General features: G+C 41.4%; 12 protein-coding genes across 14 annotated transcripts in view; 5 read left to right on the top strand and 7 right to left on the bottom strand.

Annotated features, from left to right (window-relative positions):
• gpc5a (glypican 5a) overlaps positions 1-28,475 on the bottom strand; it is a 139,123-nt gene extending 110,648 nt beyond the window's left edge. The window contains exons 1-2 of the mRNA XM_063490991.1: positions 28,108-28,475; positions 23,916-24,077 (exon numbers count right to left, since the gene is read on the bottom strand). Coding sequence (XP_063347061.1) covers positions 23,916-24,077; positions 28,108-28,258 — 313 coding nt within the window. The 5' untranslated portion in view covers positions 28,259-28,475. The remainder of the gene's footprint in view (positions 1-23,915; positions 24,078-28,107) is intronic.
• A 9,759-nt stretch (positions 28,476-38,234) lies between these two features.
• Positions 38,235-46,014, bottom strand: LOC134639520 (ephrin-B2a-like). Of its 2 annotated transcripts, none has more exons than XM_063490804.1 (5): positions 45,656-46,014; positions 44,682-44,965; positions 43,401-43,493; positions 39,974-40,090; positions 38,235-39,062 (listed from the first exon to the last, which is right to left on the bottom strand). In XM_063490804.1, the coding sequence occupies exons 1-5, from the start codon at positions 45,805-45,807 to the stop codon at positions 38,710-38,712; spliced, it is 999 nt and encodes a 332-aa protein (XP_063346874.1). In that variant the 5' UTR covers positions 45,808-46,014; the 3' UTR covers positions 38,235-38,709. The 2 variants fall into 2 exon arrangements, with proteins under 2 accessions (XP_063346874.1, XP_063346938.1); XM_063490868.1 differs by having other exon boundaries at positions 39,983-40,090.
• Positions 46,015-67,147: 21,133 nt separating this feature from the next.
• LOC134639449 (C3a anaphylatoxin chemotactic receptor) lies at positions 67,148-69,876 on the top strand. Its single transcript, XM_063490679.1, has 3 exons — positions 67,148-67,155; positions 68,099-68,238; positions 68,588-69,876. Exons 2-3 carry the CDS (start codon positions 68,125-68,127, stop codon positions 69,515-69,517), a joined length of 1,044 nt encoding a protein of 347 aa, XP_063346749.1. The 5' UTR covers positions 67,148-67,155; positions 68,099-68,124; the 3' UTR covers positions 69,518-69,876.
• A 312-nt stretch (positions 69,877-70,188) lies between these two features.
• Positions 70,189-80,022, bottom strand: cenpq (centromere protein Q). Its single transcript, XM_063490558.1, has 8 exons — positions 79,419-80,022; positions 79,288-79,330; positions 79,097-79,208; positions 78,886-78,954; positions 76,376-76,505; positions 73,593-73,712; positions 71,618-71,689; positions 70,189-70,896 (listed from the first exon to the last, which is right to left on the bottom strand). The coding sequence occupies exons 1-8, from the start codon at positions 79,500-79,502 to the stop codon at positions 70,705-70,707; spliced, it is 822 nt and encodes a 273-aa protein (XP_063346628.1). The 5' UTR covers positions 79,503-80,022; the 3' UTR covers positions 70,189-70,704.
• A 782-nt stretch (positions 80,023-80,804) lies between these two features.
• On the bottom strand, positions 80,805-85,362 carry mrpl16 (mitochondrial ribosomal protein L16). The gene is made up of 5 exons (XM_063490439.1): positions 85,145-85,362; positions 83,206-83,277; positions 82,142-82,290; positions 81,302-81,595; positions 80,805-81,163 (listed from the first exon to the last, which is right to left on the bottom strand). Exons 1-5 carry the CDS (start codon positions 85,212-85,214, stop codon positions 80,972-80,974), a joined length of 777 nt encoding a protein of 258 aa, XP_063346509.1. The 5' UTR covers positions 85,215-85,362; the 3' UTR covers positions 80,805-80,971.
• Positions 85,363-86,405: 1,043 nt separating this feature from the next.
• txnl4b (thioredoxin-like 4B) lies at positions 86,406-89,942 on the bottom strand. Its single transcript, XM_063490337.1, has 3 exons — positions 89,762-89,942; positions 89,526-89,677; positions 86,406-87,342 (listed from the first exon to the last, which is right to left on the bottom strand). The coding sequence occupies exons 1-3, from the start codon at positions 89,891-89,893 to the stop codon at positions 87,177-87,179; spliced, it is 450 nt and encodes a 149-aa protein (XP_063346407.1). The 5' UTR covers positions 89,894-89,942; the 3' UTR covers positions 86,406-87,176.
• Positions 89,943-90,197: 255 nt separating this feature from the next.
• On the top strand, positions 90,198-92,246 carry trmt10c (tRNA methyltransferase 10C, mitochondrial RNase P subunit). The gene has a single exon (XM_063474234.1). It carries the CDS (start codon positions 90,389-90,391, stop codon positions 91,907-91,909), a length of 1,521 nt encoding a protein of 506 aa, XP_063330304.1. The 5' UTR covers positions 90,198-90,388; the 3' UTR covers positions 91,910-92,246.
• blzf1 (basic leucine zipper nuclear factor 1) lies at positions 91,995-96,306 on the bottom strand. The gene is made up of 7 exons (XM_063474247.1): positions 96,092-96,306; positions 95,697-95,795; positions 94,936-95,396; positions 94,503-94,702; positions 94,269-94,397; positions 93,888-94,119; positions 91,995-93,785 (listed from the first exon to the last, which is right to left on the bottom strand). Exons 2-7 carry the CDS (start codon positions 95,713-95,715, stop codon positions 93,600-93,602), a joined length of 1,227 nt encoding a protein of 408 aa, XP_063330317.1. The 5' UTR covers positions 95,716-95,795; positions 96,092-96,306; the 3' UTR covers positions 91,995-93,599.
• A 327-nt stretch (positions 96,307-96,633) lies between these two features.
• On the top strand, positions 96,634-105,781 carry ercc5 (excision repair cross-complementation group 5). The gene is made up of 15 exons (XM_063490220.1): positions 96,634-96,851; positions 96,980-97,155; positions 97,247-97,362; positions 97,536-97,637; positions 97,951-98,020; positions 98,235-98,378; positions 98,512-98,716; positions 99,029-99,913; positions 100,633-100,907; positions 101,600-101,719; positions 102,272-102,485; positions 102,919-103,063; positions 103,537-103,739; positions 103,817-103,899; positions 105,107-105,781. Exons 1-15 carry the CDS (start codon positions 96,764-96,766, stop codon positions 105,629-105,631), a joined length of 3,351 nt encoding a protein of 1,116 aa, XP_063346290.1. The 5' UTR covers positions 96,634-96,763; the 3' UTR covers positions 105,632-105,781.
• Positions 105,782-106,308: 527 nt separating this feature from the next.
• Positions 106,309-108,850, top strand: mettl21e (methyltransferase like 21e). Its single transcript, XM_063490100.1, has 5 exons — positions 106,309-106,433; positions 107,392-107,564; positions 107,658-107,775; positions 107,872-107,969; positions 108,070-108,850. The coding sequence occupies exons 1-5, from the start codon at positions 106,382-106,384 to the stop codon at positions 108,397-108,399; spliced, it is 771 nt and encodes a 256-aa protein (XP_063346170.1). The 5' UTR covers positions 106,309-106,381; the 3' UTR covers positions 108,400-108,850.
• Positions 108,851-111,953: 3,103 nt separating this feature from the next.
• On the top strand, positions 111,954-118,334 carry LOC134622690 (uncharacterized). The gene is made up of 7 exons (XM_063468296.1): positions 111,954-112,041; positions 112,124-112,269; positions 114,054-114,171; positions 114,243-114,926; positions 116,391-116,539; positions 117,692-117,809; positions 117,949-118,334. Exons 1-7 carry the CDS (start codon positions 111,954-111,956, stop codon positions 118,332-118,334), a joined length of 1,689 nt encoding a protein of 562 aa, XP_063324366.1.
• Positions 118,335-119,939: 1,605 nt separating this feature from the next.
• Positions 119,940-133,995, bottom strand: tpp2 (tripeptidyl peptidase 2). Of its 2 annotated transcripts, XM_063474212.1 has the most exons (29): positions 133,759-133,995; positions 132,745-132,873; positions 132,545-132,640; positions 131,912-132,016; positions 131,406-131,530; positions 131,096-131,259; positions 130,806-130,960; positions 130,637-130,713; positions 130,425-130,552; positions 130,040-130,288; positions 129,828-129,943; positions 129,565-129,736; positions 129,327-129,484; positions 129,171-129,247; positions 128,982-129,088; positions 127,331-127,485; positions 127,110-127,226; positions 126,909-127,009; positions 126,737-126,833; positions 126,518-126,655; positions 126,139-126,383; positions 125,668-125,746; positions 124,663-124,701; positions 124,102-124,253; positions 123,916-124,012; positions 123,676-123,806; positions 123,134-123,383; positions 122,907-123,026; positions 119,940-122,810 (listed from the first exon to the last, which is right to left on the bottom strand). In XM_063474212.1, the coding sequence occupies exons 1-29, from the start codon at positions 133,921-133,923 to the stop codon at positions 122,721-122,723; spliced, it is 3,834 nt and encodes a 1,277-aa protein (XP_063330282.1). In that variant the 5' UTR covers positions 133,924-133,995; the 3' UTR covers positions 119,940-122,720. The 2 variants fall into 2 exon arrangements, with proteins under 2 accessions (XP_063330282.1, XP_063330291.1); XM_063474221.1 differs by lacking the exon at positions 124,663-124,701.
• Positions 133,996-140,845: the final 6,850 nt, after the last annotated feature.

Genomic DNA, 140,845 nt, shown 5'->3' with positions numbered 1-140,845 from the left:
AGCATGCCACCCATCAAACTGCACAGATGCCTCCCTCGCCTGCTCGCATGGTAAATAAACTGATATATGAACATTTCATGTTTGAAAGCTCGAAGGTCCGCAGCTATCATCCAGATATATTGGCTATTATATCACAAAGGCCCCTCAGTTGAATTCCTACGTAGCCGAGCCTTTCTCCATGTCTAAAAGGCTTTTAAATTTGATCCCATTTCCCTCCTTTCTTCCATAATTGCTGCTCTTCTCATTTTCTTTAATGTAGGATGATCTGGTTAACTGTGACAGGGGTAGCTAACAGAGTGATGAGTTACACTTGAGGTCGGAGCCTCTGGCACTTCACACGAAACCAAACAAAATCATTTTCCTTCCACTCCCTTGTGTTGTCTCTCTTTCCCTACATCTCTGTGCATCTGATTGTGTCGGGGAGTAACAGAGATATTGTGATAGCAAGAAACCAGATGAGGCATCAGGTTCACATCTAAGACAGTAAATCAATACTGCTGTTACAGTAATACATAAAAAAAGTACATGGTCAACAAGTTGAAGATGTAAACTGATAACAAGATGCTGATTGGTTGCTTCTCCACCAGAGGGAGCCATTTTTTATTCAAATATGAATCTGTGAGATCAGCACAGCCTGTCGAAACTGACCTGTGCTGCATGCTCCCGCCAGCTACTGCCCACCAAACAACCACAAGTGATTGCTAATCCAGATATATCAAAACATAAAGGAAAAACAGCTCCAGTGGCAGATTTGCTCACACACACTCACATTCACCTGTGAGTAATCCACTGCAGAGGAATTTGCTCATAACCTGAGCTACTGCAACCACAGGACTTTTCTACAAACTAGACGTTATTTAATATCAAGGTCAGGAAAGGTTGAGCGGCTCAGACAGACAAGAAGAAAAAAACAAAAAAAATCCTCTCATAATAATTTAAATACTGAAGCGCGGCCTTCAAACCATTCAAAACTGCAAAACCAACAAAGTCAACAAGCCTCCACTTCTTTCTAAGCATATTTGCATTCACAGACGTGTCATTGAGGAAAAGGATCACTCAGCAGGATGAGGAATAAGACGAGCCTTTGTAGTCGGAGACTCTTTTAAAAGCAGACAATAGACCAAAAAGCTGCGGCTCTCTTTCACAGGCGCTCAGAATAAGCAGAGGCATGTTGATTCAGTAAATGCACAACACTCGAGACGCATCCCTCAATGTGCGCCGTAACGCACGAACGCATCAACATCGGCGACTTTGTTTGAAGCTCGCCACTTTTTCAGGTTTCAAAAAGCTTCAAATGCCACCAGCTGACCTCAGCTGAGCTGCAGAGCTATGCAAAGATGGCTTTTATTAATGTGATTCATCTTCTGTGTACGGCTGTGTGACCACAACAGAGGAGCCCCGGTGACATCTGATAGGCTGCAGAAAAGGCCACTCTCCATCTAGAGAGGATGAGTCACTGGCGCTGTGCGCTCGGCTCATCCCAGAGCAAAAGACACACAATGAAAGTCAATGACTTTTAGGGTGGCACAGTCAGTACAGTCAACAGAAAACTACGCCTTCACTGTGGGATATTAGAGGATGACAAAGAGCACCAGCACACTTTGATGTTCCAGGATGGAGTCTGATGGCAGTGTCAGAGATACCACAATAACCACAACACAAAAACAAAACAATAAAGACATACAGGGAGACCGGGCAACAACTTGTGTGTGCGTGTGGAAAAATGTACGTGTATTTTCGGCTCATGGTTCATCCCAGTTTGCAATTTATTTATGAGTCATTTCCAATAAGAAGTTATTTCTCTTTATGGGATTTAATTGCATCTGTTGACACATTCTGGCGTGTCGAGTCGAACGGACTCAAGATTGCTTTATGCTCACAATTAAGGAGAACATTGTATATAACGGGGAATAAATCACAAATTGCAAGCCCATAAAAACAGTGTTGCCACATGCTTCTACCTGATTATTTCCCTTTTTTTAATACTTAGCCTAAAAATCAAAAAGTTACTTTTAGTGTGCCTTTATGTAAATCACCCAGAAACGTGTGCGAACACTCCTTTAAATGGACTCGGTAATAAATTAGGTCTATTTTAACATGTGACCTGCTTCCTCTCAGGCTGTAAACTGAAAGCTGGTTCAGTCAGAGTTATCCTTAAAAAAATGAATGAATGAATGAATGAATGAATAGACTTTTAAGCTGCTGGATATAGAGCATAAAAAAACTTGCCTTTAATCTGTGCAAGACGCAGCACTGCACACACTTTTACCCACCTAAAGTACTTACTCACCAAAATCCACTCACTGCAGGACCGTCGGGGAGTTTGATAAGAGTTTAAAATAGTCTTATTTTTGCTTTTCTGGCATGACAAACATCCGCACAAGGATGTTGCCATTATCACACGGCACAGAGCTTCCCAAGTTTCTGCTGGGGACGTAACTGACAACCAGACCTATTTTTTATATGCTGGGACACGAGCGAGCCGGCAGCTCAGAAAAACACATGATCAGAGAAGTGTCACAAAAAAAGAAAAAAGATAAGGCAAACAAATCAGACTTTGCATCAAAACACGAGCAAACGTGCAGCAAATGAGTCTGGAGCGCTGCTGCGATTTACGAGGAGATTGAGACGAAGCACAAAAGTGTTATTCAGTGTACGTGAGTGAGCACCTGCCTGCTCCCATTTACAAACCACCAAGTAAAGCTGGGCCTTTCATGTATGTGTGTTCGTGTGCTTGTATGTGTTAGGGCATGTGCAAGCGCGTCTGCATGATGGGGGTACCTGGAGTTCATATCTGGCTGAGCCATTATAAAGTATCTCATATCGAAACCTTTCTCCGAGTAAGTTTTGACTTTCTGGATTGCCAATCTGGCAACTGCAGCACCGTAAACACCAGCAGTGCGACCACCTTGACCCGCAGACGGCAGAGAGGGGGGAAAAAGGACTCAGGAGGAAAGAAAAGCGCTGGGATGTTTTCTTATTCCTTCCGTCTTTAGTTTCAATAAAGGGGGCATTGTTTAAAACTGAAAACAGTCGCCCTCTCTGAGGTGTTACGGAGGTTTGCTCTGGCTCAGGGTTTTCTCAAACAGAGACGGGGAAGGGGAGAGAAATGTGATTTATTTGGAAAGGAAAGGAAAGGAAAGGAAAGGAAAGGAAAGGAAAGGAAAGGAAAGGTTCTGCAGTCGTGAGTCATCCATCCTAACATGCACACTCTCAATACAGACACCAGACAACAAATAAGCATAGTACAAAAAAACTTTAAAAACTGAGTCATGACGGCTGGGAAAAAGCTGTTTTTAAACTATGCTTTTCTGCACTCTGGGACCCGAAATCTTCCTCCAGAAGGAAGAAACTGAAACTCACTGTTCAAAGGGTAGCTAGCTGTCAAGAAAAACCAGAACAAACCAACCGCTGTAACCATCTGGTGTACAGGGATGCTGTGTTCTGCTGTGGTTCACCAATCAGCCTGTTAAGATCTCTTAACAATTTGATTGGGAGAGTTTCTGTTTTCTACAGATAAATATTCAAACCACGACACCGAGGGGAAAGGATAAAACAGATCGAGCAGAAGCGTGCTGAAATAAAACCATCGTGGTTTTATCGGCGTGGAAACGAGAACGCTTTCTCAAACACGAGAGTCTCTGGTCCCCATTTTTGCACGCAGCTTCAAAGCTTGATTTAAAATTCAGCTTTGAATCAATGATTGTTCCAAGATATTTATAACATCAAACACATTCTACAATGGAACCCTTAATGGACGTGGTCGCTTGTGCATGAGTACACGATCACATCTTTTGTCAGAATCATTGTTGAGTGGGACGCGGCTGGTCACGTGATCCTGAAGACTCATCTGCAGACTTTAAAATGTCCCTGTTTTTTCAAACCTGCTCTGACACATTTGTGCACAGGATAAATAGTGAGGGCGAGAGCACGCATCCCCGACTGGACAGGGTCCCATGTATCCGGACTCTTTGACTTCTGCTTGTTAAAAAGTCAAGAATCCAGCCCACGAGATTTTTATTCATGCCGAATTGTTCTAAAAGCCATCTTATTAAAATACGAGCCTGAACTGTGTCGAAGGCTGAACGGTAGACTTTCCCACTGGTGTTTAACAATCAGGTTCAACAAGGTTACTGTGGCATCGTCCACTCCTTTGGGTGGTCTGTAAATAAACTGCATGGAGTCGTGCCCGTGCTCAGTTTGCCTTAAAATCCCTGACTTCACCAGTTTTTCATGCATTTTCTAAAGTCATTTAAAGTTTTGAGATAAATAGATTTAGGAACAGCAACCCTCCATACAATAGGTACATAATGTGCCTGCAAAGACTTATTAAAAATGTAATGAAACCCAGTACTAAGGAAAGTAAAGGAGCATTATGACAGGATAAATTAAGACAGATTAATCTGCTTTGCTAGGATGGAATCAGGCTCAGCTTGCCATCAGGCCTTATCTCTGTTTACTTGCTCCTCCACATCTCGATATCATATATATATATATATATATATATATATATATATATATATATATATATATATATATATATATATATATATATATATATAAATATATATATATGCTCCCCACCTCATAGCAGCTGACAAACGCATATTTATCCAACGCAAATTCAGCCATCCTGCCATAAATCTAACTACGCCCACCTACAACAAAGAGCCTTCTCTCTATCTGTCCATATCTGTGTGAGGATTGCTCTTCTCCATCTCTCTCTCTCTTTTTTCCCCTCTCTCACTCTCTTTTCTGCAGCAGGCTTGAGAGTCAATATTTGAGGATCTGTTGCAGCACTTGAACACTTCAAAGAGAACAGAGCTCTGCTGTGAACATGGCCTTTAATACGCCGTTCAGGAAAAGAAGCACAGAGGGTCAATAAAAAAGGACCACAAGTGCTTCTTTTGGGGAGGGGTGTGTGTACCTGTATTACTCACGTTGTGAGGATCTCTCTGTTTACTCTCTGTTTATATTGACAGAAATATAAAAGTCTCTAAGTTTAGGTTCAGGGTTATGTTTGGGTTAGGGAGGCAGCATCATAGAAACCACTGAAATGAATATAAGTCGATGTAAGGAGGCAGAAAAACAGCTGTGTGTGTGTGTGTGTGCGTGTGCGTGTGTGTGTGTGTGTGTGTGTGTGTGTGTGTGTGTGTGTGTGTGTGTGTGTGTGTGCATGTGTGCTTGCGCTGTACGTGTAGAGCAAACATCTATTCATACGCGTGCAGAAACAAACATCAGGTTTAACACACTTTGACTTTTTCAGAGGATTTTCAAAGTGACTCACACATGCAGAAATGCAGACAGAAAGAACGGGAGAGCGAACTGTCACCGTCTTAGCAGCCAAAGTGAAAATAATAATATCATAATAAAGCTTTCATTAGCTTTCAAAGGTGGCTCTGTGTGAGGCTGTTCAGCGTTTCCTGCGGCTGGCCTCAGGGAGCTGTTAGATGCCAGCGATGGAGCCAACAGGGCTGTCATAAACCTGAAAAGAAGGCCTAATGCACGCAGGCTGCCAGTGATTACTCTATTGAACTGGGTAATTACATTAGATTTATATAAAGACCACGATATGGAACATTAGGTTGTAAGGTCTGAAAAGCTTTGTAATCTGACCCCACTGACTGGCCTACACAAGAAGATAAACTTTTAACTAAAGTAGCCACGTAAGAGTGGCAAGGAAGAGCTTGTGATCCCTGGTATTCTGCATTAATCAGTCTTACAGTCATCATAATCTCTGTGTCTGCACTGAGCATGCCCATATCGCCAGTGCAGAAGGAAAAATAAATAAAACAAGTAAACACTTGGATGTAATAGCTCATCTAACTTCTTTTTAGCAGCACTGAGCTCAAACATCCAAACTAAGAGCTGCACAGGAAGAACTTTGTCCCATGTTTTTCCCCCCTCTCACAGATCTGCTTCAGCTCAGCCGTGTTATCAAGATGTCTGGAGTGAGCAGCTCTCTTGATATCATTCCAGATGATCTCTAAGGTCTGCGCTATAATTAGGCTGCTCCAAAACAAGGATTTCTTTGGTTGAAATCATTCTGCTGGAATTTTACTTTGATGTTTAGGGTAATTGTCCTGCTGCACGATTCTTCTGCTGAGCTTCAGCTGGCGGCCTGCCACCCGGACATTATCCTGTAAGACAAATGACTATCCACGACAAACTTAGGAATTCATTTTCGAAAATGTCCAACGCAGTGCAGCGAAGAACCCCAAATCATCACGATGACTTTTGCCCAGCCTTCTTCCCCTCACCCCCGACTGGTGGCGGCAGATGGCCGCCCCTCCCAGTGTGAAGGAGTTTTCACCAGTCCTTTCAAAGTGATTGTTGGGCTTTCTCTGTATTACTGTAGGTCTTTACCTTACAATATAAAGCTCCATTGTGCAACGTTGTGATTTGGAGTTATATAAATAAAAATTCAACTAAATTAAATTCTAGGTCCACAACACTAAAGGATCTTAAACACAGATTAGGTGCACCAGGAAAATAAAATGAACAATATCCCAAAGGCCAAGTTAATAGCATGAAAAGTACATTTACCAGTTTGTCTGTTTTTAAATTTTATTTCATTTAATACTTTTCTTACTAATGAAAATCTTTTTCCTTTTGCTCGCTCCTCAGTCGTTTAGGGAACTCTAACATTAGAGCCCAGTCGATATATCAGCATCTATAACAATCAATAAATGAAAACTACAAAAGTACAAAAAACACAAGAGAAACACCCTTCAAGCACGTTATCAGCACTGATGATGCATGCCTTGTCCACCAGAGGGCACTCTGTAACATCACTGTTGGCATAAATGGCCTAATATATATATATATACACATATACATACATACATACATACATACATATATATATATAGATATATATATAGATATATATATATATATATATATACATTGGTTGAGTCAGGTTCTATCTGAAATACTGAAAAATATGCTTCTACGAAATAACCCCACACAAGCAAAAAAAGATACCTACTACATGCATTTAAATGTGACCCCAAGCGCTCCTTTGCAAGAGGACCACCAGCTATTGCACAGCACAGCCACCAAAGCACATCCCTCTGGGAATACAAGCAGTTCGAACTGTCCCTTTACAGCAATCAGTCAAACTAAAGAAGCTGATACTTCCGATGGGGCTAATCAGAGGAGGATTACAATGTTTCTATTAGACAGTTTTATCAGCTGTAGTGAGCAGGACACCAGAAACTGGACGCCCCCGCCCCGCAGTAAAAACAACATTCATTTGTCACTCATGCCAGGATACTAATGATAAGCAGGACAATTATGCCATTATATCAGTATGTAGGGGGAAAAAGGACAGGATGCAGGGGAAGAGTGTAAGAGGAGTACAGACAGTAACCTTGGTGTGTTGCTGTGTTTAGGATTCTATCACACACACGACTACGCCTAATCCCTGAAGACTCCTTCCTTACTTAGGAAAAACTTCCTTCCATCCAGCTGACAGAAGAAGTGATATGTCTTTTCTAAAACAAGTACAGGAAAAAGGAGAAAAGGAGAAAAAACAAACACTAACTCTAGTGTACTGCAAAAAAAAGAAAAGAAAAGAGAAAGCCAAGCAGCAGTATATGTTCCGTTTTGTGTAACTTAGAAAGCTACAACCATTACACTTGTATCCGATCCTCCTTTAAACTGGACATCAAACTTATTTAAAGAACCCCGGTTTAACTTGAGGGCTACTTCTAGAAAAAGAGACTATTACAGCCCCAAACCATTCACTTAACATACCACCAAATCAAAGCAACATGGTTTTAGTGGGAACTGGTGAGTGTGAGCTCAGGCTTTGCTGTACACTGTTACAGCAAAGACTTTTTTTTAAGCTGCACCGTCAGCTTTTCTGCGCAAACTTCACACTGCAATATTACCCCGCTGCCCTCCTCACTGCTCTACACTATGTAAATCCTAAAAACTGTGTAAACCTGTCACCAGGAGTTCCTGTTTAGCAGTGTAGCACTGTGTCATCTAATCTAGAAAATGGCCTTAAGACAAACAGCCAGCAGCCATAAATCTACATTTCAAACGCGAGTACACAGGAGACAATGTAAAGTGCTGACAAGTGTGGGTATTTTTAGGGCTCATCTCTATGCATCGAGTGGCTGCAGTGTGTGTGTGTGTGTGTCTGTGTGTGTGTGTGAGTGTCTGTGTGTGTGTGTGAGAGAGAGAGAGAGAGAAAAAGTCAAAGATCAAATGCCAAGACAGAAGAGAGTTCACGTGCACATGTGTTCATGCTGGCAAGCCTGCGTGACTGCTAACGTCCACTTCTGGAAGGCAGTAAACAATCCAGGATTTGTGGAAATGTGTCAGCTGAAATAAATCTCTGGAGCAGCAGTAAACTGAACACACACGGCAGCAGAATGATGGAGAGTCCGCAATTAGCTTCTCGTCTGACACTGTAACTGCACTCGAGGGTTTCTGCTGGAATGTCAGATGAGGATGTTGGGTAGTTAAAAACAAAAGAAAGGAGTATTTATGGAAAAAAGACAATATAAAACAGCAGTTTACATGCTTTAGGTTTCTGTGGTTCAAAAGACTAAAACTAATCTAAATTCCAATCTAAAGAGACCAAGTAGAGCTGTGTGCTGCAGTACATGATGCTGCAGGAAAACTGCTGTTCAGGTTTGCTGCAAACAGCAATGAGAACGCCAAATAGTTGAGCAGAAGAGCCATATGGAGAAGCACATTTTTGCCTTTCACATCCACCTGAGTGGACAAAAGATTTTTTATTTACTTTTGTTATTTATTCATTTTTTAAAACTGTCAGAAGTGGAGCTGAGGATATAAACCAAGGTTATTAAAGTTAACTAAAACTAAACTATAAACTCAAACTAAATGTGAAAAAACAAAGAAAAAGCCTCTAAATACCAACTGAGAAAGCTGTACGTAATGTTACGTCTGTGAGGTGAGTAATTTTTTCTAAAATGGTCAAAATTTTATTTGTGAAGAAGTTCATGAAGTCATTACTAGTTAACGTTAACTGTTGGCTCAACAGCGCTTTGACGTTTTGTCAGCCTGGCTACAGTGCTGAAGAGAAAGCTTGGGTTGTTCTTATTTTCTTCAGTCAATGATGAATAGTAAGGTGTTCTAGCTTTACAGAGGGCTTTTTCATAAAGCAGCAAACTATTTCTCCAGACTAAACGATGTTCTTCTAAATTTGTGATATGCCAAGTCACTTGGATGAGTGGTGAAACGTTTCTCCCATTGAAAACGCTACGTCCAGATGAACAGAATGAACCTTTTGGGACCACTGTGTGTTGTGACCGGAAGTGACACGCTACCACGGAGAGAGCTAACACCAGGTGAGAGCGCCGCCCAAAGGAGAGCCTAGCCAAACCAAGAGTGAAGTGACCAGGATGTATGTGTGTTTCAGCCATAATAAGACGCCGAGTTATCTTATTATTAATAAAAGATGCTTCAAGGATTCATTTATTTTGTCAGTCTTTAAGAAACGAAAGGAGCAACCACAACCTGTCAAGACCAAGACATGACAGTTTCTAAGATATCGCTTTGCCACAAATTCAAACATCGATCTATTTAAAAAAATGTTAAACTTGTTCCATTAAATTTTATGGGGCAGAAAATCCAATCTGGTATTTTATTGTTCTGTATGCCTTAATATATAATCTTATGACAGGGCATGTATTTGTACACATGGATTTAGATGTAAGCCTACATTTAAAGTTTGTTTTTGTATTTATTTCTTGCTCCCATCCTGTTAAACAACACAAGGACTGCAGATAAAAGAATAAAAACTTTTTTTTCTAACCTGTCAGGAACGTAAATATTAATTTATTGGAATAACAACTGTAATCCATCATAAACTGCTGTGTAAGTTAATGGTACTCTTAGCTTACACAGTCAGCATTTTTGTTAATTTTCCTTCCTGACTTCAAACAGGATAAACTTTATTAATATGCTAGTTCGTTTCTAGTCTTACAGAACAAAAGCACTTACCCCCTTAATGCCACAGTGTCATCACTGTGATGATGTTAGGCATAGCCCCCACCCCCCACCCACCCACTCCGCCATAAAAAAATAAGCAAAAACAAAAAATTAAAACTATAAATGACACAAATGAACTCACATATGCAAATATTTTATTGTTTTCTTAATAATATGGTTCAGGCTTTAAAGTGTGTACGTATGCTCACACATATTCATACAGCTCTTTTAATGCTAACATCCTGCACAGCACTGTTGCTGTTAGACACTCACACTCTGTTGCTTTGTGTGTTTTTGTACTTATTATGTGTTTAACCTCTTCAGATTTTTCTGATACCACTGTTTTATCCTCTTTTTGAAATCAGCTGCCCCGCTATCAGTACCCTTGCCCCTGTATGCAACTTTTTAGATGCCAACATAACGATAACTTCACTTATCGAGATTAGAAGGTATCAACTTGATAATCATCTTCATGCGATTGCCAAAGTCAGTCTAGATTAACCTATACAACACGAAGATATCAGAGACCAGAAGCACAGAGGTCAAACTTCGGTGTCCCAAAGCTTAAAACATTTTAGTGTTTTTTTCTAGAGACTCCACAAACTCCAACGGCAGAAGAAAAGAAGAAGATAAAGAGGAGCAATCTATGATAAATGGCGTACACCGTGGAAACATGTTCAGATAAAAGCAAGAGCACAAAAGCAAAAAACAGAGCTACAGGCCGGCCAACAATTACACAAGAACTACAAAACATCAAAAACAGCTAGCTTTGCTTCAAAGCTCTCAAGTTTAAACAATATTTCATTGTTAATTCATGCGAGGATTACACAAACAAGATGTAATATAGTATTTAGTTTTAGAGGTTCAGATTACCCTGGAGCCAGAGGAGCTGTTTCCTTATTTCTAGTCTTTAAGTAAACCAGTTATTGCCTGTTATCTCATTATTTGACAGATTTTACCGCACAAGCGGCATCAATCTTCTAGTAAAACTCACTGTCACAAAACTAAATACATACACCCTTCAAAATGTCATATAATTTCTGTACCTAAGGACAATGGCAGCAAGATTAGAAAACCACTGTGTTAACCAGCATGTCTGATACAGAACTTGTAATACATGACAGAAGAAATAGCCACAGTCAGTCTGACTATATTGTTTCCTTGCAGAAGCCCAAACGCCTGGATTGTTGGAGGGTATTGACTCTGAATAATCCTGCTTCCCTCTAAATCCTCATCCTCTGACTTCAAACACTGTGCAAAGACTTTCAATGGAATCTGGCATCCTCCCAACTTTCTCTCCTTCAGTCGGTCATTCTTCTTCTTCTTCACATTCTTTTTCACCCTCTGTCCTCCCCTGGATCAACTGTCCAGCCTTGAATCACAAAGCCAAGCTCAAATTCTGTGGGAATTTCGCAGAGAGGCCCCTGCGATGGCTGACACACACACACACTCTGGTAAGGGTGACGACAAAGAAAGGACGCCTGTAAACCCGGTGGACAAAGAGCCTGCTAAATGAAAGGTCCCACACAAGGTTCGGGTTAAAAAAGATTCGAAGCCCACTATTTGAGCTATTAAATCGTCATTCAAATCCAACCACGTCTCAGTGTATTCAATTTATGCAAGTATTCCCCACACATTCATGTTTCAAGGTCTACCAGGTTAGTATGCCTTTACACCTTTCTAACCTCCCAGTCTTCCAATCTTTCATCGCCCACATAAAAAGATGCACTCGGGGCTTTTTATATTTGGCAGAAAGATTTGAGGCCGTGCATAAGTCCCCTCGCGTACAGGCTAATTGTTTGATAAGGTTGAAAGACAAGACCCAGTCTGAGGGCATGCTATTGGTGGTACTGTGAAGCTGTTCTCGAGTTCAAGGTGAAGTTAAAATACATCGTGGCCCCGCTTTTTTCAACATGTGAACAGGCGACACCTTTCCATCAGAGTTAAACACAAAGTACAGGTGTGGGAATGTCAACAGGATCCACCTATGCCAAATGCTGGAGACACAGATGATTCAGCATCACAAATTTCGGCCTTATGGTGCCGCTACACGAATTATCAGGGCATCATCTGCATTGCAGATTATCCAGTAAACAGAAATTTGGGGGGGAAAAATCAGTACACTATTTTGCTCCTTGTAATCATTTTGATGGGTATGACTTTATTCAGGTATTTGTCAAAGACGACAAATACTGGCAACCACCAGTGCTACCCCTCAGCCTCCTAGCAGACACACTTGTGGTATCAACTTGAAAATCCTACATCATCTCATTGTCGAGTGGCATTACCAAGATTTTCAGAAAACTTGACCTCTGACTACCTCATTGGTCCTTTACGGCTAAAACAGACCAGACTTTTTCTAGAAGTTCCAATCTGCAAATCACCAAAAAGCACCACAAGAGGGCGATCGTCACTCCAAGGAGGTAAAAAAAAGATCAGAAAAAAATATTACTTATTACTTAATATTAATAATTTTAAGTATTTCCCAGGATAACTGAAATCAGTGTTACATTGTTACAGTCATCAGGATTTCTCCACAAGGGAGCATGACTTTATTAACAGACATGTCAGTGTGGAGGTGGAGCAAACCGTAAAATAGCACATGCATCTCCAAGACCTTCAAAACTGAGGGTGTTGGTTAAATATCCCCACAATATAAAAGTTAAATGGAAATCTCCCCTTTTATTCTGCAGCTCCAAGTGCTGTTTAATAGCCAACACGGTTTCTGACGTGAAGAAAACAAAAAGGCAGCTTCTATCTGAGGCAGCCTGGTGTTTTTGAAAGCAACATGAGGAATGTTCATTTCCAAGACAAAAGATCCTAAAACGCAGGCTCCTATAAAAAGCAGCATATTTTTCCCTGACTGAGGCCGGCAGCCAATTTGTGACCAACATAGAAACTTTACTGGAAACACTGTGTTACTGTAGTCGCTGATGCAGTGCAGCTCAGAGTTGGTCACAGCGCAATATCTGACCTTGGTAAGAAATTACTGTTTTCAGCTTAAAATTCTTCGAGAAATGTGGATGGAAAAGGAGCTGTTAGTTCAGTGTGCTGGCTGCTCTGGCTCTGCACCTCTTTGCCCCGGTAATCACAAAGGAATATCATCACAGAAGAAGAGTGCCTACGCAAGATTAAGACTCCTGAAGCAACAAGTCAGCAGCACAGAGGAGCGCTTTCTATACACCTATTAAATAAAGAACCATTTAATCTTAAAGAGTTCACTGGGTATTTTGAGGTAGAGCTGTTCATGCGTCGTAGTGTAGATTTAAAATGCTACTGAGAAACAGGCTGAGGTGGAAAAAACGATTTACGTAAGTGATGCAGTTGTGTTTTATTACCATCATAACAAGTGCAGCCTGGCAAACTACAATCTGATTACAAAGGGGCACTGGAAAGAGCAGTAATTGCAATGAGTTAACCTCTACCCCACTGGCTTCACCTACAAGACAAAATAAATTAATAAAATAAGGATTTATGAAAAAGCCATTACAGATTTGGACCTTAGCTGACCCTCTGATAATAAATACAAGCTGTGTTTTGTTTTGCATTACTAGCTCGGGGGCTCTAAAGATGGAAATGTCCAGCACCATTTTATATTTCAACTAGATTGCTATACAAGACAGGGAAAAAATAATAATGCAGCACCTGCCTTTAGGCCCAAACACGCTTAATAAAAAAAATGGGGCGTGAAGCTCCCCAGGGCCTGAGGCCCAAGGGAAGCTGCTCTGTTGGTAAATTAAACTCACCTCAAGGGGTTTCTAGAGGAGCTTATGGACTCTTACGGGCTTGCAACAGCCAAGTACATTAGACGAAAAAGTCACAGACTGCTAATTACCTACATGAATTCAATAATAACATACAAAACGAGCCAAACTGGGGGGGGGGGGAGAGAGAGAGCACAACAGCTAGTGGCAGATATCCAGGATTGAATCACATCTAAACATACCACAGAATACGTAAACAAAAATCACCTTACTGAGATTTTATTCTTCTCAAAATAGGGATGATTAATTTAGCTGAATTTTTCTAATTTTTCAGTAAAATCAATATTTATAGGCACACTGCATGAGTTAGAAAACTACAGATTGAAGCTGAAAAGAAAGTTGGTAACCGCCTGGCAAACTCCAGTTGCTAAGGAAAAATGAATATTCCCAGTTGCCAAGTGGTTGCTGGCTGTCACCAGTTGATATCAGTGGCAAAGACACTAAAACAGCAACCATTTGCAAACTGGTTGGTGGAAGCACGTTTTCCCCTATCAACCTGTCACCACTGACCAGTCTCTAGCCCTGCATGACTTGGACTAAAGGAATCAATTCACTGCCACTGAATTGATTGGCAACTGCCAGCAACCACTCACCAACCAGTTAGAGAATACACATTCTTCCTTGATGATTCCAGATGGTTGTAGATGGGTCTCTAGGCCGGTGCAATCGGGACCTTAGAATTCCTGACCTCTTACTTTACCTTCCTTAGATTCACCAAACTGAAATGTAATTTTGCAATCACATTAAAAATACTCTTTTTATCCAAATCAAGCTCAGGATGTTGTAGTTTCCATGAGTGTTACCCAACTGAGTAATAATTTTACTTTACTTGAACAGAATTTATACACTGAAATTGTACTTCAAAAATCAAAATTAAACCCCCCGAGTTACAAATATAATGTGTAATTGGAAGCAATTAAAAGCAACCTTACTTCCCTCCCACTAAGAGCTCCTTGTTTGGCACAGAGCACATTTAACTAATTTGACAGCTGACCGCGGTCTCCTCTCAGTCAAGCTGTGGGGCCGCTGCCATTCAGCTGTGTTCCTTTTATCAATTCAAATAGCAAAGGATGGGCAGTGGATCCTTTAAAAGCTGGTAAACAGAAACACAATTAGTATTTATGAGAGCAAATTGCAAGTCCTGAGAACAACAGGCTAGCTTTCCACTTCAGCGATACCAGCAGCCAGCCCTGCCTGTTTAATGCAGCATTCATCAGCACCAGTGGAGTTCCTGACAAAATAGTAGCTTGCAATTAGAAGCAAAGGCTGACTGACTATGTCTGCTGGATTCCTGTGTCTCGTTTTTTTTTACCCAGCCTGGAAACCAAAATGACACACTGCCTGGAAGGAAGACCACAAGCCACAGAGTGTTAATGGTCACAACAGTTTCACGCCACAAACATTGAAGTAAATTTATAACAGCCGATCTCAGCTGTCTTATCAAGCGGTCATGTAGCATTCATTAAAGCTGGAAGATGAAATATGGCCTTTTTCCCTTCCTTGATTTACCAGCTGCAGTCCATATTTATTCATTCATGCTGTTTAAATTTTGATTTTTGTTATTGTGAAATACAGACTCTCTATCTTTAGATCTCGGTAAATGTACTATTGTCATAAATAAACTTGCTGTTTTTCTAGTTAGGACTTCTCTACAGTCAGAAGAGACAGTAAAAACCACTTTAATGACTGTTTGCAAGGAGAAAGGAGCTCATTCCTGAGCTAAACACATACAGGAGACAGTTCAGCTACAATCAGGAAGGTAAAGAGGCATTAGCTGAGAATAATGACTGGAAAATATTATAATATATAAGATTATATGAGGTTGCTAAAGCAGGAGACTCCACATGTTTGATTTTCTCCTTCTCTCATTTCTTCATGCAACCCCAAAGGGATTCGTATTTCCTCCAGGGATCAAACCAGGGATCTTTCACTTCTACATAAACCACTACAGTATAAAGATGGAAAGTACAAGCAAAACTGCCAACCTGGCTCAAGTGTGCTTATTAACGTCTCTTATGCTCTCTGATTACCCCATTTTATCTCGTGTGTTTAATGTACCAAAGTTCCTGTTGTCTTGAGAAGCTCTCAAAAATTATATTGCATTTAACAGCGACATACAACCCTATTCAGGTACAACACTATCATGAAGAGTGAGATGATTCGCCTTGTAGAGGCAGGAATATTTAACAGAAATAACAATATATAAAGTTTTGGTTAACAGCAGCAGTGAGCAGTAGTGTGGGCTACGTTGCTATGAAATATGCATACAGAGTAACCGAAAAATGATGAATGATGAATACAAAAAAATCTAAAGAATTAAAATTTATAATGAATCATTTTTAAAAACATAAAATTAGGTAAATTGTAACATTTTAATGTACAAGATATTTAAAAAAAAACTTCATAAACAATAGATTCCAGGGTTAAAATAAAACTTATTGCTTTTTTAAAAAAACAACTGCAAACAGTGTACTTTCAAGTTTTAAACTATAGCTGCAATTCTAACATTTGACTCTGGGCTTTATTTACCTGAAGGTCCTTTTGTGCTTTTCATTGGTGAACTCACTGCATGCGCTTTCACATGATTCGTGTGTAGGTGGTAGAAGCAGTTTTTGGCGTGTGAGCCTCGACTTATGCCGACCGGTAAACGTCATAATTTGCAAAGTATAGTTTTCTGGGGTGTGTCAGACGTTTTCGTGACCAACCCGAATTTGTGCTACAGAGGTAGGAACAATCTCCCAAAATTATCATGGCTGGACCTTCTCCTGTTTGATGCTATGCAGTTCTGTCTCACAGTCTTAAAAAGTGCATGTAGTACTTTGTAAGACTGCAAACAGTCATTCAAGGGATGGAAAAAAACAAACCAAAAAAACTACTGTACACTGTATTTTGCAACACCATGAATTATAGGATTTTACATCATCATCTAGTATTTAACCTCATATTGCACAGCCTTAGTAAAAAACAGAAAAAAAATAAAACCAGAAACCAAAAACACACAAAATGAGACTGAAATATGACACAACTCTGTGTCCGTTTTTGGAGATGTCTCCCTATTCAGCCTATATGCCCCTGTGCAGTCCAAAAAAATCCAAGAGCATGTAGCTCAGCTGTGCATTGGTCAAATGCTGATTGGTTGACAAATTGGCCAGAACTGATGGCAGAGTTCACCAGGAACAAGAGTAGCAGAAAAAAAACCCATCAAATATCACATGAAAAGCTCAAGAGTATCCCACAGACTTTTTACACCAGAAACCTCGAGTTCTGCCTCCACCTGGCAACAGGCGCTCTGTGCAGATAGACGAGCTGTCTGCTCCCTACGGCCTGCCAACAGAGAGCCACGTTAAGCCCAGCAGGGCCCTCATCCTCTGCCACGGTCAGCAGGCACCCGAAGACACTGCAGTAACAGCATACCTAGCAGCTGTGGCTTCATATTTAACAGACAGATGTGGATCAAATGAAAGAAAAAGCATGCTCCTCACAACAAAACAAACTATTACTATGACAGTTCACAAGTAAAAAGTGCCACCATTATCATTTGTAGGCCAACCTCTGTGATGTAGCTGCACCCAGACATGTACAGTAGTGTGTCATCAGCACACACATAAACTGAACTCTAGAGGAACTACAACTGTCCGCTAGACCAGCAGGGAGTCATTACAAATTCCTGATGATATTATTTACACAAACAGTTCTCCAGCAGGCGCGATACAATGCTCCACTTTTCAAATGCCCCCAAAAAAGAAAATCAAACGCTTCTCCTGGAGGAGAGCATTGCTTTCATCTGCTATCTCAGACTGCTTTGCTATGATTTGAGCAACCCGACTCAGAAACTCTTCTCAAGCATCTCAACAGCTGATTCATAGTGGGTTTTGTTTGAGGTTTATGTGACTCCATCCCCACGGGGAGCTGGGGATTGCACAGGTTGGTTGCCATGGATGTAAGACAAACCTGCGCAAGATGAAAAAAGATCTCCCCTGAAGCGCCGCTCAGCAGGCTGCATATTTGTGCGTTGTGTGGACCAAGTGCAGGAAAACCTCACAACGCTGAATGAAAACATGCAGTCCTGGGAGACTCGCTGACAGACCGGCAGCTGGAAGAGGGGGGGAGAAAAAAAAAAGCGGAGAACTCAAAGGCCGTCAACTCCGTCTTTATTGTTTTTTTCCCTCCACTTCCTAGTTGCTCAGCTAACTTTTTTTGCTGTAAAATGACCTGACAGGCAGCAGTCAGGTTTGTTTAAGAATTTAAATGTTGTGAAAAATTGTCTGAAGAAATGTAATGAACCATTCCTGCAGGATGAATTCTGCTTTGAGGCGCTGCTCACAATTAACAGCTCAAGAGCTCGTTTTCATTGTCTTAAACCACCAATTGTTTTCTTTTCCCCTCACAAAAGATGCCCTTGAAGATTTTTTTAAGCATAAAAATACACCAGAGTCCACCAGGGGAAAAAAACAAAAATTTAAATAGCATTTTATGGGTTCCTTTTATTTCTCGGTGTCTCCTAAGTGTTTATCCAGCTACATTCCTCTAATTTCCTCATCCCCCTCTCCCTTCAGCAGCATCATATAAAGATGCCTAATTGAAGGCTTTGCACAGAACAAATGACCACATTAGCCGACCCCCTTTTAACTCGTGCTTCTTCCTGTCTGTGGTTGTAATGCATTAGACACTCTGCATGTTCTTTGTTGTCTCTCAAATTACAGTGCAGGCTGCCAATCATTTGGAGACTCCGTCTACCAGGGTTGTTTTTGCTCCACACCCCCACCCCAGGCTCTGGTAGATAAAGATTGCCTGTCCATTTTTTTCTTTTTTTATTATATACTATAAACATGAAGCAGAACAGCACCACAGGAAGTATTGAGAGTAGTTTTTTCCCCAAAGATGCTATATAAGGTTGCTGGCTCTTTGCTTTACTCCCATTATAACCTAAAAACAGTTGAAAGAAGTCCCACACTCACACAAGACGAATGAGAAATAATTCATTCATATTAATTCAGCATCACTGAACATTCCCCAGATAGGAGCGACGGATTAAATGCTTGACTTGGGATCCTTTTATGTCTGCACATGAACTCCAAAACAGTTCTGTTTCCACTCTGTTAAGATCTTAAAAACCTGCCAGACATTTCTGTCCCTCCGTGCTTCCCATACATATCGTGCCACAGTGAGTCTTCCCAGTGTGACAAAGGCTCTTAAAGCATGTACGCCAAATAGAACAATGCCACGTGGGTGGCTCTGGTGTGTGTGTGTGTGTGTGTGTGAACAGACACTTAAGGCTGTGAGCCGAAAAGTCTGTGTCTACATTTGAGCAAATATCAGCTTTGATTAGCACAGGTTTACCTCAACAACAAGACAAACAACATTCAACAGGTGTTCAGAGAGGAAGTTAGGTTACAATGAACTAAACGTCTCTTTTTTTAATCATTTGCACTTTATTGCACGTTATGTTATCTTTCGTATTTATGAGCTATTATTTTCTAAGTAAACAGTAACTTTTAGAGAGTGATGTTTTGATAGGAGCAGTGTTTTTTGGTTTTGGTTTTGAACATATTTCAGATCCACAGGCTGTACGTAAAACACAGACATAACCTCCTCAGTATCACCCACCAGTCTGTAGACCTATTAATTATTAATTATTATATTGTTAATGTGGATGCTAAATTTAGTATTTAAAAACAATGCACGAAAAGAGTGAAGTGTTGGTTTCATTCCTAAATTATCATAATAACGTTGGTTCAGGATCAATATTGCAACTGACCAATGGAGTTGTGTTAGCATTTAGTTAGCATTAGCCAAAGTTTGGCTAATGCTATTAAAAACAAGAGCACTCAGAGAGCGCAGCTTTCCCAAAGGGTGTGATCTAGACCTGAGTTTCCCATAAATTCAACAAATTGTTATTCGTATCTACCATCACACAAAATTTTAACATGATATCTTACAAACTGTGGACACTACACAGCTAACAAACACACAAACAAACTGAACCAAATACATACTCCCTACCTTCGGAGCGAGAACTATCACCACTAAACCAGCAGGAGTGATGTAACAGACTTTTATATAAACGCAGGCAATGTTCTTTTCTTTTTTCCCCACATTGGAAAGCTATGAAATCACTGCAATGTGATTGGTCAGTTGGAATGTTGATCCTGGACTAGCATTATTATGACAATGCAGGAACAATGCCAAATCAGCTTAACTCTTCACCCCTTACTAGGAGTAACCCTTGAAGCTCTTTCCTCTACAACAGAATGATGACAGAGATGAAACGTCACCTACCGATCAGTTAAAGCTGCCATGCCCCTAATAATTCAGACTTTTAGTGTTAATATCTTCCTAGAATACAACAAAATTATCTTCTGTCTGTCTATATGTGTGTGTTTGTCCATGAGCTCCTTTCGCACCATTGGGACCCTTTTCCAGGAAGCGCAAAGTCTTCAATAATGTCTCAGATTTTAAAAACAAACTCTGACTTCATTGACTGTTAGATCGGCAACTCTGAGCTTCCTGCTCCAGAAAGGCTGATCAGAGTTAGTTCAATCAACTCTGAGCTAAGTGCACGCAGAAACGAAGCCACCATCATTGGAGCGCCGATACCAGGATTCACCATGGCAACTGGTAAATAAAGAGCAGAGTCTCCATTTTAATTCAGTGTACCGAGGAATATGGATGCGTGTTTATTGACTGTGATATTTACCTTAAAGAAAGAAGAATGAAGAAAAAAGTCCTTTTAATTAGCTTGGTACACTTTGCCATCATCAAACAAAGTTAAATAAAAAGCATATTTTTTTATAATGTCTGCTGACATCGTTTGCTCATCCTGAATCTTCATTAGATGAAGAATTTTACATTTGATTTTTAAATCTAATTATTCAGCTGTAAACAAAGCGTAAGTGACAGAAACTGAAACAGATGTGATATCAGTTACCCAGATAGCAACGGACTGTGGGGACGGAGCCGCCCTTAAAGAAAAGCTGTTTTTGCTCAAGTTTATGACCATTTTGTTTTTTCAATAATTATTCAGGAAAGGTTTAATGTACTAATGGGCTGTAACAACCTCTTTATTTTATTTTATTTATTTATTTTATAGAGGATTTCATTATTTCTGCCATTACTGGACAGAAATGCTTAATAAGACTAAGAAAAAACGTTTTAATGGTTTCCAGTGTAGCATTTATAACCTGATCTAATATCAGGCTTCACTATCAGACATTGGCTCTCTTACAGTCATGGCAGAGATGTTTTACTGAGTTACTGGTAGCCTAACAGTAAGCGTATGTAATGAGTGTGTTATACTTAACTAAAAATATTCACAGCAGCTTTCCAAGTATGTTATGAAGGTCAAGTTGCAGTAAAGGCAAACATGTTGTAAGAAATATAGTAACAGAGCAGTCTACATCTATACTTTAAATGAGAAGATCATGTCAGGATAAAGTAAGCTGCTATGAATGATGATGGGATGAGTTCGCACAGTCACCAGAGTGAAAATGGATCCAGGCCTGATCTGATCTGAATCCATGATCCTTATCAGTTTTGTATTCCTCCTGCCGTGCAGCCAGACTCCAACAAAGGGATGGTTCAATGATCCATTATAGGGCCAACGATAGCTACTTTCAGGCAGATCTAGTTCTGGGTTGACCCAGTGAGGCTGACTTAGGTGATTTCAGTGGAAAATATGTTGAATTTTGTTAATAATTTGATAACTCAGTCTGAATCTGTGAGTACATGTCAACAGGAAATGTAATCACCTGACTTGCTTTTAGTATTTATGCACCTATAACACCTTATAAATGCACCTTATCATTTTAATTTAATTGACTGGTACTTATATAGCAATTTTCTACTCACTCTCAGTCTATTTACGTCTAAGCACTTTTATCTAAAATTCGTGCGCACACACTCACACTCAGATGGATGCATCAGGGCCACTTGGGCTTCAGTATCTTGCCCAAGGATGCTTCAACATATGCAAGGAGGAGCCGGGGATTAGTTGTTAGAGGACCCGCTCTACCTCCCCCTCTACCAATTTCACAAGAATATCTAATATGTAATATCTATATCTGCAAAAGTCGGATTTCACATGCCTAGCAACCACCTAACAACATCTAATACACCGTTGTTGTTGTTGTTGTTGTTTCCTTTTCTCTGTTATTAAGTATACCTGCCAATCGCCCAAAAAATATTGCAGCATGGACATGTACTAATGTTTGAAATGGGCACATCATTAATAGAAAGAAAGAAAGAAAGAAATCACTCTCCTTAAAACTGTCACAAAGAGCGAAGTTAGCAATTTGTTCCAGACTATAAGCATATTTTTTTCTCCTCTAGAGTTTGACTTGCTGGTATTGACTCGGTTTTACATCCTGCCTCAAGTGGCCACTCAAGGAACTGCAGTTTTTGGCGGGAAATAAACAGATTTGTCAGATGTCAGAGATTCAGAAACGTTCATTTTAAATGACGTTTACTAAGAAGAAACATTGATGGGAACCATTTCTTTTCATTTAATTTTATGAGATTTAGTTTTCAAAGCTATATATGATAATCAGAATATTAAGAATGAAAGAAACAGCTTCATCTGTTGGCAGCCCTGATTTAGTCTGAAATATAAAAACAAATAAAGACCCCAAAACAGCTTATCAGCTTTGCATAATGGTGTAATATGTGAAATATTCAGTAACAATGCAGCTGTGACTCTAATATTCTGAACGTCTGTTGCCACTTGTATTATTCAGCCTGGATGCTGGAAGCAGCCGCCGCTGTTTGTTGACTGATGCAAGCTGATGTTGACAGGGATCTCTGTTTAGTTTGGCACAAGCTCACTCTGGCTGCCTTTCCACAGACCAAACTATGAGAGTGCTGCTTATTTTCAAGCAGCTACTGGTTACCACAGCTGACCCCGGAGTCCAGAGGCTTTAAGGAGACCTCTGGAAGAATACACAGATTGACATTTAAGCAGGAGTCTAAATGCAATTTTTGTTTTGTCATAAAAAGAGCAATAGCTTGATCCTGCTAAATATGTCTGTGTGATTCATGTCTAATGTGATCCCTCTGTGCCACAGGGCTCCGATGTCCTTTATTACACTGAAGATGGACACAATGGTTCATTTTTAGTTTGATCCAAGGTTCCTGCAGCTAAAACTCCTCACTAGATTACCAAATGTACAACACATTGATGAGACTGTTATTAAAAACTTCATAACTGAGTGAAACTTTAACATTTTAGTGCCACGGGGAGTATAAAGCAGCTGCTACAATCCTTACACTTTCCCAGTGTCAGCAGTTTTAACTGTTTCAGATGTGTCATCCTTCATAATCTTCTGAAGAAAGGCTACAGTGTGTGTTTTCTTTCAACTTTTCAGCCTTGAAAAAGACACAAGAAACATCTGATGACAAAAACAGGGCAATGCCCCTGCAAACCGCGACTGAAACACTGTGATCATGCAAGTCACTCCTATAAATCTCTGGAGCGTCGGGGGAGGATAACAGCATGCCTTTTTTTTTTTAACTGAGAGACATCATTAAACTGAATTGGCTTAATTGTATGTCTGAAATTGTACATTTAAGTCATAAGTTCTAAATTTGTTGCACACCCATTCAGCCATCGTATGTCGGCTATCAGCCGGAGTGAAGGGAGAAAAAGGAGAGCGTGCAGAGAGAGGCAAGTTGCTACCTGTAAGTCATTGTTGAGTGAAAGGATGGAGAGGAATGAAAAACAACACAGCGATGGAAGGCCACTTCAGTTCCTTTAAGATGCGTTTATGATGAGACAACTACCAAGGCCAGCACTCCAAATTCGAGATTATGCAACAGTTTTGATTTATTCCCAGGATAAAGTTTAAGGCCTTGCACAGGAATCCTCGGCACACACACCTGAGAGATATTCACCCCTACACACGGCCTCTCTAGGTCTAACAGAAACAGCCAGCATATCTAATCTGAAGATCACATGGTAGCTGTAAGGAGGACAGAAACTCTCTGTCTGCTCTGATATGGAGTCTTACTGCACGCAAACTGACTCACCCCCTGTTTTGACAGCACCCTCACAAATCTTAACTCCTTTAAGTATACTTCAGCTTGAAAACATGAGAAAACATCTACGCACATGTTATAATGATAAACATTTGAACTCAGAACGTCCTTACGAGCACGACGACTGAACACGAAGAAAGAAGTACCTACCTTGAAAAGCGGCCACGTTGCGCGCTATGAGAAACTTCAGGCTGGAGCTGGACGTCTGGAGAAGGTTCTGGATGTCTCTCCGGGCTGCCACCTGGTACCTCTCCTCCATCTTCTTGGTGCAGCATGTGGAGTTCTTGGAAACACACACCTGAAGGTCTGAACCTAAGATTCATCAACACTACATGTTAGAAGCTTGAAGCTTTACGGATTAAAACATGATAAAGCTAAAACGCACAGAGGGGAAGTTGAAATCTTTTGCCATCTTGCTTTCAGATTTAAGGGATTTGACAGCCCACGCTTGTGTCTTACTACTATTAACACATGGTCACAGACGTAAGACATAAATTACAGGAATTGCAGCCATTTTTTATTTCCAGAGGCTCAACTTTAATTAGACAAACAAGCACGATTTTAAATATAAGGACTGTTTTTAGTACTTGATGAAAATCTTTTGCAGTCACTGTCTGCCTAAAGTCTAGAACTCATGGACATGTAAGGCCTTTACTGCAGCCACCTTCAGTTGCTGCTTGTTTGTGAGTCTTTCTACCTTCAAATTTGTGTTCATTAACTCAAAAGCATGGTGCATCAGGTTCAGATCAGGTGACTGACTTGCCAATTTAAGAATATCCCATTTATCCTTCCCTTTTCTTTAGCTTGAGAAACTCCTAGGCTGTTTTTGCTGTTTGCTTTAGGTCATTGTCCATTTGTACTGCAAAGTGCTCTTTGATCAGTTTCGCAGCATTTATCTGAATCTGAGCTGAGAGTAAAGCCCTGTACACTTCACAATTCCTCTTGCTGCTTCTATCAGCACTCACATCATCAATATCACTAGTGGCTGTTCCACTGACTGACACGCCTATGCCATAACACCGCCTCCATGATGTTTGACAGATAATGTGTTATGTTTTAGATCGTGAGCCGTTCCTCTTCTTCTCCATACTCTTCTCTTCAAGTTCATCTTGGTTTCATCTGTGGCCTCTTTGAGTTGTTTTCTGGCAAATTCTAATCTTACCTTCCTGCTCTTGAGAGTAACCAGTGGTTTTCACTGTGTTGTAAACCCTCTCTATTTACATTCATGAAGGAGTGTCTTGATTGTAGACCTCGACGATGATACGCCTACCTCCTCGGGAGTGTCCTTGACTTTGTTAGAGGTTGTGATTTTGATGTCTTCTGTGGTCTTTTGAGCCTTTTGGTGCTCCTGAGCTGGTCAATGTACCAGATTGTTGATTTGGCCTATCCTAAAGTTTTTTCTCTCTCTCTCTCTCTGATAGGGTTATTTTGTTGTGATGGCCTCTTTCACTGTCAACAGCATCACTCTGGGCCACATATTTAAAATTGCAGCAAAAAGCTACAAAATACAAATTACATAGTTTTAATACACAGTTTAGATACTAAACTTTATATGGTGTATCTGCTTCATTTGTCATGCAGTAACAAAGGAACAGGCCCCAAACAGCCACAAAAAGACTTGTCAGTCATCTGTCCAATTACTATAGTGATTCTGAAAATGGGGGACTCTGCAAAAAATATCTCATAATTTCGCAAAAAGTTCAATCTTTTTTGTAAAACCCCTTGAATTTAAACTGTAAATCTGCATTTTATTCACATATTAATTGTCTGATTTAAAATCCCCTGCAGTGATGTTCAGAGGCAAATCCACAAAAATTGTGTCTTTGTCCAACAAATTATGGACCCGTCAATGGAACTTTAATTCTATACCAAAGCATTTCATCTTATGGCCTTCATCTTGGTCCCTGAAGAAGATGTTGCTGGACTTCTGACTTGGAGTTTTTTATTAATTTACTTTATGGGTTAAAGTTGTGCCAGAAACCTATGCTTGGGCTGGACAGTGACCTCAGATGTGGCTGATGATGATGTTAAGTTTTGCAGATATCTGGTCTGAAAACCAAAGTATTGGATGAATACATCGACGAAATGTGCTAAGCCAACAATTCATGTGGTGGAGAACCAAACTGTGGGGCAGTTCAATAGCTGTTGAGGTCCATTTCAGCAAATCTCATGCATGTCAAGCTGATGGAGGTGCAATGAGACGTCAGATTTAGTAAGCTTTATCTTCTGGGAACCATAAAAACCAAACATTTCGGGACAATACTTTAATGTGCACTAAAGCAATGGATGAAGCTAGACCACAATAGAGACGCATCAACAGGATGGATAAAAATGCATGTGCGTATGATAAACTGTGAGTGCATTTGAAAACCTACTGATCAAAACTCTGATAAAGAAACAGCCTACATATGTGAAGCATCAACAGCTTATCCTGAGAATCATTTCAAAGCCAGCGGACATTCGTCAAACATTGGTTAAGAAGACATTACAACGAGGCTTTTCTAGTAGTGCACAAGTTGATAAATGCTTTGCTGAAGCAAGAAACCCAAAACAACGAGATCCGGAGGTAAGATCTGCGTCAAAGCGTTATCATCTCACTCAACTGATGTCTTGAATATGCCACTGCTGCAAAACACAAGCAGTCTCCCCACATAAAGGACAATCAAAACATCCTCAAAGAGCCCTAAAACTCTGCAACAGCCTCCCCGACATGCCTAGGCAGAGTGTGCTGAGCTGTTGCCAGAGACACTATCAGCTCCCTGCGAGCTTCAAGAGTGAGGGGAGGAGAGCAGAGCAGGCGATGGCACACGTGGAGGAATTCAAAGTCTTCCTGATAAGACGACATGAAAGTGCCCCAGGTCCTGCTTTTTTAACCTAAAGGCTTTCCGGAAGTATTTCCACTTCCATCACTGCAGTCAACAGCATTTTTAGCCAGGGTGATGGACCTCTGACTTGCTGTGTTTTGACCAGAACTGGCACTTCTTATCAGGCAGGCACTGTCAAACATGGAAACCGCTCTGTATCTTAGATTCCTGGAATTTCTAGGGGCTATTTTTCCACAAACCTCACTTCAATTATAGAAAAAGAAAAAAAAAACTTTACCTCTCACTATCTCTCATTACACTACCCGATGTATGTCAGGACAATAATCTGAATCTATCAAGGGAACGATTTACATCTTTCCACCGTCATGATGCACTTTAAGCCCTGAGGTTGTTAGAAAAGTGTGAGTTTTAAAGAGTGGCAAATGTTTTCACAGGGTTAGGAGCCACTGAATTAAGAGCTTATAATGCCTAAAGTTAAGTTTGCAGTTCTGTACCGACACAGCAGCAAACCCTAAATCCACACAGCCACACAGGCTGGTTTGAGGGGCAGGAGTGATGATGGTAACATAAGGGTTATTTAGAGGTTTAGGAGGCATTTGAGGGTTTTTCAGTCATTTGAATCATTTTTTCTCACTGCAGCAGGGAGATGGGGTGACGAGGTTTATAGGGAGCAGTTTGTGGCAGGATGGCAGTCAACACCATTAAGATTTACTTTTCCAGGAAGAGGCCAGAGAAGACCAGGAGCAGGAGGCGGCAGCCATCCAGTCAATGACAGCCTACACGAAATACCCACACCCATAATTCCCCCCCCCCAAAAAAAAAAATAAATCTTGAGCCGAATTACCATGGGTGGCGTTCAGAAAGTTAAGTGAGTCCTAGTTTGCCTAACTTTACTCACAATAATTCCTGTTTATCTCTCCAAGCCACTTATCTGCTGTAAACACCCGAACGAAAGCTTTTCATCATGGCCCACTAGTAATCTCAGCAGCTTCAGCTACTGGTTTGGTGGAGCTGAAGCTGCCTGATTTATGCTTCATTTGCACTGGTATGTCTGCTTTTTTAAATAATAATAATAATAATAATAATAATAATAATAATAATAATAATAATATTTAGAGGCATTTTTCAAATTTATTTATGCTGTGTAACACTTTTAACACGTACAAATATGACATTAACAGATGAATGAGTGGATTTTGTCTGAATCTTATATATCTTGATCTAAAGGTCACAAAGCCACATGTGAGTCCTCTTCTGTCGTGACCATAACCGCACACACACACACACACACACGAAAATGTTTTTAAAATGCACGTTTTGTCACAGCAAAGACGGAAAATGACAGGTTAAAGCAGCTACACAGCAGTTAATGATTTCTGCACGCGGGTCTTCATTTCCTTCCAATCAGTGTTTCTTGTGCTGATTGGGTGATGTGAAGATGTAAATGAGGACATAGTCATTTGCATTACTGTCTATGTTTTGTGAGATTTCATCTGGAAGGAAACCTCTCAACATACCTGGTCTTGGATTTGAAGGCAATAAGTGACTTGGTCCGATTTGTCTGAGTTGGAAAACTTTGCGCACTTCGTCGCATTTGTTTGCGCTGCCGAGTCCTGATGCACAGCAACATGCCAGGAGGAAAACACAGCGGACCCACAGCGCATCCATTTGTATAAAATCCCGGGTGAATGATCACAAGAAATTTTAAAAAATGTTAAAAATAAATAAATACTTAAAAAGTCTTTTTGGAAGTTGATATTTCTCTTAAAGCTAGAGTGCGTCGGTTATCAGGTGAGTCCACATCTCAGGGTTGAGCGTCGGCACGTGTCGGGTTTGTGTTTCCGTCGGGGAAACGCTGCGGATTACCCTTTAAATCCACACGCAGAGACAAAGTTACAGCCGTGTGACTTGACGCTTTCAAAGAGGCATGTTGGCCAAGTTGGCTGGACCGAGAGCAGAGGCGGTACCATAATGTTACCTGCACCCAGCGGTTGAATCCGCGGCACAAGCGCTACCAGGCAGCGCCATCTAGTGGGCAGAGTTCAGCATTGATCCGTCTTTAAAGCCTTCTCCTCTCCAAAACTTGGAAGGATGTCAACCTAATTTTAATATTTTAGGATTAAAATTAGATGAACTACAGATTTTCAGATTTTTTATTTATTTATTTATTACGTCCTCAATGAAGTCAGAATGGCTCCTATTCTGTAGGACATGAGCTTCTTTACAATCGCCAGGCTCGATAAACTAAAAAAGTACGAAGTTGTGGTTTTAATGACGCGTCCGCGTGTGGTTTAATTGTGAAAAGATAAATTTTTAAAAGCCCGTTTGTGTGCTGAGTTTAATGTAAACTGGCGGGTCTGTCCCCCATTCATTTACAATTTTGCATGATGTTGTTTAGAATTTGTTTAAACTTCATGAGATTATACTCTATGGCGTCTAACTTTAAGCCCAGGTATGCAGTGTTTTAAAAAAAAAAAAAAAAAAAAAAAAAAAAAAAGCAGTTGATCGCCATGGTACCTTGTGCTGCAGACCTAACCCTAGTACAGATTATGTTTAAAGTATGAAATTCCCACCAGTTGTCTGAAAAATGGCCCTCAGTGCGCTGAAGTCTTTGTGTTTCTGGATTACTGAACGTCAGTAATAAAATCCGATTCTTAGACCTGAGACTAAAATGTGCTTGTAAACGTTTATATCAGAGCAGTCCAATTAAGGCTTTATATTCAAGCCTTTCACCCCCTTAAACACCAACAGGGCTGCAAACAGAACATGTATGGTAATCCACCAGATTCTCCAGTTTCTGAATGACAGATACTCTTTACCTACAGTCAGCATTTATCTTGCAGGCTTTCCTTTGTGAGTTCAAATAGATTCAACTTTTTCCCCCAGAGCAGGCCTTCTTCCAAACTGAGCAAAGCACACGCACACTAGGTTGCCTTTTCCCCGTCCCCAGCTCCCCTAATACTTTGCACTGTGTAATCAGTGTCCACTTATCCATGTTTGTGATTGGTCAGAAGTCACCAATGTCACCTCTTTCATATGAACTCGCTCAGACGCAGATTGAGAAACCCCATGTTGATTTATCTAGTGAATGGCCACCTTCATGTGACTGTGCCTGCACTATAAATGCAGGGCTTTATTTTTGTGTGCACAGGGAGAGCCTTAATATGTAAAATTAAAACATGTCTGTTTTCAACTACAGAGAGCACAGCCACTTGTAACAAAGGTTTCTGGCTTGCAGATGACTTTTTGATCACATGCAACAGCAACATGAGTAATGCCAAAAGGTAGTCCAGAGACTAGTCAAAGACTACGATAAGGTTTTGAAAGCCACGAAGTGACAAAATGTGACACGTCACGATTTAAAGCTCCATAATAGTTTCAAGTCTAGCCAAAATCCATCAACTTTGCAGTGTTTAAACCTTTAACTGCCAACTCAGAGATTAGCAGAGAGTCAGAGGAATATGCATTAGAAATTTAATCTTTCAAGAAGTGTTACAATAACCACCTGAAAATTTTAAAGTTACATTCATCTCACACCAAACTGGCCAAAACACTGTTAACAAATGGATGAAAAACCAACATATCCAGTTAAGATTCAGGTCCGTTCCATTTCCTCGTTTCCACACAGGCCGGGACAAGTGCAATACCTGGAGGAACACAGCATTGCTACCGATCCCCACCTACACAGAAAGGGATGTCTCAGTCTCCGATCACATGCAATAAAACCTAAAGAACCTCTGATGAAGTCTGCCAGTCCCACTTAGCAGAATATAGCTCATCAACTAAGTCAGTTTTGCATGGATTTGCACAGCAAACACCGTTAAAGCTGAATGCAAACCAGCAAAACTGACCACGCGACGATCGACAGAAATCCACCTTCGGCCATTCCACAGAAAGATGCAGTTAGAAGTACTTCAAGTGCTTACATTGCAGTAGATTGTGCAAAACACTACCTGCACTATAAGCACTTTAGTACTGCTGAAACTGAGTTCATTGGACGATTACTGGCAGACACTCCCATTTGGTGTTTTGTTTGTTTGTTTTTTTAAACTGTCATAGTTGAATTTAATCAGGCTGATGTGACACCAAAATTTTAAACACAAAAGCAAATCTAAACAGGTGGAGAGCAAGCAGGCCACCATCAGTTTTGCATAGATTTGCACAACTCATATATTCTTGTAGTGCAACTATGCAAAACTAGCAGAGAACTGCGAGATATTTGAGCCCAATTAGAAGTTAGAAAAAAAAATAAAAAATTGTCTGGTGGCGCTTATCACAGCCCCTTATGCCAGAAGGAGCACTTAGGGCAGTAGGTGCTAGTCTATTTCACTATCTGCACTAGATGCACCTTAGCACAAAGACAGTACTTCAAATGGAAAGGAAAAAAAAAGACGACAAAACATCAGAAGATTGTGCACATCAGTGTCAGGGTATTGCTGTAAGTGCCTCCACTGCAGTAGGTATTCCATAGTACTACCTGCACTGTAAGCACTTTGGCAATACACAGACCATTACAGCATCACATGGAAGGCCAGCCATGCTGCTCCACGAGGCAACTTTGATGGGGGGGGGGGGGTCCTGCACTTCCTGGGAAGGTCGGTTAATCTGAAAACATAAGAAAGCGCATTAGGGGAAATCAACGCATTGCAACAAGTTCCACGTGTAAGTGACTTTTACTTAATTAACGGCAATTCGGTCTTCCAGACATCGAAATAGCGCATCAGCGCCCCTGTTTAACAGTTATTGCACGAGATTTTTGTTGTGGCACGAGGAGCTGGGACTTATTAGAGCAGCACGAGGTCAGCGAAAACATGAATGAGCAGCACAACCTGCGGCCCGCGTTCGCTGCGACACGGGAGCGCCTGCGCATCGAGTACTGTTGTTCACCCCTCCCCCACCTTCTTTAACATGGCGCCTCGAAGTGCGCCAATCTTAGCATAAACGACTTGAAAAACAAGCACGCAAAAGGCAAATGTCGTAGCACACATTAGAAGAGGTAGCAGTATGTTGCTTTTTTCCACGTGGAGAAAGCCACGGCTCGCGATTTCGGACGTCCTAGAAAACACAAGGCTATCGTCCGTGTTAGGAGCCGCGGCTAGCAGCAGGCAGCAGCCGTTTGAGCAGGTAGCTTAGCTGCTGCGAGCTGGTGTTAGCTTCCCGAAAACATGGGGGGGCAAAACCACGCTACGTTGTTATAACTGCCCCCACACCAACGGCTACCGGGAACGGTGCAGGTGCATTCGTGGGGGTTCCAGTAAAACTAGTTTGCTTTTAATTGGCTTGTTTTTGTCCTAAAGTCAGTTTCGAAAGCTAATAAAACTGAAATTGAGTTTAAGGACGCTGGTTAGCCATTAGCTAACAACAAATGAGCACACGCTCAAGTAAAAGAAATTGCACCTATGGCACATCTGCCCCGCTGAATTTCGCAGTTTTACCCCCCATCTTTCTCAATAAACCCGCCCTGATAGTGTTATGTTTGGAGCTTAACCCTTACACAACTCTTACATTAGTGCGGCTAGGCTAGCCAAGCTAAAACGCGCGGCCTAGAACTGCCCCATGTGCTGCTGCTTTGTTCTGGGGGGCACTTTAACTCACACACCACTGCACTCGAGAGCGAGCAGCCAATTGTCCAGATTTAAAAACTAACTTTTCACACGTTGAATCAGTGTGTCGATATAAACTCATCGTTTATTAACAGGAGACCTGGTATTTTTCCCCAACTAGTTGCTAAAACGCAGCGGGGAGAGCTCCGTACAGCTTTTCAAATCTCCCTCATTCCCTCAATGGTGGAGCCGAGGATGCCATGCGCCTCACGTTACACTGTTTTCATGGCCAATATTTTCATTTACGCGTTAATGTTTGGATATCGCCGCCAGCACGATAACAAAAGACACGTAAAAATAAGCGTAATGCGCACAGCTTAGAGTTTCATTCACCAAAACCGAGATTTAAAAAATAACCCTAAATCCGACTTCCTTGCCGATAAACATGCGCTCGGTAGACACTCACCAGCCGAAATCCACCATCTTCGCTCACTTGCTTGGGCTGCCGTGTAGTCTCTCACCGACAAAAGAGACGAATAAATACACAACTATCCCGCAAACTTTTCAAACGGCGGACACAACGAGACGTGAAGTGAAATCCGAGCCGATTGCGGGTCAATTTATAGCCCAGTTACACTGCTTAAAAATGATAGCGAGCTTAGGAAAGTGGCGCGAAGACGACCCGTTGGTAACCATGTGGGTGAATGAAGGGCGTCTCCCACTGAACGTAAATATCTAGCTACAACCCCCAACTCCCCTATTAGCATACATAAACTACGGTACTTCCGACCCATATCTCCAACCAAACAGCCTCCACCTCTCCAGAGGAAGAAGAGGGAAACAGTCGGCGATCACAGCGGCTTTCAGCACCTATTTATTGAAAATTAAATGCACGCATAGCGGAAAAACAGCTTCTCTGTGGACGTTCGAGTTTCACATTTATAACCAAAACACCTATAATCTTCCACCCTGGACTCATTTGAGCAAAGATAACGGAGCTGGATAGCAAAAGTAATTCGTGCTGATTGAATTTAGTCACGTGCAAAAAACAGCAGAAAAACAAAACTAATTAACCTGTTGCTGATTCACAACTCATTAAGATTAGCCTGCAGGTTATTATTTTTAACATACACCGACTTTCAGCCACATGTGTAACAAAAAATTATTCTATCACTACCACTAATACATAATATATTTTTTTTACTATTTTCCGAAGAAAATCTAAAATATGTTTATAGAGCTTTTAGGATTTGCTGATAATTAATTAACTTGGCAAGTTATAATTCTTTATATATTTTCAGTAATTTGGCCAGTATCCAATGTAAACTAACAATACAATATATAAACAAAGTCATCATAAAAGCTAAAAGTTATTTCTTTTCACTCCAACAATAGGAAGAAATATTTATTTATTGCTTGCTTTTTATGTAAGTAATTTATTTATGTAGTTAAAAATGTTTAAATAAAAGAACATAAAACATTATTGAAATAATCAGAAAAAGTTTATACATTTATTTAGTTGGATTTGAAAAGAAAAAAAATTGTTTTTATGTGTTGGAAATTGTAAACACAGTTTTTACAAGTAAAATAAGCTTTTGATGCAGCTATTAGTTAATCAGACTGCAAGTTAAACATAAGATGAAAGCTGTGTGAAGTTTGCAGATCTAACTAAGACAGTGTGGCTGTTTGACAGCTCACTCTGTGACTGTCACAGCAGGAGATGCACAGGTGTAAAGCATGAATGAAGTTAAGCACTTTTGCATTTGAATGGAGCACAGCCTTTGTTAGTGTTATCAGCAGCACCTGAGCTTCTCAAGAATAAATATATCCTGTGGAAAAAACAAAAAGACTCACAGATTTTTGTGTTCCTTTTCTATTCTATATAGTTCAAAGCAAAATTTTAGCTACTTTAAAAAAAATGAAGTTGCAAAGATTCATAAAATGTTATTGCTCATAGAGAGCTCGGAATATGTTGCACCCAGGCCTCGCTTTCTTCTCAGATTTCAAAGACAATTAAGAGACTTTACAGCCAAAGGCACCAAACCACATCAGGAAGTCTGGTGCTGCATAAAAAAATAAATACAGAAATAAAAAATAATAATGATTCATGGCCTTTACTCAGCATGTTTTCTGCAGGCAGTTTAAAGCTTTCTAAGGACTTTAACAGCTTTTTCGTTTAAATTTGTGAATTTATAGAATTGCTCAAACGCTTTCTGTATAGCCTGTGCACCAGAGAAATTTATGTGAAGTAGACGAGCTTCCAAAACCTGATGTTTTGTCATTTTAATTGATTAAATTTTGTACATGCATGAAACTAAATCTTAAATATAATTGTACCTTTTATTTGATGGAGGTAATTTTCTTTTGACTTGAGAGGAATGTGTTTTTATTTTCAACTGAAACTCTAAAGCTACTACTGCAGAAAAAGCTGTTTTTTAACTCCACATAAGCTATTTTTAAATTTTTTTTAAATTTATATAACACAATGTACAAACTATCTTGTCACCTTTCAAATTTCAATAATTTATTAGCAGTCCCAGAGGTAAGCTAATCCATTGTTGTGTTTACTGGTATATTTACTGAAACAGTAAACCTTTTCACACCTTCTTCTACCACTGCAGCTTTAACATTCAAATGAGGCTTTTGTTCATAAAGTAAACATGCAAATGCAGTTAAATAAATGACAAAGAAACTCCTTATACAAAGAAGCTCAATCAACAAATAAACAAGTGACAAAGCCAGTCAACTTTGAAAACTTTCAAATTTGACACTCCTTTTGGCTCATTAGCCTCACTGGGACTAAAGAAAATTATAAAGTTTGAAGCAAATTAAAATGATTTTCACCTTTCAGAGCAAAGTGCTAAAGATTTATCGCAGCTCATTGTCACTTTGTTTCTTACTATTCTTTTCTTTTTAAGTGCTTGAAGGCACATGTGCTTGTGTTTGAAGGGTGTATGTTCTGCTGCTGCAGCATGTTTTTTTTTTCCAGCATCTCTTCAAAAAACCTTTTGAACTGCACACATGCATGTGAGCGCAGTACAGTATAAAAGCTGGCCAGCAGAGGGAACTAGCAAATTAAAAACTGTACCATAATGACATGATTTGCTGCTTAACTGTAAGAGGAAACTGTAACCACTTCCTATCCCTGGAGTTTCTCTTCATTTTGCATCCCAAAGTAAACGAATGAATTCATGCCCACCAGATTATTATAACTTGAAAATTCCAGCTATTCACTATGAAGCTCGAGCCTTTGAGCTGTACTGGAGAAGAAAAAATGGAAGTTGTGCGTGTTTTAGTCCAGTTTTTCTGGCGGTGTGTTTGTGTATTACATTAGAGCTTTAATTATCTCTGTAAACTGGAAACATTTGAAACCAGAATAGCTGCTCCTCTCCACCTCTCTGAGCACATGGTGGGACACACTGTGGGAGTGCGATCGCTCAGTCATGACCCCCAACCCCCCACACAAAGCCAGTTCCTCTGCATATGGAAGTGAGGTGGGGGGTGGGTGGACACAAGGAGGTTGTAGACCTCACATCGTCCCATGGGGTCAGATAAAAGCTTACGGCTCTCCTTAAACGACCCACCCCCACCACCATCCCTGCTCCTAGCTCTGCACTCTTTGCACAAATGATAGTTAAACATTTATTAAGGCATCAGCACACTCTTCATATCACGCATCATATCATTTTTTGATAGAGGCATAGGAAAAATGCTTTAAGCATTAAGGACTGGGGTTGTGTTGGTGTAATATAAATTCTTAGAGGAGACCTCAACGATAGAAAGGACAACTTACAGTACCACGCTGCCAGCACTTGTCCTACTAAAGCCTGTATCGAGATCCAAAACATTCCCTCTGATGCATGGACACTTTAAGGCCTCTTCTTTCCAAAATGGCCTACCAGAGCCAAAGCCCCGCCCACAACAGGGGCCATAAGCACAGGGGCCTCTGTTTTTTGTTCTTCCCATAGAAGCCTGACCACCATTGTCTTGGCGTGACCCTGAGGTCAACTGAACTTACCTCGCCCAACCACGGCCCATTCAGCTGTGGAGCTTCACACAGGACAAAAACATCTCTAAAAAGCGAGCATCGCTTCATGCGAGGAGGGGGGTGGCGGTGAAGGGACACATGGACAGAGACGACGGCCACGCTCTGCAGTGTGTCAGATTCACAAGCTGATCCGTGTTATTTCTGTTTTTAAGTCTCCGGATCATGTACTTCAAGCCGAGGTATGAATCAAATGCGATCCAGTGCAGCGTGGCTTATAACGTTATAGTTCGGTAGATAGTCAGGATGATATCCCCATCAAGTACGAGTGGTTTAGACCACGCTGAGTCTATTAAAGAAGTCAATTATAGAAAGTTATAATGAAGTTATATTTGACACGTTTTCTATTAATTCACCCTCTGATAGTTTAAATACACATCTTGCCGGAGGGGAAATTAAATTTTGCTGCAGGAAAAGAATGAGGCCGTCCACGCCTGTCATCTGCAGGCCTTCATTAAAGTGTGTGTATCGAGCCAAATATAAGTGGTGCAGTAAGGAGGTTTCTTTTGACAAAATACTCTATATTTTATCAAAAAACCCACATTATATGAAAAGCATGATATGTATTTATTTATTTTTGTTTGTTTGTTTTTTTACTGAAGAGAAAAGCAGATGGTGAATGGATCAAGATATTGATACCCACGCTGGTATTGGTATTAGATTGATACTCGTGGATTAAGATCGATGCTTTGTTTCTGTCCTCTAAGTTCAGCATGCACATTTAGATTCCAGGTCTTAAAAAAAACATTTCAAAATATATGAAAGGCTGAAAGGTGTGATGGCACACAGCTCTCCCTGCATAAGCTGCATCAGTATCAGAAATGCCAGCCCTGTATTGACTTGGTATCAGATTGATACCAAAATCTGCAGTACTGCACAGCACTGATAGAGAACCTGTTTAATTTTAGCTCGAGCCTCTAGCATGGCATCGTGCTTTCAGAGACAACGGTGTCCCCGGTGGAGGGGAAGCTCATGGAAGTTGGCAGGTTGAAAATGTGCAGCATGATGTGGCTGAAGGAGCATGAAACATGTTCACAAATCGATGCCTCGCACGGCGCCACAGGAGAGACGAGAGTCACAATTGAATGTTGAGTGTTTTTTTTAAGTAAATGCGTTTTCTTTTTGTTACAGATCATTTCATAGCTCGGGGATATTACGCAAAACTGCCGACCTGTTATTAACTCTGAAGGAAAACTGGTAGAGAGTAAGTGTTAGGTGCTTGTTTTCCCATTTGGCTTTAACATTTAGGCTCTTTTTATTTTTTCTTTTGAGCCCTACTCATACCATTAAAGTTTCTAATTGTTAACTCTAATTCTACAGCCATCTCTTCAGTTTCCAGTAAACTACATCTAACTCTAGTTTCTATGATGTCATTTTTGTCTATTCAACCTTAAAACATGTTTTTTGTTTGTTTTTTTTAAATGATGGTGTTTACCCCAGAGTGAAAGTCAGTTTCCCAGGAGCACCATTAGAGGTTTAATGATGAGAAAAGCTCAGAGCCTAATTTCATTCATCCAGTACCTCCCCCTGAAAGCCACTTAGAGAGCAGCTTAAGGTTAAACTTAACTTTACCAAGGCAACTGTTTGCATCAAAGCAAATATCTAAACATGATGTAGGGCAAAGCCAGCTGTCTGCTAATCTAACGGTGGTTTGATCAGCTTGCATGTCCATCAGCATGAGTGTGTCTGATAAATAAAGAGCTGTACGTGTTGAATTGGGTGAATTTAGTTTAGTGTAAAAGCACTGAGTGATCAATAAGACTAGAAAAGCTCTGTTAAGGCGATGGAGTCTATAAAAGTACTTGAAGTATAACTGAGTGGTTATATTTAACAGATCAGAGTGCTGTTGTATTCACTGTGTAATATTAGTATCTAACCACATACATCACCCTTTTGTTCATTTACAACACTTCACCTTTGGGAAACTGAAGGCAATTACTTTATTTTACGGTGTCCTAAAAGTAAGTTAAACACCGAATCCCTTTAAACTGATGTTCACACGTGATTGAATCCTTAAGTAGAAACAGATCACAAAGACTGGGCGAGGAGTCCCTTGAAACACTTTCATTTTAATAAAATCCACAAAATCATGACTTTCATTTCGGTTCAAACAAAGTCAACACATTTCGGCTGTGAAAAACCTCAAAGTGCTCATGAATTTAATGCTCTGCAGTGCAGTTTTTAAGCTTTTTCCCCCTCTTTTCCTTAAACCAATTCATCAATAAATTAATATTAAATACACATTTACTGTACATCTAAAGCTGCCACATGTTGGTGGCAGTAATAAAGAATTTCTTATAAATACATCCTTCCCCCATTTCCAAGCATATCTGACAAAAAACAAACCGGACACAACTACCAATGATATGTTAAGACACCAGTTTGTCTGATTGTCTTGTCACTAAGCTGAGGAGCTCTCGCTCTTTATCTGTATTTTTTTTGGACCGCGCACAGCTCTCAGATTGTCCTCAGTAGCTGAGACTCATGATTACCCTCATATCAGCAGAGAAGTGTCATCAGAGCAGCAAGCATTAGACTTTGTAGTAGATGTTGGTGGGACTCTGGGGCATTATCTCCTGAACTATGTACACAGGGGGCCCGTAGTCACTGCTCACGCGCTCAAAGTGACGACAGATCATGCTGTCGGAAGCCCGCAGAGGAAAGACGACGTCGCTGCGGTCCGAGCCGTTGTTGTCGCTGCTGATGCTGTCCCGTTTCGGCACGCCCAAAGTGTTGAGGGACACGGAGGCGGACTGCTGCCCATCTGGGACGCAGCGACGGTGACGGTGCCTCCACAACACGGCCAACAGAACAATGATGACCACGAGCAGGACCACACAGCCAGAGACAACCCACGTGAAGAGTCCTGTCTCCGAACCCACATCTGTCAGGAGATAGAAAAAGAAAATTTAAAGGGCAAGAGACACAAAGGTTTAAAAACAACTTCACTCACTTAATGCCCCGGCACGGCCTGATCAGTACATGTTAGCGTGAAAAAGCTCAGCTGAAGCTGGACACAAGAGAATATGCTTCATCTTAAGTGTCACCCTGTTAGAAAACACAGGCCCTTTTTTTGGCACATGACAAACTCATGATCACTTGAGGTTTGAGTGCAAACTGGAGGACTCAGTGAAATGTCATTTTGATGAGCAGTTTGCAGCATTGTTTTATTCTTCTGTCCGTCTGTGGAGTCACACGATGATCACGAAGTGGGTCAGAGCCGTTTCCTTTATGAAGCAGAATAAAAAGGCTGCTCAGACAATTTCAAATCCAGTCTTCTAAGGGTTGATGAGTTTGGTTTCTACCGATCGTTGTTAGCGACAACAAATTACACAAGTCAACTTAAATATTTCAATCAAGAGCCAATATGTAGTTTAAATGTTGCCTTCATTTTGCTTTTTTATGAGCTAAAAGGACTATAATCACTGTCTAATGTTGTTTTATTGTTAATTATTTACTATTGAGAGCATAAAAATGTATTCAATAAACTGCAATTTGTTCAGCAGTGTTGCTGAAGCTGCCCTACAGAAGAGTTTTGTCCCATGAGGACTGAAGTGAAAACAAGAGTCCTGGGGTAGAAATTGCAAACAGACTTAATGGTTAATTAAAAATCTGTGAACATTATTGGGGGTTTTTTTTAATATGTGTGTGAAACTCAACATTAATGCACAAAAGGAAGGTAACTGAAAGGGCAGGTAAAGGTAAGGCTTGCACAGTCTGCTCCTGTGTGCTAGAAATGCCCATGATACTGCTGTACATGATTCCCCAGGCTGTATTTTTGGTTTGTCTTCATACCAGCTTTACTTTTTATATCCTCTTCTTTCGTGGAGGCGTCCTTGGCCTTGGACTTTGGTCGTGTAGGTGGGAATCTGGTGGGGGACTCCTGAAGTGTTGAAGGTGGATCTGAAGAGTCTGGAATAAAAACCACACAGACTGATATAAGCTGCAAACTTCCAGGTTACTGTAATGAGATGTATTGGTTCATTCAGAATCTAAATAAAGAGCTAATTTCTTTCTATTTATTTATTGATTTAGGATCAACAGTCATCCAGATAAAAATGAATCACAAGACAAAGAACGAAACTTTTTTTTTTCTAAACGCAGCCAGACCACAGAAAGCTGGGTTTTGTGTCACAGCTGCGATTTTCTTTTTTTTTTTCTTGACAGGAAAAGCATCACTAACATGTTCTCCTTTTTTCCCCACCCACTCACACATAACATATACATATGAGTGACAAATTAAAGGAAGAAAAACAGCATAAAATGTCTTACTAGGATGTTGCCGGAAAAACTTTAATGCTCTGGCTTTTCTGTGAAACTCTGCTGGAGTGCTGGAGGATTTTTAAAAAAGGTTTTTTTTGGAGGATAAAGGTGCTGAGGGAGACCCAAACCACAGTAGCAACGCTAGAGCCTCTAGATCAAGTCACTGTAAGGGTCAGTGCTTCAGGTTTGCCCTTAATTTATCAGATGGAGCCATTTTAAAAAAAAATTCCCTCTGGTTTTTCCAGGGGGACTTTTCTGGGAAAAGACCAGCTGTTTCACAGTTACGGATTTTCCTCTGTGGTTCATTAGAAATGTGATCAAGTCTGAGAATATAGAATTAAATGAGAACAATTAAGTAATCAAAAGAAACCCCGTCTGGTTTTTAATTGGTTATATTTCCCTTTATGATACTCCCTGTCAGTGAGAAGTAACTAAATCCATTCAATCAAGTACTTAAGTACACTTTTGAGAAGTTTCAGCCACTTGTGTATTGGGGCTGCCATCCTTACAAGTTACTATTAGGATGTTGGCTCCACGCTCTTCCACTTATCTAAGTCAGGGTCACTGGAGCCAATCCCAGCTGTTAAGAGTTGCGAGAGGCAACAAGAGTCAGCGGATCTGAACCTACAACCTTCTTTCCTCTAAGCACTGTTAAAAAGTCCTACTTCTGCTTTAAACGTCAATCGGGGTTCCTCCTGATTTACTCTTCATTACTCAGAGAATTAAAACGCTTCAGTGTCGTCCCAGGAAACCATAACAATGAGATCTTTCTATCTTAGTTTTCTCATAAACTCCCCATGAATGATCACCATAGTCACCTGGTTTTGTCTTTAAGCCTACCCAGAACCAACTCTTTGTGAAAGGAAAGGAGATAACGCCATCACACAGCTCAGTTTGCATTGGTTACATCATTACATTAAATTACACTTTTAGCATTAATTAAATAAACTTCAGAGATGCTGAAGTCATTAATGGACTGGAGATAAAGTGGATCATCTACTAAAGAGGAAGAAAAAAAACAGAAGTGGATATCAGGCTGAGCAATACTTAATAAATCCATTTCATTTCACCATTGGTAGTAATGATAGAAAACCTTGAATGTGGACTGCCTTTGTCAGATTACAAAGCACACATTTTTCTTTATTTGACCTGAAAATGTCCATAGAGGTTATATATATAGATATAGATATAGATATAGATAATAAAAGGCATCGCAGGTATGCTTTCTGGGGTATTCAGCTGCAACACAGGATCGATGCACAGAAGCCATTTTTAAGTGAAATTGTTACCCATTACATTATTCAGGGCTCCGTGTTTAGAGCAAACCTTTCATCATGGTCAATAGTAACAAGGATTTGTCTACTTTTTCTTCTTAAAATAGTGTGAAAAAGGTTTATAAAGGACTCTTTCTTAATATCTGCATTGCTTTATTAGTACTTTATATTATTAAAAAGGAACTAAAGTCGTCTTTTACCAATAACCTCTCAGGTTTCTCAGCCTTCAAAAAGTGTAGTTCTTAATTTAAAATTTGGTAATTTATGGGATAATGTGCAAGCCTTCAAATGAACTGGGTTTGACAACAAACATAAAAGTATGGAAGCTTGTTTCTGCCACTGGGGGAAAAAAACATTTGGAAAACAAAAACATCCATAAAGTCAAACATTTTAGTTCTCATCTCAAAAGTTTAACTCGGTAACTTGAAATTTCAAGGTTTTTCTCAGATGTTTGAGTTGGTACGTTGAAGTTTTTTAAAAGTTTATTTTTTATTAAGTGGCAGAAAGAAGCTTCCATATACCAACATTAAAAAGTGACAGTTTAACGTCTAAATACAGGAAAGAAATATTATGATCTTTTCTCAAACATAAAAATAAATACTAAAGTAAAAATGAAATGTTATACCTTAACTGGGACTACATGCGTATTTGAGTGTTAGCTAGCTTAGTTTGAACAGCATTGATTAAAGCTTCACTTCAGTGTCTCATTCATTCATCACTGATGTTCAAATTTCCTGCCAACACATTTACTGTGAACGTAAAAAATATGACAACAGGATTAAATGTTCAATTTAAAAAGCACAACGTATAACTCAAAATCTGACGCTTGCAACGACTCGTCGTGACTTTTAATATATGTAGAAATTAAAACACGATTACACCTAAAAATTGAACTTCTTAATATTTGCTGTCGCTGTAAAAAAAGATGTGTTTACACCAGTAAACACAGCGGGAGAACAGCCCCATATTTCCAGTTATGATCAGTGGAGAAATGCACGAAATGCTGATTTTTTTTTCATCTCCAACTCAAACTCCTGAATTATTTATGTAGATACCACTTCACATTTCAGAGGTCAAAAAAATAATATTTATTTTTTAGGCCTTTCATTTATTTAGCTTTTAAAGTTTCTGGAAAAACACACAGAAACAGCAGCTGTCATATTTTTGTGATTATGTGGAGTTAAAGAAGCAAACAAGCACACTATAAACACTAGTTTCTTCATTTAGAGGGTATGGCTTGAAAATTGATAAATAGTGCGTCGACAGGTAGCGTACACCTGTGTGCCTGTTGTGTTTAAAGAATGATTCATCCTCATATTAAACCACCAGTTATTGTGATGTTAATAAGACAAAAAATAAATAAAATAAATACCACGGCAGTCTCAAATGATCGCATGCATGATAATACCGATGGCTTTAAGCTGCTAGTGCTGGCTTAAATTAAGGATTTGGAATAATTCATGACAGAAATCTCTCTTCAAGAGAATAGATGGATGATCACAGGATTATGTGACCACTCAGTAATTCAAGTCTGGAGATGACATTATTGCTTGAAATATGTAATAACCTGAAATAAACAGCTGGTTCTATCTGTCAGATAACTACATGTGTATGTATATGTTTGTGTGTGTGTTCATTTCATCCACACATGCGCCGGCACAGACACGTGAAAGCAAAGCTCTTACTCTGGCCGACTCTCAGCACCAGCTTCATGGATTTGGTCCTGCACACCCCTCCATTAGTGTTATCCAGACCCTGCAGGAAGCCCGTGGAGGTGGCTGATAAACACAGAGAGGAGGCAAAAATTAAACACTTTTTTCTTCCCTTCCCCAAGTTTCGTGTAAATAATAAACGATTATCAGGGAATGCATAATTACGTGACGACTCCTTTGCAGACAAGTTGGGTCAGTTGCCAAAAGTTGCATCACTTATGCAACAAAATGCCACACATAGCACAAACTGTGATGTTATAAACAGCAGATAATCACACATGTGAAAACACCACAGAAGCTACAGAAGATGCGGTGAGGGCTGAACCAAAAAGATACTTAATTTTTTAGTGTATATTCTTTTTTTAAAAAACGCTGAAATGCTCCCAAAATACTTAACCTCCAAAACATCTTGAAGAAAACCTGAACAGAGTGAGAGGATTTGTTGCAGGATGGTTGCATTAGTTGCAGTTAGGTGAAGCCAGCAAACTGGAAATTGAGTGTGATGTTGCTGAATGTACTAACCAGTGAACTGACTAAGCATTGCATCTCAAGATGCAACACGGGAAATGAGACGAATGGAGAATATTTTAGCAGCTATCCTTTTGAATCAATAACCAACACTCGCATGAGATACACACACACACACACACACCAGGAACTCTCACTCACCCCTGTCATTCACACACACTTGTTAGCAGCATTTAGGTCAGATAACAACATCTCGCAGGCTACAAGCCACGTTGCCATGTAAGCTCCCATCAAATCTGCCTGATGCTGTAAAAGCCTTGTGTGATTTGGGGCATGTAAGCCCTTGGAATCACACTGGCCTGCCAGAGCGAAGTGTGCTGTCAGAGCGTGGCGAGGTGGGTGAGGCTACATGGTCAGACTTGCTCTCTATCTCATGCATCACTTGCCTCTTAAGATGCTGGTTTAACCGACGGCAGTCCAATAACGAGGCCACGTTTTTTGTGTGTGTGTGTGTGTGTGGGGGGGGGGGGGGGGGGGGGTTTACTTTGATTCTCACGCAAACTGACAAATTGAGAGGGAGCCAAGGATGATGGCATCCTCTTTACCCAGAGAGAGAGAGGGAGACAGAGAGGGCAGGGGAAGGAAAAAGGAATCAGCTTCTAGCGTGGATTTAAAGGCTGTTCCACCTGTAGGAACCAGCTGCTTTTTTCCCCATCCTACTGAGTTTAATTAGAACGTGTGCCACACTTTTGGCAGCCGTGGCTTCAGACACAAAAAACCACTCACAGGTTATGTAATAGTCCTTCCCCTTGAGGAACTCCAGACCCCACAAGTTGGGGCTGAATTCCTGAAACTTGAACGTGAACTTTACATCACGGTTTGGTTTGTCGCAGTTCAGCAGAGGCGTGTCAGTCTGGTCAATGGTGCAGCTCTCCAGCTGACTTCGCGAGACCAGGAAGACTCTGTAGAACTCCTCCTTTCCCCCAGAGGAAGCATCTGCCCTGGGGCACACAATGTCCATCTTGTCCCCTATCTGTGGATACAGGATGAGACCCTGACCTGGAGTAAACCTGTGATAAAAGAGAGAAACACAACACTTTAAAAAAAAAACATAAATATCCTCTTAAACCAGCAGAGACTGGAGCATCTTCACTTTATGCAATTCTCTGCTTGAACTTGATGGATAATAAAGGGGCCAAATTTTAACTTCAGTGATATAAATAAGAGCGTTTCAACAAGATTTTGCAGGTTTTAATTGGTTCACATCAGACCAGAAATTTGTTTAGAAATCTTAAATTGCTTGTTTAGACTGAGGAACAAACCAAAAACCAAACAGCGCAGTCATAAAGGAAAAAAGATTAGGTGATCAATCATGAAGTGGATCAACGGAATATTAGTCTACAGCTGTCTTGCTAAGTGAGTAATCCCTGGAGCTATTTTTTTTTTAAAGCTCCCCAATTCCATCGCTTCAGGGGATTTTTTGTGTTATGTAAATATCTGAAGAGCACATGCAGAAATGTGCTGGTTTCATCACCAGCTAATAACATGGCGAAGATAAAAAGTCATTAATTAATACAAATCATTCTGTTTAGTTTTAATTGGCACAGGAGAGGAGCTGGAGCCTGGCAGTGTTCGGTGCTTCTGTGTTATCAGTTACTTCTCAGTCATTATAAATCACTTCTGGAAAATGTCACTGAGCAGATTTCTGTCAGTCCACAGCAGAAAGTTGTATTGATCGCAAAATTGATTCCTCCACTTACTTGGCATTGGAGCTGCTCCAGTGGATAGACTCCAGAGTGATGGCACGGCATGAGCAAACGATGGCCAGCAGGAACAGGGCACCGCAGCTCCATGCGCTGCTCCCCATCCCAGGAAGAAATCGGAGACTGGCAACACGGAGGCTCGGTATCATAAACCGGCTACAATTTGCTGTCCCTGCATGTCTCCAGTTGCTCCAGGTGCGCGCAAAGGACACGTTCCCGAATGAAATCCCACCAAGTTGCGAGTTTTCCTCCTGCGGCTGTTTGAAATGTTCCACATTGTGCGTAATTGGCTGGAAAATAATTCGTGTGACGAGATCCGTGTATTGAGGACAGAGAGAGTGTGCAGCGTTTAAAGCCATCAGCTGACCAGTCCGCCCATACGGGCTCGTGCGTAAGAGAAAGCCGGGGCTGGTGGGCACATCGATTGGTGAATTTTTATTTATTTATTTTTTTCACATTAACATACTGTACATTGCGTTACATGCACGAGCCATAAAAAACGCATTTTTAAAAGCGTATTCAACACATTTTGAGGAAATCCAAGTCTGGCTGTTTTCCAGACGATTAAATAATAATAATAAAAAATCCAGAAATTATTGCGCTTACTTTTCTCAGAAGCTAGAAGTTTCATAGTAACCACAGATCTTTGTCTGTTTTTTCTTCTTCATCTTCTTCTCGAAAGTGGGTTTGGGAAATATTAAGGGTCTAAACCAGCTGCAAAACGGTTTGGAGCTAATTTATATATTATAAGGACGTCATCTATAGCGTTTAGTGTGTAGCGTTAGTTTTTTTAGAAACATATTTGTGTCTTGTATGATTGACTATTTGTCACTATTTCAGGAGATCTACATTTAATTAAAGCTTTTTTACATTTTATTTTAATATTTTAATTGAATGTTTTTACTCCACCTTCTTTGGCCTGCTATGTGTTTACGTCACAGGCCATGAGGAATCTGGGGTAGCATATTAATTATAATGGTAATAATAATTAGCACATGGATACATTAATATTCTATAATAATAATAATAATAATAATAATAATAATAATAATAATAATAATAATAATAATAAACACTGTTTAATTAATTAATTAGATTATGATACTGTTGATTGGCCAGGGGGCGTAGCTTTTGTTGATCTTGTGACCTGATGTGTGCTTCCTGTCAGTCAGTCACAGAATGATTGTTGGGTTCTTAGCTTTAGGAACCTACTTATACAGACTTAATGTGTTTGTAGAGCTCCACTAGACTAAATGAGGGTCCATCACCGGCTCTCATGAGCTCCTGTCCCTTAGGAAGCCTCAGAGGACGGGAGCAGAAGATGCTTTTTTGTAGGCTTGTAAAAACTGGTGTGAATATTTGTGACACATCATGTCACACCAATAAGCCCTGAGCGCAGTTCGTCTTGTGTGCTTAGTCCTCTAGAAACAGCAGTGATAACCTGGCATTGTTTGCTATGAACACTGAGAGAAAAAGGTCCCTGGAAAGCAAAAAGAAGAAAGAAAAATCATTGATCCATTAAAACTCAGTGTCTGATGGTAAGTGTGTGGCGTGTTTCTTCTGTTGCAAGTTATAAAATGTGCGTTTTGTGTTTGAGGCACAGGCTATGACTTCTTGTGATTATCCTAATGTTGTAACATTGTGTACGTAGACGACTGCTTTTGATCTCAGAATCTTCACAGATCTGCATCTTTTGCCACTTCTCACGGTCACAGCTGCATCACAAACATATGTTTGTATTATATCTTCATGCAGCTGTTTTTCTTAGATTTATAGTGTACATATTATTTCATTATGCAATTTGCACTACTCCATATCTATTTTTTTAACAAAAGCTTCAAAGGAAAAATGGAAGCGCTCAAATTATTTTCTTGTTGTTGGGCTGCTTGTTCGGTGCAGTCCTGGAGAAAGAAATAGAAATACACCCGGTTCTATAGAACAGTTGTTGTAGGGGAACAGTGTTGCACATCTTAATGAAAAGTTAACACACAGACGGCCACAGACACGCTCTCAGAGCTCTGCAGCGAGCGAGAAATGATGCAAATGAGGGAAATCCACAGAGTGGACCAAACTAATGACTGTTTTTGATGACCAAATTGTTTCAGTGATGATCTATTCTTACCTGAAATGTGTTCGTTTAACCTCAGAGCTTCTCCAAGTCTGCTAAACCAGACATCGTTATCGACTCATCTAAACACACACATCAAAGAGGGTTTTGGCCTTTTGCCAAAGGAAAATTACCAGGACTGTGACATAAATATCTTCAACCTGTACTTTTTTACAGCGGGCTTTAATTTACTCAAGTTTAAAACAATTTTTTTTGTTTAGAAAAAGGCCGAAAATACCAGGATAACACATAAACTCCTTTTAACTAAGTTAACAGAGACGCCTTCCCTTAACCATATGTAGAGCAGAAGCTGTTCTGAGGCAGGAAAAACCCCATTCTGTTTGTGTGTTTTACTTGTTGCCTTGCTCTGAGTTCATAGTTGAAGACTTCTCTGCGCTCAGAGAGACTTGGCGGTCGGTTTCATCTGACCTGTGAGCGTTTGAACCTGTGACCACGTTAAACAAAGAGGGCGGCCAGCTGGAGACCTCTCAGGCAATTAGAAGTTAGGATGAAAAGCAAAATGTGTCATTCTTAACTTGTCATCGAGTCTTTCCGTGTGTCTAACATTGCATTGCAGCGTAATTGTTGATGACTGGCTGTTGATGTCCACATCTCTGCGAGCGTGTGGACTGTGGTGCGGCAGAAGTGAAACTCCGGCTTGGTCGGCACATTAATGGTAAAACCCTTTAGCACCAGCAGAGAAGATCTCAGCCACCGCCCCTCCTAACATCCACATGCAGATCGGGGATTTTTTCTCTTTCTTTAACAAAAAGAAGTCAGTTATGCAAGTCCTACCGAGAGAATGACATTTATCCTACAATCAAGTTTCTATTCTTCTCAGTGGACTATTTGCAGAATGAACCTCAGGACAAGAAAGTACTGGTTTGAAGGATCACGAACGTTGCGGTTCAGGGGAAACACTGATGTGGTGACGAGTAGAAAGGGTAAAGGAGTGAAAGCTGTGACTCACACTATCACCTCGAATGAACCTGCTGTATCCAGGACGCGCAGACTTTAATGAGGTCAGGACATAAAGATGACCACGAACTGCTAAAACAGATGTATTTCTACAGAACCTCATGCAAATGAGTACAAGAAATCCTCCACTACATCCCACGCTTCATATTTTATGTTTTCCCTGAGAACAGCTCAATGTATTAAAGAGCCTTTGTTGCGCACATGGTGGATCTTCTTTAAAGTCGTCTGTACGTTCTGCACCCGAGACTCTAATCCTCTGATTTTCAGGAGAGCCCGCGCTAATGACAAAGATTACACAGGACTTCTGTCACAGCTATGAAGCGCCGCAAGTGACGGCTGAACTGCCCGGAGATGTCTGCATCTCTGTCGGGACATGACTGGGCTGTAAGTGTTCAAAGTGCAGGCAGCATCTTTCATATTTATAATTCATTTAAGCCTCAACATGAGAAAGCAGACTCTGAAATGTTTTTTCTCTCTCTCATGTAAACATTAAATTCATACAAGTCCAACTTTTGCTTTTCCTGAAACAAATTTAAGGCACACAAGTCTCACATGCTTTGTAATTGGTTTTATTTTCTTGTCATGCAACTTAGAGTAAATACACAACACAGCTTAAGCTATTTACAGTCCGTTTTAGCAAAATTTTCAGGATTTCTCAGCTGATCTGTGAAATCAACAGAAATATAAAAATGAACCTTTAACCGTTTAGTTTGTTTGATGAGAAACTGACTTCCTCTTTCTCTTTAACCGCTGTCATCTCTAGCAGAGCTGATTCATCCATAATGCTCACATTTTAAAATTGTACTTTTTCCACTTTTTACTGCATCCATGCACCTGTAAATACACTGTAACGGCAAAGTAGTAAGGTGGAAATTATTCTTTTAGTTGGTAGTTTTGTGGAGAGCTCAACAGGACTCACTGGAAACATTAAGGTGTTAGGGTAAAAGTCAGAGAAGCAGAGAAGAGCACTGACTCTTTAAACTCAGATGTAAGGTTGTGCCAAGGCAGAATTTAAAGAAATTGTGGGTTCCTCAAAGATTCGATGAGCCAGATGCAAAAACAGAGAATTGTGATTAGATAATTTGGTCTTTTTCTTTCTGTACTACTTCATATGTAATACAACAGGAACTGCAGCTATTTCATATTTCCTTACAGGTGTCGCTGCACCGCTGCACAAAATGCTCCCAACGGGCACCAAACTGACAACCCTGGAGTTATAACCATCTAGACAGCTTAAATTACAGCCAGTGACACAGAGCATGTGCTTGACTGAACCATTATTCCCCTGCAGCTTCGCTCTGTGCCTGCAGATGCGTCATATTCCTCAGTGTCATGATGACTCCTCTTTTTCGTCGTAGCAGTGGCCTTCAGCTTTTTTTGTCCTGTGAGATCTCCCAAAGTGAAGCTAATGCTAACATGTTAGGTGTCTGTTAATAAGAACAACCCCTATCACGATTAGCATTAACCTCAACCTGGGACCATGCTTGAAGGCTCCCGTGCTTTACTCCCATGCTTACCTCAATGCCGGCAGTGTTGAAGGTGTCCTGCAGGGGGTGACAGACAGTCTGATTAGAGAGCATTTATACACTCCAGCTGCAATGTTTCCTTCACTACAGAAGCTACAAAGCGGCACAACACTGTGACTTTGTGGAAATCTCGATTTTAGCTGCAACATCAAAGATTTAAGAGGATCTGCTTTACGTTCTTTCTCATTCTCTCTCATAATTAAAAAATACTTCAAAATGAGGCTTTAAGGCAGAAGGACTGTGCTGATAGTTCAATTCTGATTATTCTTACTCCATTAGTTGGAAATCAAACATATAAACTGATCACTGCCCTCAACACTGAGCTCTTTTCCCCTCTTAAGTTTGACATTCAGTTAAATTGAACTAAACATCATAAACTCATGTGTGTGACCCTCTAAATTCTTTGTCTGTACCTGAACTGGGCTTTAAAAGACTGAAAAAGTCCAGGTGTGGCACAGCTGGAAGTAAAGTTATGTATCTGCTGTAACTCCCCAGAGACACCGCGAGCAGCAACAGGATGTAGCAGGTGCTGTTATGTTGACTTTGGTTAAGAATCAAGATACTAATCTTGGTTAACAGGAAGCAAGTGTAAGTTTGTGTGTGTCTGTTTGTTATAGTGGTAGTTATGAAGCTACTGACCTGTCTCAGCAATGACAAAACACTTCCTCAGCAACCGGTCTGTCTCTCTCTCTCTCTCTCAGTTTCTCTCTTTGTCCTTCCTCGCTTAGCTCTTCGCTCTCCTCAGTTTCCTTTCCTCCCCTCTGTCTGACTCGCTTGTTTGCTCTTGTGTAAGTGTAAACCAACTAGTGGGTATTCTTGACTTTTATAGGTGTGCATGACTCATGTAAAATCCCCTTTGCTATGAGTATGACTATTAAAAGACAAGAGAATCACATAATACTTTTCTGAAAGTTGCCATTTATCTGTTATGTAAATGCTGCCTACATTGGATGAATATGTGTCGATTTTTTTTTTTTTTTTTTTTTTTTTTTTAGGATTTCAAGCATTTACTTATTATTATGTGCACTGTGAGGATAGCAGTAAAGGCGAACACAAGCATGATGGCAGTTTTATCATCTTCAGTCTAAATTTAAATACATATTTGAGTCACAGACCTGAAGAGGTTGAATAAGGACACCGAAATAATTGGTGATTTTTTTTCCTAGAAAAATTAAACTGAAGCTGATGGCAGTTGGGGTAAAAACTAATAATTATTTATTTCATGTTCTCGAATACCTTTTTTAGGGCTCTTTATGTCTGGTTTGAGGTAACTTTACTCACTTTTTCAGAGTGTCTACACTTTGTGCTAGGGGCAGTGTACAGTGCTAAAGAGCTAACTGTATGCTAATAGACTGACAAGCAGCTCTGTTCATTATGTTAGCATGCTAACAGCTGCCAGTTACTTCACAAAGTGACGCTTTAAAAAAAGAAAAAGAAAGGAAAGGAAGAAAAACAGAAAAAGAAGTCATGTGATCTTTAAAATTTACCTAAAATGAACTCATGAAAACAAGTTTAAAGGAATCCTTTCAATAACTGTGGTGGAACTTCCCTTAAGATCACAATCATCAACTGAGTGGAATGGTAGGGAAAAGGCAAAAAATAAAAAAGAAATCACCATTCATCATCTGAGAACCATGAATTTTACATTTCCCAGTGCTGGCGTACTTGATTTCATCACTGGGCCCTGATCTAAGTTACTAAAAAAAACAAAATAAAACCCTAAATGTTGACTTCATGCTGTCACTACAGGAGAGGTTGAAAATTAATTTTCCCAAGGGACAACATGAGAAAATGGGACTGCCATGGCCACACCAATAAGATGAACTCAGTTCTGTTTCTTTTTATCTCTTTATAAACTGCCACGGGTGAAATTACATGCTATAATTAGGCAGTGGAAACATGACGTAAGCATGGTAAAAACACCAACATTCTTAGACGTTAACTGTTTTAGTTACATCTTCAACATTATGGTTCATTTTTAGCACAGACTTACACCTGCTGGTGTACAACACAATGCAAAAACACCATTACAATATCCGTTCTTGGCTCATTTCAGTCACATGAACGTTTCTCCCTATCAGATTTGGGCAGCCGTAAGTTGTAACACCTGTCCTATTTCAGCTCCAGTCTATCCAAGCATGCAGGTACCAGTGTGAACAATCACTTTCTGTTGTCCCTTTCACTGAGTGCATTGCTGCCAGCTCTTTCATATCTCAAACTCTTTTGCTATCCCACACACAAAGATGATTAACTGGACTCTGTCGCAGACATTACAGCCAAGGGGAGAGTCAAAATTGTCAGATTTTCCAATATGTTCTCGGTCAGTGTTGTCAGTGTTGGGGAGTAACGGAATACATGTACCGCCGTTACGTATTTAAAATACAAAATATGAGTAACTGTATTCCGTTACAGTTACCGTTTAAAAAGGTGGTATTTAGAATACAGTTACTTTGTTGAAATAAATGGATTACACGGCGGTATTTTCCTGTTTCATATTGTCGCGGGTCAGGACTGTTTGGGTTTTGTTTGGCAGCTATGTTCTGTTGTTCCAGGCGGCAGCGTTACGGTTGTCATGGTTACAGGGTTACGCGCGCTCTCTCTGCAGCTGTGTGTTTCCTGGGTGAGAGAGCGCCTTTTTGTTGTTGTTGTGCTAAGCTAAGGTCTTTAAGTCTGACGTCACTAGCCGTGTCTGGGCTCAAACTCCGCTGCAGGTCCATAAATCAAACGATCACTGTGGCATCACTGAGAGTTGAAAAACTATCTAAAGTCTTTCATCTGTAATAAAATGATCAGCATTCTGCTCTACTAGGTGTAACAATTGAGTTTATCATCCAGGTATCCATGAAAACTAAGCGGAATTTATGACATTTAACGGAGTTAGAAATTAGCAGCAAGTTAGCTCGCTAGCTTCCACCTAAATACAATATAGCATGTCCTGACTGAGGGATTTTGGAAACAAATTCAAACGTACAGCTCTGCTATCACTTCCAACATAAATGAAGACAGAAAACTAAACAGCAGTGACGTTGGTAGGGTTACTGAAGTTTGGCTAGCTGGTATATAACGATGTGCTACGTGACCGCTAGCGACACAGCTATGTGAGCATAATATAAACACGCTAACTTTTTTCCACTTGATAAAACTTAACGTGAGGATTCTCGGTGGTCAGGAACAAATGTAATCTCATTGCAGGTTGCTGTAAACGGACCAAACTTCAGCCAGGACAACAACTGAGATAATTCATCCACAAGGATGAATAGGGTTAGTCATTCATATACTGCTGCATGGGCTGGGCTGTAGCTACATCGTAAGGTTTTAAAAACTGAGCTTTAAAATGATTAGTAGTAATAAAAGCCGAGGGAAGCCAACAGTGATCACTGACTGTTTTTAGGAGCTTTTTGAGATTAAATAGAAGAAAATACAAAACATTAAACATGTTAACAACACAAAACCCATATTAAATGCAGACTACTTTAGGCACGGAAGCAGGATTCGTCACGTCATCACTTAAAGACCGGATAGGCAGAATGCTACAGGCATAGCCTCATGGGCAGTGTAGTCTGTGCTGCAGGGAGAATGGACTGCCATACCCGTTATGTGTCTGTGAGCGCGAGGAGGGAGAAATAGGAGAGTGGAAAACTACGAGTTGTCATCGAGCAGAAACGGGAGCTGGAAGCATGCAAATACAATAATAACCACTGCAGCCAAGAAGAGTGCCTGACGAGCCCAGTTGTAAGTAAGCTATTAAGACTTGACTGTACACCGTGTTCGTGTTTTCCTCCGAAACAATAAGTTCCGTTGGAGCAGCCTTTCAACGCCTCTCTCTGTCTCTCGCTAGCAAACTTGACCCAGACAACAAAGTAAAGCTATTTTTCGGCTACGAGCCCGACACGGAACCCGACATATTAGCCAGAGGTCCCTTTACTACGGTTCGGAGCCGCAGACCTTTAGTAATAGTAATAAATCACATTCATGTAGTTGTAAACAGCATGATAATATATTAAGTACGTTAATATGTTACTCAATGAGAGTAACGTAACGGAATATGTTACAAAATACATTTTGGGGCATGTATTCTGTAATCTGTAGTGGAATACATTTTAAAAGTAACCTTCCCAACACTGAGTGTTGTATACATCTAAAAATGGAGCAGGTAAGACCAGCTTTGTGATAGAGAGCCATTATCTGATGGGAGTTTATCAGAGCATTTGATGGCTGAAATGGGACAGACTGCATGATGTATACTTGCCTACATCTGAATTCCAATTCCCACTGCTTAGTCAATGAACAATGTCCTGGTTTGCACCAAAGGAAAAATTCAGTTTACTTTGGCGGGGGGTGTAAGATACTTCTCATGACATTTTCATACATTTTGTGGCTGTCACAGAAGTCTCATGCACTCACACTGTTTTTGAATTTGCACCTTTACTCACACATTTATTGAAGATCCATTTCTTACCAAATGCCAGCAGCATCAGTGATCATTATGACTGTGCACAGCTGAAATGACAGTGTTTTCTGTTTTGTCAGTTATGGGAGTGTCACTGGTGGGGATTTTGAACGAGACCCTTTTCCACTAAATGACTGATCCTGCGTGTAAGATCCTCATTACATATCTAAGGTGCCGCTGTCCCAGAATGCTATTGCTTCTAACGTTGGCTTGTGGTAACCCAGTAAAGAAGTCATACTGAGAAGCAATATTTCTGAGAAGGCAGGAGCCGCCCCATCCTTTCTGACTGCCACTCTGCCACTACTCCAACAATGACAACAGCACCGCGTGGAGCTGGTCTGTTGCTTCATGCAACCCGTTCTTGTTTCGTGTAATAAACTCTTGTCACACATAAATCATCATTCCTTTGAGCGTGTCAAAAAGGAAACAGAAGATAGAGTGATGATGTATTAGTTGAAGGGAAAAGACTGAAAGTACACGTGGAGGCGGGGGAGAAACAGAGAAGCGCAAAAGGGACCACCCCCTTTACATACTGGAAATTTATGCGTTTCAAAGCAGTCCTCACTTCTTCTGTCTCATTTTCTGTCTAACCCCCCCCCCCCCCCCCCCTTGCAGATTACATATTTAGGAAGTGAGGTGCTTTGTATGTTTCCCTTTTTGATATTTTTTCTAAAGAGGCTTTGTACAAAAGAAATAACTGTGTGTTGAAAGAGAGAAAGTGTCTATAACATTGAATTGAAACCAATTTCACATTTAGGTGTTAAGGGGAAAGCAGATCCTAATCTTCTGTAGAATTGAAGGGACAAACCATAAAATTTTGTGAAGGTGATATTTAACGCCTTCACTATTACCTCATCTGCTTGCAGTTCTTTTCTAAGCTACTACAAAAGAAACTATAAATGAAGAATAACTTTCTTTTCTCTCTGTGTGTCAACGAAAGACAGGTTTCCACGTGGGCAACCAGAGCGCCTCTGTTTTCCTGTCATATGTGGGATATGTATGAGAGGCCTCGGCAGACGTACAGCTGATACGATCTGATGGCACTTCTGTCCTCCGATGCCGTCATCCCGTGTTGGCCTGCGTGCCCAAAGTCTTTGACATATGTAGCGCCACAGGGAAATTTTTGTACAAAGGCCCGACAGACGACGTTTGTGGAGTAGAGGTTTCCCCCGATCAAAAGCCATGCATCTAAAATTAGCTGGTTTAGAGGAAGTGTGCGAAGTGGAAAGACCAACGCTGGTTATGAATCAATTCCACAAACTGCTTTAAATATTGCACACCTCTCTGCTTTTTTTTTTTGTTTTACTTATAGGAACTAATTCTCCACATCAAAAGATTCCCTGAAATTTTTTTCCAGATCATACTGTTACCCTAAAAGCTTTGCACTGTTTGAGCAAAAAGATTTCCAGCCCTGAGGGTTTTCAGAGGGTTTGCCACCAGTTAGCATACAGCCAATTTTTATGTTAAAGGTTAGTGTTTAAAACTGTGATGATTCTATCGAAACAGAAACTAAATTAAGGGTTTTTGATCAATATTTGAAATTAGAAAGCTGTGAAACACCTAAAAAATGAAAAGTGTAGTTTCCAGAACAGTTTAAAAGCACTGCACTTCAAGAAATGTCACATGGCCTGTGCAGTACAAGAGCACTACTTATGGGTCCATTACATCTGGTGTTTTTGCCCTGGCGATCAGCAGCGTACGACAAAAGTGACGTCACAGCCATTGGAGCAAGCTGCCGCTTTGGCCGACTGTTTGCATCTCATTTTTGTAAATTCACACATTGTGCCAGTGCAACCAGGCTGAAGACATGGGCGTATGATTGTGTTTTAAAGCTCAAAGATTCACAGAGTGCACAGAGGGGTTGTTGCAAGTTGAAACTTTATGTAAAAAGAGATTTTGTGTGGCGACACCCATCATTCAGGAGAAGACCTGCTCCCTAAGATTTGCTGTAAATGGTACAGAGCTGCAGTCATATCACCATAACTGAGCACTTAGACTCAGGCTGTGTGGTTGGAAACCCCAATCAAAATTCACAGCAGAAGATTCCCAAACTGGAAGATCAAGCCAATGTGAAAGCTATAAAAACTGTAGTTCCACTAATGGCCACTAGAGGCGGTCTCCAAAAGCAAATCAGTCCCCATAGACACCAATGTTAACATGCCCAAATTAAGAGCATTGAAAAGCATATTTAATGCTTATGCAGAAACCATTTTGTACATCAGATGTGGTGGGTGAAATTTTAGTTTTATTAAGCTGCGCCCACACTGGAAGCAATTCACTCATCGCTTTGAAGCTGACAGTTGATTGCTAGTGGGCATTCCTGGTTCCGGTTGCCAAGGTGAACCTGTAATGTATTTACTATACATTACAGGTTCACCTCTAATGCACACTTTCACTGGTTTGCCTGCAAGTTGAAAAAAGTTCCTCTTGGGTCCCGCCTACTTCCTGACACCCACAGTTATTACTTTCTGTGGTCTCTGGTAGCCACTTCACTGAAAATTACTTCCAGTATGTACGTAACTTTATTTTCTTACATATATATGTACAGTAGTGCGTTGCAACAGTACAGTTTATAAATGCAGCATGCGAAACAAACTAGCCTATTCATTGAAATATGGTGGCTCCAAAGAAGACCCACCATGTCAGCCACTGAAACGCTGCAGGTGTCATCATAGTGTTTTACACCATAATTGGTTATTCCCAAACCTGGAGGCATGAGCATTCATAACTTATGAATGGTCAGACATACATCCAGGCAGTGACGCTGCCAAGCATTTGGACAAGTCAACTGTATCTACATATATGCAGGACGTGAGTTAAATTTATTTTGTTCTCCCTTGGTGTGAACAAAAGAAGAAGCATGGGAACACAGACCTCAGTATTATACACACCACTGCACGTTTTCTTGGCAGCAACACTCAGATGACAAGTGACGTCATTAAGCAAAGTCCCAGGTGAAGGTAGGCGGTGGTGACTGAAACCCAGAGTCTAGATGCTTTTGGTGGTGGTAGAGCAAAGTAAGCAGATAGTAAATGGAGATTTTTGGAATGACAACCTGAAAGAGGTGGAGACAGGGGAGAGCTGCACAACACACTGCCTGAAAGGGAGAGCGACAGAACATAGATGAAAGAGCAAGGATTAGGGGTTGGTTGGCTCGGAGAACATGGGCAGGTAGATTATTTGACATGAAATTTTGAATGAACTGAATTTCAGAGCGTGGGAAGGGGAAGTGACAAAGAAAACTGAGCAGCAAGCTCATGAATCAATCAGTGAAGACGCTATCTAAAATGTAAATAAAAACAGAATCTCAAACTCACATTTTATCCACAGTGGAACAAAGAAAACTTGAAATGTTTAAACCGAGAAAATCATTGTGAACTTGATGGCAGCAACTCAATAAAAGGTTGGAAATTTAAGAGGTAACAGATCATTAACATGATTGGGTGTAAAAAGAGGATTTTGGAGTGTCAGAGTTTCTCATAAGTAAAGATGCGCAAAGGTTCAGTAATCTGAAAAAAAAACTGCATCTATAAATTTTGGAACAATTTCAGAATAATGTTCCTTAACATCCAAAGATTCCTAAAATCTGAAGAAATCTCTGTGCGCAGCAGACAAGGCTAAAAATCTGTATTAGCACTGTAAAGAATGATCCATTAAATAATAGCTAGATACAGTGGCTTGCAAAAGTATTCGGCCCCCTTGAACTTTTCCACATTTTGTCACATTACAGCCACAAACATGAATCAATTTTATTGGAATTCCACGTGAAAGACCAATACAAAGTGGTGTACACGTGAGAAGTGGAACGAAAATCAGACATGATTCCAAACATTTTTTACAAATAAATAACTGAAAAGTGGGGTGTGCGTAATTATTCAGCCCCCTGAGTCAATACTTTGTAGAAACACCTTTTGCTGCAGTTACAGCTGCCAGTCTTTTAGAGTATGTCTCTACCAGCTTTGCACATCTACAGACTGAAATCCTTGCCCATTCTTCTTTGCAAAACAGCTCCACAACTGCCCTGTGACGGCCTCAGAGGTTGCCTAAGAGAATATTGTGAGCAACAACACCATGAAGTCCAAAGAACACACCAGACAGGTCAGGGATAAAGTTATTGAGAAATTTAAAGCAGGCTTAGGCTACAAAAAGATTTCCCAAGCCTTGAACATCCCACGGAGCACTGTTCAAGCGATCATTCAGAAATGGAAGGAGTATGGCACAACTGTAAACCTACCAAGACAAGGCCGTCCACCTAAACTCACAGGCCGAACAAGGAGAGCGCTGATCAGAAATGCAGCCAAGAGGCTCATGGTGACTCTGGACGAGCTGCAGAGATCTACAGCTCAGGTGGGGGAATCTGTCCATAGGACAACTATTAGTCGTGCACTGCACAAAGTTGGCCTTTATGGAAGAGTGGCAAGAAGAAAGCCATTGTTAACAGAAAACCATAAGAAGTCCCATTTGCAGTTTGCCACAAGCCATGTGGGGGACACAGTAAACATGTGGAAGAAGGTGCTCTGGTCAGATGAGACCAAAATGGAACTTTTTGGCCAAAATGCAAAACGCTATGTGTGGCGGAAAACTAACACTGCACATCACTCTGAACACACCATCCCCACTGTCAAATATGGTGGTGGCAGCATCATGCTCTGGGGGTGCTCCTCTTCAGCAGGGACAGGGAAGCTGGTCAGAGTTGATGGGAAGATGGATGGAGCCGAATACAGGGCAATCTTGGAAGAAAACCTCTTGGAGTCTGCAAAAGACTTGAGACTGGGGCAGAGGTTCACCTTCCAGCAGGACAACGACCCTAAACATAAAGCCAGGGCAACAATGGAATGGTTTAAAACAAAACATATCCATGTGCTAGAATGGCCCAGTCAAAGTCCAGATCTAAATCCAATCCAGAATCTGTGGCAAGATCTGAAAACTGCTGTTCACAAATGCTGTCCATCTAATCTGACTGAGCTGGAGCTGTTTTGCAAAGAAGAATGGGCAAGGATTTCAGTCTCTAGATGTGCAAAGCTGGTAGAGACATACCCTAAAAGACTGGCAGCTGTAACTGCAGCAAAAGGTGGTTCTACAAAGTATTGACTCAGGGGGCTGAATAATTACGCACATCCCACTTTGCAGTTATTTATTTGTAAAAAATGTTTGGATCATGTCTGATTTTCATTCCACTTCTCACGTGTACACCACTTTGTATTGGTCTTTCACGTGGAATTCCAATAAAACTGACTCATGTTTGTGGCTGTAATGTGACAAAATGTGGAAAAGTTCAAGGGGGCCAAATACTTTTGCAAGCCACTGTATATTTGTTGTTGTTGTTTTTTAAATCGGATTGTTTATTGAACCTTCAAACAAGTAAAAGAAAAAAGAAATTAAATAGCATCACTTACAATACTCATTATCTGTGAACACACCCCCATAATCTGATTTATATTTCTCACTTTCAAGAAAAGGTCTGACGCGACGTCTGTTCAACATGGCATTAACAACGCCCATCTACAGTTCAGATTTTGACCTGGGAAACCTTGAGGAACCTGAGCACTCTGCTTCCTGTGATGAAACCCTTGATGGGGGTGGTCTCTTCTGGGAAGTTGGTGCCTCTGTTCCCCTTCACGGGGCACATGGCACCACTAAAGGGTTTGATGAGTACGAAAATGACGTGACTCAACCCTACTGAACCCAACTAGATTTGACTATATTCTCTGAATCTTTTAATCTGATATACAATAAATTATTAAATCTTCAAAATTCACTGAAATTTTACAATGAGTAACATACTGTTAAACCTTGTAACCTATTTACCCACACAGTTTTCACAGTGATGAATCCCCCATGCCCCATCATTATTTCTAAATGAGTCAGCAATTCTCTCTTTAACACAAGTAGATGTCACATGTTTCACCAATATTGTTTGGGGGTTTTTGGTTTTTTAAATTAATAAGTCAAATTTCACAAGAATTCTACATCAATAGAAATCTGCATTCTGTGGTTGAATTAGTTGTTAAAGCAAATTCTTTGTTCTCAACAAATTATTTCACGCGACAATGACAAAGCTGGTGTCATTACATCAGAAGAGCATCTGATCTGAATTTTTAAAAGCAAGAAACATGTTGGCCCTAAAATGGAAGGTAAATAAGACCCAGCAGGTTCAACCTTACATGTGCATGTTTGTGCAACTAGTAAAGACCATGAGGTTTTATCCCTTTTATATCACGAAGCGTTTATAACATTTTCCCCTTCCATGTGTCGGTACAAATCACATACAGTTGGTTAATTTAGCTTTTCTAGTGTTTCTGCTCAAAAAAATTAAGGGAACACAAAATAAGACATCCTAGATCTAAATGAATTAAATATTCTTATTACATACTTTGGTCTTTACATAGTTTAATGTGCTGACAACAAAATCACACAAAAATAATCAATGGAAATCAAATCTAGCAACCCATGACAGTGGAAAAACACCACAGGCTGATCCAACTTTGATGTAATGTCCTTAAAACAAGTCAAAGTGAGGCTCAGTAGTGTGTGGGCTCATGTATGACCTCCCTACAATGCTTGTTCCTGATGTGTGGCGGATGGTCTTCTGAGGGATCTCCTCCCAGACCTGAACTAAAGCATCTGCCAACTCCTGGACAGTCTGTGGTGCAACGTTGCATTGGTGGATGGAGCGAGACATGATGTCCCAGATGTGCTCAATTGGATTCAGGTCTGGGGAACGGGCGGGCGAGTCCATAGCATCAATGCCTTTGTCATACAGGAACTACTGACACACTCCAGCCACATGAGGTCTAGCATTGTCTTGCATTAGGAGGAACCCAGGGCCAACCGCATCAGCATATGGTCTCACAAGGGGTCTGAGGATCTCATCTCAGTACCTAATGGCAGTCAGGCTACCTCTGGCAAACACATGGAGGGCTGTGCGGCCCCCCAAAGAAATGCCACCCCACACCATTACTGACCCACTGCCAAACCAGTCATGCTGAAGGAAGAGCACAGGGCGCCGGTGGCGAAGTTGCCAATCTTGGTGTTCTCTTGCAAATGCTAAACGTCCTGCACGGTGTTGGGCTGTAAGCACAACACCCACCTGTGGACGTCGGGCCCTCATGCCACCCTCATAGAGTCTGTTTCTGACCGTTTCAGCAGATACATGCACATTTGTGGCCTGTTGCAGGTAATTTTGCAGGGCTCTGGCAGTGTTCCTCCTGTTCCTCCTTGCACAAAGGTGATCCTGCTGCTAGTTGTTGCCCTCCTACGGCCTCCTCCACGTCACCTGATGTACTGGCCTGTCTCCTGGTAGTGCCTCCATGCTCTGGACACTACGCTGACAGACACAGCAAACCTTCTTGCCACAGTTCGCATTGATGTGCCATCCTGGATGAGCCGCACTACTTGAGCCACTTGTGTGGGTTGTAGACTCCATCTCATGCTACCACTAGAGGGAAATCACCGCCAGCAATCAAAAGTGACCAAAAAATCAGCCAGAAAGCATAGATACTGAGAGGTGGTCTGTGGTCACCACCTGCAGAACCACTCCTTTATTGGGGATGTCTTGCTAATTGCCTATAATTTCTACCTGCTGTCTATTCCATTTGCACAACAGCATGTGAAATGAATTGTCAATCAGTGTTGCTTCCAAAGTGGACAGTTTGATTTCACAGAAGTGTGATTAACTTGGAGTTACATTGTGTTGTTTAAGTGTTCCCTTTATTTTATTTTATTTTATTGAGCAGTGTATATGTATTTAAAAGCATGAAATCCTTGCAGACATCACATAATCTGTAATCAATGTGCAGGAAATCAGTTTTGCTTTGTTCAGTCTTTCAGCATTCAAACAATTTCAGCTTTACTTTCTGTAACGATCTAAATAAATAAACCCAGCAATAAAACAACACTTCAAACTGATACTGACCAAATAAATAAACATCTAAATGTTTCCCCCACACACTGATATGGATCTAATTTTAAACAAGTCAAAATATATACTGAAACATTATTTTGTGCTTTTCTGCTAAAAATGAGACTTTCTCTGACTTTCTTCATTGGTGTTTTTTTTGTTTTGTTTTGTTCTTGTTTTTTAAACTCCCAATTAATTGACCAGAAGGTGGCACTGAAACATAAAAACTTAAAAATGTAGCTGCATTCTTGCTTTTAGTATATCTGGAATAAATTCTGAATGAAAGTGACACATGGGGCAACAAGCCAGTGTATAGCCTTTAGTACATAGTAGTTGGACATGTGGGAAGGCTGTGTTTCATCAATATGTGTCATATATGTCAAATGCAACAGTACAAACAGTCCAGGATCTCAGGAGAAGCACATCTACTGTAGACTCCGGTGTCAAGGAAAACACTCCTAAAAAACACAGAGCGAGCACAAAACCTCTTTGTTATTTACCAAATAAAACAAATCTCTGTTTAAATGAGAAGACGAAGGAGGTGATTGTGGACTTCAGGAGGGGCAGACACACACACACACACACCCTGCACGACGGAGGATCTGCAGTCGAAGTAGTACCTAGCTACAAGTACCTGGGTACGTACCTAGATAGCAACCTCACCTGGAAAAACAAAACTTCCAGCCTGATCAGGAAGGCTCACCAGAGGCTCTACTTCCTGAGGAGGTTGAGGCGTGCGGGAGAGCTCAGTCCTCATCTCCTTTTACAGATGTGCGGTGGAGAGTGTTCTGTGCTCTGGCATCAACGTGTGGCACGGAAACTTCACTGTGGCAGAGAGGAAAGCGCTACAGAGGGTGGTGAAGGCTGCTCAGAGAGTTGTCGGAGGCAGCCTCCCAACCGTAACCGACATATACACCTCCAGATCCAGGAAGAGGGCCACCTGTATCATGAAGGACCCCACTTACCCAGCACACACACTCTTTGACCCGCTCCCCTCAGGCAGGAGGCTGAGGATAATTAAATGCAAAACCACCAGACTGAGAAACAGCTTCATTCCAGAAGCTGTGAGACTTCTCAATGCATAATGGACAGGAACTGTTATTGTAGCACCTTAATCACTACTGACACTTACTGACACCATCACTTTATCAGTGCTGGTCATCATGCCCTTTTGCTGCTAAAGCATTTATACCTATATTTATTCCTACATTCTGTATCCATACTCCATACTGGTACTCAGGTTGTGCACTCTATTTATTGTATTACTCTGTTATTCTGTTTTGTTTTAAAAAAAAAAAAAAAAAATTGAAAATTCTGTTTCTTCGTTATTCTGTTTCTTTTCGCTCTGGGACCGTGTGTACATAATTTCGTTCCACCTCATGTAAACATGTGATGCAAATGACAATAAAGCTCCTTGAATCCCTTGAATCCTTGAATAAGCAGCACTGCCATCTGGTGGCGTACTTTTGCAAGTAACTAGACAGGAACCAGGCAGCTTGTTTACTGCACAGACACAGTCCTGCTTCCATAAATACACTTTATATGATCTACAAAAAAAACTATTTTTCAAAAACTATAAACCTCTGCAGTGCCCTGGTGTTTTAGGAAATTGTCTTAAAAAAAGTTCTGATTCAATTGCTGGCCTTCAGGCTGAGATCACAACACTGGTTTTGTGTGCTCATTTAGGTTCATTCAAAAGAGCCTGAAAAGCTTCAATACAGCAAAATAATCATTAAAGATTCTGCAGTGAAATGTGAGCATGCTGGTGTCGCTGACCATCCTAACACCTCTGCACATGTGGCCAGGTATTCTTGAGTTACACCCTTCCATTGACATTTCAATCAGATGACTCATTAAGTTGTTCAAGTAGTCTGCAGTGCGTCACTTTTTACCCATTGTTCAACTGTTATAAAATGGGAGTGCCCATATTTAGCTTCTAAATACTTTTCAGGAGAGGACACATGGCCACATGCTTGGCATAGGCTCAGACACATCCACATTTCAGAATGGATGACTGGAAAAAGACCATGATAACTGCTAAATCTGAGTTTGAGATGTCTGGCAGCTACAGGAGGGTGCATGTAGGAGATAAACAGGAGACATCGTATTATGAAAGTAAATGAAGCGCCCAGTCATGGTGAGGAGAATATGCAAGTCTGAAGTTGTCTAGACAACTTAGACTTTGGGACCCTGCTTGTCCAGATTGAGATCTGAAAGGTTGTAATTTGAAATCTTATATAATAAAGTCAAACACTGGACCCAATTTTTAGCCTTCTTCCTCTTCTTTAGGGGTCACCACAGTGGATGATCTTCCTTTAATCACCCTATCCCTAATATCCTCCTCTGTAACACCAACCGTCTGCATGTCCTCCTTCACTACATCCATGAATCTTCCTCTTTTCCTCCTGCCTGGAAAATGTTGTCCCACACTCTCTCCTCTGCACGGATCCAAGCGTCAGCCTGAGCTGTCCCTCTGATATACTCACTTCCTTTTTCTCAGTGCCACAGTCACCAAACAGTACATCATAGTTGGTCTCAGTTTCAAGCCTCAAGCTGAGAATGTGGCCATTACAAATTTCTTGGCATTTTAAAACAAATGTCATGAGCAACTTAGAAACAGAGGACACTGCACACTCACACAGCAGCAACTAATCAGTTAGAAAGTAGCCGCATACTAAAGCATGTCCTGCTGTACCTTTGATTTTAGTCTAAACGAGAGCAAAATTTGTAAAATTAACCTCACGTTAAACTCAAAGAGACTTCAAACTAAGCGAGACCATAAACTCATCAGGAAAGTCTTTATAGAGGTTTTATAACCAAGTGAGCCACAGATCCCTCGGGGACTGTGTCAGGAAGAGCATCCGGTGTAATAAAAAATAATAAATAAATCAAAAACATGCAGACCTACCCTCTGTGGCGAACTCCTGTGAATAAAAGACCATTTTAAAGTAGCTGTTTAAACATCAATGCGCTTTCCCATAAGACTTCTATACCAGGGGTGTCTAACATAAGGCCCAGGGTCCAGAACCGGCCCATCGAAGACTTGATTTTGGCCCACTGACTTAATAAAATGTGAAGACATGCATAGATTTTGAACTTTTAACTGAAATTTTATAAGTTGTTCATTAACAGCTTTTTCTATTGACAAAAACTGCTCATGCTCAGCCGTACTTAAATTACACAAAAATGATTAACTAAGAGATAAAAAATTAAATTTCAGTGAAGTTCCTGTTTTTCTACTATTAGTGACTCTGCAGTTAATTAACAATAACTTTTTTCATAATTACAGATCAGTCTGTGCAATGAACTATCATAAAAAAGTTACCACCGCTTCCGCCCACTTTACATGAAAGTGGGCTGTATATGGCCCATGATGTAAAATGAATTTGACATTCCTGTTTTATACTACGCACCCTGCTGGCTAATTAGCAAGACTGCAGTTTTAATGTGTGCCTACTTCACTTTTCACACACCGAGCCTACCTCAGGGAGGCTTTAGACCCGGCCACTGCAAACAAACGTCAAATGGCACACACAGGCGTGATCTGGAGCGTCTCGTGAAAGCAGAAAGCTGTTTTAAATAACTAATTTTCAATTATCACAAGAGTGTTTTGCTGTGAGGAGCACCTTCATCAACCAGCCAGCCAAAGTATTAAACCAGAGCCCCTGATAAGTTTAAAGCAGCTGACCCTTGACACAAACACAGCTGAAAATAATAAGAATTAGCTAAAATTATTTTTCAATAGCATTTTCAGTTTGATTGTGCTCTCCTCATTTGTAACGACAGATTCTTTTGGCTCAACAACATTCATTTGTTGTGTTTTGTTAAAATTAGCGTGTGTCGTTGTTTTGATATAGACTGAAAGCTTCGATCAAGTCCAAAACTATTTTTTCGGGTGTTTAAAAATGATCTTATCATCCACTCCACACAGAGAAATGCAAAACAATGTGACAGACATAGTAGAAAAGGAAGTAAAGCAAATAGAAATCTAGATTGATGAATATCTGAACGCGGCACCACCAGCTCAAGAGCAGCTGGGGTACGTTTCCTCTCACTGCCAGCTATGAAAAACAAAGTGCCCACCAAAATGTTAGAAATCAAGTTTCATGAAAAAAAACAAACAAACAAAAACTTTGTGGCAAATTAGAGTAGCTACATCACTAAATAAGCTACTTTGCTGTAAAGAAAATGATGTGAAATCAGTGAAAAATGAAATGCTTTATTGCTCTTTAGACTTTTGGAGGAAGACGTGGCAGTTTTATCTTATTCAGTTTTTACCTTTTATGCCTCTGAGGTTAACAACTACTCATGTAAAGCAGCTGATAAAGCCGGAGGGAAACACTTGAAATGGCTTTTCACTATCAGAAGAAAATGATGATTGACTCTGAGATGTTGTAAATATGGTTATAGGAAGGAGTGTGTGTCTGTGTGTTGCAATCACAGACAGGAAAGAGAGAGAGAGAGTTAGGCAGATAGGCACTCCCTTTTTATTGATATGCTGCTCCACTTCTTCCACCCACAACTCAAGTAAAGGAGGTGAGTAAAGAAGTCTTTGAATTAGATTTTAATTTGAATCCTGCTTTTAGATTTTAATTTTATTTTTTTAAACACCAATTTCAAAGCTTTTAATCTCTACTGATTCACAGCTACTGATAACTCTGGTGCAGGTTAGTACTGATCTGGTTAGTACGGGCAGCAAACAAAAATTGGAGTCAGTTGCAGCACAGATGCTGCTCATTGCTTTTAATGCTTAACATGGAAAAAGGAAATTTTTTGTGATTTGTGAAAGCAGAAATTCACTTTTGCTTTGAAAAAATGAATCCATACCAGGGAGATAAGTTCACTGATACATGAATTTTTGCATGCAGCAGCAGAATAGCAGACCCCGGGGTTGCCTGAATGTACGTGTAGCAGATTCCTTTCTCGTTAATCATTGCTGTTGCACCTGACGTGCATGCTGTGCTTTCATGTTTTTATTAATCACACCATAGAAACAAAAAGCAGCACATAAGGTCAAACTGCCTCTTGAGGAAAAAGCTGACATTTGCACAAAAAAACCACAAAATTGTCAAAGTTAGAGTACAGTGGTTACATGCAGTGGTTATGATTATTCATCCGATTAGAAAATGCCACCTAAGTGATAGATGATTTTTTTTTTTTAAAAAAAACACCCACCCAGGTGATTCAGACTCGAGCGCTGCACTCACTTTGTTGCAGTAATACGCATTCCCTATTTTTAAGTAAGGAACGTAACTTTAAGAAACAGTGCAAAGCTGAGCAAATGTATAGAAGGAAGTTTGTGGCGTCATCTTGCTGTGTCGTGTGGACATCAGCTTGTCAACATTTTAGGCAACCAGCATATGTGAAATCTGTCTTTCAGTGCAACAGTTGCATATTTTCCTTCTCCATCAGTGATGAAATTGTTTATTGACAAACAGCCGCAGTACTTTCTGTATTTAACTAACGTGCTGCATTACAGCCCATCTCCAGTTTCGTATCGGCCCGATGGCTGGCATGAATGGGACACAGGTGGAAAACCTATCTAGCTCCAACAGCAGCACCTGGCAGGCAGAGGCTTCAAGAGGAACCCAAATCGCAGTTACGCTGCTTATCTTCTTGGTGAGAAATCTTCTCTTTTTTTTTACTTTCAGTTCATGAATCGTTTCCGATGTAAAATTCACATTCAGTATCAGTTCCACTTACATATATACCTGTGGAGTAAATGCTCCATGTATTGCAGCTACAACAGGCAGGGAGCCTGCTCAATGTAAATGACGATTGTCATGCAAAGGCTGAAAAAGCCACCAGAGCTCTTTAAATAAGACCAGCTCCATCTTCATATCGGTTTCACAGAATGAACAGTAGGTTCAGTCTTCACAACAAGCAAATAAACGAATTCCTGCAAAATGTCAAGTTGCTGTAAAATTCCCCGAGCCTAACTGCAACCTGGTTGTCTTGGTACCTCAAGGTGGGCGCGCCTCTGAATGGGCTCGTGGTTTGGGCGCTCGGATTTCGGAGTCATCGTCATGTGGTGCGTAGAGGGAGTAATGAGGAGACACGCGCTGCCAGCAGTTTCCGTGTCTATGTCCTGAACCTGGCCCTGGCCGATCTGGTGCTGATCCTGCGGACCCCTCTCATGTTGGGCTTTCTCATTCACAACTATAGCTGGCCGTTTGGGGACACCTTCTGCCGCATCATCATGTTCCTGCGGGTCCTGGGATTGTACGCCTCTGCTTTCCTCCTCTGCGCTGTGGCTCTGGAACGATGCTTGTGCCTGCTGAGACCGGTGTGGGCTCGACTGCGACGGCCAGCTTGGGCCGTCCCTTTGGCCTGTGGTCTCATATGGCTGATGGCTACCATCTTGTCTAGCCCCTACCTCTACTTCGCTGTCCTGCAGGAGAAATATGGGAAACACCTTTGCTTAGAGAGTGAAGGACGTAATATGACTTTGTTCGTAATCGAAACTTTAGCAGGTTTCATGTTGCCCATGCTGGTGTTCCTGGGAAGTAACCTGGCTGTTTTGCTCACTATTAGGAGAGCTTCACCTCCAACACCCACCTCCTCCACTCCTTCAATGGCACGCAAGATGATTAGGATGTACCATGTGCTCTTTTTCACAATGCTCCTCTTCCTCACCTGCTGGGTCCCCTATTTTGTTTGTCGATTTATACAGGCTTTGGCCTCTGACTCTCTGTATCAGTCAGCAGGCTATGGTAGATACATATCTCTGTACCTGGTGTACATCAAGAGCGCCCTGAACCCCGTGCTTTACGTGTTTGCTGCCAGAGGCTTAGGCCGTGCCATCAAAGCTTCTCTGGTCTCCACCATTGACCGACTTTTCAATGATGACTCCTCAGAGTCCATACGAAGGAAGTCACTGAAAAACTCGCAGATGTAACAGGGAGGTCAATAATGTAATAATTTAGCATGTTAACTCTTCATTTCTTCAGCATTTCTTTTAACATGTGCATTTCTCCTTTTGTGGAAATTACTCATCCCCCTTTAAAATGTGAGTTATGTAAATACAGAAGTGGAAGTGTTTGAGTTATTGCAAGTGAATGTACTGCAGTGTCCTCCTTATGAGTGAAGGCCACACATAATCTTGTTAATAAAAGATGATTTTTGCTTTAGTTTGACAGTTTTGCAGAGATGTGATCCTATCTGGACCGTGTATTTCAAGGATCTGGACTGTTATTGACTTGTTTTGAATGTACATACTTTTTTTTTTATTTTAGTAGGCTATTAAAAATTTTGAGAATGGGAATGGAAAAGTTTCATTTACAAAACAAAACCAACAAACAAAAATTACTCCTAGGATTTGCCAAAAAGAGCATATTTGGCTCATGAAAAGGAGATTCAGGTTTGGCTGTTGCTGCCAGCTCGTAACAAGAAGCTGCCTCTGTCTGAACATGCTGATTGTGGGGTTGTTATTCTAGGGAAAAATGAATTCATGAATCATCTTGTTCACTGGTTTATGCAACATGCACAGCAATGAAAAAAACATTAACATCATTTCGATGCTAACTTCCTGGCTGCAGGGTAAATTTTATTACACAGAGTTCTTAAAAATAAAAAAACAACCCATACCTTGCATAATCCTTTCAAGAATGATATTGTTCCCAGCACAGAGCAGATTCTCCAAATTTGTTAAAACCAAAAGTTTTCCAGATTAAACGCATTCCAGTAGCTTTAGTTAGCTGAATGTCTCACGAGGCTTGCAAAACATCAAGCAGCAAGCAGCAGCAAGATTTGGACTTGTTTTTTATTCAGAGCACACCAAATCTTCCACTGTAAAAAAAGTTTAGGCAGCAGGATTTTAATTAATTCACTGTTCAGTTGTGACTTTATTTAATTTTCAGTTGTTTAGCCTAAACTTGCCACAGAAGTTGGATATCAGGCTTTTATGTCCACCAAAAGACAAAAAACATCCACATAGCAGAACACATAATTAATAAAAAACAAAGAAAAAAGTAGCTGAAAACAGGAATATGATGCAAACTCAATACCAGTGAAGCATGGTAAGCAGAAATATTCCACAAAGACAACCACAAATATGGAAGTAAGAAGTATCAAACCCAATAAATGCTACGTTTCTTCAAAACTCAGTGCGCTACTATTTAATACGCAGCCGGGGTGGAAGAGCCAATCGGCGTGTTCACGTGCCTGCGCAAGCAGCACCTGGTCATCCTCGGTTGGCTTCGATTTCTGCAGAATTTGGCCCAGTTTCCGAGCTGTGGCTTCAGAATCGCTGTCTGGTATAAACTTCCTCAGCAGAGCCTGAGGAAAACAAAAAGTGGCGATTTAAATTGATTTTTTTAAATGATCTGGTCTTCTCCTAGGGAAGACAGGCAGCAGATCAATCAGCAGTGGGTATACACACATTAACGCACATACAAGTACAGTTTTTAAGGCTTAGAACCAGAGAAAAGATAACTGTTACAGTCCTATGGTGCCAAAAAGTGGCACAGGTGTAATTTTCAGGTATGAAACTTGCAGGTTGAAGTGACTTCAGATGACCTACACTCATCTAGCGTGGCCTGTGACATTTGGTTGATTTTTCAACTAATTCCAGGTAAAACATATTATGAGTGATATGACTCGTGAAAACAGCTAGAACAAAAACAAGGGTTTATTCTGTAGCTGAGTAGATAACCAAGATAACACAGAACCCAAAAGTCACAATCTCTCTCTCTCTCTCTCTCTCTCTCTCTCTCTCTCTCTCTCTCTCTGTGCATTTCGCAACATGAATTTCATGTTTTTTCACAGAAGTTGCACCACAGAGAACATGTACAGGCTTTCCTGTTACATGGTAGAGGAAGTGCCCACTAAGCTATTTACAAATGCTATTCATAAAAAAAATAGAAGAAGAAGAAAGGAACAAAATGAACTTCACCTTTAGTGATAAGTAATATTGTGCAATTTGGTTAAATCAAGCACATTTCAGATAGTGTGAAAATGTTGGCTGTGCCTAGCTCTTAAAATAACAACACTTACTCACCTCCAATGTTTCACCTTTCTGAGAAGGAAGACGGGGAAGTTTGAGAACAGCTCGTTCACTTATTCGTAAAATCTGTGAAGACCAGAAAAGGGGTGCTGTGTGAGTCTGAAGTAAATCATTAAAAACCTTCGTGTCTGTGATTCGATATGGCTCTGGTGTAACATTCCAGGCAATACTTGATATTTCTCCAGAATAGGTTATGTCAGATTTCACAACAGCCACAAAATAGCCACATTTCAGCCAAACATCACGAAAAATTCACTGTTATGGTGAATCTGTAACAAATGTCTAGACGAACCTGTCTAACAGCCCCATGATGGTGTCGAAACTGCAGTTCACCACCACGATTTTCTGGTCACTTCAACTGTGACATCTACTATTATTAAATGACCCATTTACTGTAATGTATGTCACATTAAAACATAGTTATATAGCATATAATAAAACCTGTAGCAGATCCTCCATAGTCTATTGCAAAAAAAAAGGCAAAAAGAAAGAAAGAAGAGAGTAACGCTCAAAAAGGGAAAATTCAGATCAAAGAAATAAATCAACACAAAAGGTTCAGAATTTGAAAAACACACCAGAGGTGGTAATGAACAGTTTATCAGATAAACCTGTTCATCTGCTTGTTAACATAAACAACAGCCAATTACATACGCATTCGGGGATGCAGACATAATCAGTGCGGCCAGCTAAAGATCAGACTGAGCATCGGAATGGGGATTAAAGTTGAATTAAGTGGCTTTAAACGTAGCCAGACTGATCTGAGTATTTCAGAAACTGCTGATCGGCGGCTGGGATTTCCCCGCACAACCATCTCTAAGGTTCACAGAGAATGGTCTGAAAAACAGAAAATAAGCAGCAGTTCTCTGGGTGAAAATGCCTTGTTGATGCCAGAGGTCAACGGAGTATGGCCAGAGTGTTTTAAATAACTTGGTTGCTATTTTAAGACTGCTTGAAAATAATAATAAAGTCAGCCTGGTTAAACCTCTGGTTACAACCAGGGTATGCAGAAGAATATATCTAAATACACAACACGTCAAACCAAGACCACAACAGGGGCCAACTAAGAAAAAGAAACCAAGGCTACAGTTCACAGTCTCACCAGTTGCCTGGATAGATGAATCAATATCTGCTAAAGCATTCAAATGGCAGGGTCAGTAAACAACATGAAGGCATGGAACCATCCTGCCTTGCATCAAAGGTTCAGGCTGGTAAGGTTGTAATGGTGTGAAGCATATTTTCTTGGCACATTGTGGACTTCATAGTACCAACTGAGCATCATTTAAACGCTACAGAAACATCGTGTGTGAGAATTGTTGCACGTCCATACTTTTATGACCACCATCATCTGATGGCTGCTTACAGCAGAAGAACGCGAAATGTTGCTAAACGTAAATCTATCAAACTGATTTCTTAAATGTATCAGTGAGTTCACTGTACTCAGATGGCCCCAACAGTCACCAGATCTCATTCTAATACAGCACCTCTGGGATGTAGTGGAAGATGAGATTCCCAACATGGATGTGCCCTTTGCCATGACAGCTGACTCTCACAGCAGGACCACAAAAATTGCTCAGGAACAACCCCAAGAATATATCAAAGAGCCTGACGCACTGACACTGGCCAATATTGTTAAATGTTCTGTATCAGATAGCACGAGGCACGAAACGGATGTATTGACAACATTCACATCTGCTGCGACTCCTCAGTGTGTTGTGGTTGTAGGTGATAACTTTAGTGTGAAGAGGATGATTCAGCCATGAAAAACTCAGACAATGCTGTAATGCTTTAATAGATAAATGCGTGTTTATATTAATAACATCATATAAATGCTCATAACAGCTGGTGTTGCAGATTTTCACTAAGATAAAAAGATCAAATTCATGCCTGAATTAAAATCAGGACAGCAGTGATTGGAGAATGTTGCAATAAAGACAAATAAGTATGCATGCTTGTGTGAAATCATTTGCACCTCTTTAGCTTTCTCCTCTTCCTCCTCTAACTGGTCCCTCAGCTGACTGCATGAGTGCTGCAAAGACTCTGTTTCCTCCTCCAGCCTCTCCAGTGCACGAACCACAGCCCTCAAGTCTTCCTGCAAAGTCAAAAAGAAGACCTCATGTAAAACCACTGATACCGTTCTCGTGTTTTAGGACTGTTTTTTTTTTAGAATGATATGTTTTTTTGGGGTTTTTTTTTAGCATGATATGTTTTTTTTTTTTTTTCTATGACCTGTCACATCCCAGTGAAAAAGCAGCAGTTATGTTCATAGATTTTTAGACAATTTCTCCACCGTGGATTTTAAACCAATTAATTAACACATGATTAAAGTCCAAACTTTCATATTTAACTCAAGAATTACAGTCATTTTTAGACATATTCCCCATTTTCATAGGCTCTCTTGATTGTTTCAAAACCAACAATCAAGAGACACCTTAATGAGTAATTTGCACCTTGTTGGTCTACAGAAAGGTGAACAAGAACAAGAAAAGCTCAGACTAAATCTTTAAACAGATGACACCAAGATGCACTTGTACCAAAACAAATTAAAAACGTAAAAAAAATAAGTAAAAATGGGTGCAGAGAGAGGAAAAACAGCTCATGGTCTGATGAATTTGTGGAGAGTGTTTTGTGTTATGGGTCCATGTGGTTGACAGTGAAACTAGGTCACTAGTACTTAAAGATAATAGGACTGCTGTTAGCAGCAGCATGATGAACTCTTTAGTGTATTCTATTGTATTTTCATTTTGAACATGTTAAAATAGTATACAACCACAAAAGAGAAAAAAGAGGCAAAAGAAGCAAAACAAAAGGAAAATTTAAAACAATTATTATAAATAACTTACATGTTCAAAAAAAAGTAGGAAGAAGCATAAGCTTATTTAATCCCACCCCCATTCCACTATTTAGTAACTAATAGTGTATACATTTGTTACATGTATTTTTATAGCCCCAGTAACAAGTCAAAAGATACAAATTTACAGATCTATATACATATATAAACATACTTGTGCACCCACACACATACATACACATCCCTATAGTGAAAATAGTCGGGGAGAACACCCCATCGTTTAACTTTACATGCCTATATTCTCTGCTCAGATTGAGCCAGTTGCAGAAAAACTAATCATACAGACCTTCACAGCGCAAATAGAAAACTAGGCCTGCAACGATTCATCGAGTAATTCGCTTATAAAAAGAAGAAATCCTCGACACAAATTCTTTGCTTTGATGCTTCGTTTTAACACGTGGCTCTGTAGCATTCTGATGTGTTAAATGTATCAAATCTGACAATGATGTAGGAAGTCTGACAACATAAAACCCACGCACCGTGAAGAGCAAAGAAGCAGAGCCATTACTGAGACAGTAAGCTTAGGTAGAGTGAAAGAAAACGTGTTTCCAACGTTGGTTTGTTGATCGAAGCACCTGATCAACAAACTCCGACCTGAAGAAAAGCAAACTTTGTAGCTGCTCCATCCATCAGTGTTTCTTTTACACGGTGAAAATCAGTAAGCCTCCAGAAGTTGTATTAAAATATGCAGATGAACTCTTAACCTAGCCTAATAACACATTTAAATCATACAGCTTTCTGAAGGCTGATTCAAGCAGTCTTATTTTACATGGAAGCCATGCCTGTAGCAAACACTGGCGTGTCCAAAAGGGGGCATGGGGTGCACTAGATCATATTAATTTTAAGATTTCTGAACATTATCAGATTCAACATGAAATAGTATAAAATACTGTGTTAATTAAATTGCATTAATATTTAAAAAATAAACATTGATTTTGAAAGACCTGTGTTTTTCTCTTTTGAATATTTGTTATTCCTCATTAGACAAAAGTATTTCTTATCCAATTACTCGATTAAATCAGTGGAATTATCAATAGATTGCTAAAATTAATGACAGCTGCAGCCCTAATGGATAATAAACCAAAGCATACTGCAAAAACAACCCAACAGTTTCTCAAGCTAAAGAAAATAGATTCTTCAATAGCTAAATCAACCCAGTAGAGCATGCTTTCAATTACTGAACACAAAAACTGGCAGAGCATCTTAAAGGAGGAAACACAACATCTGGTGCAGTCCATTAGTTCTACACTTCAGACACTCACTGACTGCAAAGGTTTTTCATCCATGTAAATAAAAAATCATTATATTGCTAAAAATAAAATATTTAAAAAAAATCATTATATTATTTTTGAGCTTCTGAAACAATAAAAATGGCTACAATTCATAAACAGTTAAAACAATGCAGCTAAAAGTCTGCACTTCAGTTTTGACTGGCTGATTTAAAATTCGCTGTGGTGTAGTACTGTTGCAAAAATTTTAAAAAATATCGATGTGTCCTAGTTTACAAACATATTGACCTAATTGTATCAGTCAGTTTTATTGTGAGCAGTTAAATTCCTGTTTTGTTTTGTTTTTTTAACCCCATCCTTCGTCTGCTCTCACGTACAGAGAGCTGAGTAGGTGTTACTTCAGAGCAGAGAAACCACAGCACACAAAATGAAAGAGACTTTATCTCACTGGTGTCAAAGACCACAGTCTAACCATAAGGTAGGCAGTGCAAATCATTTTTCACATACCTGCTGAACAAACAGAATATCAACTTGCAGAAATGTGAAAACCTCTCTATATCAGTAGGTTTTGCACAGATGTATCAAGTTCATGGCCACATAAATATTCCACCAAGAGACAGTTTAGCTTCCAATCAAATCCTCCAAAGCAATCCAATCATTTTTTATGTTTTTCACCTCCAAGATGCTCAGATTCTTCTCTCCAACCGCTGACTTCTTAGTCTCATCCTGGTGATGCCTTGATGAATGCTCTGAATATTTTTGTTTCTGCCCTGGAACTTTAAGTTGTGCACACTGAGCCAGGAACCTAAAAATGGGTTGGAAAACATATCAGGATAAGGCAACACAAACTGCAGTTTAAAAAAAATTAGATCTCAAATGATGATGCCTGAATTAATAAAAGAATAAAACAGAGGATTATAAATGAATAATTTAATGAGGGTTCATCCGCTTTCACTCAATCCTTATCATTGTGATGCACACCCACACAGAGCAGGGCCCTGCTTTGTGTGAAACAAACACTGAGCTGATGAACTCTGAGTTTCTGGTTCCAGTAAGGCTGATCGGTTACAACACAACAACTGATTCATCAGTGATCACTGCATTGTGTCTAAATATGCAGACCAGTTTTATTAAATAGTGATTGCTGCAGTAACATATGCCAACTGTTTCAGTGCAGGGGACTGGCTAACAACCTAATAGAGATTGAAAATGTGACGTCATTCAGGGGTAAAACCGCAAAGGATTCTGGGAAGTAGTGGCAAGAGGTACTAGCGGGCACAGGCTTTCAATAGAAATCAGTTACACAGCGATAAAAAGAAACATAATATGGCAAGAAGCTGTTGTATTATTAACTGCACAAGCCGGGCGAACGACAGCCGCGTGAAGTCGACGGGAAATGCGATTGGTTTTCATCGGATTCCGGCGTGGAAGAGAAATTGTCCAAGCCATGTCTCCGAAGTCACGAAGAGGCGACGGATGGCCTGGATTGCCGCTATCAGAAGACATAATATAACGTTCTAAAACACTCCACCTCACATGTTAGTCTGCTCCAAGCATTTCCACAAAGGTAAGTGTTTTGTGGTAGTTAATACGTCTTATATGGCGCTGAACAGAAATCATCGCGCTATGCTCCTTTGTTTATTGTGGCTGTGTGTAATGTTTGCTGTATTTTGTAGGCAAACCAGCCTACGAAATGCTGGAATGCGATCCAGACTGGGCACCCTCTCTCAAACTGGGCCACACAGACTTTAAAGCTTCTACCACAGCGAGATTTGATCGGTTAAAACAGAGATCGAAATCAAAACAGCCACGAAAAGGCCCGCGTTCCTCTGGGGCAGAGACAGCTCATCCAGGCGATTTTTTCCTCGTACCTTTTCTTTGCCTTTTCGTCGAGTCTGTCTTTGTACGGACCGGCATTGTTCTCCTTCGTTTTGTACATTCCTTTTTTGGTGAGGAAAGAAAAAGCAAGACGGTACTGGAACGTGAGAATAAACGTTTTGCGGTGCTACAAATGCTTGCATTTAATGCGGTAATTTGAATGTTTTGCCACCACCGCCCGGCATGCAATGCGCGAAAGTCACGTGGTCTGTCAATCTCTATAGCTGTCTTATCTTAAACTGCACTAAAGTCACCATCTAAGCTTGTCATGCTTTTTGTTTATTTGTTTGAATGTTTTGTGGTGCTTGCTCTCATTCTTGGTGTACTCTGGTGTTGCTCCTTTTCCTGTTTAGCCCAGATTTTAACCATTATTCACTATCTGACCTACATGCAGTTGTTTTTTTTTGTTTTGTTGTTTTTGTTTTTGTTTTTGTTTTTTTGGGGGGGGGGGGGGGGGCGCACATCCACATAGGTTGCTTCTGGGTTGTTTTTTTTTCCTTTCTCAAAGGCAAATATTTGTCCTTCACAGTTTTCCTGCTTCTTCATACATTCCCTCACTGTCCTTACAGGTATGTGACAACTTCTTTGAGTCCCTGAATTGAAGCTACGATTATTGTTTCTTATATTGAGAACATGAATGCTGCATAATAGTAGATGGACGTGCACAGGTAGAATCGAGCTGTATTAATGAGACATGTAGTGACTTTTCTAGGGACAACCACATCAGGTGCAGGATATGTTTTAGGGTTTCAGAGGAGTTTGTGGTTATGACTGTTTATTTATCACAAAGGTATAAACTGGGTGTAAGCAAATACCTGCGGACACAAACGCGGTACCATAAGTCCTGAATTACTATCCAGAGTCACAGTGTTACACCCAATTTTTGTTTCAGGGAGCAATCTAGTCTATAACCTATAACCTAAGGGTTAACGAAGTCATACTTTTCACTAGACCTGCTTTCTGGAACAAAGCCGGGAGCAAAGCCACGATCTGAACATCATCAAGGTAATTATGTGGGATGTAATGAAAGGGTGTGAGCCATGCCACACCTTTATCCACTCTTCTGGTCTTAACAAAGCACCGCAAGGCTTCTAATGTGCTGACTGATGGGGTTCAAACATACGCAAACATCATACAAGGTGTGTGACGTTCGTGTGACGTGATAGGTGTTCAAGTGCCGCATGTTCCTAAAACCAACCTACACAAACTTAATTTCATGTGTGACTTGAATTTAAAATAAAAAGATCTCCAACTGCATGTTGTTTATTTATAGATAATTTAACTGTAATTTCAGACTTAATGCTCACATGGTTTTCATTTTGTTCAGATGCTCCTGGCTTTCCTTCTTCTCTGTCCGCTTCAAAGCAAGAGTTGCTCTGTGAACACGGGGGAAAAAACAAAGGTAAATTTTCTTGCTATTATTGCACAGTGTCAACAGGAAAACATCAGAAGGAGCATGAAATATATGTCAGGTTATGGTTAAAAATAAGCGCATTCTGCTTCTGATGTGAGACTCACAGTACTGATAAGTCCATTATGTTCTCTAGAGCAGTGATGGAGGACCTGGACATCAGCGCCCTGTTGTCCTGCACTTTAGCTCTTTTAGGGTTAGGAGATGATCCTCTTTCAGCTTTAAAGACAAGAGCCGCATTAGAAAATACAAACTTTACAGTTTGCTGTAGAATGAGAGGTATAAGAGGTGTCCTAACCTTTCCTCTGTGATGGTTTTGGATGGATGATCTTGGCTTGGTCCTAAAGTAAATGAAGGGTCGGAGGTAACAAGTCAGCCTGAGTTGCTACAGATAACAACAACGACGACAGCTGGAGTGTACGTACTCACCCGACTCGTTGTTTCTGCTTTTTCCTTGTTTTTCCTGTTGGGTGTTTTTGATGGGGCCCGGTCAGAGCCTCGTGTGGGTTTCATGTTTGCTCGTGAAAAAGTCGAAATAAACCAAAACGTTAAGCTAATGTAGCTGAAACAACATGACAACGTCTGACTGCCAAAAGCGTCTTAAGTAACGTGCACGAGCTTTCTTAGTGATACAATTAAGCCTTAATTATTAAAGGCATAAAACAAATCATAAATAGTTAAAAGACAATATAATTATTTGAAATCTAAAAATTGGCGTTATTAACGCCCTGCTTTTTCGCGCTGCTGTTTTCAAACTCCTCAGCTCGCATGCGCAAAGTATCGATGGTTTAACCCGGAAAGTCGCTTGTCAGGCAACTGTTCAAGACAATAACGATGTTGCCGTCGTCCAAAGACCGAAATAAGGGACGGGAATAAGTCTGACTAAATTAGTTACTTACTGGCACATCGATAAGGTTAACTACCTTCCGTAAAAACTTAAAACAAACCCCTATGTGAGCAAAACCTGGACCAAATCGCTACCTGTGAACGCAACCCGGGGCTAAATTAACCCTAATCCGCCATTTTGGGGAAAAGGCAGCCACCCACTGTTTGTCTAATACACTATTCCTCCTCAACCCTACCTCTCCGAAATAGTCAGTCTGAGCTTTCCCTTATTGCTAACGTTGTCCAGTCTTGTCACTCCCAGTGAAAATAAGATTTTCAGCAAGTGCCCTGACGGTGGTTTCGCCATAATAACTGTTAATGAGTAATTAATGAGTGAGCAAGTGCCTTTCTGAAGCGCACAGTGTTGGAGGGGGAGAATGAACATTGTGTGTTATTGAAGACAGGAAGAAACGGAGCTCCTGAAGCTGGAGGAAACCCATAAAAGCAGGGAGAATATTTTCAAATTCCACAGAGATTGGAACAAAGGACTCTGTGAGGGATCAATGCTAACCACTGAGCTGAGAAGCCACAAGTCAGAGATTTCATGTTCCCCACTTCAGTGTTGTTAATCACTTTAAGAAGACTGTAAATATTGGAGCAACCTACGCACACCATGAGGTTTAATCTGTACACTCAAATCTGTTCATGTAAATGTTTAACCTTTACATCTTATTTCCCCCATTAGACAAAACTGAGTTAAACAGCTAACTGAAAATGAGCCACAGCATAACCAGAACGCCAGTGGCAGGGCAGCCCGCCAGCTCACGAACCATCACGACTCTCATTTTATTTCCAGTAAAATGACACATGTGACCTAACTTTGGTGAAGAGCCATTAAATGATCATTGTTTGCAAGTTTCACTAACATTTGACGAATACTCTTGGAGTACAGACCCTTATAAACTGTGATGAGCACAAAAAATAGACAAAAACACCACTTTAAGAACATGATATATTTGCTAACATAATTGGAAAAACACACAAAAACCAAAAAAGATGACAGAAGATTCCGAGATACAACTGAAAGATGGAGCATTTCAGAATTCCAGAATCTTCTTCACATTACAACACTATTAAATTTCAGTCCCTCAGGTGTGTCACACCCTCTGTGGAAAGTGAAATTTGCCCGTGAAGCGTCCGTGGTTGTGCAGGTCGAAGGGGCTGAGCACCCTTCTGATGCCCAGCATGTTGCCCTGTGCGATCTTCTTAAAGGTCCAGGGATTCTGGTTGTTCTGCTCCATGTCAGCTTGTTTCTTTTGCAGGGCTGCTAGACTCTCTTTGCTCATTACCTGGAATAAAGACATGAGAATACAGTTACCACAGAGAACCAGTGGGTAAAAACTGCGGTCACTTCTAATCAAATCGCATCATCTGAAAACAATTCAGACTTTTTCTCCCATCAGTGCATGCCTTATCTGTGATCTCACCTTCGCAGGAAAAGGAAGCTTCTTTGCCACTTCAGTCAAGATGTGCTCGACCTCGCCCAGCTCCACCTTTCCTCCCACCTCCACGATCAAACGTCCGTAACGAACCGGTGTCACGTAGTGGTCGATGGCTCCCTTGCCCCCACCCATGCGCTGACCCAGACCTTTCCGCGTGATGGGCTTGTAAGGGGCGTTGATGCGCCACATTGCAAACGTGGTCCGGGCGTCCATCTTTCGATTGATGGTAAGACGCATCATCTCTATATGACCCCAGTGGAGGTACCCGCCTCCCATGGCCTGCATATCAGATCAGAGAGAGACAGAGAAAACAGGTCACTTAGTGTCATTCTCTATTTTTTAGCTATTTAAAAAAACATATGGCAGCACACAGCTAAAACCAGGCAGCAACCCTTTAGTCTGTTTAATGCCAAAAACTGCAGTCCCTGAAATCAAGTCAACATTGGCACAAAACATTCTGGCACAAAAAGCGGCTTTGTTTTCCATCACTCACTTTCACCATCTACTCGGGCCAAACTGACAAATATCTCACTTCATTTAAACTGTGTAAAAGGCTTAAAGTTACCATGCTGTGGCCGCTGTGTGACAGACAGGTGCCGTTTCATCTCCTTTAACTTGCAGGTGTACTGTTAAGTTTTTCCAGCAAGTACTTTAAAAAAAAATATCTTGAGTAAAATTAAAAAAGAACCAGGTTGAGTCACCTTTTATTTTAACTATAAATCTTGATCAGCACTGAACAAACGAAATGTCAAGGCACTTAGTCATATCCTGTAAAACATGCAACACTACTGTCAGCCATATCTAAAGTAAAATAAATGCACTCACCACAATAGCGTACTGTCCCGTGGTGAAGGTATTTGCAGACTTAGCTGGGCCCTGGATATCCCACAGCTTCTTTGCCTCTTTCTTGGCCTTTTTTAAGTTCGGCACCTTGTTCAAAAACTTCAGTTTGGGCTTGTCTGGCAGCACCACATCTGTAGAGGACAAAAACAGGCACGAAGGAACACGTCACATATTTACCTGCTACTGAACACCAGAACTGAGGGTGCTGGATGCAAATAAAAAGGTTGCTATGTGGAGAAGGGTTGGGATTGGAGCTCTAACTGCTATACTAATAGTCCACGCAACACTCATGGTGAAAACTGCACCTCAGGCACAATTTCCTCCACGGGTGTTGTGGATCAGAGGCGACCTTTTCACAACAGAAGGGAGTGAATTGACGCATGGAAAGTGTGAATTGTGTTGCCATGACACATCTAGAAGAAACCCGAACCCTAAAGATTTGTACAGCCCTGCTACAGGCACATTTACGTCAGCAATGTACACGGAGATGTTTTACAGCGTAGCGGGAGAGTTTCTGTGAGCACTTTTATTCGACTTGCACCAAATGCATCATGGGAAAAGTGCTGAGAACAGACCTGCTGGGCCTTCTGTCAGCCATTTTAATCCACAAGCATGTCACCTCCACTTTCCCCTTTTCTCATGTACAGGAAAACTATGACTGCTAAAACCACATCCCTTGTTTTCTTTCTCAAATGCAAAAGCAGCACAGAGTGGATTTCTTTTTCAAACTTTGCAGGAATAGCACCTTTGAATGGCAGCGCAGGAGAGCACTGTAACAGCAGTCTTCATACAGATCATAATCTGTATTAAACATCTGGGATTTTTGAAACAATAAAGATATTTCATGTTTTCTTAATAGGCGGAGAAGTCAGCATATAAAGGCCCGCAGGTTGAGAGTTGGGGTTACTTTTGAAAGCTTCATGCTGTGATTTAAGTCATGGTTGGGGTTGTTTAATGAGAATGAAGCATGACTCAGGACCAGCAGGGTAAAGCCATAAAAATTAGCCAGCCTGACACAAATAAGTGAAAAGAAGATGAATAATTACCACTGTAGTCTGGAGGGATTTCATATGTCTTCAGCCCTGCAGAGAGGACTTTCAAGCAGCTGTGCAAAGGACCTGTGGAGTAAACCACACATGAGACAACTGTGCAAGAGAAATTTTGTGATTTTCAGAAACAAAACAAGTCTTACTTGTGTGGGCTGTTATATTTATGAAAAAAATGCTTGAAGCAAGTCTGCGGTGAACTTGTCTTCATCTGAAACTGATGTTGTCATGTCCTGTGTGGAAAATCTATTTATTGTGTGTCCAGCTTTGACAGGAAGTCAGCTGCTCTTTGTACATGTGCAGCTTATTTTTAACTGCAGGTTTCTTGTTTGGCATAATGTAATTATCATATCCTGTTGAATAAAATGAATATGGTATTTCTGTCATAGAATTGCTTCAGTAGCCAAATGTCTAATCACTTCAATCAGCCTCAGCGTTAAGGACCTTGGGGGTCCAGGTCCTGTCCAAAAAGCTCATTGTACCCCTTCAGCTGAATTCTGCTGATACACTTCCTCAATCATATGTGAATTTAAGTCAGTCAAACAGTTTGGTCATGAAAAACTTTAACCCCACATTGCCGATAGCCAAGCTTAAGTTAAATAATCGGTTAACAGTAGTTTAGTGCTCCTGCAGCAAACCAAGCTCACTGTGACTTTGGAGCAGACCTGTATAGGTTAGACTTGGGAAGTGCCACTCATGACTGATGAGGTCAATCATCAGCTTGGACAAAAGTATGAATTACTGCTGTCAGCATTAAACTCATTAAAATGACGTTAACGCCATGATTGCATTAACATGGCAAATCTTCGTTAGTGAGTTAACGCAGATCGCCCCGTGCGTGGGGCTGCACGGTCCTAGCGCACTGACAGCACTAGTATTAATATTTGATTTCAGGTATTTTTGAGTTGCCTAAAGAGCTCACTGACTTTGAGGGTAGTGCTGTAATAAGATGCCACCGCTGCAACAATTTTGGTAATAAAATTGTGGGAACCGTGTTTGTCACGAAGCGGTTGACCAAAGCGGCACTGCAAAGTGCCAAGGCGCATGCCGAGTGAAAAATTGCCAAAGCTCTGCTGATTCAATAACCTCAGAGCCCCAAACCTCATCTCCTTACCATCAGCTCAAAAACTTAGTGCAAGAGCAAGGTTTCCACAGCTGACCAAATCCTGTAGTATGTATGTGTGAGTGGCCCAGTTGCCCAGTTTTAAGGCAGGACCTCACTCATAAACTGCAAAACAAGTGAAAATGTGTTGGAAGACACCATGCCCTTACAGTCACTGTACTAGTGTGTGATGAGCTCACTGATCCACATCGGCACCAGAGAGAACATCTCTCCTGATTTCTCTCTGTAGTCTTGTGACTGCTTCTCTACGAGCCTACTTACACCCATCCATGGATTGGTGTAATTGTGTGTATGGTGTGGTTTAAAGTAACTTATGTATGCTTTAATTTGTTGTATAGCTGGTAAAGGTGGCCCAGTGTCCAGGTTCACTAAATCTTACAGTACTGACTCTTGCAGTCCTCTTTTAAATATAAATGTAACGAGTTTTAGCGTATAACAGCGGTGCATTACTGCACTGTGATATACGAATGAACTCACTCTTTATTTTTAATTGTTATGTTTACTGGATTTAATTTCATAATGGCACAGCTTGGTGACTTGAGCCAAATACCCCCCCCCCCCCCCCCCCCCCCCCCCCCGGCAAAGCTGGTTGCCCGTCTAGTTGATAACCCTGGCCAGGATCCTGTCTTCATACACTGCCTTTCTTTATGGGCTAACTGTGTAACGTTAGCATGGGAAAGAAGGTTTACACATGAGTTTAGCTGCAGTCTCGTTTACCTAGTAGTGAATGTCGGTAACCTAATCAAACTGCCCCGTTTCCACCTTTACCTGGAGGTTAACGTTATGATGAGGTTAACATTAGCTAGCTTGTATTACCTTGTAGGTGACTGCTGGTTTGACAGATTCCGGTCAGCCCGCCGGCAGCAGCTTTAATGAGGGGAAGCATAATGTTAGCGTTGAAATGGTCCCTACAAACACCAAACAGTCATTCCGTGTGGTACATATACGAGCATTTTAGGTGTGTGAATAATATAAAATTCTACAAACACCACGTTGGACACAAGGTCGCTGCCATCGCGGAGTTACTGTAAGACTTCCGGCACAAAAAGAAACACTTCCGGTGTTCGTGTTTTTCACAATAAAAGTATTACAGCCCTCTTTCTCGCTTTTTCTTGTCATTATTATCATTAATCTGATATATTTAATGTGATATAAACATATCACATGAAAGTACAAAATCTATTGTGGTATTTGATTTATATACACATTTAGCACATGAGTTCAGGAGCTGACATAGTAAAAATCTACCTTAACCTCCTAAGACTCGAACTCTTTCATGGCATGCATTTTTAATTTCTCTTTGATATTTGGGCTGATTGGGACCTGAGAAGTTTAAAAACAAAGAATTGACAGATTTGTTTTTTACCTGATGTTTCTGACAAAAATGAGATGCACATATGAGGATATTTGTTTTAAATTTCAATAGAACAGTGGCAGTATAATGTCCTCGTAAGTGAATATCAGGCCCTTGTAGAGCAAAATTTTGTATTTTGGTCTAGACGACCCAAAATGTTATGTCCACATATGTGGACACCAGGTCCTAGGAGGACTAATAAGGTCAATAGATCTCAACTTACTTCTATTATCCACCTATGGGGGATTTCAGACGTATGTGCACTGCTCTATGGAAGTTCTTTTTGTGCCACTCGAACAAACAAAACTTTAGAAAAGTAAATAATACATTTTTGCCACCCATAAGTTTAAACTTTCTGAATAATCATCTGAAATATTCAACTTACTAACTCACCTTGTTGAGAAACTTGAACTCAAAATTGAAAAAAAAAATAATGTAAAATTTCAAATTAAGTTGACAATTTGAGATGAAAATTTCAACTTATCTCTGCCAATCAATCATGTTTGTTTCAGTTGCAGAAACAAGCTTCTATACCACAGTCCACTGCTGTCATCAGAAGATCAAATTTAATTACCTTACCCTCACATTAACACCAGTGATCCTAAGAAACTTGTTCTAAACAGGTAGAAAATGCAAACTCCACACAGACAGACACCTGTCCAACAGGAGGGCTGAGCCTTTGTGCTGCTAACATCTGTAGAGCCGAGAGAACGAAGAGAAAAATGATGGTTGAAATTTTATTATAACAGCAGAGCATGTACAGTGGATAAATGTGGCATCTTGCTGCTGATATACATCGGTTTACCACAGGAAACGCTAACACAGTGCAAGATATTTTTACGAGAAAAATGATAAAAATCAGAATAAAGTGTTGCATCAAAACTCACGCCTATCAAACGTGTGAAGGCAAAAAAAAAAAAACAACACCAAAATTATATTTTTCACTGATAAAAAAAAATTCTAGCGTTAACAAAATAAACTATGAAACATTTGACAAATCCCACTACAGAGTGCGCACCTGCCATTACTTAACACAGGTAAAATTTGAAATCATTTCAGTTTTTCCAGCCTCCCACATAGTACTGTTAAAAACTGGTAGAGACTACCCTGCAGTCAAACTCTTTACATCCCTTAGGTTTACATTTCCTATATCATCAAATATTTGCAAAACACTTCTGTTGACATCCATTTTTACTAATCCGCAATCTTCCTTACTGTCACACTCCCTGTCTAAGTGAATTAGAAGAACCTTTAAAGTATCAGGAGTAGAAACAGTAAAGGCAAAAACACTGTCGGTAATTTGATCTCTACAACAAGAACAACAACAAAAAAAGAATAAATGTTCAACAGTCTTTAAATCGGAGGCACTTTAGTATTCCTCAAACAGTTACTTTGTGGTTCAAAGTCTGAATGTCTCTTGTTACTCATTCAGCAGCCGTCACTGCTACTCTGCAGAGCACCTTGCCCATCACATAATGAATAAAGTCACTGATTCTAAATCCCGTGGTAGAGGAGATCATATTTGGGAATATTTTGAGGATCTATGGGACTCTGGACGATCATTTTCCCCCGCATGGCTCCTCTGTAGATCACTTCAATCAGGTCCATGAAATCTTGCTTGGTTTTGAAGCTGCCAACGAACTTGGTGTGATCTGGAGAGCTGAAAGACAAACAATTATTAACAACCGTTGGCCTTATTCTGACTCTTTGCGCATCAGCAGTAGCTTATACTTTTGGTATGTGTTGATATGTATCCACAAAATTGACATTGATTATTCTTAAGTTGAAAGTCATGCCATCAAAATGAATTTGAAAAAAGTCTGAAATCCCTTGTTTCTTTAAACTTAGGAAAGGAAATACAACGCTTTAATGAAACGTGTCAAAATAAATAGAAATAGAGCATCAGAGTTTGTAAAATTCGAATGAGTTTGAAAGTCAATATTTGGTATGACCACCTTTATTCTTCAACACAACCTGAACTCTCTTAGGCAAGCTTTTATATAACATCTGTAAACAGCCTTCAGGAATGAATGTTCTGTTGTCTGTCAAGATCGACGCGATGGGCAGAGCCGTGCTTACTGAACGCAATATGGATAAGATCTTGGAGAAGCTCACAGCTCTGCAAAGAGAACTGGATAGACCTGGGGACCAGTGATGGATATTAGATCACCTGCGAAATCAAATGCAGCCTCGTCGCTCTAGCCTTAAACCAAACAACCATCATCTTATTCAGCTACCCAATCGTCAGCTTAGAAGGCTTCAAGGCCGAAAGCTGGCTGGAACAACTCCCCCTGATAACAGGACTGTGATTTGACCCTCTGGCCACATCCTTCAAGACCAACTGCGTCAGCTGGAGAACTGTTGACTTTTGCTTAGAACTGGGTGAAAGTTGATACAGGATACACACACACGCACACAGACACACGTAATCAGACAAAGATATACAATCACCCTCCTCCCCCCTCCAAGCGGCTCCGATGCACGTCCTTTATGTTATATGGTGGTGTGAAGACTCATGTGCTCTCTGTGCTGAGGTGTTTTTTTCTGTTCTCAAACTGTCGTCCTGTAGGAGCTCAGTCTGGGTGGAGTTCTTTTTCCTCCTCATGTTCCCCCATTTATTGCATATTCATTGTTTCCATCCTACCTCTCTCGACCTGTCTTCCCAATGTGAAGTATGTGAAATGTATGTACGGTCGGAAGGGGTCCAATCTCACTGCATATGCACATGACAAATAAAGGGCTATCTATCTATATATCTAAGATGACCCCACAGTTCTTAAATAATGCTAAGGTCGGGGCGGTGGGGCGGCCAATTCATCACTGATAGTTTTTTTTTTCCTATCCAGGTATACTTTTACTACACTTGCAGTGTGCTTGGGTTTAGGGGTGGGTTTAAAAAAAAAAGATTTCCCGATTCAAATCGATTTTAATTTGACTCATGCGATACAGATTCATTAAATACTGAAATCAATTTTTAAATATAAATGTATTTTTTCAGAAATGCCAGAATCTCAGTTTAAAGCTTGTGAAGCTATTTCAACAAACAATAAACAGCTAAAACAGCGAACGATTAAAGAGCAGAAAGATGTAAACGCAAAACGTGGATCGTTCACTGTACACGTACACGCAGTCAGGTGCTGAAAGTCGACATCTCACAGCTTCAGTCACTCCAGGTTTCGTCACTGGGACCAAATTTTATTGAACCAGCAGCAAAGAACATTGTCGTGCAGTCCCTCTTACTTTGGCAGTTTTGCTTCCACCACGATAAAAATCACACTTCCTGCACAGCTCTCTCTCTGTACTTCAAGACCAGTTTACCATCAAAAAATCTCTAGTTTCTGCCTTATTTGGTGGCTTATTACGCACCAGGTGTGTAACTTGACTTCCTACAGTTTTTTCATATGTATTTTAAGGGAACACTGCACACCATGATCACAAATGCTATGTTTTCAGCTAATAGCTATTTGTGAATCATCTTGTAGGTGAAAAGTCCCAATTAATATCTGTTATCTTTTGCATATATCATATATTCAATTAAATAAGCAGGGACACATAAGATGTTTTTGCTGCCTAAAGACACAATGTGTGCGTGTGTGCGTGTGTTTGTCTTTTAGATTACTTCTTTGCTAAGTTATCTTTTAAGCGTTTGTTTAACAAAACAAAACCAAACAAAAAAAAAAACTCAAGAAAGTCTGGCAAGCAGAATGTAACTGAGGGGTAGCTCAGTGGCCCTCGATAATCACTCGGATCACTTCCCTGGTTCAAGCTATTCAACTGCTTCAAACTAATGTCTTCTTATAGTGATTTTAGGTTAATGTAATTCTGAGCCCTAGGTCCACTCACCCATAATCGACCTTCATGTGCTGTCCGTTGAAGAAGAAGACAGTGGAGGGGATGTAGCTTATGTCGAAGTATCTCGTGTAAATGGGAGCTTTATCAACATCGACGATATAAATGGACGCCATGTTACTCAAGTCGTGGGCCGTTTTAGAGAGCTACAACAGAAAGACAGGAGACACATGAGCTAAAGTAGAGAGTGAGCAGTCATTATTTACATTCATGTCACCGTTTCAGCTTACAATCTCGTCGAGCTGCAGACACACCGAGTCATCGTCCCTGCCGAACCGTAAAACCACGACTTTTTCTGCCACCCCTTTAATGACTTCATCGATATCTTTTTTGCACGTTAATTTGGGCAAAAACAAACTCATTTTGAGGCTAACGAGCTAACGTCTCCCCCTGTACGTTTGTTTTACTTCCGGGAGGGAAGTGCGTCATCACTGCGTCGTGTGCGACACCATCAAATATCCGCCTTAACTTTAATTAGAGACACTGTGGAAATAATTTAAATAAGCTGTGGTTTATAATTTATTATATCATATTACCATTTAATATATTATATAGATTTAGCTGGCTAAAAACGGCTCGTGTTCTCTTCTCAACAAAGACAATCGATGCTGTGCCACCTCGTTGTTTCCTCTACGACACATTATAGTGTGACACCGTGACCTTCTTCCCTGGTGTTTGAGAAGCCTGGCCGTCAACACATGTGAGCACACCTCTGAGAGCGTTCTGGACTCTGAGTGAGATGTTGCCGTTACTTGTAACACTTGAATAACACCGGGAGTCTGGGAGAAGCGCTTCTGTAAAAACAGTCTGGCTCTCCTGGTTTTCTAAGCAGCTCTTGTTTCGTTTAATTTGTGGCGATGTTGCTGCGGCTCTTCACTCCCAGAGGCTGTGCTGTTTTCTGGAAATGCGCTCATTCTGTGCCATTCTGCGCTTCCGGGAGGCAAGTGTGCAGTTTTAATACCAGCAACAGCAGAGCCAGCAGGCACAGAGCGTCCATCGCGGTGTCCATCCGCCTTCTCAGTGCTATCAGCCCAGCGGGGAAAGATGCTGCACAGACGAAAGCAGTTAAACCCCAGGAAACAGAGGCTCTAGATCTGGACAGGTGGAAGTCTGTGATGAGATCCCAGGCTGCATTTGATGAGAAGCAGGTTCAAGATGAAGCAGAGGAAAGTGATGATGATGATGAGAACCTGAAAGAGCCAGGAGATGATTCAAAGGATGGGTCTTCTCTGGAGGCAATGCGGGATCTGGTTGCGATGTGGCAGCAAGCTGGAAAGCTTGTACCCGAAGAGATGACTGATGAGGAGGTGGAGACACTGGCGAAGCTCACCACCAAGTCTTCCAGGAAGAAGTACCTGAAGTACCTGGCTATCAGGGAGCGCCACAAAAAGGCCCGTAAGGAGAAACAGCAGCAGAAGGCAGCCAAGAGAGAAGCATCTTTGATGGAGAGAAGAGAACTGGAGAGCGGTGGAGAGGAAGGGGAGGGCGAGGGGGGACCCAGGTTGAAAAACACACTCTTCCTCCAATTCTGGGACCGTTCTCTGGACAAGCTGCTGGCGTGGAAGTCCGCTCAGTCCATGGTGTTCGGTCAGCCGCTGGTATTTGACATGAGCTATGAGTCGCACATGTCCAGACGGGAGATCGAGAACACGGTGTCCCAGCTGATGGAGGTTGAAGGGCTGAACCGGCGTGCCACTGAGCCCTACCATCTCCACTTCTGCAACCTGCAGCCAGATGGACTCTACAAGAAGGAGCTGCTCCAACGGTACGGTGCAGAGACTTGGGAGCGCCTACTCATCTCCACCTCTGAGCGGCAGCACGTTGACCTGTTCCCCCGCGAACAGCTCGTGTACCTCACTGCAGACTCGCCCAACGTCCTCCGCACCTTTGACCACTCAAAGGTTTATATCATCGGAGCTCTAGTGGATCGCTCGATCCAGAAAGGCTTATCACTGGCCAATGCAAAGCGTCTGAAGCTGGCCACAGCCCGTTTACCCCTCGATGAGTTCCTCCACTGGGAGATGGGAGCCAAAAATCTGACTCTGGATCAGATGATCCGCATTATGCTCTCTTTCAAGGATACAGGGAGATGGGATGAGGCGTTACAGTTTGTGCCTAAAAGGAAGCACGACGGCTTCCACCAACAACAGACGCAGACTACAAGACACAGAGCCAGAGATGATGGCGACAGGCCACCGAGGTCGGGAGAGAAAAGAAGTATAAACACATTTAAAAACAAAGAGCACAGAGAGTCCGGGTTCACTGGAAGAGACAGAGAAAACACACCAGCTGGAACCAAAGTACGGACATCGTTAAAGAGTGACATAGAAGCCAGAAAAAGTGCAGGCAGGAACAGGATGTGGTGGCATGAGGAGTGAGAAAAATAACTTTTGCTACTTTGTAAATGTAAATTGAAAGTGAATAAATGCTGCTTTAATGACAAGAATGCATTTTAGAAAAGTAGAAACTACTTTGGTCTTTATTTTAGAAAAACAAAGGATGTACAGATATTTGCATGTTGTGCATTCACTGCAGATGAAACCATCACTATTACTGCAAAGAGCAGCCGTTTCCAAGAGAGATGAAAGAAACAGCTCAGCTTTAATTACATATTTTCAATCGATTACCAGTTTTATTGTAATGTGTTTTGAAGCAAAAATACAGCCCTTATACATTTCTTTTTAAATAATAATAGACACAAAACAAAAACGACACGATTAAATGAAGAGAAGAAAAAAAAGAGTCAAGGTCATTTTTGCTCTTGTAGTACCATCTGTCCACTTCCAAAACACTGAATGTATATTAATGCATTTACATGATGAAATATACAAAATATATCAACAAAATATATTAATACAGTGTTTTCCTAAATAAGGTAGCACCATTATACAGAGGAAGTGTGGCTCCTGCAGTATAGGAGGGACCCTGATTCACTTTATATACAGTCACAGTGGGAGCAGCTCACTGGAGGGTATTTACACAACATACTGTCAAGTCTCAGGATCAAACTTACAGCTGGAATATGCAAATAAAACTCAGCACACCCTCAAACACACTAAAGACTGGAGGCTGCGAAGGAGTATTAGTGCCACATTAAGAAAAAAATGTTTTTGATCATTTTGAGAGTAAAGTCAAAATGTGGCAATTAAAACCTTCTAAAAATGCCTTGTATAGATGAGTCATTACTGAATGCAATTCTGAAGTAAGGCAATAATTTCTCTTACTACATAAATGCAGTGTAGTGATAAATATGAGGATGGTGCAAAACATTGCCTCTGATCAGAAGGAAGAAAAGCACAAACTTGAAAGAGTTGGCTGAATTTCTGCAAACCAAAGTGGCTGACAATGGACAGATGCAAGCATATCCAATGGTTACACCTGGGTGCAATAAAGTAGGTAAGTGTTGTGTCACAACATACAATAAGACAGCAACAGCTGATCAAGTTGTTTCACTAACTCATCTACACAAGGACTTCTGTAGAAGGTATCGCAGCCGTGCCAGCTGTTTGGCTTGAACCAACTATAATCTCCACATTTCTACTTTCTTTTTTAAAAATAAATATATTCTCTGCTCTAGTTGCCTAGGTAACCTCCAAATGCATGTACTTTCAGATAATAAGTCAATCATTCTTACAGGTAGTTACTTTAGTCGCTGGCCTGGAAGTCGAGAAAAACTCATCTTGGGTTCTGTCCATGTCCATCGCCAGTGACTATGGTCACTGATCATCACGCTGCTGTGAATCGCTTCCAGCGTGCATGTGTGCATCTCTCTTCAACACATAACACGGACTCACCTTGATGTCACATCCCAGTGAAATGTCTAATCATTGCGTTACGATTCCTGAATTCAGTTAAAGAGCAAATAAAAGTAACAAAATAAACAGTAGAGCCATATATATTCCGACCATCATCTGAAATGTAAAAATAACAGTCAGGGTAAAACCACAACCAGGAGAGCAGCAACTGTCTGCTGCTGTTCCAACTAAACACAAAGCTCCAGTAACCCTCAGACTACACTCAGTCCTTTGAAATAAGCTCCAACGATGTTTGTGGTAGTCTCTGTGACCTCTACAGCACCAGGATGTCTCCTGTACAGCGCTCACAGCAGTTAAAAGTAATGTTCTCGTAGCGGGTGTAAGGGTGAAACCTGCCAATGCTCTTCTTACTATTGAGGAAGTTTGAGGGGGTGGAGTCACTGAGTGGAGACTCAGCCTTGTTTTCGGAGCAGGAAATGGGATCTAAACTCTTCAGCACCTGAGACAGAAAGCGAATGACATCTGTGAGCTTCTGGATTTTCTTACAAATATGAGAAATTAAATATGATATTTATCATAAACAAACACGTAAAACCTTCACCTTCTCTGCCATCTTCTCAGCCGGTGTGCTGCAGAGCTGCTCAGCTGCTGCGCTGCTGCTTTTTGCGGCATTGGTGCTGCCACCGCCGCTGTTACCCAGCAGGTGGGCGTTGATGGCGTCTGCTAGCTTGTGATTGGCCACCGCCAGCTCTCCCGTGCTTAGGGGTTGTGAGGTGGGATAGTACGTCTGTTGTCTGCCCCACTGCAGAGATACCAGGAGCTGCTCCAGAGATCTGAAAACACAAAAACAGGTAACGTCAACACATACTGCCATCATTCACGCCAGCATCAGTGGCTCTGAGTTCCAGTATGCTTTAAGTTTAGAGTTCTTATAATAGACACTCCAGTTTATTTAATCACTACATGTGAGTCACAATCTTACCTGTGGGTGAGCATCATGTCCCTGGAGAACTCCTCTCTCTCCAACAGCAGGTCCTGAATTGCTCCTTGTGCCTCTCTGGTCTGTCTCTGCAGAGCTGCTCTGGCATTTGTCAGTTCCTCTGCCATGACTCTGAGGAGACAACACAAATTCAAGCGTTTATTCAGCAAAATACAGATAATATATATACACGTACATTTTTTAATTTATCTTCCACTGAATTATAGTGTCCATTACCTGCTGGCCAGGAACTTGCTCCTCCAAACGTCACACTGGATACTCATTCGCTCTAGTTGCTCTGCAGTGTGTGCCAGACTCCTGCCCAGAGCCTCGTTCTCCAAAATCAGCTGATTTTTCTCCCGTGACAGGCGCTCAAAGTGGTACTGAAGGTCATCACCCACCGACGCCACCAGCAGCTTCTTTAGCTCACGGTTCACCTAGCGCACAAATTTGATAAAAGCTCCTTTTACAACTGAAAACACGAATGAGAAATTGAACTGTCTTCTCCCTTTGTATTGTAAAGAACTTCGTCATTAAAAAGAAAAAAGCTTTAAGAATTACAAACCATATTAGTTACATTTTTGTTGTGCTCACCATTTTAAACAAAAAAAAAGGGTCCTCAGTGTGTCTGATATTTAAATAATGCGTGTCAGTTTCATTGCAGCCTCACCTCTGTTTGCACACGGAGCTGATTGGACAGGCCTTCTTTGTCCTGCAGCAGCCTGCGCTCAGAGTTCTGCAGCTTCACCAGCTGTCCTCTCCAGTCCTCCACCAAATGCAGCGAAGGAGACCCCTGCTCCTCAGCCTGTTGCCCGGTCTCCCCTTTCGCCTCAGTGGCTCCTGTGCGGCTGCTTCGGCTAATAGCAGCACGTGGGACCATGATCCTCACCGCCTCCACCTCTGTGCAGGCCTCTCGAGTTACTTTCCCAAGGTGGAGCACGCCGAGCGGCTGCAGGGCAGCAGGAGGTGCTGGATGGGTAGATTTGGGGCTGTGCTTTGGGCTAGCTACTTTCACGAGGGGAACTTCAGATGGACCTGGTGGAAGTGTATCTGTGTTAACCTCCAGGATGGCTGGCGGTTTTTCAGTTTCCATGCCATCGCCAGGACCTCGGACAGGCACGCTGGCAGAATCTGGAAGATAAAAAGGAACAAGAATTGTGATCGCACTTTGCACTGAGTCCGATTCCACTAACATGCGGACAGTGCAGTGCATATGCCTAACAATGTTGTAAAGCTTTAATCCTTATGTGTGTCAGCTTTGTTTATGTTTCACAAAAACAGAAGCTCCGCAAACACCAAACAGCACAAGAAACGCATGAAGACGATAAAAAGACAGACTTCCATCAACTCTTGCTCAAGTTTACTTCCGCTGACTTTACAAATACCCATGTGTAAAATGTGAACACTAGAGCACAAAGAAACCACACGTACCTCTAACAGCAGCAGTCATGGTGGAGGCGGTGTTGGTGTGAAAGGTAGTCTGTTTGGGTGAAACCGACGTCTTGATGACGTCTCAGGTGGCCCTTCGCCCTGTAATAACAACAATGGGGAAAGTGAAATATTTTAACACCTGTAGTGGTCAATGATTAAAGAAGACCGCCAGTCAAAGGTCAGGGTTAACAGCTGAGGCTCTGATAACGTAACGTGATAACGGTAACTTGGTAGGAAGCTAACTGTGCTAACGTTAGCCGACTGCAGAGCAGCGTCAATGATAAACAACTTCGCTTTATATTAGCATTAGCTGTGTCATAATGAGTATACAAAACGCTTTCCTGTGTATTTTGTATCGTTTCTAGCGGGTTCACAGATATAATTGGATAACATACCGGGTAGAATCCTCCTCGCTTAACTAGCCGTAAGCCCCAGGCTGTTTGTTTTGCCACCGACCGGACACAGTTGGCCTCTCGCGAGTTTCGTGCGAGGTTTTTACCCTGATTTGTACCTCTCAGGCAAAACTTCCTGTTAAACCAGCAATACACCTTTCTAACCCCCCTCGCCAGATGGAAATAACTGCGTAAATATTAAGCCACGATTTTTTGTAATCCTAAACTTGAATAGCTGTTACATTATCTACAAAATAATCGTTTTGTCGAAAAAGTAGCGCAGGTCGCACGTAGCCTGTCAGATGTAATCCAGGAACTATTTCACCCAATTACTCCCCCCAACGTCACAACACACCGATCTCAGATCGGTTTATCTACCATTCTACTAACATTTCTATACCAACATCTTAAGCCTCAGCTGATTTATGGTCCGAAATAGATGCTGCGATAAACCGCTGGTGTAACAGAGTATTGATACCCTCCCGCCCCAAGCCCGGAACCTTCATACGAAGGGAATAATTGCTTTCCGGATGAAAATACAGTTGCAACAAATGTTAAAAAGGGATCCCCTTTTTCTGCTCCAGGGGTTTCAGGACAAATGCTCAGTGCTTATAGCGCACTGTGGCATTGTGGCGGTATGTTTCAGTTTTTAACACATTAATTGGACTGCTAACCATGGGAGTGCACGGACTGTGGAGGCTATTGGAGAGCACAGGGAAACCCATCAACCCCGAGACACTGGAGGGAAAGATCCTTGCTGTTGGTATCCTCAGTTAGAAATGCTGTATTTATGTTTGCTCTGTCCACCACTGTTTGGTTCTTCTGTCTCAGCAGTGTGTAGGTTTTACTAACTTCAGTCATAGCAGAAACCTTAACCAGAGCCCCCCTCAGACATCAGTATATGGCTGAACCAGGCGGTGAAAGGGGTGAGGGACCGTGAAGGCAACAGCGTCCAGAACGCCCACCTGCTCACTCTCTTCCACCGCATCTGTAAGCTACTCTTCTTCCGCATCAGGCCAGTCTTTGTGTTTGATGGGGATGCACCGCTGCTGAAGAAGCAGACCCTTGTAAGTCTGTGTGCCCGCGTGCATGCGTGTGTGTAGCAGGCAAGCGATTCCTGCTTAGCGTCTTCATTTTAACCTTGTTTTCCTCCTGCAGGCTCTGAGGAGGCAAAGGAAGGAGGAGCTGACTCGCGAGTCCAGAAACACCAACGAGAAACTGCTCAAAACATTCTTGAAGAGACAGGCTATCAAAGCTGCACTTGGAGACCACAGGTGAGGGACAGAGGGAGCATCCCTAAACCAGCTGTAAATAGTTCCTCCCATGTTTACCCTCCTATTCTTCAATGACATCAACAAAATAAAAATACCTCTGCTCTCCTTCTGGAGTCATTATAGTGTCAGGGCTTTGGCCTGAAAGTAACGCACATTTCTTTCCTACTTCCCAGTAAGGAACCTCTCCCCAGCCTCTCCAGCGTGAGGAGAAATGAGGTGGATGACATGTATGTTCTTCCAGCACTGCCACCCGCAGAGGAGAAAGCCAAAAGCAGGTTACTGCTTTTGCTTGCATACATAAGTTAGTCAGAATCAATCCAGGGTCTTTTCTGGGTAAACAGAATGCTGGAAAGCTCTTTTCGTCCACATATGTGGACATGCCAGGAGGGTCAGGTGCTTTGTGAAAGCAAATGGCTTCATATCCACGACTAGAAACGTTTTGTTTTCATGGCCTCTTCTCTCAGATAACCAAACAGTTCATATGAACCAAGGAGCAATTAGTAAAACGCATGGTTGTCTTTATTTAGTGCCATATCAAACATAGTGTGCAATAACAAACATCTGAATGTTTTCCTGTTGCATTTACAGCTCAGAGGAGGAGGAGGAAGAAAGAGAGGAGGAGGAGGAGGAAATGGTTGATAGTTATTACATGTATCAGGTAAAATGGTGTCATTGCACTCTGAAGTGCACCAAATTGGTATCATCTCCTCAAAATGTTAACATATTTTTGCAATTTTTCCTTTACAAACTCTTCTTTATATATCCAGTAAAATTCATCACCTTGTGTCTCTGTTCACATATGGGTAACTGTCTTTACGTTTATTGTATAACTGTCCTCACTGACTAAAGTGAGTTTGTTCTTCATGTCTCAGGGAGAAGTGTGTGAAGACCCCAACTCAATGGACATTAACTCAGAGGACTTTGCCAGCCTGCCTCCTGAAATGAAACATGAGATCCTCAAAGACATGAAAGAGTTTTCCAAAAGACGGCGGACCATGTTTCACAAACCTCCAGAGGTACATCTCACTCTCAGGCTACAGTTATTGCTAATCCTTTTTTATTTTTAAATGTTTTAAAATGAAAATAGTTTGGTCTGGATAACTCCTCACTCATGCTTCAGTGTCTCCTGACGCTTCTTCACTCTCTCAGCGGTCCGGAGACTTTTCACAGTACCAGCTGGCTGGCCTGCTGCAGAGGAACCGGCTGAACCAGCGTCTGGAGGGTGTGGAGAAGGAGATGAACCACCGGAGCGCGGGCAGTGCTCCAGATGTCTGCCAGCAGGACGGAGCTCAGCAAAGCGTGGAGGCACAGCGGCTGGTTTCAGAAGACCATTCTCACTATATCCTTATCAAAGGTGAGGCAGTCAGTGGATTGTTGCACTACTGTCTGGAAAATAGATAATCAGTGCTACAGATTTCTTTTCCGAATCACATTTAAATGTCTGAACATTCATTTAGAAAATGGAAAAGGTTGATTGGAAGACAAGTAATGTTCATATAAGTTCATATTTTAAACAGTTTTTTGTTCAAAAACATCATGATGTAGTTCTTTTTATCAGATTTTTATTGGTGGATCATTGTGTTTTACTTTTCTGAGGCTGAAATGAAAAAGTACAAGCTTGCCTCTGTGTTAGTTTATAAAACTGCACTCCACTTTACCTTCATAGGGACCAAAAAGAGTGAGACAGCCCCCGAGAGCCAACCTGCAGCTGCACCCTGGGCTGGGAGCTCCCTGTCAGGCTGTCAAAGACGGCCCAAAGACAAACCTGAGCCTCTTTGGCGTCCTGTCTGTGAGGAAGAAGATAAAGTGCAAGCTACCTCCTCAGGCGACTCCAAACCCTCAGCATCAAAACCGTCTGATGGAGACACCTCACCGCCCTCACCTCGGACATTCAGAGCTATCCAGGCTGCGATTAACGACAGCTCAGACGAGGAGAAGTCCGACCGGGTTAAGACGGATGGTGGCAGCATGTCTCCACGCACACTGCTGGCAATACAACAGGTTCTGGCGGAGGATGAAGGTGGAGCTGCTGAATTTAAAAGTAGCTCACCCACCAATCAAACAAATATTCATCATCGTGCCCCAAGAGCGGTCACCAGCAGCTCGGAGGAAGAGGCCGAACCTTCACTCAAAGAAAAAGACCTTGATACGAAGCTCACGGGGCAAAGTTTACGTGACAACGACAGGTTGTTAGATAGCAGCTCTGAAGACGAGATGGAAGAATTGATTGGAGAGAGAAATAAAGCACTTCGATTAGCAGCAAAGGAGATCAGCTCAGAGGATAAGATGAGGAAAGCAGAGCTGTCTGAGGATATAAAGACAAGCTGTCGGGCACAAGTGGAGAAACAAGAACAAGTTAATAGACGAGAACCAGAGCACACACCTCAGGATGCTGCTGCTGCTGCTGCAAACAGTCAAAACACAGTATCTACAAACCTCTCTCCTCAGCTCTCTGGAAGACCCACCGCACTCTTAGAGCAGTTCACCGAAGCTCCAGAGAAAAATGGATATGAAGTGAAGTCAGAGAGCAGCGAGGAAAGCGAGTCAGAAGGTACAGAAATGGTGTCTTTCACATCGCAGTCATTCAAAATGTGTTAAATCTGTAGTGTGTTGGTGGCGTGTGCTTCCAGATGTCAGATTTACAGGTTTAAATAAGCAGAGGGTTTTACATTTTAATATAAAATTTTGAACTGAGACGTGTTGGTTTCTGAAAAGCCTGACTTCTCAGAACAAAACCGATCACTGTATGGATAATATAAGAACAAGGCTGCATATAGGATGTCAAATAGACATCCTACAAATTGGTCCTGTGCCTTGGGTAAAGATTAGATTATCTAGCTTACAGAGTAGGTTCAGCCATCAAGGAAAACCAGTCGCTTAATGTTGTATTAACCAGATTTTAATGTATAATTATGCCAGTTACCCCATGCTTGGTCTAACAGCGTTAGCGTTTGTTCAGGTCGTGCAGTCCTGATACATCAGCAAAAGCCAGATGGTGGCTCAGCTGATCTAGTTGGTAAATCTGCTATAAGGCACATTATTAAGCCGCTTTTGCTTGCCGACACTTTATTAGGTGTCTGCTGCAAGCCGCTTTGCGACTCAGCCTGATCCTCTATTGTTGTTGATGCTTTCAACATATACGCATGGTCCCAGAACATATCAGTCACTGCAGTTAGAAATAACGCCACATTTTTTAACTTTGTCTGCAGGTATGGAAACAATATGAGAATGCAAAGGTCATCTCAGTCTGCTCTTTCCCTGTTTTCTCAGAGAGCTTCATTGAGGTCTCAGAAGACGACTCAAAAGAGGTGACTGCAGATGATTCCCTCCTGATAACTGGAGAGAAAGCACATCCAGATAAAGTCCATAAAGATGACGCAAAGGAGGAAGGAAACTCAGAGGAAAGTTTAACAGAAATTTCCTCAACTGTTGCTCTGAACTCAGAGGAAGAAGCAGAAACAAAGGCGCAGAATGAGATGAAAGAGGAGACGGAGACAGAATCCAGATCAGCTCCAGCCATCAATGAATGGGAACACTTTGATGTTGTAAGTTTCTGTAATTCTGCAGTTTACTGATCTCTGATAGATAGAAAATTGATGATCCATTAGTACTCAAGCGGTACTACAAATATAGTCACACATGGTCTACTTTCTTCTAAGATGTAAAAAAATTCTTCTTATATCTTCTTATGTGAAACTAAGTGCTCATTTTTGGGCTCTTCAGTGCTGAAATTTTCAGAAGACTGGTATTTTTTTTTGACATTTTAACAGAGAACAACTCAGATCATACTGATCACTTCAGATCGAACTGTCAGATCATTAAAAAAAATGGAATTATTATGATGGGCATATCCCCAAACCCAGTCCATTAACTTGAGCTGGTCGTGTAAGTAAGTTTTACCGAACTGCTGTTGGTTTGTCTCCTGAGGAAAGACCAGATGTTGGGAGGATACTCAGCTAACTCCCTTTCGTATTAATATTATTAAGCAAATACTCATTCAGTGATTCATGACCAAGGTTTTGCAATTGAAAAGTAACACCCACATCATTTCTCTGTCTGTACTTTGATTTCTTATCAGCTATATCCATTACTGCTTGTGAAGAAATGACAGTTTCAGACTTTCTGGTTTATCTATAATTATTTGTTATTGTTTTGCACGTCAAGCATTATTCAGCATAAACAGAAACAAGACTATAAGGAGCAGGTTGACATGCAAAAGTGTGTGTTTGTTCTGCAGGATGAGCTGGAGGCCCTGGAAAGCTCCCTGAAGGTGGAGCAGAGCAACCTGAGGGAGCAGAAACAGCAGCAGGAGAGAATGGCCAACACAGTCACCGGGCAGATGTACCTGGAGAGCCAGGTGAGAGAGAAATCACATCAGCACATACAGCCACACGCAAACCGTAAACAAGTGTATATATTTTTAAAAAAGTTGATGTGTACACTTTAATTAGAAAAAATAAAAACCAGCATGTAAATAGATTAATGCGCTGACAGCGGATCTGACAGATCAGAGCAGGTGTTAACTCCCAGCAGGGATACATTTCCCAGCATCACCTCTGCCAGACATTCCCAGAGTCATTGCTACCTCACAGTCTTTGCTGTTCGTCTGCTGGCTCGCTCACACCCCTGAAAGCCACATGCTGTCAGCATTTTCTCCTTCATAAAATTCACACTAAGGTAAAAGCTCAGTCTGTTTTTAATCCTGTCAGCTGCTCCTGTAATCAGCTGCTAAGAGCAGAAGTATCTCTCAGATGAGCTGTTGAGCTGAAAGGGTTGTAATTTTAAGATCAGAATCTTTTAACACATCTCAGGACATAATGAGACCTAAACCCCTAAACACCTACTCTGATACTGAGAACGCTCTACATCGTCTTATTGTACTTTGTGAGTAATGACCGTTTGAAACCAGGAGCTGCTGCGGCTGTTCGGCGTCCCATATCTGGTGGCTCCGATGGAGGCCGAGGCTCAGTGTGCGGTGCTCGATTGGGCCGACCACACGCACGGGACCATCACCGACGACTCGGACGTGTGGCTGTTTGGAGGACGTCACGTTTACAAGAACTTCTTCAGCCAGGACAAATATGTTGAACATTACCAGTACAGCGACCTGCAGAGCCAGCTCGGTCAGTGAAGCTGCTGTCGTGCGTGTGTTTGCAGTTATATGAAAAATATATATCAAAGGATGGAATTCAAGCCTGCTTCCAATCAAATTTATTAAATCTACATACATGACTGCTGTGGAAACACAGCAATCATGTTCTTTCATGGGCACATTATAGTTATTTTCTCTTAAACCAGCACACTGACTCACATGGCTCCGTGCATGATTGATTTAGTTTTATTGGTGGTTGCAGCTGCAGTGGTGTCATATTTTATGGGAGTGTTGTAATAGTGCTAAGATGGCACATCACAACAGGAATTTCATAAGCTAATATTGTACATATGAGGGAGAGGTGTTTGTGTAACGGGCTGTCAGCACAGTCTTATCGCTTAGAGTGTTGTCCTTTTCTTTATTTTTCCTGTTTACTTAACAACCTGTAATCTCGCCTCCGTCAGGTCTGGACAGGACTAAAATGATAAATCTGGCTTACCTGCTTGGAAGTGACTACACGGAGGGTGTGCCGGGGGTCGGCTACGTGACTGGCATGGAGATACTGAATGAGTTTCCAGGACCAGGGCTGGAGCCACTGATACAGTTCAGGTGGGTGAGATTGCTTCTGTGCGCAAGAGACAAAGACAACAATCAGTACTGGATGTCTGTGATCTTTTGGACCCAAGTGGATGAATTGAAGAGTCTGATAGCGAGGTTGAAGGAACCTGTTTCTGAAACTGCTCTTCAGATTGTCCAGTGTGTTAGGGAGGGGGTGGGAGTCATTGGAGTCAAACATGTCCCTGTCCCAATTTTTTTTTTTCAAGCATGCTGCCACCATCAAATTCAAATTCAGCCAATATTTTTCTCATTTTTTAATGTTCTACTGTGAATAATGTTATTATATAAGATTTGCAAATCATTGTATTTTATTTTTTTTGCATTTACATATTTTTTAGGATTGGGGTTGTGTGCTAAAAAACACCATGAGTAAATATAAATGTTATTTCTGCATTGAGCTTTCTTTCTTATTGTTGTTGTCTTTGTTTTTTTCTTTTTTTTTCTTTTTTTAAATTTAACTGTAGTAACTGGTGGTCAGAGGCTCAAGAGAAAAAGCGCCTAGTGTCTGATCCTCGGGACACAAAAGTTAAGAAGAAGCTGAGGGATCTGAAACTGCAGCCTGGTTTCCCCAACCCTGTGGTGGCTCAGGCTTACCTGCACCCCACTATTGACCAGTCAGACAGCTCCTTCAGCTGGGGACGCCCACAACTGGACATGATCAAAGAATATCCTTTCTCTATTTGTGGGAATGTGTTTGCCTGCTTTTCCTGAATGTATGAATATTTCTTAACAAGCGCTTTACATTCTGCCTGAGTCGTTTTGGCTGGAGCAGTCGTAAAACAGAGGAAACTCTTCAGCCTGTGATCAAGCAGCTCAACACCCAGCAGGTAACCAGGCTACATCCACGTGTGAGCATATCAAAGCAACAATAACCTGGCACAGAGGCCAATGTCAAAAAAGGAGAGAGAGGCGCACACCTTTGAAAATGCAAGACAAAATCTTTGTGTTCTTTTTCCACATGTAAACAGTTTCTTTAAGTCTTCTCCAAAGGTCAGTTATCAGTAACCTCAAGTGAGAAGAAATTTAATGATAGGCTAAACATAATGGTTGAATATTTGCAAGTTAAAAGTAATGAATAAACAGTTAAATGGTTAGCTGAGCCTATCAATTGTAATGGGTATCTAGAAGGAAAAATACATTTCAGATCACAAGCTTGTCAGTGGTGTTCCCCAGGACTCTGTCTTAGGGCCCTTTCTATTTATTATTTATGTTTTACCATTAGGTCACATATTTAGAAAATTTAGCTACATTTTCATTCTTATGCTGATGACGCTCAGGTTTATCTGTCCAATGAGCCTAGTTCGGCCCGCCCACCTTCATCTCTCATTTCTTAAACTGTGACAAAACAGAGTCTCTTCTGGTAGGAACCAAAACTGTTCTCAATAAATGTTATAAATTCTCTCTATGCATTGACAGTTGTTAAATCTCTTTTTCCTCATACTTTAGGTGTTGTTTGCGATAGCTCCTTATATTTTAAAATGCATATCAACAATTTTATCCATACTGTGATTTTGTTATTTAATTGATTTTAAGGTCTCCCTGAGTGTTTTGAAACACAAATAAAATTTATTATTATTGTTAAACACAGCATAAAATGGCTAAAATATTTAGATAAATGTTAAGCTAAAACCTAAAGATACAATAAACAGTGCAGATAGTTGGTTATAATTTGGCATGTTATCAAAAAAGTTAGCTTAGCTAAGATAGGTTAACTAAAATAAATAATTGCCTAAATGTTTTATTAGCTAACGATTATTGATTGCTGACATAGAAGGAATCAGAATAATGAACGGTTACATATTGAGCTAAAAACAGTAAGCACGCTAGCATTACTTAATCTTAGTCTTTTAAACTCCCTTAAATAGTACTATTATGCTGTAAATTCAAACCCATGCATATCAAACAACCACCTGGGTCTCAGGGGTTAAATGTCTCCAGTTAGATTGTGTAACTTTTGAAAAATCAATAATAGAAACAATAAATTAAACTGGCTTGTAGCCTTCTATCGTTCATGTCTTGTCTGCTTTGGTTTAGGCTCAGCTGCGGATAGACTCGTTCTTCCGCATGGAGCAACGTGAGAAGCAGGCGATCCGCAGTCAGCGACTCCGCCGAGCGGTCACCTGCTTGAAGCGAAAAGAGAGGGAAGGAGGAGCCGAGGAGGAAGAGGACGACAGTGAGGACGATATGCATTCCCCGTCTAAGTCTAAGAAAGGGAGTCAGGATAAAGGAGGAGAGGAGAAAGATGTGAGGAGATCTGTAGCAGGAGGAGGCTTTTTAGGTTCAGAGATGACTGATGAATCTCCTCTTACAGCTCTCAGAGATAGCAGTAGCACCAGTCATGACTCCCTCTCAGTAAAGACTGTTCCTCAGTCTAATAAAACTCCACCTAAGAGAACCAGGATGAGCAGCAGCAGCTCTGGTGAGGACAGCGACGGTGGTCCTGGAGTTGCTATGGTTACAGCCCGATCTGTGTTCGAGGGGAGCCGGAGAGGACGCGGAGCGAAAAGCACAAGAGGGAGAGGAAGCATGAGAGGAAAAGGCAGAGGGAAGAAGACATGAGGACTTTGATACGTACTCCCAAATGTCTGACATCTACATGTCTGATAAACTCAGGGTTTCCCTTTTATGAAAGATGAATTTTTTTAAAAACTGCTATGAACTATGAATAGAAAATTATTTTCCTGCTTGTAGATGTTTGTGTGACAGCAATGAGATCATTTTGCATTAAATTTATGAGATGTGGTACATGTTCACCTGTCATTTGTCGCCCTCGTGTGTCAACAATGAAACTGAGACAGATGCAGGTTTTCAAACTCCTTCTTTCAGGTCTTATTTCAGCTTCTTTTTATCCGTGCTATCACTTCTACCTACTCTGACTTGAAAAAACAAACACGTTTAAACTTTTGCACAGATGAGAAACTTCACTATCTTGCAAGTTAAATTGTTGGAATAAGATCAAAGATTTTTATTCCACTTCCCTCTCCAGCTCCGGTTCAACAGCCGGCGGTGCAGCTGTTGCTGTCAGTCACTGTTACTGCTTCATGCACTGGGAGTTTAAGCATGCCCAGAAAGAGCTTGAGATATGGGGTACAGTGAGCCTCGGTGTGGGAGTCCTGGACAAGAAATTGGAAAACACTTTGTTTGTGTGTAACTTAAAACCACAGAAGGCGATCGTTAACAGTCCTAGGGATCAGGATCCACAGTGACCCAAATTCAAAAGACTTCAGCCTTGATTGTAAACCAAGGACTGCTTTGGCTGCTATCAGATCTCCTGCGTTGGACGTTCCTGTCCTGTTTCTCCCCTTAGTCATGGAGACACAGCAACCCAAGACCATGGAGGATCCCAAAAACAGACAAAAAGGTAAGTCATTAAAAAAACATATAGCGAATACATGATAAATGCCGGCATTGTGGCACCGAGTATGAATCTGATGTCAGACCGTGCAAGACGTGTGGCTCTGCCGATACATCTGCTTACTATTTACACACACACAGCTCTAAATTGAGCTCTCCCTGTCCTCACTCAACCTTTGCATTGTGGCTCGGTGGGCTCCCCTGACCTTTTCTCTAAAGTAGCATTGCATAACTGAAGTTGTGGGTCAGACGCTCTGAATAGATGTGGCTCACCGGCTGGAGTTACAAACAAACAAATGCAGTAGGATCAGAGAGGCATTATGAGCTGAGACGCTAAAAGTAAAAAAAACCTAAAGTACTTCAGCAGTTCTGCTTATTGTTGTATTATTGTCTGTGAGATGAAAGTGTAGGATTTCTGATAATAATATGTTGCAGGTGATGAGATATGAGATAAGTCCTCACAATTTTATGTTAGGAACATTAGTCTGAAATTTGCAGACACTTTTTTTGCCAATCAGTGATCTGCCCGTCTTTACTTCTTTTCTAAGAAAGTTTCTAACATGTTGCAAATTCACCTAATTAGTCGCAAAATGTCCCACTATCTATTTCTTATTAGTACCACTTGCTTTTCCAGCCTTTCGTTGCCTCCATTCACACTTTTCTGAGACGTGATGCTGCTTTCAAATTCAAAATTAGCTAATATTTTTCATGGAATAGTTCAATGTTACTAAAAAAAACATTAAAATGTTTTCTATGTTCTACTGTGAATACAATATGAGTTTGGGGGATTTTTTACAAAGCATTCCATCTTTTTTGGAATTGGGGTTTTAATCCTAGTGAAGAAAAACACATGAGATCAGAGAATTTACCTAAAATTTGTCCATCATGTCTGATGATCCTGCTTTTCCTTACTGTGAAGTATCTCTATATAAACACAGTTAATATGATATCTGCCTCTTCTGTAGATGCCTGCAAAGCAGGTCCTGCTGTGGATGCAGAACTAGCCAGCGCCATAATGGCGCGGCAGTTTCACCCGCCTGTTACTGGTCCCGAGGTCTGGGAGGGATACGTCTTTTCTGGTCTGGAGATCCTCATCAAAGAGTCCACAGACCTCTATGGAGCTGTGCTCTGGCCCTCAGTGAGCCCAAAAATTGTCCTTGAGTTTAGATGTGATGTTTGCTCATAATTTTGATCCCTGTCACTTAAAAATATACTTGGTTCCCTCTAACAGGCCATGGTGCTCTGTCACTTCTTGGAGAACAACCGAGACAAATACAACCTGCTGGACAAAAATGTGATCGAACTGGGAGCTGGAACTGGGCTTGTCACCATCGTGTCCAGCCTGTTAGGTACTCACACAAGCCAGTGATTAGATTTAATCTTGTTAAGTTATTTTTCTCTTCCTCCATAGTTATTCCTCATTTTTACTTTTACTGTCTCTCCAGGTGCTAAGGTGACCTCCACTGACCTACCTGATGTGTTGGGGAATCTCCAGTACAATGTGACGCGTAACACCAAGGGCCGGTGCAAGTACACTCCTCTAGTGGGTTTTATATTTTAAAGCATCACATTCAGGAGTATCACCATTAGAGTTAAAGATTGAAAGTGTGTGTGTAAATCAACCCACCCACCTCTGCTTTCAGGTCACTGAGCTGATCTGGGGTCAGGAGTTGGATCAGCGTTTCCCATGTGCCACTCATCGCTTCGACTACATCCTGGCAGCTGACGTGGTGTACGCCCACCCTTACCTGCAGGAGCTGATGGACACCTTTGAATACCTGTGCCAGGAAAACACTCAGATCTTGTGGGCTATGCGTTTCCGCCTGGATCTGGAGAACAGCTTCGTGGATCGCTTCCGGCAGCGTTTTCACTTAGAGGAGCTGTACGACCTTCCCAGTCTGAGTATCAAGCTGTACCGAGCCTGGAGGAGGGACGGCACGGCCAAGGACCTCAGAGAGGCTGCTAAACACTGAAGGAACTGGATGGGTTTACTGTGTGTGTTTGTGTTTTTTGATCAGTCGTGCCTCTGAAGGGTCACATTGCTCATATCCAGTCTTCTCACAGCACTGGTGATGTGGGAAATAATGTTTCTGACAAGCAAGTAGATTTTCAATAAGAGGTCTTTTGGTATGTGACTTCATGTGTGCAGTGCCATCAGGTTTTGTCACTGCTGGAAGGACTGGAGAAGCACACATCTGTGTCTCATACTATTTAAGGGTTAATAAAATTACACACACTAATGGTTCTTATATAAAATATCTTCTGGGGACCATGAGGAAGGGGGATGCAACTTGTTCTCTGTCACCATCCTCCGGTCAGGCTTTATATTTTGGGGCTTAAATGATACCTACTCTGTACCTCCTTTTTTTTTTTCTTTTTTTCTTTTTTTTTAATGTTTTCTATTTTAAACTGTTTTAGATTGAAAATTACCTGCTATGAAAGTTATTTCTTTGAAAATTTAAATAAAAATATGAACTCATCAGGATCATATGAAAGGGGCTGCACCTTGTGTGTGTGAGAGACTGCAAATAACCCAAGGTGGTTCTACAGGCCTCAGCTAGCTTGTTAAATGTTGAAGTTCGTGACAGTACAATTAAAAAAAGACCGAAGAAGTATGGTTTGTTTGGAAGAACTGCAGGAGAAAGACTCTTCATGATAACATAGCTTAGGTTTGCAAAACTGGGTATGAACAAACCACAAGACTTCATGAACAATGTGCTTTGGACAGATGAGACCAAGGTGTGTGCCCATAGTGCACTGCCCCATATTTGGTGAAAACCAAATACAGTATATCAGCACAAACACCTGGGCTTCCTTTTCAGCAATCCTGGTCAATTGGACGATACCAAAGTATTCCAGACTCAAAGGTGAGGCCGTCTGTCTGACACCTGAGGCCCAAACTGGGTCAGTTGGCTCTACAAGCTACCGAATCACAAGGTGTACTTAATATTTCCACATATTACTTCTGCATTTTGGCTTCATTTTTGTTTAATAATTAACAGTTGAGTGTGTTGTGTGATGTTTTTCTCCTGAGGTTGTATTTAAATAATTTTAGAAGCTGCTAAGAACAGGATGATTTTTTTTTATCATGGCCTGATATGTAAAACTTTAGAATTCAAGCACTGTAAACACACACACACTCATCAACCACTTTATCATGGACACTGTTCAACGAGCCTGTTAACATGTCTCATCAGCCAATTACATAGCAGTGACTGAATGCATATAGGCATGCAGACATGGACAAGTGAACCTACTGAAAAATAGAAAATAACCAGTGAGCAGCAGTTGGGTCAAAATGCTTTGTTGATGTTAGAGGTCTGATGAAAGACAAAGGTAAGTCCAATAACCACGCAGAACAGCATCTCTGAATGCACAGCACATCAAACTTTGAAGCAGTGGAAGATCACACTGAGTGCCACTCCTGTCAGCTAAGAACAGGAAACTGAGTCTACAATTTGTACTGGCTCACCAAAATTGGACAACAGAAGAAAAATGTTGCCTGGTTTAATGAGTCTCATTTCTGCTGGATGGTGAGATGAGAATTTGGCATGAACAGCATTACAGCATGGCCTTGTATCAGTGGCTCAGGCTGGTGGTGGTGATTCTGAGTTCTTCTCCTGCACCCAAGAACATGAAATATTAAACCATGTTTTTTTTTTTTAAGTTTACAGTGAATTGCAGGTAATTTTTCACAAGCAAACAACTTCAGGAGGTCAAATGAAAGATCACAACCATACTGGGCAGTACATACTAGGCACACAATTTTTTGTGTTTTGGAAACTCCCCAATGAGCCTTATTAACTGCTTTGGAAAAGGAAGGTTCCCATCACTTTCTATTCATGTGACCTATAAAATCTGATATCTAATTTTTGATTCCAAATCTTCCAACACATCTTGGCTCATTTCTGTCCGGTCGTTCCTCGTCTTTCTGCCAGCTCAGAGCATATGTGTAGTTTGGCTGCGGAGGTAGAGGAGAGGTGAAGATCTGTTTAACAAAGCGGCTCTCTAAGCTGGTGTCAGTAAATGTCACAGCCACCATTAAGAAAAACAAATACTCAACAGCTGAAGATTAATGTGGACTTGTGGTGCCTGTCATCGAGCTTAAAAACTCCCATCTTTTATCCAAATAAGGCTGCTTGGCATCGGTAGCACAACCGGGCAATGACCTAACCACTGCATGCTTTCTATTGATGTGTTAAAGCACCCCAAGGTCCTGGATGGAGTTCGTGTTTTAGGATGTGAGTGGATTTAGCTGGACGATAGGTGAAACTGGAGGGTGGGGAGGTGGTACTTCATGCAACTGAGGGTGGTCTAACTGAGGTTTATATTACTGAAGCCCGCTTCTTTTCTCAGGGGCTGGATACACGGGGGCTGCATGCCGGGCTGATCCTGTTACCTCCCATCTCTGGTGAAGTAATTGAGGGCATTGCAGGAAAAGCAGGCACAACATGGACATGTTCCACGTTACGCACGTCACTTTTTTAAATAGACGAGACCTCCTTTTCATCTGCAAAAGCAGGTGATTGCAGGAGACGTGAACGATCAAGAAATAAAAGTGCTGCTTGAGCTTTGACCTCTCGAGGAAACATGATGATCATCCCTTTAATTACTAATTAAAAGGCTAATATAGAATTATTAAAAGCTTTTTAATGCACGTAATGCTGATGTCCTCCATTCAGGCATGTTTCATGTTGTTATTGCTGGTCTCTCTCTTTTTTCTTCCTCCTTATGCAGGAGTCACAGTTGTTGACTGCCTAACAGCAGGCATTAACTGAAACAACACAAACTTGGGAGCTCTCTGCCAAGATGCCTTTAGGCCAAGCATAAATCATGTATTGGCCTTGGTTCCCCCCCTGGCCCCATGTGTCTCAACTTTTTTTAGACTACTTACTATCGCAACAAACGATACGTGGACTGATTTGAACTCACGGTGGTGTTCAAGTTAATGTAAAGTTATCTCTTAACTTTAAAAGTTAGAAAATTACCAGCTTCTACAGGTTTAACATGAATTCCTAATACATCTGGGTATGGTGTTACAGACCGTGCAGGTTTTTGCAAAGTTCCAGCTTTGAGAAGTCAAAAGTACCGGTGAAAACAAACCCCCGTCCCCACCCTCAGCCTGCTGATATCATTCTGTCTCTCTCTCTCCTTTTGGCTTCCTCTTCGGCTCGTCTTTGTAGCATGTCCGTGTGAGTCTGCTTCTACGTGTGTTCTGCTCCGGGATATTGCTTGTGTTTATTTCTCATGGGTACTGCTCTAAAAATATCACCGTGCCCTTGTGATGATGATGGGTGTGTCCTGGAGGATGCTCTATAACACCTCAGTCCGAGGTCTCTGTGATGCATTCGGGTTGCTCCTGAGATCTTTCTCAAATTTGAAGCTTGCAAAAGGTATGTGAGGCACTTACAGTATTTGGAGGATTGTTTAACATACAGTCCTACATGGACTCATGTCTCAGTTAACTGTCTAACATTGCAGAGCATTTTATATGGATACTTTGTCCACACCCTCTGTGGAAGAAACCATGTATATGGGAAGTGAAGAAGTAGTAGAAGAAGAAGAAGAAGAAGAAGAAGATGAGGAGACAAATGGAAGTGAAGAGGAGGATAAAGGTAGGATAACCCTTGGTGGGTTATGTGTTTGATTCAGATCAGAGTACCTGACATTTAGATCTTTCAGATGATTCGCAAACAGATCAGTCATCTGTTGGGAAGCAGCAGAGACCAGCCTGGGCTCCATGTTTCTTCTACAGAGCTGGGAAAGAGGTGTACAACTATGTCGGCCAGGAGATCATCATTCAAGAGGCTCTGGACTCGTATGCTGGCATGATATGGCCGGCAGTGAGTAGCACTGTTTCCCTGATTTGAAAGCTTGCATGCAATCATTTTCTCTAATATTACCAGCTTGGGATGGGAAGGTCTCAGTCTAGAGATGGAGCAAACTACTAATTCTGTCTTGTATCACAGACGTTCTGTACTTCTTTGACATTTTGATCAAATATTTTTGTGAAGTTTTCAACCACGTTGCATCATCATCATCATCATCATCACTCAGATGGACACAGAAGCTCAGCTAGCTGACTTTGCATCCATGAAATGTGTTTGTGACAACTGTGGAGAAATCTGAAGAGTTGTGGTTGCAATCAAAGGGACTAACTGTCACACGGAGCATCTCCACAACAAACTTGGTGAACTCATCATATAACGCAGTCCATTTGATTGGGTCAAAATTTCAGTTATTTTTTTTATGTAAGTGCTTCAAATATTGGCAATAAATTTGTATTTTAATCACTTACATTAACTGCTGTGAGAAGTGCTGCACTGAAATTTGTGGTACATACAAAACGAATGTCATCAGTACTTCTACTCCTCAACGACTGCAGTAAACACTAAAACAAAAAAACAACCTCACCAGTTCTGGGTACCCCTGCCCACAGATTTTTGAGGTTCTTGGCAGGCTGGTTGCTGGAACAAGGGGGTCAGACACATGCTCTGTCCCCCCTGTTCTTCTTGTTGCTGAAAATAGTTTTTAATGACTCTGGCTGAATGTTTGAGCTTGTTGCAGAACGAATATGAGACAGAATCATCGAGAAAGAATGATCATACTCTGTAATTGAATATAAAGTGCTTAAAATTGATATAGGGAGTCAAAAATGGATGCTTAGTAAAGTAATGGATATAGAGTCTTGAAGTTCATTGTCCTGCTGCATAACCGAAATGTGTTTTAAGGCATGAACTGATTGCTGGACTTTCTTCTTCAGGATTTTTCTGGTAGAGAGCAGAATTCATGGTTTCATCCTGTTTTCCTTCTCTCACCCCAACCGGTCACAGCAGATGGCCGCCCTGAGCCTGGTTCTGCTGGAGGTTTCTTCCTGTTAAAAGGGAGTTTTTCCTTCCCACTGTCGCCAAAGTGCTTGCTCATAGGGGGTCATATGATTGCTGGGTTTTTCTCTGTACCTATGAAGCGCCTTGAGGCGACTTTTGTTGTGATTTGGCGCTATATAAATAAAATTGAATTGAATTGAATGGTTTCATCAGTTACAGGAAGTTGTGACACTCCAAAGCACTACCACTATATCACCAGAATGTTTGACTGTTGGCATGATGTTCCTTTTATGAAGTTCTGTGTCGGCTTTAAGGCAGATGTAACAAGTCAAATGTTCCAAAAAGTTTAACTTCGGTTGATAGTGGATTTCTCCTTGGAGCTCTCTCATTGATGCCATCTTTGCCCAGTCTCTTTCTTATTGTCAAATCAAGAACTCTGACCTGGACTGAGGCAAGTGAGGCCTGCAGCTCTCCAAGTGTTGTTCTGGGGGTGGGGGGTTGACCTCCTGAATTAGTCGTTGATGCATTCTTGGGGTAATTTTGGTAGGCTGGCCACTCCTAGGAAGGTTGAGCACTGTTCCGAGTTTTCTCCATTTGTGGATAATGGCTGTCATTGTGGCTCACTAGAGTCCCAAAGCCTTAGAAACAGCTTTGTAACCTTTCCAGTCTGGTAGATGTCAATGTGTTACTTTTTGAGAGGTTTTAGTCTATTTCGCTTTGTCAAACAGGTTGACATTAACTAAATCGAACAGGGTTTGCTAATTATAAAGAGAAGATTAAATATGTACATATGTCCTCAGGGGTTGGCTCTCTGTCATTACCTGGACACTCATCGAGAACAGATCAATCTCGTGGATAAAGCAGTCCTGGAGATCGGAGCAGGAACTGGCCTTGTGTCTGTCGTAGCAGCACTCCTTGGTACGTAGGCAGAGATGAAGCTGTTTTCAGAGAGCTGCGAGGGTCTACATGTTTTGTTATTTCTCTTTCAGGTGGCTGGGTCACAGCCACAGACCTACCAGAGGTCCTGAACAACCTGAGGGTCAATTTGTGCAGGAATACCAGGGGCCACTGCAGACACACGCCCCAGGTAGCAACTTTGTCATGGGGCTATGACCTGGAGCGCACTTACCCATCATCGGTCTACCGCTACGACTACGTGCTAGCAGCCGATGTGGTCTACCATCATGACTTCCTGGATGAGCTCCTGGTCACCATGAAGCATTTCTGCAAACCGGGAACAACTTTGATCTGGGCCAACAAGGTCAGGTTTGAGTCTGACTTGACTTTCACTGAGAACTTTAAAAAGGCCTTTAACACAAGCTTATTGGCCGAGGATGGAGAGATGAAGATCTTCATGGCAACAAGTAGAGAAGGAGAGGAATGTTTTAGTGATGTGGTGCTGGAAGATCTGCTGAGACAGAAGGAGGGGAAAGAAAGGAAGGAGGTTGAAGATAAAGATAAAAAGGGGAAAGAAAAGCTTGTGGAGCAAAAATGCAATGAGGATGACTTGAACAATCATGAAAAAATAAGTTATGATGAATTACCAGAAGAAACCAACAAGTTAGAGGATGAAAGAGAAAATGAAAAGGAAGACAATACTGAGTGTGAAGAAGAGGAGAACACGGTGGAGGTCCTCGCAGATGAGAAGGCTCAACCAGAGGACACAGATTCAAGTACTGAAGATATAACAGGTGCTCCATCTAAATGGCATACCAGTGTATCAGGACATGTATCAGTGTTACACACAAAATAGTAATCTCCTTGTGTTTAGAGGGTCAGTTCACTCAAATTTTCTTTTCCTTTCACAAGTTTTGAAGATATTAGTTTATAAAATGCTGGAAATCTTGTGGAACCAGGTTTAAGCAGTAACATTTATATATATGGAATTGCACTGACATGATTTTTAAACATTCATGGTCTTGTCCATTTTCCTAAAATTAGGCAAAGGTGATGCCTTTGTGGCCTTTGTAGCTGAAGGCCCAGGACGTCAAACTCTACCAAGTTGTGACCATTGAGATCTTACCAAATAAAGAGCCCTGTACTAAAAATAGAAAAATTGAAAAATAAAAAGCTAAATGTACAGATATTGATCCTACATGTTGACCAAGTCTGAAATGGCTCAAATTTTGCATTATAACCCAATATGTGAGCCCCACAATCATTAGACATGATATTCAAACATTCATGGTCTCCAGATGATGACCACCATCAGATCTCTGTTGAGTTTGTTTCCTGCTGTACTTTTAAATTTCTTGAAACCATAAAACATAAAGTCATAAACTTTGTTTTATAACTACAAAACCAGTGAAATTCCTTTTTAACTGAAATTCTGTTTAGTGACAGTTAGCAAATATTAGCATGCTAATGCCAAATTAAGATAGCACACTATAAACATGTTTATGACACAATATTTGCAGGAACAGTGTTTAAAAGCATGCTACCATCCTAGCACTAGCATGTAGCTGAAAGTAAAACTGAATAAGCTTTACACCTGATATTGTCTGTTCAAAAAGTACAGTCAGTGTTGCTAGCCTCCAAAATATCGTGCTAGCATGCTATATAGCCACAAAGCCAATGTAGCAAAACGTTTACAGGAACTAATATTCAGCATTTTTAATAGTTTGAACGGATTTTAATACTGATAAATACAAAAAAAAAATGTAGAGCAGCATTTGTTTTTCTTTGTAATTTTACCTTTAAGTAAAACAACAGCTTTAAGGAGACTGGCAGGATTCTTCTCCTGTTAAATCTGAGATGTAAGACATACCGTAAGGCCACAAGGTAGACAAGCCAAAACTATAACCAACTGCCCTGAGGGAAACCACGGGGTTGATGTGGTGCCCGCTGGTTTAGAGTGACTGAACCTAAAAGGAACTGAAGCAGAGACATGTTTTCCTTTGCTGTCAGGTTATCTGACCCTCGTACGCAATGACACCATTATACCCATTAAAATGCTAACATTTGTCTTTTTTAGTGTTCCAAATTATACTGTGAGGAAAATGCTGATTCATAAGCTTCCCAGTATTTGTCTGACACTTATCTTAGCAATCTTAGAGAATTATGCATAATTTATTTTTGTCCTTACTGTGTCTGATTGAACTGAAGCTCATTTCTGTTTGTCCTGTTTGTTCCCACAGGACAGGAGATTAAGAAACAGACAGCTCTAAAACAGAACTGGGTCCCCAGCATCGTCTGCAGCATTGCTAAAGATATCTACCATTATGTAGGGGAGGATATCGTTATTTATGAATCCATAGACTCTTTTGGAGCAATGATGTGGCCAGCGGTAAGTATTTATGAAAACTGTCAAAACACTATTGAAAGTGGACCTGTTGTACGCTTTCTTGATTTCTGTCTTATATACATTGTTATGGAAGCCTGTGAGCCAAAAGCTCAGGCTTTAGATTACTGTAATTTCTTAGTTTCAGATCAGTCACTTAGGCTACGATCACACTGCAGGTCTTAATACTCAATTCCGATTTTTTGATCAAATCTGATTTTTTGTCTGCTTGTTCACACTACAAATATAATGTGACAGCAAACGCGCTCTAGTGTGAACCCTCAAAGCGGCCCGCATGCGCAAAAGAAGACGTCACACACAACGCACTCTGTTTAGACCCAGACCAAACAGTATTGTTTGACTGATGGCCCTTAATATAAAGACTTGTTTCGGACTTTACGTTTCCCAATTTTGCTTCAAGTTATAAAGTTATTTTGTTATTTACATATGGCCTAATAATTATCCTTATTGCTGTTTTAGAGAGGAGCGGTGCTTCAAAGGATAGTTGCAGATTTCTGTAAGAATCTGCAGATTATACAGTACAAATAAAATGTTCACGTTTCTCCAACATTGTCTTCCCAACAGTTTCACTAACATCTACACTGGATGGCCAGGAAGCGTTCACGATGTCTTATCGGGTGCTTCTCCGGTGCTGATAATTGGCGTCTGTCTTGTGTCAGTGACGTAAAAGATGGATTTAATGCGACATGACCATTCAAACAGCAGTCGCTTTCTAAAACATCAGATATGTATCGGATTCAGTACCACATACGAAAGTGACCCAGATCGGATTTGAAAATATCGGATTTGTGCTGTTCACACTGTCATACCATGATCGGATATGGGTCGCATAGGGTCAATAAAGTCGGATTTGATGCGCTTTCGCCTGCAGTGTGAACGTAGCCTTAGAAAGGATACCCTAAATATGGTCATGCATGTGGCCAATCAGAAGTGGCTTGGCTTAAAGGAAGGATGGCCTTAAAGGCAGAGCAGCTAAAACAGCTTGTTTCAGACAGTGGATGAACCAAGGCCCAGTAATTTGTAAACTATAAATCATGCAAAGCTATTATAAAAATTAGATAAGTATACATAGTATGATCCTAAAAGCAGGACCACACTCAGTAATTTGGTCTTGTCTGATCCCCCTCTGTCCTGAAGGCATTGGCTTTGTGCTCCTTCCTGGAAAACAACAGGCACATGGTGAACCTGAAGGGGAAGGAGGTGCTGGAGCTGGGAGCAGGGACAGGACTAGTAACCATTGTGGCCAGTCTGCTGGGTGAGGGTTCTCACACAATCTGACACAAAACACAAAGCATGTATATGCAAACACGCAGAGGCACTGAACATTTCACAAGTCTTGCAACACCACAATGCCCTTGTATAGCTGTAACGATGATGTATTTCTTCATCATCAGGAGCTTCGGTCACAGCCACAGATTTGCCAGAGATGTTAGGGAATCTCCGGGCTAACGTGATGAGGAACACCAGAAACCGCTGCAGACACACGCCCCAGGTGGTTGCTCTGCCATGGAGCTACAACCTGGAACGCACCCACCCATCATCGGTGTACCACTACGACTACGTACTGGCAGCTGATGTGGTCTACCATCATGACTTCCTGGGTGAGCTCCTGGTCACCATGAAGCATTTCTGCAAACCGGGAACAACTCTAATCTGGGCTAACAAGGTCAGGTTTGAGTCTGACTTGACTTTCACTGAGAACTTTAAAAAGGCCTTTAACACAAGCTTATTGGCCGAGGATGGAGAGATGAAGATCTTCATGGCAACAAGTAGAGACTGAGAGGCCAAAGAGGTGTGGATAGCTTTCCTGAGACACTCCCATGGGATAAGCCATTGAAGTGTACGAATTGCCAGCAATTCAAATGGCTCCATTGAAATGATCCAGTGTTTACTAATGCTGCTATGAGCTTGAACTAAAATTTGTTACCTGCTGTTTTATACATGTTGGTGGGGGATAAAAGAAAAATCTGAGGAGACGAGTGTGAGTTTGGATCTGCTGTGGCAGTGACGTTTGCTAAACAAATGTTCAGATACCAAATTCAGGGCTGCTGAAAATGTGATCAGTTTTGAAAATAATCACCCAAAATATGCAAAATCATCTGCCTTCTATGGTGCAGTCCCTTTCTAGACTCATCAGACACTTTCTTGGGGGTGCATGTTACACTGGTTGACAATAACCATCATATGGGAAAATTTTCTATATCATGCTGATAACACACATCTTGTACACTTTTATAGAGTTATATTACATCCTCCAACACTCTACACTCATATTTTGTAATTAATACTTAACTAGAGTCAATACACACTTACCTACCACTTTATTACTGGGTTGGATCCGCTTTTTTTTCTTCAGAACTGCTTTAATTCTTCATGGGATAGATTTAAACATCTCTCAGAGATTTTGTTCCATGTTAACAACAACCACTCTGAGATTATTTGAGCTTTGGGACATTGTGGATTATCCCGATAGAAGTTAACATCAGAAGACACCATTACACCACCACTAGCTTAAACCATTGATCCAAAGTAGGATTCACGTTTTCATGTTGTTTACGTCTCATTTTGACCCTAGACATCACAGCAGAAATCCAGATGTTTTTACAATCTTCTGTTGTCCAATTTTGGTGAATCCATGTGAGTAGCCTCAGTTTCCTGTTCTTAGCCAACAGGAGTGGTACCCGATGTGGTCTTCTGCTACTGCTTCAAGGTTTGACATGCTGTGTGTTCAGAGATGCTCTTCTACATACCCTGGTTTTAATGGGTGATCGGCTTCCCAACAACCTAACATATTCACTTTCCCCCCAAAAAATCAGACTTTTTATCCTTGAAGGCCTATAAATAGTCAGTTTACTGCAGATGGTTTTGTTGTTTAGACTTGGTCTGTCTTTTAAGATGACTTTTAGCCATCTTTTTCCTCAGATGGTAGTATAAGAGGCAGCTTCTCAGATGTAAAGATTTTCTCTTAAATATACTGTGTTTGGGATAAAACAAATCATCTGAACAGGACTCACTGGGCTGTGGTGTACAGAGGGCCATAAGTGCCAAAAGGAATTATATTAAACACACCATTAAAGAACTGTGATTAATTAAAATTAAAATGTGTCAATAATTAATCAAAATTGGAAACAAGTCAAATATTTAATCAATAGAATGTCATTAAAATAGGAATAAAAATATTAAATGGCTTAAATTAAGTGAATTGAAATTTAACTTTTTTCCCCCAATTTTAAGTATTTATTTTATTCATTTTTGGCTCTCTCGGCCCTCCACAGTAAGTATAAAGAAGCTATGAAATGTCTTTTTTTGGCATGTCAGGTGTACTGTTTTTAAGTCTCTTTTGCTGCATGTGCAAGTGATGCTCAGTGAACACGTGAATTCTTCCAAATATTTTTATTCAGTGTCATTTTTCTGATTGTGACTTATTCCATGTGACCACAAAATAGTGACAGTAGCTCGGGGTCTTTCCCACGTCATCAAGGAAGAATAGGTATAAAATAATACTAAGAGCATACAACCTTATCTCGTAACATTTGATAAAATATTGGCATTTACTAGATTTTATGACTATAAATATAAACACAACCGTAAGAAGCTTTTCTGAAGTCTTTCTCGACACCAGCGGAGTGAGAGCAACGGATATGAGACGTCTGTTTGGTGCCATGAAGTGGACGGTAAAGTCCTGTGGTGAACGTTAAGGCCTTTTTAAAATTATTTTTAAAGTGAAACTGTCATTGGCAGCGTGTAATTGTTGATAACAGAGCCCTGAACGCAACATCTGTCTGAAAAACAATCCAAAACTCCAGAAAAAGGAGAAAAGAGAAGATTTAAAAAAGAAAAATGGATTCCAGCAGAGAAACCTGAGACTGCTGCTGAGAAGCTAAAAACAGAAGCATGATTTGTGACCACCGATTCACCCCCAGAAGAGATTTTTCTGCTCCCCTTGAGGACAAGAGGCTCGAAAGCAGCTGCTTTTACATTCGTAGGCATGGACCTTCCACTTGAGAGAGGTCTTAAAACAACATCAGGGAAAGATGAGACCATAAACAGTCACAAAATCCACACCGGAGGGTGGGGGTTCATCTTCACATGTGGGGCGTGACTCCACCACCACCTCTCCGATATGGTTTACGCCTTCATACATGCAGCGATGATTAAACAGCTTAACATGGAAAATCGTTCTTTGGTTAAAGTGATGAAACAGAAATCATACTTTAAGTTTTATGGATTTAAAGAAAAAAAAGGGGGGGGGGGAGAGAGATCTGTCCATGTTAGATACGTCCTTAAATACAACCCTTTGAATTTTTGCTGAACAGCTTTCAGAAGCATGTTGTGAGGTTTGTCTATTTTTAGAAGCATTTTTTCCATCTACACCGTTTACCTATGCTTGCACACGGCAGCGTCGACCATTTACACATCACATCGTCACTACATGAAGAAAAAGCATGCACAAAGCCTCAGAGCTGCGCCCATTCCAAGGTAAGAAGGAGAGGAAAATAAAATGTACATTAGCTGCAAACCTCACTCACTTCTCACACACGCACTGAAGCCCTAAACTTTTCAGCAGATGAGCATTGTGTATCATAAACTCTGAGCTCTACTCAGGCACCAACCTCGCCTGGATTATTTTGAGTAGAGAAACATGTGGCACATGGCAAATGTCCAGACCTATTAAGTTCAAAGAAAAAAAACAAAACATCACAACTTGCAGAAGCTGTAATTTAAGGTCTGTGTAAATTAGATAAATTGGACAAAAGCACTGTGTTAGTCCTTAAAAGCAAAAAACAAAACGTATGCTCAGCTCCCCTCTAAATGGCTTTCGTTACAGTCTCGCTGGGAGAAATGTCGATGTACACAAAAACACCCTCACAAATAATATTCACTCACAGACACGCACACATGAAAACAACATCAGAGGATACCGTCGGCGATTAAAAATCATTCAAATAGAAACAAACTGAAAATCCGCTTCCACAAAACTATGCTTCCTTACATCCTAGAAGACATGCATATACTCAAAACACATCGATTAGAATATTTTTGTGTTATATACCTATTGCATCTTAATATTCTGTAAGTTATGAGTGTATGTACATTATTTTATGACACTGTGTACATGTGCAACGCCGTGACTGCTGCACAGAAACTTGTCTTAACACTGTGTGAAAGTTTCACGATGAAACCAGATCCGAACATCCTACCGCTGCCCGCGACTGCATCGTGACGTTAGTGAGGTCTGTTTTAGGTGGTTGTCGAAGGCGGCGGTGACGGCCCGCACGCAGCGTGCACGCGGCTCGTCGCGCTGCTGATACGAGCTTCAACGCATCTGTCGACACCACTGAAGGTTGATGGGTGAAAGCGGATGAGCGCCTCCTGTGGTCAAATCCTCCCCCTACGACCTGCGTTTCATCCCATCAGAAAAGGTTAAGGTACATGAAGAAAGGCACCTCAAAACTGTTGTGTGTTCTGAGACAGACAAGAATAAATGGTAGCTTTAACCCAGGCGGGCTGGACAATCAAAAAGAAAAGAAAAAAGGGAGATTGAGCTCTGTCCGTGACTCCCTTTTAACTCAAGGATCAGGCCCCGTGGGTCTGCACGTGTGCAGCAGCGAGTCCGCCGTCTTCTCTCTGAAGCATAACAGCAAGCTTTGAGTACTCAGTTTGTTTTCTTCGCTAATAAACCGGGTCGTGGCCCTTTTGTTTAGTTTTTTTACAGTATTTACACCAGACAATGAGGTTTCTCATGTGAAATGAAGTCCAGACAGCTGAGAATGGGGTGGATGTGAATGCCTCCAAAAATCTGTGGATGACAGCAAAATAAAGGACGACGACTGAGCTGCAGGATCAAGCCCACCCTGGAGAGAGTTCAGAGCTCTTAAAAACTAATTTATTGGTTGTTTTTCTTGCTGAACAGCCGAGGCTGCTCGACAACATGTCTAAAGGTAACTTCAGGATGAGCGTGATCCCTCCACTTACGCTCGCCGTCATCATTTATTTTGGTGTTCATCAACAAATACATTTTTAAAAAAATCTGAGGAGGCAGCTGGTTGGTTGGATGCATAGACCATGTGACCCTGAGGGACATGATATCGTAGTTGTCATGTGATGGGACCGTGGGTGGCTGTGCTGCCCGAGCGTGCATGCAGGTGTGTGCGCGCGCCTTTGCCTAGAACAGCGTGTAGTCGGCGGGGTACATGACGGGGAGCCAGTTCTCGCTGAAAGCGGCGCAGTGTGTCCATCCGAGGTGACGCATGAGCTGAGGAACAAGAAACAGAAAAAAAAGAAAAGAATAATTAAAAATCACTGCAGTGAAAAAGACATCATCACGTGCTGGCCATCACTGCTGCCGTACCTGGATGGAGTTCTTCATATTCTCCTTGCTGGGCTTCTCCTCCACCATCTTTGAGGCGTATTTTAAAGCCCGCCCGTACATCTTGTTCACCAGAGCGTGTTTATATGAAAACATCAACACCTGAGCAGCCATGGCAAAGAAACAGCGAAAGAAAACTTTAGCCATGACCCCAAATCTTAAAAAAAACAACAAAAAAACCCCCCAAACACCAGTTTGACTTCTCTTACCTTGGACTCAGTTAGCTCCGCCCACTTCTGCACCTCCCAGAATGTATCCATCAGGGCTTTGGAAATGTTCTGCAGGATGTCATCAGAGCTGCTGGCCGCCTCCTCTGCAGGCTCTTCAGCCACCGTCTGCCCCGTGGCGACAGCCCCGGCGCCATCCTGCGTTGCGGGGGGCAGGAGGAGCTGGTCGGCCAGAGCGCAGCCCTTCCTGCACAGAGCGTCGAGCAGGGACGACTTCTGCTTCTCCATGTCGCTGAAACACAAATATTACCAGAGGTCAAGAGCAGCACTGCTACGTTAAGCCTAATTTTTTGTTTGCATAAAAATATAAGCCACTCAGGCCAGAAAACAACATCAAGGGGTTTTTTCTAGTAGGTTTTCAATGGGTTGAAGAGTTGAGCTTTTGTTTGAGCTGCAAAAAACAAACTAAACTAATAAAATGTGTTATGTGTGGGACACCTTCTCAGGGGTTCATGCTTAATCTAAACAGAGATATTTAATAAAACTAGTTTGTGGTGTTAACGCTGCTCCTTGGTGCGACATACCTCTTGATAGAAGCGGCGTCCGGCCGTGGATCCGTCTTCATGGTGAGGTAAACAGCCAAGGCTGTCTGGTCGATGCGGGAGATGACGAGGTCTGCTGCTGACACCACCTCCTTGAGGCGTTTCACACGCTCCTTAAACGCAAACAACAACAACAACAACAAAAATGACTGTGAGTCAACACAGTCGCACAGTTTAAACTCCGTCCCACGACTCCTGGCACATTCCCCGGTCCTCTTTCACCTTTTCCGAGTCCAGCTGGTGGAGCCTTTGCACATGCAGTGCCAGGTAGTCCGCGTAGTTTTCCATCAGTTCGTCATAAACAGCGCTGGAATCTAACCTGAACGGTAAAAGGTGACACACAGATGAGCGAGAAATGAAGCCAAGTTGAAGCGTTGGCGGACATAAGAGACGAGAAAGTGCACACACTTGGTCATCCACTGAATCTTCAGATCCCTCATAGCTTCTGCAAACTCGTCCTTAACGTCTTTCTCCTTCTCTCCTTCCTTGTCCTTCTCCTTCCCTCCATTCTTTGTTTTGTTGGGAGCAGGAATTAAGTGGTAGAAGACGGGAACGACATCCTGCATAAATGTACACACACAAACACACACGCACAAAACAAACAAACAAACCAGCTCAGTCGAAATAAAGTCATTCAACCTTCAGCATAATCCATCATCATGATCCCAAATTCTCACCCTCTGCTTACTTAAAGCACCAAAATCCTCCCGTTTCACTGATTTTTAAATTAAGAAAAAAATACCCAGTTATAAAAGTTTAAATTATAACTAAAAAGATAATTGTATTGACCACCAGAAAACTAACTACTCTGTCGAAATAACAATGCATCAAAGAACAGAAATACTGACATGCTTTGAAATGATAAAGCAGAAGTAACAAGTCCTAGCTTAAGGTAAAGAGTAAGCCATTTCCAGATGGTAGGAGAGCAGTGGACGCTCTGTTGTACAGTGTTTCTAGCTCATCCAGTACCTTTTTAAACTTCCCTTGTCGTTTTGCTGAGGCCTGCCCCTGGTGGTCAGAATAACACACAGTAAGGAAGAGACAACACAAGCACACCAGAAAAAAGGATTCTCTCTTTATTTCATCTTTCATCCTCACTGGCAGACTCGGAGAGTCCGCACACCTACCTGTTGCTTATTAAACGTGTGGTCTTAGATTTATATCTAAACACATCTGATCTACTCATTTCCTTTATTCCTTCAGCAGGGAAAACTGAATGCAATCAGTGCATTATCAGAACTATATAAGTTCTGATAATTATTTAAGTATAAGTGGAAAACACTGATCTGTAAATGGCTGCTAGAGTTCAAACTGAAGTCTTTTGCGCCGGAGCCACCAAGTAAAGCCACGAACACACAAAAGCTTAAAAAAAAAAAAGGAAAGAAAGAAATTAAGAGGTGATTCATGATGCGTCTTAGAGAAGTTAAAGTGAGCGCTTGCAAACTAAGAAAAACCAAGAGAACAGGCTCTGCTAACAAAACAAAGCAATTGTAGAGCAAATTTTGAGGGATTATTGCAAACAGCCCCCGGGCCCAGTGGTAAGTAGCAAATCCCCTTCACATTAATTTAGTTGGGAAAAATCTTTTTTGTCTTTTCCAACTAAAATTCTTCCAAATTTTCCAAACAATCGGACTCAACTGCATCCAATGTGTGAGAGAGCTGGCATTTACCACATTAGATTGATTCTGGATTGAAACAGAAGTATAAACGAAGCCAAATGAATGAGAAAGAAAAATATCAGGCTTCAACTTAAACAGGACAGCAAAGAACAAGTCCGGTTTGTGTGTGGAGGGGAGCAATCGAGCACCGGTGTTTTCTGATCCTCAGGACTGCGAGTCCTGCCGGCTTCACATTAAACGCATCCAAGTGAATGCTTGGCAGGAAATGTGAAATCCAGCACGACTTTGGGTCCTGATGAGCAGGACCACATATTTCTTTGAAGTATCGAAGTTTACAAAGAACAAAGCTACTCACAGCTTTCTTGCCATACTCGCTCTTGGGCACAACGAGAGAGCCTGAAAGGTAGCATCCTGGACTCGTTCCCTTCGGGATCCTGTAAACAAAGTAAAGGAAGAAAGAGAGTAAATTCAGAATTATAAATATAGACTCACATATTTTCAAGGTGAAGTATTTTCACACTGGTTTGTGGTCCTGTTTTAAAGTCTAGAGATGATGATCATCATCATGGTTACAAAAACCTGGTCTGGTCTGACTGTGACACCGCATGCTCACTGACGAGTCGTTAGCCAACGAGCTTGCAGCTTGATACCACAGAGAGTATCTGTGGTAGCTGAAGTGGATGAAATGAAATGTTGCGTGTAAAGAGCAACCAAATCTATTTAGAGACCAAAAATGGTGCTGCGGTGCAAGGCCACAGGAAATAAAGCGTTTTGGAGAATGGATATGCAGACTAAATATGTCTGGCCCCGGGTGGGTTTGACTCACTTGTCATCTGGCAGGCCTGTGACGTAGAAAGGCTGTGTGGCACCCGGGGACAAGGTGACAGAATTCACCTTCTTCTTGGCCATGAGGGCAACGCGATGTGTCTCGTAGACATCCAGGCTGAGGGTGGTGGAGAGACGGTGAGAAACCACGAACGGCAGATCCTTAAGTCGCTCCAGCTCACTGGACTGCTCGTGCCGGACCTGCAGCCGGATAGTGTAGTCTCCCTTTTCCAGCTTTAAAGAATACTGTAAAAATAAAACAGATTTCTTTTTTTAAATCCACATTCCCATCATCATAAAGCAGGTACATGTGCAGGTATGAGGGAACGGTTAAGAAATGCGTCTACAGGCATTCCTTGTGGCATCGTCTTCATGTGTACCTGGTGTGGATAGGCGTCACCGGAGCCCAGCAGTCTCTTGTTCTGGTCAAACAGCATCCAGAGCTGACTGTCAAACTCTGACTCATACAGCAGCTCACAAAGCATTGGGCAGCTGGGTGTAACTTCTCCACTCTTGGGCTAAAAACAAGCAGAAGATTATACACACGCAAAAAAAAAAAGCTACGTTTTCCTCTTCATATGCTGTGCAGGTGGTTTTACCTGGTGAAAGCTGTAGGTGAGCACGATCTCATAGAGTTGTCTGTTATCAGGCAGAACATCCCTCATCCCCAACGCTTTTATCTTTGAACTTAAGGGCCTACAAAACAGACAATGGGCTCAATAAAGGAGTTACAACTAAAGTTAGAACCAAATTGTGCACACCTACACTCACCTCAGAGGCTGAACCCACGACTTGAGGGTGATAGTTGGAGACACTTCCTCGTATCTCAGTGGTGAAGACACTTCGAAACTCGTCACTCCCTCCGAGGCATGCTGCGCAGACACAAACGAGAGTCAGAAAAGAGACAGAAGAGAACCGATACGGTCTGAGCAGCATCTTAATTCCTGCTGTTGCTGTCCTCTTTGTTCTTACTATGTGCAGGGGTGACGGAGACGTGTTGAGTCCGTGGAATGCGATGGTGTAGTCCACCGTGACGTCACCCAGGCTCGCCCACCAGCGTGCAATGCAGAACTCTACCACTTTACCTGACTGGAGAAGACATTAAAAAGCACAGTGCTTATCCACACTGTTTTGTTTTTCCACATCCTAATTTACATGTTGAATCCAAGCCAATAGAATATAAATATACACACCAGAACAGGGAAAGCCTCAGTTAGTGAGCCTCTCTCCAATAGTGACGAGAACTTGTAGAACTCGTTTGCTCTGTAGGCTTTCTGTTTGACCAGGTGCACCGCATGGAGAACAAACTTTGACGAGACGTCTCCCGAATGAGACGTCAGTGTGACCTCTGCAAGAGAGAGACAAGAACAGAGGTTAAAAAAACAGAAGAAGATGATGATGATGACGATGATGAAAGAAGAGGGTGAAAAACCAAGAGGTGAAACAGCAGGAACGGCATGGTATACCTTCAGTTGTTTAGCCTTTTCTAATAAAGCATAAATTGAATCAGTACCAAGGTCAGAGGAAGATTCTTCAATTATTCTGAGGCGTGCGCAATCAAGATATCCACTATATGGACAAACATGTTAGGCTACACACCTCCTAATCGTTGAGGTGTTTTCACTCCCTTTGCCACAGGTATATAAAACAATATCAAACAGCCAGCCGTGCAGTCTGCCTCTATAAACATTTGTGAAAGAATGAGTCATTCTAAAGAGCTCACTGAATTCGACTGTGGTGCTGTAATAGGATGGGCCGGCTGCACCAAGTCAGAAATTTCTTCCTTCCTAGATTTTACAGAATCAGCTAAGAGTGGTACTGCTGCAAAGTAAAAGCATTTAGGAAACACACCAACTCAGCCATGAAGTGGCAGACCACTTAAAGTTATAGAGAGCAGTCACCAACAGTTGAGGCTTGCAGTGCATAAAAGTCCCAATGCTCTGCTGACTCAGTAACTGAAGCATTACAAGTTCTTTTCACTGGATCTAAGCTATAATTAACAGTTGACTGTGCAATATGTAATAGTGAGGAAATTTCCCTCCTGGCTTGTTGCACAGGTGACATTCTATCACATACCATGCTGGAATTCACTGAGCTCCTGAGAGCGACTCATTCTATCATAACTGTTTGTAAAGGCAGTCTGCATGGCTTGGTGTTTGATTTTACACACCTGTGATCATGGAAGCGACTGGAACGCCTGAATTCAATGATATGAATAGTTGAGTGAATGGTGTACACTATATTTCCAAACCCAATCTCATTTTTGAACCTTCACCATCTTTAATATTAGCTTCCATCACTGTGACGGTTTAGATATGATAGAAATGTTCATGAATTTTGATGCAGGTTATATAGATTCGGAGATTATGTAGTCTTTGGTCCTGTTCCATGCATTTCCATTTGAAAATAGATGTAACAGGTGAGAACTGGATCTGTCTATGACTCCTCATCAGCTAACAACTTGTGAATGTGAACTAAAACTTGCAACCAAGCCCAGGAAAGGGTTCCCCGTGGACTATTTCCATGTTGGCTTCACTTTTCACACCCAGAAGTGCTGTGCATATTTTTTATTTTAACATTTCCTCTGCAGAGAGAATGGTACTGGGGCGAAAAAAAAAAAAAAAAAAAAAAAGCTGGTACCTGCAAGGCACTACTAAATTGCTGTGCACAAATTTGGAACCAACTATAGGAGTGATCCCGCAAGACCAAACCATGATGCTTCCCCATGGAAATTAGTCCAACTTCTGCTACTTAGGGTTTGGCTAATGTGGGCCAGTTCTCTGAAGGGAGGCAGATCAGGTCCAGTGTTAGCACAGTGTCAGTGGAAAACAGAGAGACACCGACCTGCCCAGGAGGCTCCCTGAGGAACAGTAATGAAGTGGCGTCTGATCTGGCCCGGTCTAAAGTGGACGTCTGTGAAACACACCTCATGACTACGACTATCTGTCACTCTGTAGGAAGAAAGAAGATCCATCAGACAGAGAAACACACAAACCTCTTATGCGGAGGGGGGGCAAGCATGTACTGACTTACTTGGCAGGGATAACAACTGTGATTGGAACTCTGAATAGTGGCCCACAGGTAGAAGCTGCTGTATCATACCCACACACCTGAAAGACAAATTCAAAGTGAACGTAAGTGCACACAGACACATGAGCTCGATTGTTTGACCCTTCACGTGGTGCCCACCTCTGTGTAGTGGACTCCCTCTCTCAGTCCAACAGGGTCGATGCGGACGTTAATGTGACGACACTGGTTCATGAGCTCGAGGTGGGAGGGGCACTGGACCCACGGGGCAGCGCACGTGAGCGCCAAGTGAAGCTGCAGGTTGATTCGCTCAGAGTTTCCTGTGATGGAAGAAGAAGATAGCTACATTTTTTTAAAAAAGAACAAATAAATAAATAAAACTCGTGATGTATGAAAGTACCTGTGTTCTCTGGAAAGATGGGCTCAATTCCAACTCCGTGATCAGTGGGTCCAAGAATGTGGGCTGGGTCCCTGAGGTGGATGCCTCTCTGTGTTCCCACACTTACCGAGAAGCCTAGGTGGCTTGTGGGTAAAGAGGCGTGCTGAGTGAGGTAGTCTAACGCCTTTTCCACCTGAGAGGAAGACAAAACGATACATTTGTTTAACATCCATCAGGGAAAGAAATGGCGGAATATCAGGTTGAAACTCTTACAATCACAGTACCTGGATTATTCCGTGGCCCTGTGCAAACACCTCGATGTCATCAACCTTCAGAGCAGTGTTTTCCAGCGCTCTTCTCACAGCAGGAGCTGAGGGATGGATCCCGTTCTGTTTCAATCCTTTTTCACAAAACAGCAAACACCAGCATCAGCTTTGAATTCACACACATTTCTCTACACACAGCAGGCCGAATTATCACATCTCACTGGACCCACCTGAGAGGACTAGTGCGATGCCGCCACAAGCGTTAGGGGATGACATGGATGTGCCGTTCATCAGCTGGGTACCACGAAGGGTCCAGTTGGGTACGGATGCAATGGCACCGCCAGGGGCGCTGATGCTGACCCCCAGGGCCCCGTCGGTGCTGGGACCCCTCGATGACCAGGTGTACTGGTTCGGAGGCAGCTTTTCCCTCAGGGAGTATTCTGCCACCATCATGTCTGGCGTCACGTATGCGCCAACTCCTGCAGAATGAACAAAGCAAAAATGAAACCAAGCATGGCTGAACAGATGTTTTGATCCAGAGGTTATCAATCCGTGGTCCAGGATCCACTGCAGGCTACACAGTTTGAGAAGCACTGGTTTCATCCGAGCGTGTACCTATAACACTACTGGTGGTTCCTCCTGGGCAGCCGACTGTAGTGAGGCAGGGGCCGTTATTTCCCGCGCTTGACACAAAGATCACGTTGTGTTTCTGCACAGCTTCAGTGATCACCTCACAAATCCTCCTGAAGGACAAAAAGACAGCGACGAATGAGTAACAGTAAGCAACGAGGAGCGACAGAGGCAGCGCCTGCTCTCCATGTACTTACCCTGAATTGGGCCAGTGTGTGGCCTCCCCATAACTGTAGTTAACCAGGTCACACTTGTAGTTGATTACTTCAATCATCTTTAAATGAGAGACAAATAAAGAATAAAATGGTGCAAACATATACAGATATTTTCTTTAAATCTATATTCTCAGGACTTTGAAGAGTATACCGCGCGGATGAGCCCTGTGCCTGTTTCCATGGTGCTGAGGCGGGTGTCTCCAATCTTCAGAGCCAGGATTTGGGCACCCGGGGCCACACCATTACGTTCGGGCTCCTCTGGGAAGTAGCCTGCTGCGATGCTTGCCACATGTGTCCCGTGAGCCCCTTTAGGAGCGCACAAGCAGCATTAGATCATGTGTGAATACCGTGTGGACACATTATGCCACCCCACTCTTACACCCGACACGTTTAAACCGACTATTAGGCATATTAGGAATCTAATACGCTGGGATGGCTCACCTCCGCTGGTGACTATGCAGAGCGTGTTGCCGTCATCATAAATATTAACAGAATAGTTAAGCATCTCGACAGTTCCTAACGTGGCGTACTCATGTGACTCTCTGTATGAGCTCAGCACAGTGCACTGGGACAGCTCTCCGCACTCTGAAGTGTCAACTACAGCCCTAAAGGGAACAAATCACAAATAGATTACTGGTAAACAAGGGAAGGTTGTAAAAAGAAAGGGTTAAACAAAAAAAAAAAAAAAAAAAAACCCCAACAAAAAACTGTAAGGATACAGAAGGGGAAAGAAAATTAAAGGTGGCCGTACTTCCATGTGACGCCATCGTGCCAAAGCACACAGTCATATACAGGCCCAGGATCACTGTACTTCTTTTCTAGCGATGCCAGGAGCTCTGACTGACACTGCAACTCTTCTTTCTGCAACTTCTCAATCTGTGGAGAGACCGAAAGATGAGAGATACAGTTGAGGCATCCCATGCTAGTAAAGGGTGCCTAACTACACTCGGAAAAGGCAAGAAATGAAGCCCAATACGTTAGATCCTCTCACATTCCCTCCTTATTCCTCTTGGTGATAGCAGCTATTCTTGCTGCTCCATTTTCTTTGTCACTTCCGATTTTGATCGTTCAAAATTGTTTATCACCATTCTTGTTCAATAATCAGCCCACAATCCCACTTCTTTAAATGTATTATTTGTGCCATTCTCACTTTCAAGTTCTCTCCTCCAGGTCGCTCTATGAATTTATAAATGTACATATTTTCTAACATAAACGTTGCCTTTTTCTCTCAAATGACCTCAAGGGAGCAGGTCTGACCTGTGAGGGGTTTGGATGAGCGAGGTCAAACTCTTCCGTCTTGCGGCAAACCTCAGCGAGTGCTGCTCTGTGTGGCGGGTCCCACATCTTCTCCTTTCGCTCTTTCTAGTAGTCAAAAACCACAAAAAAAACCAATAACTCTCCAACACAACACACAGTCTAACATACAAGCCAAGAAATAATCTCAGCTGAAGAGCTGTCAACAGGGACACTCCAATTATGTTTTTCCCTCATTCATTCACCAGATGGGTGTATTATATGAAAAAAAAAGCTATAAACTCTTTACAAAATTTTCCAAGTATGGATAATCAATTCAAAATAAAGGTCAGAAATCCTATCAGTTCACTGATTTCAGATAGATTTTCTATGAGAGGGAAGAGGACAATTCAGCAAGTTTTTTTGTGTTATCGCCAAAGCTGACTGAAGTGTTGAAACATCAGGGAAAAAAGGCCTGTCTGTGACTCAGGTGTCCAGAAGCTCCAATGCCATGAGTCTTTTGAGCAGCTGCTATCATGTCCAAGCTTAACTGTCCACGTGTCAGGAGTATTGGGCTTTGTGCGCATCAAAAAAAAATACAATAAAAAATCAACACTGTGTCAGACAAAATGAAGTAATAATGTCACCTCTTCCTACCTGTACTCTTTCTTTCAGAGCCTTGGGGAAGAACTCGTAGCCATTTTTAACTCCAATGCGATACTTCCCTGATGGATTGACCCAAGCAGGAGGGATCTGGACGACGTTAAAAAAAATAAGCAGTGTGAAACAGATGTAAGAGAGCGCCTATAAAGGAATGTTTTTAATGTTTGTGTACATTGAGGTGTTTATATACTGACCTTGAGAGTTCTGCCAGAGAGGCCGGTGATTGTCCCATCTTTAGGCTCCACCACAGTGGTCATGTTCACGTCACCACTGCCTGTCGTATCAATGATGTCAACAATCTTTGGCTTCCCCTCAGTTGTGACCTAAGAGAACAAAAAAAATTGAAAGGAATCAGCAATCCACTAGAATACAGACAGAAAAAGGTGCAAATTATAACCAGTATCTTACATTGAATGGGGAGGAGGATATGGACAGCAAACTAAATGAATCGTCATCCATAAATCAGCTAAGTAACTCAGCCGGTCTTGAGTAAAATGATACCTGAAAAAGCTCAACGTGCTTTTTAACATGAGGATTTGTTTACTACCAGAGAAGCAGTCAGTTTCAGTCTCAGCCCCTCAAGCATGACTGAAGCAAGAGAACAGAAAATAAGCTCAATGTATTATGAAAGCTACCCAGCTAGACTTACACATGTGCACTGAAATAGGCAGGTTTAGACTAACATGTAGTGTTTAACACTGTGTTGGTCGGCTTATTTTCTTACGTTGTGACTTGGCAGTTAGGATAAAGTTTCACAGTTTACGGGTCACTTATCAAAACGCCGAATACGCTTAATTTACTCTGCCTTGCTACTATTACGCTAGCTACAACATCCAGTCAGCATGTAAGTCTAATAGTGCAAACACTGGAATAAAGGGGGTAAAAAAAACACGAAAAGAATTCAGCAGCTAGCTTCCAGGCTGTCATGCTAGCACACATTTTAACTTACTGGCTAACTGTACGCCAGATTAGCACGGAAATACACTCTGACAGCAGGGGTAAACACACACTACTAGCTGCTTTGCCTTAATTTGGTTGTCATTGTGGCGTTAAAGTTAACTACTGGTGTATCCACAGATGCTAAGTATCTAGCTAGATAGCTAGCCGCTGCCGTTGTATACCAATGAAGTGAATGAGTCGGCCCTTTAGCTGCGCTAGCTTCCGCCAACTAGGTCGTAGCTTAACACGAGGCAGCCGGTCAGATCTACCTGCATGCCGGGGGCCCCGGGATCCACGCCGGTGTCGAGGATGGCGATGAGCACCCCTCGGCCGTCATACTCGGGGAACCGGGTGAGGTAAGAGGCAGCGCCGGTTTCTTTTTTGGGGAGCAGCCCGTGGAAGGGGAACGGCTCTTCGGTAGAATGAGCAGCCATGATCGGAAGAGCGACAATGAAAACAAAGCAGCGAAATGGGGAAGAGAGCAACAGTACGCGTGTGGGACTGACGGGGAGGAGAGCTGATTAAAGGGGCAGTGCTTCCAGTAACCCCCAGGCCAACAAGCAGGCCTTTATCAGCCTGTTAACTTATCTGCTTTAGTCTGGACTGGGTTTTTACTGTCATGTGAACTGTCTGCTGGCTGGAAACCAAGATGTGTAATTGAGCAGTGTATGACTGCATGAAAGCCAAGAGGTTTCACATCCTCGATAACATCCCCCTGCACACACACACACACACACACACACACACACACACACACACACACACACACACACACACAGAGGTGGCTGACTGATAAAACTCAGAGGTGTTTTCTGCAGTGTGTGCAGAAAAGTTGATTTTTGGCTTCTTCCTCACGCTGTGATCATTTTTGTGTTTGTGAAACGTCATCTCCATGTCACCCTGAGCAAAGGTCTCATCGGCCACCTGTAGAGGTCAGCAGGACTTGTACGCTGTCACATGCATCTTGTAAATCCTTGGTCATTAGTGAACAGTGGCACTGGGTGGTGCTGTATTACCGCTGAGTGTTTGCTGCAGTTAAATATTTGTGCTCTGTAGGAACTCTGAAGGCATTCACTGCACAGTTTATCCTCTCAAACGGGTTTATTAAATCAAGTCTTAATGCATCAGCTTCACCCTTAGAAGAGTAGCTGCTTGCACTAAGCACAATTGTGAACTGAAGGCAACAAAACCATCTGAACAAGCCTATGGACAGCAATCTGTAATTTGTTGGCTATGGATGCAATGTATGCGCATATACATTTTTACAATTTTAACCCTGCGTAGATTAGAGAAAATCCTGAATAAACAGCACCCAGTTGTTGTTTTTAAAGTCATTAAATTTGTGAAAGATGGATTAAGGGCTATTCATATTTTTGCACGTGTTCTTTATTAGTTTTTCTGTAATGTAACCCTGTTACTAGCCAACAACAAAAGTGCTGCTCTCTATTTTCTTTCTGACACATGCAGTGCTGAGAATAAGGAAGAAATTAAAAGTTAAAAAATGAAAGTTTTATTTGTCTTCCTCTCACATACCAAATGACATACATTCAGATTTGATTCATCCTGTATTCATAGAGCTTTTTTTTATCTTCTCTCTAATACCAGGATTAACCTTCCACGTCAATCGCAATCTGTACAACTCAATATCATGTCTTTCTCTCTCAACTTATAGCACATCGATTCACATATCTAGACTGTAGGTTAATCTTTGTGGTTGTGCTATTAAAAAGGGGGGAGAACAAACCACAAAAGGGAGGGTTAGTCTTTGTTATTTTAAGTGTGCCAACGCCCTCAGATGCTGTTCTGATGCCTGGTTTGCACGTCAAAAACTAACACTTAGGATCCTTTCACTAATCTGCCTTTAATCAGCATCTGTCTTCTCTTCCTCTTTCTGTCAATGGCTCATCGTTGTCACATATGAACACACAGAGATAACCACACTCCTGCAGTCATATTTTGTTGTCATGAACAGGATGCATATACATACATATATATATATATATATATATATATATAGTATATACTATATTTTTTCCTTTTTTCTGTTAATAAAATCGTTGGTTTGTAAGATTCTCAGTTTTATACCTTTTGCAGAGACATACACTTACATGCACACACTTGCAGTTAAACACACTCTTGTGGTTTACCACAAGGGCGTAACCATTTAGCTGAACTGAAATAATGCACGTCATAAACATCTTTAAGGCAGTATTTTCCTATGTGATGCCATGCATAGAGCTTCAAACTAACGGTGTTCTCCTCCTCCAGGTTTGGAGATGAGTCACATACTTTGAATGAAATGTCGTGATAGCGGCGACCTGTGACTCTTGCACTGTAGTTTTACAGTGGGGAAAATAATTATTTGATACCCTGCTGAATTTGTAAGTTTGCTCACTTATAAAGAAATGAACAGTCTCTAATTTTTATGATAGTTTCCTTTTTTACAGAGAGAAACAGATAATCAATTACTGTAGCACGTTACCAGTGGTGTTCTTGGTGACTGTGTTTCAACTGCTTTCAGATCATTAACAAGCTCCCTCTGTGTAGGTCTGGGGTAATGCACCACCTTTCTCATGATCACCCTCATTCTGTGTGGCAAGATCTCACAAGGAGCTCCGGTTCGATAGCAGTTGATGGGCATTTTATATTTCTTCCATTTCCAAATAATCACAACAACAGTTATCACCTTCTCAACAAGCTTTCTGATGGTCATGTAGCCCATTCCAGCCGTATGCAGCTCTACAATCGTGTCCCTGACGTCCTTTGACAGCTCTTTGGTCTTGCCCGCGGTGGTGGGGAGGGTAGAATGGAAGAAACTGATTCTGTGAGCAGGTGTGCATCATACACACAATGATATGAGATCAGGAGCATGTGTAATTGATTGATTGACTAATTGTAATCTGTGTGCCACATGGGCACACAGCCAATCTGCAGCAGGCAGAATTCTGTCTGTGCTGAAGGCATTCAATACATATTTCACTCAGCGACATGCAAATCAATTTATAGCTTTTATATAATGTTTTTTTTAGTCATATTTTATCTCTCGTCAATAAAAATGAAGCTACCATAAAAAATAGAGACTGCTCATTTCGTTCTAAGTGAGCAAAGTGAGCAAACTCAATTGTTACATCTTTGCATAAAACGGTATCAGTGTTCTCCAGTTATCTGCTGTGATAAATGACTGGGAGTCCAAATCGCTCCTTGTTGTTGCTAGATGCTCAAATGCAGCTGACAGGACATGTGCAACTTAAGGGAGTTGTATTTTATTACCTCACATGCTAGCGGGCGAGTTTCCCTGCAATGTAGTTATCTTCAGAGGTTATTTATGCAACATGGGTAATACCATGGTTATTATCTATGAAAATAGCCACAGACTCTTAGAGGTGCTATTCAAATGCAGGCAAATGCTCTTGTAAACTGCGTCACTGGTATTCACCCTCAGACACAATGTGAACATTCAATGAGTTTGGGGGGGGGGGCAGTCTCATTACGTGTGAGTCATTTTCCAGTAGTTTTTGATGCATTAAAACACACGCACACACAGTTGCAGATGATAAAGGCAGAGCTAATATTAAAGACATTATATAATGCTGGCTGGTTTGTATCATAATATGCATCATTGCGTATTTGCTAATTATGATGATGGTTTATTAAAGAAAAGAAAAATCTTCACTGTAATATTCTGGTAATAGTCCTGCATTCAAATTCTCACTTAAGCAGAAGTGCAGAGGTATCAGGAAAATGTACAGAAAATGTTGCAAGAAAAACTACTTCCCTCTTTTGAGTGCTCTACTAAAATGTACACTCAATGGGCATTTTATTAGGTACACTTTCCTAGTATCTTTTGCATTCAGAGCTGCCTTAATTCGTCATGGCATAGATTCACCAAGGTGCCAGAAACCTTTCTCAGAGATTTCTGAGATGTCAAATTCTGACCCTATTATCTATTTGAATGTCGATGTAGAAACAGAGACAAGGCAATGTTTTTTCAGTTTTCTTCTATTGTCCAATTTTGGTGACCCCATTTTAACTGTAGCCTCAGTTTGCTCTCCTTAGCTGATCAAAGTGGCACCTGGAGTAGTCCGTATCTGTTCTAATGTATTTTTTCCCAGGATATTTTCTCTTTTTTCAGACCATTCTCTGTAAACCATAGAGATGGTTGTGTGGAAAATCCCAGTAAATCAGCAGTTTCTGAAATACTCAGAAAAACAGTCATTCAAAATGTCCTCAGTGTCACTTAAATCGCCTTTCTTCCCCATTCTGATGCTCAGCTTGAACTTAGCCGAAATGCACTGAGTTTCTACCATGTGACTGGCTGATTACATATTTGTGTTAAGCAAGCAGTTGCATACAGTAGGTATACCTAACAACATGAGTACTGTACATTTGACATTATTAGCATGTTGTAAGCAATTTTCTGTATTCCCACTAATACATGTACCTCATGGAGGCAGAAGTAAAGTCCAGATATTCCCAGGCTGGGGATCAGTGGCTCCAAAAAGATACAAACTAAACCTGAAGATGATTATTAGTGAAGAAAAAACACCAAACAAAGTTCGACTACATACTAAGTCTGTGTTAATTTTTCGCACTTTTCCCCTCACTTTTGCTGCATTGTGTCAAGAAAAGTCCTTCCATCCATTTTAACTGCTTCTCCAAGGCTACAGCCGTGGGCTACACCCCAGATAGTCTATTACAGGACTAACATAGAGAGAAAGACGAACACACCCACAACTACACTTGTGATGGTCTTGGAATAACTAGTTAAACATGCATATCTTTTGGAGAAATCCAAATCTTTCCACACATACACCTATGTCCTCCTGGAGAGGTATTACAAAGTAATTGGAAAATAAAGCCTTCAAATTATGTAGGAAAGTAAAAACTACTGCCATCTAAATCTACTGAAATAAATTCTAAGTAGCTTAAAATTAAAATACTCAAGTACAAATTGACTCCAGTGTGTGTGTGTGTAATTTCTAATCTTGATGAGGGTTTAACATGCTAACAGGCTGATGAGACATGTAGCCTTATTAGATTTTGAGCTGTTCTAAAGTAGTCACAGTTAATCCCAGCACACCGGCCAGGAGCAGAAACACTGCAGCTAAATGTTCCTATTCCTGCTGCAGACACTGTCCGACTGTTCTTCAGCCCCACATCTCCGCTGGGCTGGGCTGCTGGGTTTATAGAGCAGCGCGGGCCAGCGCCGTTCTATTTTGAGGAATGTGGTTTAAGTGATCTCAGGGGCGTGGCCCAGTAGGCTCAAGCGTGGGCCGATGATGTGTCTTTCACCTGAATGGATCCATCTGTTATATTTAAACTTGACGTCAGAGTCAACAAGAAAAACAAGGACCAGTCTGCGATCATCTTTAACTTTCACCCAACCTGTATTTAACGTTTAAGGACTACACGCTGAATAAAATGCTTTAGGAAACAGCCCTGGAGGCAAAAATGTGAATGTAATCCATGTCAGCTGAATGTCTCCAGTCATCAAGGCTATGTTTTACATTATGTTTTGATAGACTTTGGTGATGATTCAGATCAGCTGATGGCATTTTATTCATGTATTTACAGATTTTAAACAATGCTGTGTATGAGGACTCTATGCACTGTGACTACTTTACTTTTAGAAAAAAAATGGAATTAATTATAAATGTAATGAATTCAAAATGTCCTGTGAGTTAGGGACATTTTTCTTTCATTATTTATGGTCTCTCTCTTTTTTATATTTATTACAAATATTTCATATTATATTTACAATGTAAAGATCCTACAATAATACAGAGAAAACCCCCAAAATTAAACAACTTACTTTAAGCACACACTTGGTGACAGTGGGAAGGAAAAACTCCTCTTTAACAGGACAAAACCTCCAGCAGAAAGAAGACTCGTGGAGGAGCAGTCATCTGCTGTGACTGGTTGGGGGTGAGGGGAGAGAGACAGGACAAAAAGAAATCCATGACTTAATCCATATTTAACTGCATGAAACACTGCGGTGCACTCAGTTCAGGCTCTGAAAGCCAAAATGATATTCGAGGACTTACTCTGTGTAAAGCTTAAACTGTTATTCTGCGTACATGTGACTGATTTTAAAGCATAATACCGTAGATATGCAGCATGTGCTGTCATTAAAAGTTAATCCACGGTCCTTTACTGCTTATAGAAATGATCATTTTGCTGTTTTTAGTAGTAAAAAATCAGGAGAGATTCATTATTGGCTCCTGCTGCTCTATGCAGAGCTCACGCTCATAGATGATGGGTTAACAACAGAGAAAGGGGGCAGATCAGAGCCGGATGTGCATGAGTGCACATGGGCAACCTAGATTTGCTCTGGTCTTATTTTTAAATCATTCACATTTCCCATTCACAGTTAATTACAATTCTACCCACCCTTATGGTGTTGCACAAATGTATGAGGAGTGATTAATGCCTACAGAAGGTGAAGAGGCAGCGCAGTTTTCTGCAGGGAATTTGTGTACACAAATGTTGTGTATCATGCTTGGCTTTAAGTTTTGAGGAGGCGAGGTGAGATGGTTTACACATATGCAGAGGAAGGATAGTTGATCTACTGCACAAAGGATGTTGAAGATGGAGCTGCCAGGCAGGAGGAAAAGAGAAAGACCTCAGCGTAGGTTCATGGATGTTGTGATGGAGGACATTTAGAGGGCTCGTCTGGCAGAGGAGGATGTAAGGTGTAGAGTTAGATGCAGGAAGATGAAATGCTGTGGTGACCCCTAAAGGGTGCAGCTGGGGAACAGCTGCAATCACAGCCTCGTAAGCTAGAGGAAGTGGTGAAGAGGGTTCTGTTAACACAGAGCACCATCCCCAGGCCCGAAGTAAATGTGGTTATCCCAGCTGAAAATTTGTGAAAAGCTGCAAAGGCACATCAATAATGTTGCAGGCCAACCTCTGCCTAAACCTTTGGTAAGCCCTTATGTGTCAGGAGTATCAGAACACATGAAACACGCTACTCCAAAAATCAGTCCAGTGATCGGATCGGGTGTACGCTGTTAGGTGCCAGGAGAATTGCTGTGAATTACACATCAGGGAAACAAAACAACCTCCAGCTAATCAGATGTCACGGGACTCTGCAGTTTGTTTACACATTAGGGCCAGTGGCCACTCCTTCAGTGATGAGGATGTGCCTGGACAGGAAGGAGAAGTAGCCATGCTATCAGCATTCAGGTAATCAACATTTAGAGTTTGGGGAATTTGGATTAGGGGGAAATATTGTTGGGTTTTTAGCTGGTCCAGGAAGGAATATGAAATTAAAGGAAGTTCTGAAATGGGGAAAATAAAAAAAACTATGAATTGCAAAGCATGTGTAAAAATGTTTATTTGTCGCTCCTGTGTTTG

The sequence above is a fragment of the Pelmatolapia mariae genome, linkage group LG1, assembly GCF_036321145.2.
Source record: "Pelmatolapia mariae isolate MD_Pm_ZW linkage group LG1, Pm_UMD_F_2, whole genome shotgun sequence".
Classification (NCBI taxonomy): Eukaryota; Metazoa; Chordata; class Actinopteri; order Cichliformes; family Cichlidae; genus Pelmatolapia; species Pelmatolapia mariae.
Note: the sequence above shows the minus strand (reverse complement) of the source record. Positions and strands in the feature narration are given on the sequence as shown.

Excerpts from the sequence above, each read along its gene's own strand:
- tpp2 (XM_063474212.1), bottom strand. The coding sequence starts at position 133,923 with ATGGCTGCTCATTCTACCGAAGAGCCGTTCCCCTTCCACGGGCTGCTC. Across the intron at positions 127,486-128,981 it reads TCAGGGAGCCTCCTGGGCAG|AGGTCACACTGACGTCTCAT; the intron begins GTCGGTGTCTCT and ends TCTCTCTTGCAG. Across the intron at positions 126,834-126,908 it reads TCGTGGGTTCAGCCTCTGAG|GCCCTTAAGTTCAAAGATAA; the intron begins GTGAGTGTAGGT and ends TCTGTTTTGTAG.
- mrpl16 (XM_063490439.1), bottom strand. The coding sequence starts at position 85,214 with ATGCTTCCCCTCATTAAAGCTGCTGCCGGCGGGCTGACCGGAATCTGT. Across the intron at positions 81,596-82,141 it reads CGGGACAGTACGCTATTGTG|GCCATGGGAGGCGGGTACCT; the intron begins GTGAGTGCATTT and ends TCTGATATGCAG. Across the intron at positions 81,164-81,301 it reads AGCTTCCTTTTCCTGCGAAG|GTAATGAGCAAAGAGAGTCT; the intron begins GTGAGATCACAG and ends TCTTTATTCCAG.
- cenpq (XM_063490558.1), bottom strand. The coding sequence starts at position 79,502 with ATGAAACCCACACGAGGCTCTGACCGGGCCCCATCAAAAACACCCAAC. Across the intron at positions 76,506-78,885 it reads CTGAACAAAATGAAAACCAT|GTTCCTGGCTCAGTGTGCAC; the intron begins GTGAGCATTAAG and ends ACCCATTTTTAG. Across the intron at positions 70,897-71,617 it reads AGAAAGGTGAAACATTGGAG|GCTCTGCTGAGGAAGTTTAT; the intron begins GTGAGTAAGTGT and ends TGTTTTCCTCAG.
- blzf1 (XM_063474247.1), bottom strand. Across the intron at positions 94,703-94,935 it reads AGCTCCGTGTGCAAACAGAG|GTGAACCGTGAGCTAAAGAA; the intron begins GTGAGGCTGCAA and ends TTTGTGCGCTAG. Across the intron at positions 93,786-93,887 it reads CTGAGAAGATGGCAGAGAAG|GTGCTGAAGAGTTTAGATCC; the intron begins GTGAAGGTTTTA and ends TTTCTGTCTCAG.
- LOC134639520 (XM_063490804.1), bottom strand. The coding sequence starts at position 45,807 with ATGATACCGAGCCTCCGTGTTGCCAGTCTCCGATTTCTTCCTGGGATG. Across the intron at positions 44,966-45,655 it reads TGGAGCAGCTCCAATGCCAA|GTTTACTCCAGGTCAGGGTC; the intron begins GTAAGTGGAGGA and ends CTTTTATCACAG. Across the intron at positions 40,091-43,400 it reads GGTGCTGAGAGTCGGCCAGA|ACTCTTCAGATCCACCTTCA; the intron begins GTAAGAGCTTTG and ends TTTTTATTCCAG.
- txnl4b (XM_063490337.1), bottom strand. The coding sequence starts at position 89,893 with ATGAGTTTGTTTTTGCCCAAATTAACGTGCAAAAAAGATATCGATGAA. Across the intron at positions 89,678-89,761 it reads GTCTGCAGCTCGACGAGATT|CTCTCTAAAACGGCCCACGA; the intron begins GTAAGCTGAAAC and ends TTTCTGTTGTAG. Across the intron at positions 87,343-89,525 it reads CACATGAAGGTCGATTATGG|CTCTCCAGATCACACCAAGT; the intron begins GTGAGTGGACCT and ends TTTGTCTTTCAG.
- LOC134639449 (XM_063490679.1), top strand. The coding sequence starts at position 68,125 with ATGGCTGGCATGAATGGGACACAGGTGGAAAACCTATCTAGCTCCAAC. Across the intron at positions 68,239-68,587 it reads TTACGCTGCTTATCTTCTTG|GTGGGCGCGCCTCTGAATGG; the intron begins GTGAGAAATCTT and ends TGGTACCTCAAG.
- LOC134622690 (XM_063468296.1), top strand. The coding sequence starts at position 111,954 with ATGTATATGGGAAGTGAAGAAGTAGTAGAAGAAGAAGAAGAAGAAGAA. Across the intron at positions 112,042-112,123 it reads AAGTGAAGAGGAGGATAAAG|ATCAGTCATCTGTTGGGAAG; the intron begins GTAGGATAACCC and ends ATTCGCAAACAG. Across the intron at positions 117,810-117,948 it reads CATTGTGGCCAGTCTGCTGG|GAGCTTCGGTCACAGCCACA; the intron begins GTGAGGGTTCTC and ends CTTCATCATCAG.
- ercc5 (XM_063490220.1), top strand. The coding sequence starts at position 96,764 with ATGGGAGTGCACGGACTGTGGAGGCTATTGGAGAGCACAGGGAAACCC. Across the intron at positions 98,021-98,234 it reads ATAGTTATTACATGTATCAG|GGAGAAGTGTGTGAAGACCC; the intron begins GTAAAATGGTGT and ends TTCATGTCTCAG. Across the intron at positions 98,717-99,028 it reads TCACTATATCCTTATCAAAG|GGACCAAAAAGAGTGAGACA; the intron begins GTGAGGCAGTCA and ends TTACCTTCATAG.
- trmt10c (XM_063474234.1), top strand. The coding sequence starts at position 90,389 with ATGTTGCTGCGGCTCTTCACTCCCAGAGGCTGTGCTGTTTTCTGGAAA.
- mettl21e (XM_063490100.1), top strand. The coding sequence starts at position 106,382 with ATGGAGACACAGCAACCCAAGACCATGGAGGATCCCAAAAACAGACAA. Across the intron at positions 107,776-107,871 it reads CATCGTGTCCAGCCTGTTAG|GTGCTAAGGTGACCTCCACT; the intron begins GTACTCACACAA and ends CTGTCTCTCCAG. Across the intron at positions 107,970-108,069 it reads GGTGCAAGTACACTCCTCTA|GTCACTGAGCTGATCTGGGG; the intron begins GTGGGTTTTATA and ends CTCTGCTTTCAG.